At 48.3% G+C, this 143,249-nt stretch overlaps 4 protein-coding genes across 7 annotated transcripts in view; 3 read left to right on the forward strand and 1 right to left on the reverse strand.

The window, feature by feature from the left end:
• Positions 1 to 21,483: 21,483 nt before the first annotated feature.
• On the forward strand, positions 21,484 to 51,855 carry CD5 (CD5 molecule). Its single transcript, XM_049892133.1, has 11 exons — positions 21,484 to 21,603; positions 36,911 to 36,952; positions 41,066 to 41,371; positions 41,779 to 41,841; positions 42,563 to 42,886; positions 44,732 to 45,025; positions 45,964 to 46,089; positions 48,338 to 48,391; positions 49,641 to 49,760; positions 50,312 to 50,403; positions 51,423 to 51,855. Exons 1-10 carry the CDS (start codon positions 21,552 to 21,554, stop codon positions 50,398 to 50,400), a joined length of 1,470 nt encoding a protein of 489 aa, XP_049748090.1. The 5' UTR covers positions 21,484 to 21,551; the 3' UTR covers positions 50,401 to 50,403; positions 51,423 to 51,855.
• On the reverse strand, positions 51,771 to 85,124 carry VPS37C (VPS37C subunit of ESCRT-I). 4 transcript variants are annotated; one of them, XM_049892136.1, is made up of 6 exons: positions 82,151 to 84,771; positions 66,544 to 71,277; positions 64,542 to 64,639; positions 60,993 to 61,164; positions 59,853 to 59,935; positions 51,771 to 58,458 (listed from the first exon to the last, which is right to left on the reverse strand). In XM_049892136.1, the coding sequence occupies exons 2-6, from the start codon at positions 66,578 to 66,580 to the stop codon at positions 57,724 to 57,726; spliced, it is 1,125 nt and encodes a 374-aa protein (XP_049748093.1). In that variant the 5' UTR covers positions 66,581 to 71,277; positions 82,151 to 84,771; the 3' UTR covers positions 51,771 to 57,723. The 4 variants fall into 4 exon arrangements, with proteins under 4 accessions (XP_049748093.1, XP_049748094.1, XP_049748095.1 ...); XM_049892137.1 differs by lacking the exons at positions 66,544 to 71,277; positions 82,151 to 84,771 and adding an exon at positions 84,838 to 85,124; XM_049892138.1 differs by lacking the exon at positions 66,544 to 71,277.
• Positions 85,125 to 107,955: 22,831 nt separating this feature from the next.
• On the forward strand, positions 107,956 to 120,703 carry LOC126080666 (pepsin F-like). The gene is made up of 9 exons (XM_049891846.1): positions 107,956 to 108,008; positions 109,277 to 109,436; positions 110,480 to 110,597; positions 110,688 to 110,806; positions 114,199 to 114,398; positions 116,769 to 116,885; positions 118,529 to 118,673; positions 118,763 to 118,861; positions 120,554 to 120,703. The coding sequence occupies exons 1-9, from the start codon at positions 107,956 to 107,958 to the stop codon at positions 120,701 to 120,703; spliced, it is 1,161 nt and encodes a 386-aa protein (XP_049747803.1).
• A 20,469-nt stretch (positions 120,704 to 141,172) lies between these two features.
• Positions 141,173 to 143,249, forward strand: part of LOC126078931 (pepsin A-1-like) — a 10,913-nt gene continuing 8,836 nt past the window's right edge. The window contains exons 1-2 of the mRNA XM_049889753.1: positions 141,173 to 141,225; positions 142,122 to 142,281. Of these exons, the coding sequence (XP_049745710.1) occupies positions 141,173 to 141,225; positions 142,122 to 142,281 (213 nt within the window). The remainder of the gene's footprint in view (positions 141,226 to 142,121; positions 142,282 to 143,249) is intronic.

The following is a 143,249-nucleotide window of genomic DNA, read 5'->3' on the forward strand; positions in this document are numbered from 1 at the left end:
GGAATATTTTTTCCAACGTTTTCATTGCATTTTTAAACACAGTTGATATTACATTGGTGGTGCCATTTTGTAGCTTTCCTTGAAAGCTTAACATTATATAATAATTGTTTTCTTGTGCCATTAAAACCCTTCCATAAACATCAAAATGGAAAAGCATATGGCTTTTTAAAAAAGTAATGTTTTATCCACTATTTAATTCCACCTGTTTACCCTCCACCCCCCCACCCCAGTCTAAGCCAAGGTTACCAAAATGTCCCTGGTAAAATAAAATATATTGAATATATATCGTACACCAGGCACCAAGATGACTAAGACTCTCCATACCACACAGCACAATTAATTCTGGGTGGATTAAAGGGCTAAAAGGCGGGGGGGGGGGCATCACAGAAAGATTTGAATAAAGTCAATGAGAGTATTTATCAAACCTCTGTGTGGGGGAGGACCTTCTAACCCTAACGCTACGGGAAAAACCACAAAAGAAAAGATCACGAGACTTAGCTACCTAAAGTTTTGACGCTCGGTAAACAATGTGAACAAAACTTAAAGGTCAGACAGCAACCTAGGGAAAATATCTGCAAAAAATGATGAAAGATTAATGGCCATAATATATAAAGAGCCTGTACAAATCAATACAAACAGCTACTAAGTCCTGAATACATAACCAGAGAAAGGTTTAGACCTGCACTGCCTGCATTTTTTAATACGTAGCCACTAGCCATCTGGAGCTACTTAAATTAACTTCTATTTAAAGTAAAACTTCACATTAATTTAAATAAAATTTAATTAAAAATTCAGTTCCTCAGTTGAACTAGCCTCATTTCAAAGGCTCAATAGCCACCAATGATTGGTATCTACCCTTTTGGACAATGCAGATATAGACCATTTCTATTATCCCAGAATGTCTGGTTAGAAAGTGTTGTCATAGGCAACTCACAAAAGAAGACATACAAGTGACCAAGAAACACATTAAAAATTCACTTTCATTAGGGATAAAAGGAATGCACACTAAAACAAAGTAATACTTTATATTCATCTAATTAGGAGCGAACAAGATGCTGCTAAAGAAGAGTAAATAGTTACTGACCATCTAGAAAACAACCTGGCAACACAAATTAAGACTTATGAAAACTCTTGGCCCAGTAATTCAGTGTCTGGGAATATATCCTAAAGAAATAGAAACATCGAAACCATTTTATGCAGAAAGTTGTTGATCTCTGAATTATTTATAGATTCAAAAAGAGAGCCACAGCCTGGAAGTCCAGCCTCAAGGACATGATTGCACACACACTAAGGATCGTCTCCTTGATGATAAAGCATCAGTAAAAACCATGATTTTCCAACCGATCCTGGTGACGGTTGCATAACATGATTCACGTACTTAATGTCACTGACTTGTGCCTGTGGAAAATGTTGAAATGACGAATGTTTTTATATTTTATATATATATATATACTTGTTTTTGTTGTGTGCCGTTGAGTCGATTCTGACTCATAGTGACCGTATATGACAGAATAGAACTGTGGCACAGGGTTTCCTAGGCTATAATCTTTATGGGAGCAGATGGCCAGGTCTTTTCTCCTGGGGAGCTGATGGTTCCAACCACAGACTTTTCCCTTAGCAGCTGAGCACTTAACCATCGTGCCACCAGAGCTCATGTATATATTTATATACACACACACACGTATGTATATGTGTATAGTGTATACTTACGTATGTGTGTATATATAGTATACATATATGTGTACATATGTATGTATATAGAAGTACAACCAGAATATTCCTTAGAAGCAAGGATGGCAAGACTACATCTTACATACTTTGGACATGTTGTCAGGAGGGATCAGTCCCTGGAGAAGGACATCATGCTTGGTAAAAGACAGGGTCAGCAGAAAAGAGGAAGACTCTCAACGAGGTGGATTGACACAGTGGCTGCAACAATGAGCTCAAGCATTACAACGATTTTAAGGATGGCGCAGGACCGGGCAGTGTTTCGTTCTGATGTGCATAGGGTCGCTGTGAGTCGGAACCGACTTTACAGCACCTAACAACAACAACAACAGTGTATGTATGCACGTATATATATAGTCTGTGTGTATATATATTAATGATTTCAGGAAGTTCTTGGGTGATGAAAACAATTAAGCGCCCGACTACTAACTGAAAGATTGGTGGTTCAAACTCAATCAGAGACATCTCGGAAGACAGGCCTGGCCGATCTGCTTCTGAAAGGTCATAGCCTTGGAAATCCTACGCAGTAGTTCTACTCTGCACACATGGGATCCTCCTGAGTTGAAATGGACTTGATGGCAGTGGGTTTACTGATTTGGGAAATACCTATGATGTAAGATTTAAAGATAAATCATCCAAAACTAAAGTTAGGATAACACCAACTGTAAAAATATGGAGACTATCTTTGCACACAAAACTGTCAAATGTCAAATAAATATCACTGAGTGATGAGAGAGCCCTGGTTGTGCAGTGGTTAAGAGCTCGGCTGCTAACCAAAAGCTCCGCAGTTCAAATCCAGCAGCAGCTTCTTGGAAACCCTATGGGGCAGTTCTATTCCATCCTATAGGGTCGCTATGAGTCGGAATAGACTCAATGGCAACGGGTTTGGTTTTTGGGGGGGTGGGGTGGCGTGATGAGATCCTGAATAATCTTTACACTGTTCAGTAATTTCTGAACTTTCAGTAATTGTCATTTACTGCTTTTCTACAAAACTAGAAAAATCATTAAAACTTTAGAGGAGACAACTTATATGAAATAGGCAAACGTATAGAGCCCAGAGCTTAGTAGTGGCTGCCAGGAGTGGGAGCGAGGGGAAAGCGGGAGTCACTGCTTAGGGGGCACCGAGTTTCAGTTAATGGTGGTAGAATCATTTGGAAAAGAGAGGCAAGAATGTTTGCACAGTATGAAGGATGTGTCACTGGATTGCACACGTAGAAATTGTTGAATTAGCAAATGCTTTGTTATGTATATATTTTTACTACAGTAAATAATAAGTGAAAAAAAAATTTTTTTTAAAGCTAGGGAAGACAATATAACCTAGCAGGTAAGAGTGCAGAGCTCGGAGCCAGGTGGTCTGAGGCTACAATATCAGCCTCGCCACCTTCTGGCTCTCTGACCTCAGTCAAGATCATCTCAGTTTCCTCATCTGTAAAATGAACAACAGCACCTCCTCACAAGGTGTTGAGAGAGTTAGGCAAGACGCTCTGGTGGTGCAGTGGTTAAGCACTCACCTGCTAAGCTCGAACTCACACAGCAGCTGTGCAAGAGAAAGACCCAGTGAACTCCTTCCGCAAAGATTAAAAAGAAACATCAAACCCGTGGCTGTCGGGTTGATTCCCACTCATAGTGACCCTGTGGGACAGAGTAGAGTTGCCCCATGGGGCTTCCAAGGCTGTAATCTTTACAGAAGCAGACTGCCACATCTTTCTTCCATGTAGCGGCTGGTGGGTTCGAATAGCTGAGCTTTTGCTCAGCAGCCGAGCGCTTTAACCACGGCACCACCACGGCTCCATACCCTCCTTAAAGATTACAGCCAAGAAAACCCTATGGAGTAGTTCTACCATGCCACATGGGGTGACTATGAGTCGGAATCGACTTGACGGCACCCAACAACGACAAATGAGGTGGTGCCTGCAAGGTGCTTTGCGGAGTCTGTGGGCACAACAGACCATGTGCGAGAGCCACTGCTTTTCCTAACATGAGAGACACTTGTGTTCCACCGTTGCCAGACAACTCAGGGCCCAGGCTCCTCTGTATAATATGATCTCACTGTGGAACACAAGTGTTTTTCGATGTGCAAAAAGACGAAAAGGAATTAGTCCAAATACCTAGTGGTACTCACCTAGGGGAATGGCAACAACAGGGTCCTTTCCTTGCTTAAAGAAACAAGAAAATATTATTCTGGGCTTTCTAATTTTTTTCCAATAAGCATGCTACTTCTCCAATTTAAAAGAAAAGAAGCTTTAAAAACAAAGTGCAAAGCTAAAATACAGGTAAGTTTAACTGGTTGTGCTGAAGAGGTCAGATGCAAGCCCAGGCTGTCAGCAGGCAGCTGTGACAGCCTGGGAGAGTGCCTGCAGCTGGGTGTTAACAGCTGGGACCTGAGCGATGGGGCTCTGGGGGTGATCTCGATTTTGTTCTATATATTTTACGTGTTTTCCAAATTTTTTACAAAGGGTAGTGTACGGGTATTATTTGTTCTAATCAGAAAAAAAGTAGGTGTCAAAAGAAAATGCCACCATCTCCCAGGCCGTGGTTGGTGAGGGAAACTGGGTCAGGCAGAGACAAATACTGAGGGGCGGGGGCTGGGGGGCAGTGCTAGGATCCAGAACAGTACAGGGGCCGTGGGTGCTCCAAGAGAGGACCCACCCTGCTGGGCCTGTGAGGCTGGGGGCTGGACCGAGAAGGCCTCAGCCTCCCTGGCCCCTTACCACCACATACCCTGGGCACAGCTCAGCTGCAAACGTAGTGGGCAAATGGGGCAGATTATCTGGACTGTGAAGTGGCAGCTTTTTTTCTCTAATCTTCTGATAAAACGTTTGTGACTCTTTCTCACTGTGAGAACAGATAGGAAACGAACTTGGGTTTCACAATTCACCTAGCTGATAACAGATCTATCACATTGCTGTCCTGAAAGATTTTTTTTTTTTCCTCTGAGAACCTGGGAGTGGTCGTTCCTCCACCCCTACCCCTGTACACCCCAAAGCTGGGCCTAATCCTTACAAAACCAATTGCCCTCAAGTCGATTCTAACTCACTGTGACCCCGTGTGTGTGTCAGAGTAAAACTGTGCTCCATACGGTTTTCAATGGCTAATTTTGCTGAAGCAGATCGCAAGAGCTTACTCCCAAGGCGCCTCTGGGTGGACTCAAACCTCCAACCTTTAGGTTAGCAGCAGAGTGTGTTAACCACTTGCACCACCCAGGGAATCCTCCAAAATCTACAGGCCCCAGGTCTCAGCCGGGAACAAAAAAGAGACTTTTAACATCACAAAGTCACCCCCCTGCCTGACAACCCACAACACCTCCTAGCTTTGTTGTCTCCAATTTTCTTTCCTGATCCACAAGCCCCCTGCACTCCTCAAATTCCCTGGGGCTCAGATAAAGCCTGCAAAGGCTCTTTGCCAACCCAAAATAGGGGACCGCTGGGGGGTTAGTGTCAGACCTATTCAGGTCGCCACACTTCTGAGGCACTGAATTTCGAGTCTTGCTTGAAAGGAGTGGGTTGTAGACTAGAGTCTGTGAAGCTTGAGGTGGTACAGAAAGAGATTATAAAAACGCGGGAAGACAACGCAGTCATGTGGGACACACAGGGGCTCTGCAGCCAGACAAAGGGACCGCTTGCTGCCCGTGTACTCAGCTGCAGCCATAACATGAGGACAAGAACCCCGGGCTGGCAGGGTTGCTGTGAGCAGTAGATGAAATGCTGCCCATGGGAAGTACTAGCAAATATTAACTCCTTCCAGGTCTTTTCTGTTGTTGCCATGGCAACAGGAAAGGCCCTGGGGGTGAGACATAATGGGATAAAAGGACACAGAATCTCGAAAATCCCAGATGTCATTCCAGTGCCAAGCACTCCAGCTCTGGGGCCTCCGTTTCCTTTCCGGTACATCAGGGTTGATTTCACCTCGAAATACGAATAAGACAAACCAGCACTGCCCCTGAGATTCCTCAGAGCAGGGGAACTGCTCAGCCTCATCATTCAGCAAGATAAGTAAAAAAAATACTGCAGAAAGACCGGCGAGAGGTAATCTCTGGCAAAACGATTGTTTGCATACGGACTCCAGCAGTAAAGACAGAAGTTACAAAGCCAAGGTCACCGAACAGTGGTTTCCTAAGTGGGGAGAAGCTGTATTCTCTGCAGCAAAACCCAGCAAACCAACAAAGCATGAAACCACACTTTCACGTCATACAGCTTTGTCCTGCACCAGAGGTTCTAGACCTTTGTGGGTACGAGGGAGGACTTCACCCCAGAAAAAAAATGCACAATGCACACACAAAAAACATCAGGCAGCTGGCAGACCCCTGCCCCGTGCTGGGCTCCAAGGGCCCCTAGACAACCTCCCAGCCAGGGGCAGTCCCTGGGCTCTGCAGGAGGCAGAAACGAGACCTTTGGCCCAGCAGCTTTCAAGGACCTGCCTGGGCAGGGGGTCCAGCTCCAATTCTGGGCCCAACCTCCTGTCCTAGTTGGGGTCATTCTGGAGGACCCTGGGAAGCCTCATCCACACACGCACACACACAACAGTTGCTGTCAAGCCTATGCCGACTCATGGCGACCCCGTGTCTTGCAGAGTAGAACTGCACTCCATAGATCTTTCAACGCTGTGACCCTTTGGAAGCAGATCACCAGGCCTTTCTGGGTACCTAGGTAGATTCGACCTGCCGACATATCAGTCAGTAGTTGAGCACTTAATCATTTGCACCATCTAGTAACACCTTTCCCTCTCTCAGGGATTCCCAAACCCCGGCCAGAAAAAAAAGGAGTGCCTCAGCTAGGCCCTAAGCACCCCCTTTGATTCATTCACAACTGGGGGCCAGTGGGTAGCAGGACAAAATGGCAGCTCTCTATCCAGGCATTCCTCTGTACCACCAGCAGTGGGTCCCTTGTGCTCAAATACCCCACCTCAATGTAGCAGGGAACGCCCCTCTGCTCCCTGGCCCCCCACCCCCAGCATCAGTCCTCAGCCCCAGCATGCAGCCTCACTTTTCAGGGATCCCAGCAGTTGAAAGACTTCCGGTTCAGCAATGGAGCCCTGTGAGAAATCCTCACTGCTGTTTTAAATATCCCGTTCCCGCCACTAATCCTATGACCAGGATTTGACCTGGAACTTCTCAGTATAACCTGTGGTCACACCGGCTATACCTTCAGCAGAGTTTGGAGAGAAACAAGCTCTCAGGATTACAAAACTTTAGGTTTTTAGGTTTTCTGTCCAAACCCGTTATCAGAGAGGAGAAGTGGGAAGGAAGCTTAAAGGAGAAAAGACGATGGAGGGAGATGGGGCAGCTGCCTCAATGCAGAGTGGACACCAAGAAAGGGGACTTCCTGGGGGAGGAGGCCTTGGCTCAGAGCCTGCGGAGGGTAAGAGTCAGGCAGGCCCACTCCAGCTTCCTTCCGCCCCCCACACTCCTCCTGCCACCTCCCCACACCCCACCCAGGCCTCAACCCCAGACTCATTGCACCAGCATCAAGCCCAGCTCCCTCCCCAGTGCCGATTTAGTCAGGCAAACCTCCGGGACACAGAGGGCAGGCATTGAGAGTGACATCTGCAGGCAGGTCCTCACCCCTTACAGACCCACACAGCCCAGGCAAGGGGCTTCCCTGCAGGCCCCCCCCGCACCCCGCATTCCCCCAGTGTGCAAGCCCACAAATAGGGTGTGGCTTACCTGCCATGGGGCACATTTTACTTTCCAGCCCGGTGACAACTTGGCAGAGTGCCCTTGTCACAGAATGAAGGGAACACAACTTCATGGTCACAGCTTACCTGCCTGGTTCTATTTGCTCCTGAGAGCTGGGATACCTTCTCACAGTTATAAGTAGCTCCCCTTCTGGAGGGTGTGTGTGCGTCCTGTATCCCAATGCTACACACGTGCCCACCCTGAGCTGCCCTCGTTAGCAGCCTTGTTACGACAACAACGATCGTCTTTCAGGATGAATGTGAAAGTGCATTGCTCAGTGAGGATGACTCAGCCACAGCCAAGGGTTGTTAGGGGGTCATTACAGTAATGGGGAGCATAGCCATTCCCTGGGGGGAAGCAGGGACCCTCTCCCTGTTGCGCAAATTAATAAACTGAGGCTCAGAGGAAGGCAGCCTCTTGCTCCCAAAAAACTAGGGACTTGTTTCTGCTTTAGCTCTTTCTCAGGAGTTTCAAAACCTACGAATGAGTCCCTTCAAATGAGACAGAAAAGACCTCTTTTGGACCTGCCAGGCATCTGGAACAAGATGTAAATAGCCCAGCACTTGGTATCAGGAGGTCCAAGTTCAGACCCTGGTTCTGTTCCTTTCTCACCATATGGTGTTGGCATTACCTCCCTTAACCTCAGCTTTCTCATTTATAAGCATGAGGGCAAGGCACCCGTCTGCCAGAGCAGGCTGTCAGGGACGTGAACTGAGACACTTTTGGGGATAGTGCTTTATAAATGGCAACGCTGCAAGGAAAGCATTAAGATTGTCTAAACCTAGAGCCACTGAGGCTGGATGAACCTCCAAAACTACTGCCCTGAAATAATCTTTAAACCTTAAACCAAAAATATCCCCTGAGGTCTTCTTTAAACCAAATAGTAGTTTAGCTTAACCAGTAAACAATGTCTACCTTGAGATCTATCTGTATGGGATCAAACTGACAACGGCAACTCGAAAGTTAATAGGAACCTTAGGGGACAGCAAGTCTATGTTAATGGGGAAGGAACAACTCAGAAAAGGAGGATGTGCGTGGTTGTACAACTTAAAGAATGTAATTCATGTCACTGAACTGTACATGTAGAAATTATTCAATTGGTGTATGTTTTGCTGTGTATATACTTAACAACTACAAGAGTAAATAAATTATTTTAAAGAATATTGTCTAAAACACTCACTGCCCTGGTCACCCCATGCCCCTCTGCAATCAGACAAGCACCTCTTTTTATAATTGTGGGTTTGGGTGTTTCACATCCCTCCTTAACCTCTAGTTCTTTGAGAACAAGTCCCGTTTGCTCTGTGATGGGCAGTATCTGTGGGTGGTTGCAGAGCTTCAAAGTGAAGAAATCAAGACTCTGTACAACCCAACTGCCCATTGTAGTAGAATGGATAAATCAGTTGTGGGCTAGGTGCACAGTGGAGTACTATACAGCAATGAAAAAGAGCAAATGACTGCTACACACAGCCATGTGGATGCATTTCCCAAGCATACTGTTGAGTGAAAAAAGACAGACACAAAATAGTATAAATTGTGTGATGCCATTTAGATAAAGTTCAAGAACAGGCAAAACCAATCTATGAGCATAGAAGTTAGGATAGTGGATTCTCTGGGTGGGGTTGGGTTTGGATGGCTGGAAGGCAGCACCTGGGAGGGGGGGTGGTAGCTTCTGGGTGCTAGTCAGGTTCTGTTTCTTGATCTGAATGCTGGTTGTATGGGTGTGTTCAGGTTATAAAGTCATTGAAACTATACATTTATAATATGTACACCTTTCTATGTGTATCCTACATGTAAATTAAAAGTTTGTTTTAAATTAAGACTCTGGGTTCAAGTCTTGGCTCTTCTACTTGCATCTCATGTGATCTCAGGAAAATTCAACACTCTGAGCCTCCGTTCTCTCCTCTGTAAAGTGGGGATAATAGTGGTATCTGCTTCAAATGGTCCCAAACGTCAACTATTTCAATTCCATCTTCATGATATTTACCTTAGCCAAGTACCAGCTATATTTATTATTCACTAAATATTTTCCTTTGCATCAGCTCAGTAGTTTTACCTAAATAATATAAAAACGAAACTTTATATCACTCTCATAAATCATTGGTATGATGTGTTATCTATTTTCCAGTAAATTAAATTAATAGACATTAATCGCATAACTATTAAAATAAAAATATTCGTCCCTGAGTGCCCTCAAATCATCAGCCATATCAATGATGGTTGGCACACTCACTCTGGAAGAACCTGAGATAATGTAGTTACTTAGAGCCCCTTGCATTGTGCAAGGTAAATGGTAACCATTTTCACCATCATCATCACTATCAGCATCATCACCACCATCATAATCTCCGTTAACATCACTGTCATCCTCACCACCTTCAAAGTTGTCATCTTCGTCATCACTATCATCAACATGTACAGAGCCAATAAACACTTGCTTCCAGACCATCTTGTAGGGCCATCCAACATGGTTCTGCCCTTGTCAGAGCTTAAAGAATTAAGAACCTGCAGTCCACCCTGAAGTCCTCAGGCCTGCTGGCAAGCACATGCAATGAGGGCTCCATGTGGGTAGGGATGGGGTGGAGGCCACTGGAGAGCACTCCCCCAGCCTCCACACCAGGCCAGAGCTGATGCCTGGCTGACCACACCCAGGCCAGTTCCTTGCCTCTCAGACCTTCAGTTTCCTCATCTCTAAAGAAGATCCAAACAGAAAAACAATAGAAAGAATCACCAGGACCAGAAGATGGTTCTTTGAAAAGAGCAATAAAATTGACAAACTATTGACCAAACTGCCAAAAGAAAAGCAGAAGAAGGAAATAACCCAAATAAAAAATGAGATGAGTGACATTACAACAGAACCAACAGAAATAAAAGGATCATAGCAGGATACTATGAAAAATTGTATTCCAACAAATTTGAAAACCTAGAGGAAATGAAAAAATTTCTCAAAACACACTACCTACCTAAGCTAACACAAGCTGAGGTAGAAAAACTGAACAGGCCCATAACAAAAGAAGAGATTCAAGAGGTACTGAAAAAAAAAAAAAAAAGCCCTGACCCGAACAGCTTCACTGGAGAATTCTACCAAACATTCAGAGAAGAGCTCACACCAATGCTACTCAAACTATTTCAGAGCATAGAAAAGGAAGGAATATTCCAGAATTAATTCTAGGAAGCCAGCATAACCCTGATACCAAAGCCAGGCAAAGATACCACAAACAAGAAAATTACAGACCAATATCCCTCATGAATACAGATGCAAAAATTATGCAAAAATTCTCAACAAAATTCTAGCCAATAGGATTCAACAGCATATCAAAAAAATAATACATGATGACCAAATGGGATACATACCAGATATGCAAGGATTGTTCAACATTAGAAAATCAATCAGTGTAATCCATCACAAAAATAAAACAAAAGAATCATATGATCATCTCAATTGATGCATAAAGGGCATTTGATAAAGTCCAACACCCATTACTTATAAAAACTCTCAGCGAAATAGGAATAGAAGGAAAATTCCTCAACATAATAAAGGGCATATATATAAAACCAACAGTCAACATTATTCTCAACAGAGAGAGACTGAAAGCATTCTCCTTGAGAATGGGAACCAGAAACAGATGCCCTTTATCACCACTCTTATTCAACATTGTACTGGAAGTTCTAGCTAGAGCAATAAGACAAGAAAAGAAAATAAAGGGCATTCAAATTGGTAAGGAAGAAGTAAAACTATCCCGATTTGAAGATGATATGATCCTATACATAGGAAATCTTGAAGATTCCACAAGAAAGTTACTGGAAATAGCAGAAGGGCTCAGCAAAGTAGCAGGATACAAAATCAACATACAGAAATCAGTTGTATTCCTCTACACCAACAAAGAGAACTTTAAAAATGAAATCAGAAAAACAGTATCATTTACAATAGCCCCACAAAAGATAAAATACTTAGGAATAAATCTAACCAGGCACATAAAACGCCTATACAATGAAAACTACAAAACACTCCTGTAAGAAACCAAAAGAGACCCACATAAACGGGAAAACATATCATGCTCATGGACAGGAAGATTTAACATTGTGAAAATGTCAATACTATTATCCAAAGTGATCTATAGATGTAACACAGTCCTGATCTAAATTCCAACAGCATTCTTTAATGAGATGGAAAAACTAATCACCAACTTTATATGGAAAGGAAAAAGGCCCCAGATAAGTAAAGCGTTACTGAAGAAGAAGAACAAAGTAGGAAGCCTTGAACTACCTGGTCTCAGAACTTACTATATTGCTATAGTAATCAAAACAGCCTGGTACTGGTACAACAACAGACACATAGACCAATAGAACAGAATTGAGAACCCAAATGTAAATCCATCTACCTATGGACAGCTGATCTTTGACAAAGGGCCAAAGTCCATTAAATGGGAAAGAGTTTCTTTAATAGCTGGTAAATCTGGATAATTATCTGTAGAAAAATGAAACAGGACCTATACCTCACACCGTACACAAAAACTAACTCAAAATGGATCAAAGACCTGAATATAAAACCTAAAACTATAAAGATCTTGGAAGAAAAAATAGGGACAATGCTAGGGGCCCTAATATATGGCTTAAAAGGCATACCAAACACTACTAAAAATGCACAAACAGCAGAAAGGGAACTAGATAAATGGGAAAAATTAAAATTAAACACTTGTGCTCATCAAAAAACTTCTCCAAAAGAGTCAAAAGAGAACCTGCAGGCTGGGAAAATTTTTTTGGCTATGACATATCCAACAAGGGTCTAAAATTTATAGAAAACTTCAACACTTCAACAACAAAAAGACAAACCAATTAAAAAATGGGCAAAGGATATGAACAGACACGGCACCAAAGAAGACATTCAAACGGGCTAGCAAACACATGAAGAAATGCTCATAATCATTAACCATTGCTGTTATTGTTGTTAGGTGCTATCAAGTTGGTTCCGACTCATACCGACAATATAGGACAGAGTAGAGCTGCCCCACAGGGTTTCTAAGGAGCGGCTGGTAGATTTGAACTGCCAACCTTTTGGTTTGCAGCCAAGCTTTTAGCCACTATGCCACCAGGGCTCCTTTCCATTAGCCATTAGAGAAGGGCAAATCGAAACTACAATGAGATACTATCTCACCCTGACAATAATGGCACTAATAGAAAAGCCGAAAATTACAAATGTTGGCAAGGTTGTGGGGAGATTGGAACTCTTATACACTGCTGGTGGGAATATAAACTGGTATAACCACTATGGGCGAAATGATAGGGCACTTCCTTAAAAAGCTAGAAATAGAAATACCATATGATACGGTAGGGGCAGTTCTACTCTGTCCTATAGGGTCGCTATGAGTCGGAATTGACTCGATGGCAGTGGGGGGTTTTACAGCAATCTCCTTCCTAGGTGTATACCCTAAAGAAATAAGAGCAATGACACAAATAGACATACGCACACCCATGTTGACTGCGGCATTATTCACAATAACAACACGATGTAAACGACCTAAGTGCCCATCAACAGATGAATGAAAAAACAAATTGTGGTACATACACACAATGGAATACTACATAACAATAAAGAACAATGAATCCAAGAAACCTCTCACAACATGGATGAATTTGGAGGACATGAAAAAACACTTTTTTTGTTTTTTTTTTTTTGATGCTGAGTGAAATAAGTCAATCAAAAAGGACAAATGCTGTACGAGACCACTATTTAAAAAAAAAAAAAAGGTTTACATACAGGAAAAAAAATTATTTAATGGTTACACAGGGATGGGAGAAGGAGGGAGGGAAAATTACTAACTAGATAGAAGACATGCATTAATATTGGTGAAGGGAAAGGCAATACACAATACGGCGGAAGTCAGCACAATATGACCAAGGCAAAAGAAGACACTGAGCAGAATGCAAGAATAAAGGGCAACTAAAAAAAAATTTTTTTTTTTAAGGTAACTACTATAGCTTAGACAAGCCTGCAACAATAGTATTGACAAACAATAATTTACAAATGGATACAGAGGTAGATAGGTACGTGAAAGAGGTGTGGGAGGGTGGGAAGGAGGACACCCACTTGCAGATACAGGTTTGGTTGTAGGTATTTCTACATCATGTCTGTTAATACAGCCAGTAAAGCACACAAGGGGCACAGTCATGGAAACTTCTTAGATATAACCAACCACCTCACAGGACAAAGTTCTTAAGCTCGAAGGTGAAGGACCATAGACTTGGGGGACATCTATGTCAATTGGCACAACACAGTTCCTAAAGACAATGTTCTGCATCCTACTTTGGTGAGTAGCGTCAGAGTCTTAAAAGCTTGTGAGCAGCCATCTAAGATACGACTATTGGTCTCTTCCTGTCTGGATCAAAGGAGAGTGAAGAAAACCAAAGACACAAGGGAGCAATTAGCCTAAAGCGCTAATGGAGCACATGAACCACAGCCTACATGCCCTGAGACCAGATGAACTAGATGGCGCCCGGCTACCAAGACCCACCACTCTGACTGGGATCAAAAGAGAGGGTCCTGGACAGAGTGGAAGAAAAATGTAGAACAAAAAATCAAATTCACAAAAAAGACCAGACTGACTGGTCTGACCGAGATTGGAGGAAACCCAAGACTATGGCCCTAAGACACCGTTCTGACCTGGTACTGAAACTATTCCCAGAGGCCACTTTTCAGCCAAACAATAAACAAACAAAAAAAAAAACTTGTTGCCGTTGAGTCAAGTCCAACTCATAAAAAAAAAAAAAATAGCAACCCATAAAATAAACAATAACAGCAGACAGGAACATGTTCCTTAGAACAATCAGTTATACAAGATCAAAAGGACAACACTTGTCCAAAAGCAAAGATGAGAAGGCAGGAAGGGGTAGAAAATCCTCACAAATGGAAACAGGAACTGGGGATGAAAATGGGGAAAGTGCTGACACGTTGTGGGGAACGCAACCAATGCCATGGAACACTTTATGTACAAACTGTCGGATGGGAAACTAATTTGCTCTGTAAACTTTCACCTAAAGCACAATAAAACATTTTAAAAATCAATAAAACAGATCCAGTGGCCTCCGCATCTCAGAACCTCCCACCAGTTGGTTCAGAGGAGGACACAAGACTGCTAGATATACAGAAGTAATCATAGAAGAGCCCCGGACACTCAGAAAATCATCAAAAATACATCTTAATAAAATCTCGAATTCACCCCCTGGGCTGTGCCTGGGCGCCACCCACACTGGCTGTCACAGGGTACCCAGAGTGCCCATGCACGGTGTACAGAAACACTGATCCTGAGAGTGGTTATAAATCCATTTGAGTGTGTCCCTCTTTAAGTAAACTCAGCCAATAACCATCCAGACTTATGAGAACTGAGTTGGGAGGAGGTTACTAATTCCATTTTGATCTCTAAAATGGGTATAATTTTGATTCAAATAATTCTACTTATAGAAATATGAAAAAAGATGCTTTCACAAAAATATTCATCCCAGAAACCAAAAACCAAACCCAGCGCCGTCGAGTTGATTCCAACTCATAACGACCCTATAGGACAGAGTAGAACCGCCAGATAGAGTTTCCAAGGAGCGCCTGGCAGATTTGAACTGCCGACCCTTTGGTTAGCAGCCGTAGCATTTAACCACTACACCACCAGTTATTATTAATAGAAAAAAAAAAAGAGCGTAAACAGCACAAACGTCCAGCAGTAGGAAATAAAGACAAACATCAGGACTTTTTTATATTACTATTACCACTTGCGGTTGAGTCGATTCGGTCTCATGATGATCCCATGTGTGTCAGAGTAGAACTGTGCTCCCCAGGGTTTTCAATGGCTGATTTTTCAGAAGTAGATCACCAGGCCTGTCTTCCAAAGTTCCTCTGGGTGGGCTTGAACTGCCAACCTTTAGGTTAACATTGTTAGCTACTATAGAGTCATTTAAAACTATGTTATATGAATCGCGATGGGGAAGATACTCAGATATATTTTAAGAGAAAAAGCATGTTACAAAACCATATATAATAAGATTCCAATTTTGAGATGAAGAATAGTTATTATCATTATAAATAGCAAAAAGAATAAAGATATATATCCTAAGACTTTAAAAAAAAAAACATTAATAGTGGTTATATTGAATGATAGGATTATGGATGGTGTTATTTTTTTCTTTATGTTTTACTGTATTTTCCAATTTTTCTCAATAAACACACATTTTATCATCAAGGAAAATCATATTATAAAAATGTTATATGTCATACACGATCATGTAAATAAATATATGGGATTTTTTTTGCTTTATAAAAAATTTTAGGCAGGTCTCTTTTATGTTATTTCTAAATTTACATCATAATATACATGATTTGAAAAAATTAAACAATACAGATGTGCATAAAATAAAGGCTACACAACGTCACTCCACCATCTCTTCAAATCCCAACCCTCACAACTAATTAATATCATTATTTTGGTAAATATTCTGCAAAACCCTTTTATGTGACCACCCAAACATTTTTACCTACTCAGCTTCTTTTGTTTTTATTTTATGTAAATAAAATTGCACTATACAAATTATTCTGAAATTTAGATATTTCACTATACAAGTTGTCATAGTCATCTTTTCTATCAGTACATTTCAGTCTGCCTCCGTTTCTTGATGGTGGTATAGCGTTCCAGGGTGTAGCTGGGTTGTAATTTATTTCCCTTTTGCCCTGTCTTTCATTTTCTTCATTATTACTAGGTTGCCTAAACACCCTTATGGTTGTATCCTTGTGAGTATAGGAGAGATAAAAGTAATACCGGGTACAAACTTAGGGAAAAAAAATGCCGTGGCTTTTGCTACTTTGTCCTTCAAAAAGCCTGTATCGATTTTTCAGTAAATGGTATTCTTTAAATAAGATCGCAAGTGTCAACAAACAGACTGAAGAATTCCAGGCCCATCTGGTGCAGCCCCTTTATTTCATAGATAAGCTGAGACTCAGAGAGAGGGAATCTCAATCCCAGGCACAGAGACAGTGAGGGGCTGACCCAGGACTGATGCCTGGATCCTTCAACTTCTAGATCCTTCTCACTTAGGGTAACACAGCAATTGCATTGACAGGACCCTGAAGTCTTTGCCCTCACTCTTTCCTCAGCCTGGAAAACTGATACTACCACCAAACTGGCAAACTCCTACTCAGCCTTCATGTCTTAGCCCAGATGTCACCTCCTCCAGGAAGCCTTCCCTGACTTTCCCAGAGGTTGGATTGGTTACACCTCCTCCTGCTGCTCTGTGCAGTGTTTCTCTTGCTCAGTGCACACCCTTCTCACACTGTGTCCCAGATGCCCACTGGGTGGTGTCCCCACTAGACAGGGTGCTCAGCCAGTCCTCAGAACGTACCTGAAGACAGGTTCTGCTCTGCCCGTTTTACAGAGGGGATCTGGGAATCTGAGGCTCCAAGGGCCGGGGTAGGGGGACCAGCTGAGTCAGCATCCCCGGCCCTTATGCTCTCTACTGCAACACAACAAAACCCATGAAAGGCCAGGGGAAGCACCAGCCAGTGAAGAGAGGGGCCATGCTGGGGAAAGGGCCACTGTGGGCCAGGAGAGCTGGGGGCCCAGTGCAAACTTCACTGTTAGCTGTGGGCCTTGAGGAACCCACCTAACCTCTGTGATCTTCAGTTATCTCATCTGAACAATGGGCTCGGTTAACACCTGTCCTACTCAATCTCGTAGGTGGCCTTATTTTCTCAGCCAAAAACTATGCCCTGTGGTCTGACAAGTCCGATCTTACTTACAGGAACAACAGGAATGAAGACATGAATGGAGAGTGCTGGGGGCTGAGGGCCATGGGCTGTGTGATCCACACACGAGCTGTGGGGAGGCCTGCTCGGGCCTGGCAGGGGGTGGGTGGACAAGGGCTGGACAACTCATTCAAGGGACATCTGCAGGGACACATGAGGAGGCTGGGGGTGGACAAGGCCTGAAATGGAGCAGCTCTCACACTCAAGGGGGAGAGGGTGCATGGGTTTACAAGCCTTCTACACTCATCATCACGGGCCCTACAGAAGGCCCGCCAACTTAAACACAGAGGATAATAATGAGGCTCAGAAAGAGGGCATGACCTGCCCAGTGTCACCCACTGAGTAAGAATTTGAAGTTGGCTTCTGGACCACTAAATCTTACATTCGCTGATATTGTTAATCTTAACTCAACAACTCCTTGTTCATGGAGCCCCTACTATGAGCCAGGACTGTGTTATGCTCTTTACATGGTTTTTCTGCTTCACCTTCAAGCACATGTACAGATGAGGAACTTAGCTTGCTTGGGGAAGGTACTCAAGATTTCACCACAGAGATTTGAGACTAGGGTTATCCGATGCCAAGATCCAGGCTTTAGGATTCAAACCTGCCCCAGGAAGGGGCTGGGAAAGGGCAGCCGGGCGTCCCCCAGCCTTCCCTGCAGGCCAGAATAGTGCTGTATCCTGGGCGACCTAGAATCCTCTGCCCTTCCTCAAAAACCCCCAACAATTGACATCCTCTCACAGAGGCAAAAACATCAAACCTTCCAGGTCCCAGAAGACAGAAATCCCCCACCTCCAAAGGGAGTAGTGGGCAGGCAGCCCGCCGTCATGTCCTGTTCCCAGAACAAGGGAACTGGCCTCAGGAACACCCAACCCTCTCATTTTACAGATGAGCAAACAGACTCAGAGCGAGGCGTGGACTTGCACGGGGTCATATGGCAAATCTGGGCAGAGTGGGACTCGAAGATATGTCCCCGCCCCAGCCAGGGCCCCTCCAGCGCCCCTGTCCCTGGGCTGCCTAGTTCAGGTCTTATGTCCCTCCTTCTCCCCGCTTCCCATCCTCCACTAATGATCTGACTGGGCTAGAGCAAGGCTGGGCAAGAGGATGCAAACCCTGCTCCCCTGGGCGCCCCCTCAAGGCTGCCAAGTAGAAATTTTCAAGGATTTAGGTCACTGATTCACTCAACAAACAAGTAATTGCTGAGTGATGGCATCACCAGCCATCCCAACCATTCCACTGCTTCATTCATTCATTCAACTCAGGTCCCACTCTGCATCACACACATTTCTCAGCCTCCTCCCTCTCCTCTGGATGCTCCTCCCCCACCCTCTCCGCTTCACCGCCTCCCCCACCTGCCCCCCGCCCAGATCCCCAGTGGCCCCTTTGCCTGGCAAAGAGGGCAAACCCTGGGGGCTGTGTGGTTCCGAGAGCCCAGAGGAGCTGAGGCAGCCTGGATTGACCCTCAGACAGGCCCACACACCCCATGGTTACCTGGTGTGGGCCCAGGGCAGCAGAGGCGGGTGCCTCTCCGGAGGAGGCCACGGAGGTACTGACACTCGGCCTGGGGGCTCGACACCCTCCCAACCCCCCACCCTGGGGCCTCCACCCAGGCCAGCAGCATGGAAAACCCAGCCGGGCTCAGGTGACTTCCTCTTGTGTCATGGAAAATGCTGATGATGAGGACAGGAAACCCCCACCAGGGATCTGGGGCCTGAAGGAGACAGTGGAGGCCTGGGAGGGGCAAGACTGCAGGGGTGACTAATGGGGGGCAGGGGTGGAGGGCTGGAGGCTAGGAAGGAGGAGGAACAGGAGGGAGCCTGGAGAGAGGGCAGAGGGGTGCCTAGGAAGAGGCTTTGGGAATGTAGCCGACTGACCAGGGTGTGAGATGGGGGCAGGCACCAAGCCCCAGGGGCCAGGGAGGTAGCCCCCAGAGACCCTGGGTGCCTTTCAATTTTCCAGAAAGAAACTAGATAACAAAAAAAGAATAGAAACTCTACCCTCGTCTGCGATGAAGACTCAAAGATCAAATAAAAAGCCTATTTTTTTTGTCTTGATTTTTTTTTGTTTTGGTAGCCTGGCTAAGGGGAGACAGCCAGGGTAATGAAGGAAGAGAAATATGGTCCATATCTCAGTCTGGGCCACTTACCAGCCATTTGACCTCCTGGAGCCAAGGATTCCACCCCCCCAACCCCCCCCCCCCCCCCGCCCCGGCCCGCCCGGGCCTTAGTTTCCGTATCTGTGAAATGGAAAACTGAACCCACTTCCCATGATGGCTGGGCAGATTAAATGAGGTGCTGCCCCTGGCTGGTGGTAGGTGCCCAAGAAAAATCCCTTCACTCTGCAGTTATATAAACCATGCACTTATTGTCTAATTATGCAATTATGGCTACGGGAGTTAATGGAAGACCACTTCATACACGAAGCTTGTGTGACAAATAAAAGCTTTCGAAACATTGCATCTTCAAGAGAAAAATAATTCAGAGGGCTCCTTGGGGTATAAGCAGAGCAATGACCATGTCTGAATGGCTTAGCATGGAGCAAATATTTGCTGAATGAATGAATGAATAGGCTGAGATTTCCAGGGCTGAAGGATAAGGAAGGATGGGATGTGGGGTCATGGGGCAGGATAGGCTTCTGGTAAGGCCTGGCTGGAGAAGGGCTGGCTGAGGCTTCCCAACCCAGGCTAAGGCTTCGAACATCCCAGGCTGAGGCAGCACTTCCTCTTTTGGCGGGGGGGGGGGGGGGGGGGGGCGGTGGCGCAGGATGGGAGAGGGAAAACAGGGCTTTGCCCTGGGCAAGGTGATACACTTTGATTCATAGCCTCCAGCCCTCAGCTTCAGAGAGACTGGAAAGCGTTGAATGCTGGGAGCCATGGGGTGCTTTTGGGGGTGCCCTGGAGGAGGTGTTGTGGGGTGCTGTGGGATGCTCTGAGGCACTCTCAGCAGCCCAAGGGGAGAGGGGCCCGGGCCAGCCCTGGAGGACCTCGTACAAGGAAGGGGCACTTGGAGAAGTGGAGACCCTCGGGTGGGGTGAGGCCAGGGCTCAGAGAACTGGCTCAGACCCCTGCTCTCCAGCACTTAACAGGAAGCCCTCTGATTCCCTGAACCAGGGACAGATTACTCAATAAGCAAAGCAAGCGTATGCTTAGGGCATCAACAAAACAGGGGCACCAGAATTTTACGTTGTTGAAACAACCAAGTTCACTGACTCATTTTCTTTGTTGTTGAACATGTGGAATATTCTTTTTGTAGAAAATGTGGTTCACAGTAAAAAAATCTTAGTGCCCCGCATCCACTAAAAGTTTATAATCCAGGTCATCACATTGTGCCCAAATGGCACAGGCCACTTTGGCATTCAGTCACTAATATTATAGTTGCATTTAAAAAGAAGCTTTATCATGGATCGCTAAGACACACACACATACATGCATATGTATAACTCACATATCCTTTTTGAACACATGGGTAAGCCAAGGAGGGGACACCATAGATTATGGATGTTTAGGACCTTTATACACTTTAATCAGCCCCGTCCTAAATAGTTTCACGCCTGTCTGGGGTGGGCCAGATGATAAGGAGCCTGGGCCTGAGCTTCTCTCTCCCCCATACACACCCACACCCACACCCACACCCACACCCACATGGACATGGGGATCACACACACACTGACATGGAGATCACATACACATGCGTATTGACATGGAGCTCACACATGCATGCGTGCACGTATTCACACATACACACATTCTGACACACGCCCCACATCCGTGAAGGAACCATCTCCTGTGCTTGCTGGTATATCACACCTGTGGGGATTCGCCTTGAACTTCCTACCTCTTCCCCATCAAGCGGAAGTGGACTGCTTTGTTCTCATGTCTCATCACTGAGTCTGCAGCCAGAACCAAGGCCATGTGCCCCACATCCCACCCCTCGGCACCCCGGCACAGCTCAGAGCCCACCATGGGACCCCTGCCTCATGGACCTCTCCCGCTCCCATCAGGCACTGGGGCCAGGCCTTCTCCCTCCCATAACCCTCAGCTCAGGGCCCCTCCCCCAGGTGCCCCCAGAGTCCCTGTCCCCATCCCAGTGTAGGGGTGGTCAGAGGGCACTGAGCAGCCCTGGGCACCTCAGGCAGGAAGCTGACAGAGACTAGCGCCACCACTGGAAATGGGGCAGGTGGTTTTGCCAGGAGGAAGTTGACAGTTCAGCTTCAAACACAGTGACGCAGGCGCCATGGTGCCTGCCGCCCCATCCCACCCCTGCCCACGCCTGCTTGCTCCACCCCCTCCTGAGAGCAAGACACCAGGCCAGACACCCTCACCCACGGGTGCTGAGCTGGCTGAGGCTGAGGCAGGAGGAGGCTGCACCCATGGGGTCCCAGCAACCGCCACTGACCACCCTGTACCTGCTGGGGGTGCTGGGTGAGTACCCTTGTGGGGCATCTGCAGGCACCTGGGGCTGGGGATGCCAGGGGGAGACCCCGTTCACCCTGGGTCTGACTCTTTGGAGAGTCACGGAGGGTCGGGGCTCCAAGAGCCCTGTCTGCTCCCCAGCCCTGGATTCTCCCTGCTGCTGAGGCCCTCACTGGACCTACTAGCAGTGTCCTCAGCCATAGGAGACAGGATCAGTGTTAAAATCAGACTCCAGTCCTAGGACTCAACTCGCCCCACCCATGCAATGTAGCTCCCTCTGCAGCACCCCCACCGGTGGCCCCAGCTTTCCTTGGATGCCTCCAGGGATGGGGAAATCGCCATCTCCTGGAGCAGCTCTGATGATGCTCTGAGCAGAGCGGGTTGGGGCAGGGTGTGGATGCCTCTGAGAGCACAGCAGTGCACGTATTAGGAGTGTACTCAGAGTTCCTAGGCCTTGTCACATACCAGCCCTGGGTCCAGCTGACAGGCGGTCCAGTCAGGCCCCGTTCCTCATCCCTGTGGGCCATGGTGGATATCTCCCAGGGCAAGTCATGGGTAGGGTGAGTCTGGGCGCCTGTATGTTGAAGAGAAGGTGGTGACAGTTGAGGGTCTTCCCATCCCCAAGACCTTGGGACTCTGGCTCAGGACAGGGTGCCTGGTACTGGGGCTGGTGGGGAGGGCCTGGGGCAGGCCAGGGAGGCAATGGGTGTTGTGGCCAGGGCATGGGAGGACAGGGGTGAGCCTTGGGTGCTACACCCGGCTCTGGTGACCTGGGACATGTACCCCAGCCCTTCCAGGTTGAGATCTCCCCATCCATAAATGCAGAGGGTGTGGGCTAGGTGAGATCCAACTGCTTCCCCAAGGGGGTGGGAGATGTGGCAGCAGAGAGAGGTGCCCCACCCTGGGTTAAGAACAGGTGGGCTCAGGGGAAGCCAGCAGCTTCCCAGCGTGGAGGGAGAGGACTCAGGGGGTATTGGCTGTCTGAGCCAGGAGCCCCCGTCCCCACCTAGAGAAGCAGGGTGTAAGTGTAAGTGTGAGTGTGTATGGATGTGAGTGTATTACGAGCATGTGAGTACATGTGAGTTTGTATGATTGTGTATGTGAGTTTGTGAGAGCATTAAGTGACTATGCATGAGTCCGTGTATGTGTGCCTCTTGTTTTTATTGTTGTTAGGTCCTGTCGAGTCAGTTCCAACTCATAGTGACCCTGTGTACAACAAAACGAAACACTGTCTGGTCCTGCACCATCCTCGCAATCATTGTTTTGTTTGAGCCCATTGTTGCAGCCACTGTGTCAATCCATCTTGTCTAGGGTCTTCCTCTTTTTCGCTGACCCTCTACTTTACCAAGCCGGATGTCCTTCTCCAGGGACTGGTCCCTTCTGATAACATGTCCAAAGTTCATAAGATGAAGTCTCTCCGTTCTCATTTCTAAAGAGCATTCTGGCTGTACTTCTTCCAAGGCAGATTTGTTTGTTCTTCCAGCAGTCCATAGTATATTCAATAATCTTCACCAACACTGTAATTCAAATACATCAATGCTTCGGCCTTCCTTATTCATGGGGGGGGTCCAGCTTTCACAAGCATATGCAACGATTGAAAATACCATGGCATGGGTCTGGCGCACCTCAGTCCTCAAAGTGACATCTTTGCTTTTTAACACTTTAAAGAGGTCTTTTGCAGCAGATTTGCCCAATACAATATGTCCTTTGATTTCTTCACTGCTGCTTTCATGGACGTTGATTGTTGTTCCAAGTAATATGAAACCCTTGACAACTTCAATACTTTCTCCATTTATCACGATATTGCTTATTAGTCCAGTTGTGAGGATTTTTGTTTTCTTTATGTTGAGGTAAATTAATCCATACTGAAGGCTGTGGCCTTTGATCTTCATCAGTAAGTGCTTCAAGTCCTCTTCACTTTCAGCAAGCAAGGTTTTGTCATCGCATAAGGCAGGTTGTTAATGAGCCTTCCTCCAATAATGATGCCCCGTTCTTCTTCATATAGTCCACCTTCTTGGATTATTTGCTCAGCATACAGATTGCGTAAGTGTGGTACCAAAGGATATAACCCTAATGCACATTTTTCTTGCTTTTAAACCCCACAGTATCCCCTTGTTCTGTTCATACAATTGCCTTTCGGTCTTTGTACAGATTCCTCATGAGCACAATTAAGTGTTCTGGAATTCCCATCCTTTACAATGTTGTCCATAATTTGTTATGTTCTACATAGTCAAATGCCTTTGCATAGTCAATAAAGCACAGGTGAAAATCTTTTTTGCTTTTCTCTGCTTTCAGCTAAGACCCACCTGACATCGGCAATGATATTCTGCCTTCCACATCCTCTTCAGAATCCAGCTTGAATTTCTGGCAGTTCCCTGTTGGTGTACTGCTGCAACTGTTTTTTAATTATCATCAGCAAAATTTTACTTATGTGTAACAGTAATGATATTGTTCAATAATTTCTGAATTCTGCTGGATCACTTTTCTTTGGAATGGGCACAAGTATGGATCTCTTCCAGTTGGTTGGTCAGGTAGCTGTCTTCCAAATCTTTTGGCATAAGACAAGTGAGCGCTTCCATTTGTCGAAACATCTCAATCGGTATTCCATCAATTCCTGGAGCCTTGTTTTTCACCAATGCCTTCAGGGAAGCTTGGACTTCTTCCTTCTTGATCATATGCTACCTCCTCAAGCGGTTAAATATTGGCCAATTCTTTTTGGTCCAATGACTCTGTGTAATCCTCCCATCTTCTTTTGATACTGTCTGCCTGTGTCGTTCAATATTTTGCCCATAGAATCTTTCAATATTGCAACTTGGGTCTTGAATTTTTTTTTCAGTTCTTTCAGCTTGAGAAATGACAAGTATGTATTTCCCTTTCAGTTTTCTAACTCCGGATCTTTGCACATTTCATTATAATACTTTACTTTGTCTTCTTGAGCCGCCCTTTGAAATCTCCTGTCCAGCTCTTTTACTGCATCGTTTCTTCCTTTTGCTTTAGCTACTCTTGGTTCAAGAGCAAGTTTCAGAGTCTCTTCTGACATCCATTTTGGTCTTTTCTTTCTTTCCTGTCTTTTTAATGACCTTTTGTTTTCTTCATGTATGATGTCCTTGATGTCATCCCACAATTCGTCTGGTCTTTGGTCATTAGCCTTCAACGCACTGAATCTCTTCTTGAGGTGGTCTCTAAATGCAGGTTGGACTTTGACTCTCGTGGACTTGTTTTAATTGTCTTCAGCTTCAACTTAAACTTGCATGTGAGCAATTCATGGTCTGTGCCACAGACAGCCCCTGGCCTTGTTCTGACTGATGATATTGAGCTTCTCTATGGTCTCTTTCCACAGATGTAGTCAATGTGATTCCTGTGTGTTCCATCTGGTGAGGTCCATGTGTACAGTCACTGTTTATGTTGTTGAAAAAAGATATCTCCAATGAATAGTTTGTTGGTCTTATAAAATTCTGTTATTCCATCTCCAGCATTGTTTCTATCATCAAGGCCGTATTTTCCAGCTACTGATCATTTTTCTTTAGTTTCCAACTTTTGCGTTCCAATCACCAGTAATTATCAATGCATCTTGACTGCATGTTTGATCAGTTTTAGGTTGTGTGTCTGTATGTGTGTGTAACTGTGTGTGTATGTGTGTTCATGGTCAGAACATGGCCCCCAAATTCAGGCTTTCCTTCTCCATGCATATGACATTGGCACATGTACACATGTGTTCACATGGCTGCACTTGCATGTAACTGCAAGAGTATAAAATGCCCTCTGTCCTGAGAGTAATGGCCTAGAACCATGCCACTGGCTGGCTCCCAGGACCTGGGCAAGTAGCTGCTGAGGCCTATTTGGCCCTGGGGATTCCTAGGACAGGACCAGGCCCTTAAAGGCCCCTTCACCCCTGTGGCCCCAGACCCCACCTGGGATCAGAGCGGCTGGACCTAGCCGAGCTTCCAGCTGGGTATGGGAGAGGTCAGAGCCTAGGGTGTGGGGCCTGGCTCCATGGGCCTTCCCATCTTTTTTATCATGGCCCATCATGGGACCAGGCTCCTGGCAGGGTCTGGCTGGTCCCCTGCTCCAGTAGCGCTCAAAGTCAATAAGACCTTCAGCCCTAGTATGGGGCCACCATGGCACCCCATGAGCCCTTGATTCTCCATTATCTGTGTGTGTGTGTGTGTGTGTGTGTGTGTGTGTGTGTACAGGAGAGAGACTGAGAGAGAACTGGTGGGTAATAAGATTCATTTTGTTCCATGGGTCCCAGTTTTCAAAACAGTTTTTCTATTAAGAAAAATACCAATGTACCTACAACAAAACCTACAGTATTTCATCAAATAAAATGTTCGGAAAGGCATTTTCTTCTGTAAGCTTCACAACACCCTATGAAGTAGTGGGTCCATGGCCCCATTTCACAGTGGGGAAACCGAGGCCCAGAGAAGCTGGGTGGCATACTGACAACAGAGCAGCTAGCACGCAGCAGAACTGACACCAGCCTGACACTCAGGCTCTCATGGGGGTCCTTCTGTGTTCTTAGTTCAGAGTAAGGATCCCCCAAAGCCACTCCCACACATAGGAAAATGGTCAAAAGGCACAACTGAAGCCAGCCAATATGCAGCCACCGAGGGCTGCGGGCCAAGGGCCACGGTTAAGCCAGGGCTGGGGGCAAACAGTATGGACATGCTTCGAGTCTTTCCCCAAAAATGATACCTCATGACCAGAACCCAAAGGACATTGTGGCTTCCCGTCTGGCCGCTGGGACTGTGCCTGTGCCTTGGGGACCTTTGGGCTCCCTGAGGCATGAAGATGCCCACAGCACCCCTGGGATGATCATGACAGGCCACATCTTCGTACAGTAGCCCCCCTCTGCTGCTGCCCTTAGCCCCGCCCTGCCTGGGGCAGAGGCACTCTTCTTGCCCTCCCCTGGCTGGGAGATGAAGGGTGGGCTGTGCAGGCTGATCTGACCACTGTCTGGCCCAGTCAGACCCAGCCACTGGGACTCCAGAAGCCAGCACTGGGGATGGCCATAGACCCTGGAGTTTGAATCCCAGCTCTGTCATTTGCCTATTGGGTGACCTTGGACAAGTTCTGTGAGCCTCAGGTTCCTCACCTGCAAAATGGGAATTATAATAGCACCTACCTCATAGAGGTTGTTTGTTTTATTGTGGTTTAGGTGAAAGTTTACAGCTCAAGTTAATTTCTCATACAAAAGTTTATACACACATTGTTATGTGACACTGGTTGCTATCCCTATAATATGATCACACATTCCTCCTTTCTACCATGGATTTCCCATGTCCATTCAACCAGCTCCTATCCCTTTCTGGCTTCTCATCTCACCTCCGGACAGGAGCTGCCCATTTAGTCTCATGTATCTACTTGAACTAGAAGCGCGCTCTTCATGAGTACAATCCTATGTCTTATAGTCCAATCTATTCTTTGTCTGAAGAGTTGGCTTCGGGAATGGTTTTAGTTCTGGGTTAACAGAGAGTGCCAGAGGCCATGTCTTCTAGGGTTCCTTTAGTCTCAGCCAGGTCATTAAGTCTGGGCTTTTTAAGTGAATTTGAGTTCTGCACCCTACTTTTCTCCTGCTCAGTCAGGGGGTCTCTGTTGTATTCCCTGTCAGGGAGATCATTGGTAGTAGCTGGGTACCATCTAGTTCTTTCAGTCTCAGGCTGATGGACTCTCTGGCTTATGAGGCCCCTTTTGTCTGTTGGGCTCATATTTTCTTTGTGTCTTTGGTGTTCTTCATTCTTCTTTGCTCCAGGTGGATTGGGACCAACTGATGCATCTTAGATGGCCACTCACTAGCTTTTAAGACCCCAGATGCCACTCACCAAAGTGAGATGCAGAATATTTTCTTAAATAAACTTTGTTATTCCAATTGACCTACATGTCCCCTGAAACCATGGTCCCCAGATCCCGACCCCTGCTACACTGTCCCTCGAAGGGTTTGGTCATGTTCAGGAAACTTCCTAGCTTTTGGTTTGGTGCAGTGGTGCTGACTTCCCCTGTATTGTATGTTGTCCTTTGCATCGCCTAAGATAATCCTTGTCTACTATCCTCACAGAGGTTTATAAAGATTAAATGAATGAATGCACGTGGAGATTTAGCGTGACGTTCGGCACATAGCATAGTAAGTGCTCAATGCAATGATGGTGGTGATGAAGATGATGATGATGATCAGGACCAGCAAGAAAGAAGGTCAGGTAGTACCTGGTGGAGAGAAAAACCTTGCCGGATGCTGACCTAGCCGTCAACCTCTCCCTCCCCTAGTCCTCTTGCACAGCCTGTTCACGCGTTTATATGTTCACCTACAAATATTTACAGAGCCCAGCTCTGTGCGAAGCCCTGGGGAGACAGGAGTCCCTGCCCTTATGGACCTGACAGACCCACCGAGGAGACCGTCCCAGAAAACAAGTCAATACGCACCTAAGGTATTTACAAAGTGTGAGCCAGTGAGGCAGGGTGCAGTGAAGGAAACAGCAGGTGGCTGAGACACAATCACAGTGTCGGCAAGAGGACAACCCCTTAGACTGGGTGGCGGGAAGGCCTCTCTGAGGAGGTGACGACTCATCTGAGACTGAATGCTGGAGAAGCCAGACAGGCAAAGGAGAGGGAAGGGGAAGGGCAAGGGCCAAGGCCACAAGGCAGAACGGGGCCCAGAGAGAATGGGCGTCTCAGAGACAGGAGGGGAGGGGGTTCCTTTTGCAAGCAGGCCCCCTGTCCCCACTGCCCCAGGCCATGAGGCTAAGGCCCTCGTTGGTTCTGGGCACAAGGCTTGGCAGGATCAGGCCCCCAGCACCCTGGAGCTCCCCACTTTCACTGAGGGATGGAGGACCTGGGGGCCAACAGGCTGCACCGGCCCTTCTGGTCACTTCATCCAGCTCCAACAGGTCAGAGCTGTTTTCCCGTAGTGTATCTGCCTCTGCTTCTAGGGAGGGACTTCAACTTGACCTGACAGAACTGATTGAGCACCTACTCTGCATGTACGTGCTTGTACTGTGTGCGTATGTGTGCATACAGGCGTGTGCGTGTGTGCTGTGCGCATGTGTGCATACGGGTGTGCATGTGTGGGCTGTATGTGGACACATCTGTGTGCATGTGCATGTGTGTAGCTCTTTGGAGGGGTTTTTGGAGCAAAAAAAATCTGGGTTTGATTTCTAATCATCTACTCCTAACAGTTGCTACTGTTGTCCCCATTTTATAGAGGTAAAGGCTGAGACTTCATCTCTACAAAATGGGGAGAAGAGTAGCTCCTAACTCAAAGGAGAACTGAAATGATTAAATCTCATTCATTCATTCAGACAGCAGGTATTCACGGGGCATCAGCTAGGTGCTGACCCTCTTCTAAGTGCTGGGGACACAACGGTGAACAAAATCACACATTGGTCAGGGTGTGACGAGGAGGCAGACAATAGATCAACTGAGCGAGAGGATACATGAAGGCTAGAAGGTCATGAGTGGTATGGACAAAAATCAAGCAGGGTTGGGGGTCAGGAGCTCTGGGGTGCGTTCTGTGCCTAAAGAGGGCGCAGTGGGTCTCCCAAGAAAATATTTGAGTGAATACTTGAAGGAAGTGGGCGAGCACACCCTGTGGACCTGGGGTAGCGTATCCAGGCAGAGGGGACAGTGGACACACAGGCTGGGGAGGGGGAAGGAAAGCAGTCCGAAAGGCCTGGAAAGCCATAGCAGGCGCTGAGAGGAGGAGGCCCTGTGTCAAGTGTCTTGGACAGAAATAGTTACTCTCCCCCCATCCAAGTCCACTGCCCTTACCTTGAACACCAGGCCAGATGCATTTGGGGAATTCAGAATTGCTCAAGTTGAAGAAAAGAAATATTGTCTATGTACTGTGTGTCCATAACACCCCCAATGAGATCTGGGGCAATATCCCATCCCATAGTCCAGGATACCGCCATCTCTGCAGGGAAACGTGAACACACACTCCAAGAGGGGCCCATAAAGATCACAAGGTCCTTTCCGCCAAATGCTTTAGGCAAATCCATGAAGGTTTAGGTTTGGGGGTTTTGAATTGCAGATCAGGGGTTGTGGCCCTATCCCACTTCTTCTGTAACCACCACTAATGTCATTACTGCCACCCTCATCTTTTTTTTTTTTCATCTTAGTCACGTACTCTTAGAGGGCTTTGCTCACAGCTGCCATGGGGGTCGTAACATTCTTTATCCCTTGGGGGGAGTATCTGGGAGAGATATGGTGGGAATGGGCAGTGGGCAGAGGCGACAAGGGACTTATGCACCATTAGAGACCCCCATAGAGGCATTGGAGGAAGCCCCGTCCTCTCCTTGGCCTCAGTTTCCCCCATCTGTACCATGGAGCAAGCAGGCTCTGGAGTCTCCCCATGGTAGACTCCCACAGGGCCCTGCCAGACAATGGAGATGGGGTTTCTGTCCTGACTCTACCACCAGCTAGCTGTGTGACCTTGGGCAAGTCACTCAGCCTCTCTGAGCGTTGGTTTCTTCGTCTAAAAATGGGGTAAGCACTGTCCCTTCTGCACAGGGCTGCTGGGTAGAAGGAATGAGCTCCTAGGGCGTAAAAGTGCTTTGTGACATGTAAACACCAAGAGGAGGGCTTGTCACTGTGACAGTGGGGACAGAGTACATGGCATGAAACTCATGCAAATTCAATTAGATGCTCCAGGCCACCAGGTAGAGAGAGGAGTAATTGAAGTCATGAAGGCCATTCTGCCCATGATCCTCTCGTTGATGCGGCCCTGGGGTAGCAAGATTAGAGCCCAGAATCTGCTGCTGCTTCAGGAGACTCCATTCCCAGGCCGCCCCTGGCTTGAGCCCAGTGTGATTCCACATTTGTTTTGCACATAAAAGGCTCCTCATTATAAACCGTGGGCCTCAGCAGGGCTTACAAGAGAAACGGAATTCTGGCCTTCTGTGATCTTTCTCCCCCTCAGGCCCTGATACAGCTTCACTTTAGACAGGACTCCACGAACTGTCAATATTTCAGAAAAGGGGTGCCTGACCTTCAGAATCAGCCAGAATAGAGCATGTGAGGAAGAAAATCCAGAATCTTCCCCAGAGGCAGTCAGATCGATGGCATTGGACATAAATCAGTGCTGTAGAGGTGGGAGTTTTACAGGCTGTTGGAGGCAGTCCCTGTTTATGGAAAACAAAAAACACAGCATCTAATTCCAAGCCACTTGAAATCAGCCCATCGCTTTCCTTATCTGGGAACAGCCTCTTCTGAGAGGCTGTTGGGGAAGAAATATGGTTGCCTTCAAAAACCCCTCAGCCTGGGGTTCTGTGTGCAGTAAACCCATTGCCGTCTAGTCTATTCTGATTCATAGTGACCCTACAGGACAGAGTAGAACTGCTCCATAGGGTTGGAGTGGCTGGTGGATTTGAACTGCCGACCTTTTGGTTAGCAACTGTAGATCTTAACCACTGCACCCAATGTTCACTATCGTTATTGTCATCATCAGTAATATCAAAGCCCCTCTCTGTGATCCTGGGCGTGCCATGCCGTTGCGTCCAGCTGCCTGTGCGTGTTGTTGATGTTGCTTTTAGCTGCTATCAAGCGAGCCACCAGCTCATGCCAACCTCAGGCACAATGAAACAAAACGCTGCCCGGTCCTGCACCATTCCAATGATTAGTCGTGGACTGGACTATTGTGATGCATAGGGTTTTCAATGGCTGATTTTTTGGAAGTGATTGCCAGGTCTTTCCTCGTAATCTGTCTTAGTCTGGGAACTCCGCTGAAGCCTGTTCAGCATCATAGCAAGCCTCTGCTGGCAGACAGTAGTGGCTGCCCATGAGGTGCATAGGCTGGGAATCGAACTCAGGTCTCCCGCATGGAAGGGGAGAATTCTACCAGTGAAGCTCCTCCCCTGTGTCTTAACCTCTTCCCCTCCAGTTGATTTCAACTCATTGTGACCTGTAGGACAGAGTAGGACTGCCCCATAGGGTTTCCAAGTCTGTAAATCTACCGAAGCAGACTGCCACATCTTTCTCCCCTGGAGCGGCCGGTCAGTTTGAACCACTGGCCTTTTGGTTAGCAGCCGAGCACTTAACCACTGTGTTGCTGGGGTTCCTTCCTCCCCTGTGTGTAGGGTCTGCAAATGCAAATGTTAAAGGGTCCATGCCGAGCTATAAATGAGTCGGAGGTGGGTGGAGAGGACAGACTAAAGCCAGGCGGCCTGGGCTGAGTTCTGGCTCTGCAAAGTACTAACCCTGCGTCTTTCGGCAAGCTTCTTAATCCCTATGTGCCTCGACAGCCTCATCTGTAAAATGGGACCTCTAATTCAGGCCCACAAACTTTCATCTACAATTTCAAAATGCAAAAAAACATTTGTGAGTTTCTGGCGAACACATTTGTTACAAGCCTCATCCTGAACTAATGGGAGGCTATTTATAATCTGGATGCATCCCACTTGGTGTGAAAATTCATGTTCGTATTTTGCTGCAGAAACCTTCATGAGTTTGAAGCTGGGGCTCAATGAGGTGCAGGGGAGGTGCCAGCAAACCAGAAGGCACAGACCAGGAGCTCGTAGTGAGGTAGCCAGGTGTGGCCAAAGCGCCATATATTTCAAAAACATCCTGGGATTTCTCAAAAAGGAAAACAAACAAAAAATTTTTTTTAATTGACTAAAAAAAATTTTTTTTTTAAATATGACAGAGCAAATAAAACTCCTCTGTGGCTGGATGCAGCCCATGGGTTGCCCTAACAAAAAGCAAACCAAACCCATTGCCATAAAGTCCATTACAATGACTCACGGCGGCCCCAAGGGTTACAGAGTAGAACCGTTCCATAGTGTTTTCTTGGCTGTAATCTTTTCAGAAGCAGATCACCAGGCCTTTCTTCCATGGCACTTCCAGGTGTTCAAATTGCCAACCTTTTGCTTAGCAGCTGAGTGCAAATTGTTTCCACCACCCAGGGACCTTTATGGATTTATGGGTTGCCCTACAGAGTTTGGTGCCGAAGTGAGAACCATCCTGAATATTGGGGTGGCGGGGGAAGAAGAGAGGAGTAGAGGATGGGGCGTAAATGGAGCTCAGAGGGGCTCTCAGGAATTCATCTAATCCTCACCAGGACCACCCATCAGGGCAATCACAGTCAAAATGCAGAGATGAAGAGACTGACCCTCAGGAAGAGTGATAAGCCTTTTAACTGACTTTCTCGGCCTGAGCTCTGCCTGGGTTTGCCCAGTCCAAGCTCTAAACTGTGGGGTCTCAAGGGAGACATTGGCAGGGAAAGTAAGGGGTTTCTGAGAATTCAAGTTCCCAGCCCAGGTGGCCTGGGGTGTGGCTGTGGATGGTGGATGAGGAAAGAGCATGATATTTCCATGGCTTGTGGCTCCCACATTCTGGAGGTTTCTGTTCCCACAACGCAAGAGTCTTGGGCCTCAGACTGCAGGGATTCTAGAAGGGACCGGGCGGGAGTAAGTGGTGGCAGCGGAGACAGTCAGAGATACCCTGAGCACAGTCTGCAGGGTTCCAGGAAGAAGGGTGCTGGGTCTGCACTGTGAAAAGCAACTGAAAAGATGAGAAAGTGTTGAGAGACATCAGGAACTAAAGAGTACAGATCACAGAATTTTGAACCAAGATGAAGATGAGGCCTCGGGTAATCTAACTTCCTCGTTTTACAGAGGAGGATACTGAGCCCAGGGAGACTGCGTGACTTACAAAGGTCACACAGAAAGTTCATGGGTAAATTTTCCCATGATCGTGTTTTACCAACGGAACAGAAGTACAAGTTCATTCCCTTTGATCAGGAATCGGTAAAACTCAGGGCTGGCCCTCTCAGCCTTCCTTCCAAGGCCCACTGGTCAAAAAACAGGCTCTGGAACGGGGCAGCCTGGAATAGGGTCCTGGCCCACCACTTACGAATCGTTCAAGCTCGGGCACGTTATTCAACCTCTCTCAGTTTCCCTATCTGTACAATGGGGAAGAAGATAATAGTACCTACTTCTTAGGGTCCTGGTGAGGATTGCCAGAGCTCAGTCATGTATATAAATGCCTGGGAAAGAACGAAAATAAATAAAAAGTGTTTATTTGAATAAAAATCTTGGTGGCTATGATGGAAGAAGAGACAAACCACTGTCGGTCTGAGGAGGCATGCCCAGACAAGGCGCCCAGAGGGAGGCAAAAGGCCTAGAGTCCATAGATGCCCTTTCTTTTTTTTTTTTTTTTTAAATATATTTAACAAGATTCACAGGTGACTTTTTTTTTTTTAATTGTACTTTAGATGAATGTTTACAGAGCAAATTAGTTTCTCATTAAACAATTGCTACACATATTGTTATGTGACATTGGTTGCCAGCCCCACAACATGTCAACACTCTCCCCTTCTCGATCTTGGGTTCCCCATTACCAGATTTCCTGTCCCCTCCTGCCTTCTCATCCCTGCCGCTGAGCTGGCATGCCCGTTTAGTCTCATTTTGTTTTATAGGCCTGTCTAATCTTTGGCTGAAGGGTGAACCTCAGGCATGACTTCAATAATTGAGTTAAAAGGGTGTCCAGGGGCCGTACTCTTGGGGTTTCTCCAGTCTCTGTCACGTCATATCAGTAACTCTGGTCTTTTTTTTTTTTTGTAAGTTAGAATTTTGTTCTACATTTTTCTCCAGCTCTGTCCGGGACCCTATATTTGGATCCCTGTCAGAGCAATCGGTGGTGGTAGCCAGGCACCATCTAGTTGTGCTGGACTCAAGCATAGACACCTTTTCTTGTTGTTCGTTGTCGTTGAGTCAGTTCTGACTCACAGTGACCCCGTGTACAACAGAACGCTCGTCAGTGTGTTTGAGTCCATTGTTGAGGTCAAACCATCTCATTGAGGGTTTCCCTCACTTCCGCTGGCCCTCCATTTTACCAAACATGGTGTCCTTCTTCAGCAGTCGGTCCCTTCTGATGATATATCCAAATTAAGCGAGTCAAAGTCTCAGACAATATTCTGTGATCCACAGGGTTTTCATTGGCTAACTTTCAGGAGTAGACTGCCAGCCCTTTCTAATCTTTCTTAGTCTGGAAGCTCTGCTGAAACCTGTTCACCATGGTGACTCTGGTTTTCCTGGCTGTAATCTTTTTTTTTGTTTTTTTTGTACTTTAGATGAAGGTTTACAGAACAAACTAGCTTTTCATTAAACAGTTAGTGCACATACTGTTTTATGACTTTGGTTAACAGCTCCACGACATGTCAACACTCTCCCTTCTCGACCTTGGGTTCCCTATTACCAGTCTTCCTGTCCCCTCCTGCCTTCTAGTCTTTGCCCCTGGGCTGATGTGCCCCTTTAGTCTCATTTTGTTCTTTGGGCCTGTCTAATCTTCGGCTGAAGGATGAACCTCAGGAGTGACTTCAGTACTGAGCTAAGAGGGTGTCTGGGGGCCATACTCTCAGAGTTTCTCCAGTCTCTGTCAGCCCAGTAAGTCTGGTCTTTTTTGTGAGTTAGAATTTTGTTCTACATTTTTTCCAGCTCTATCTGGGACCCTTTATTGTGATCCCTGTCAGAACAATCAGTGGTGGCAGCCGGGCACCATTTACTTGTACTCCACTCAGTCTGGTGGAGGCCATGGTAGATGTGGTCCATTAGTCCTCTGGACTAATCTTTCCCTTGTATCTTTAGTTTTCTTCGTTCTCCCTTGCCCCCGAAGGGCTGAGACCAGTAGAGTATCTTAGGTGGCAGGCTTTTAAGACCCCAGACGCTACTCACCAAAGTAGAATGTGGAACATTTTCTTTACAAACTATGTTATGCCAATTGAGCCAGAAATTGGTTGTAATCTTTGTTGTTGTTAGCTGCTGTCAAGTTGGTTCTGACTCATAGCGACCTTAAGTACAACAGAACGAAACACTGCCCAGTCCCATGCCGTCCTCACAGCTGTTGCTATGTTTGAGCCCATCATTGCAGCCACTGTGTCAATCCATCTCATTGAGGGTCTTCCTCTTTTTCTCTGACCTTCTACTTTACCAGGCAGGATGTCCTTCTCCAGGGACTGGTCCCTCCTGATAACATGTCCAAAGTATGTGAGATGAAGTCTTGCCATCCTTGCTTCTAAGGAGCATTCTGGCTGTTCTGCCTCCAAGACAGATTTGTTCTTTCCTTTGGCAGTCCACAGTATATTCAATATTCTTCGCCAATACCATAATTCAAAGGCATCAAATCTTCTTTGGTCTTCCTTATTCATCGTCAAGCTTTCATATGCATATGAGGGCTACTGAAAACACCATGACTTGGGTTAGGTGCATCTTAGTCCTTAAAGTGATATCTTTGCTTTTTAACACTTTAAAGAGATCTTTTGCAGCAGATTTGCCCAATGCAATGTGTCGTTTGATTTCTTGGCTCCTGCTTTCGTGGGTGTTGATTGGCTAGTAGCTGTAATCTTTACAACCCAATAATCTATTATTGTTGTTGTTAGTTGCCGACTCATGGCAACCCCTGTGCCATCTTCATGGTCGTTGTTGTGCTGTATTTGAAATTCCAGCATCACAGCAACATGCAAGCCAGCACAGCTCAAGTCTATTGTTGGGCCACTGAGTATTTTGGGTGTCCTCCAACCTAGGGGGCTCATCTTCCAGCACTAAATTGGACAATATTCTGTTGCGATCTGTAGGGTTTTCTTTGGATAACTTTCGGAAGTAGTTTGCTAGGCCTGTCTTCCTAGCCTGTCTTCCTAGCCTGTCTTCCTAGCCTGTCTTAGTCTGAAATATGTCCATCATGGGTGGTGAAAGGAGGCAGAACCTACCAAATAACCCATATTCTCATCTAACCAGCCCCAGGCAGGAGCCAGGCCAGAGGTAGGCCTGTTCCCTACAAACACAAGTTCAGGGGGTTGTGGTCTTGGCTTCATCACCAACTGACCGTGCCACCTGGGGCAAGTTCCTCCAACTCTCTGAGCTTCGATTTCCTCCTCTGGAGATAAATTGCTGTCATTCTTATCCAGCCTTGGGAATATCAGAAAATAGCACACGCCTTGGGATCTTTTCCCAGCTCCTTTCTTATGTCTCTAGAATTGTGCTGTTCAAAGTGCTGGATTGAAAGCAAAGCATGGGACGTTTTTACATCACAACCCTGTGCAAAAAAGGGATACCCACCCTTACAACGCACCATGCATTCTCACATTGTCTATCCTAGTTCATTTCATTGTTCAAAAAATTGATGGCTGCAACCCACTAGATTGAGTTCATGACCTACTTAGGGGTTACAACCTGTAGTGTGGAAATCTCTGCCCCTGAACCCCACGATGGTGTGTGGGGTGGAGGGAGGGAGGCAGAAAAGGCTGTTGCTCAAGGCATAGGTGTGCGTGGGCTGGGGAGAAGAGAGAGGGAGGGAGGCTTCACTTCCTGACCCTCGTCTCTCCCTTCTGCAGTCACTTCCTGCCTCGGAGGAGGTTTCATCAGGGAGAACACAGGTAAGGAACGGCCTCACAGAGGCCTGGGTGGAGAAGGGAGTGAGGATGGGGCTCCAGCAGGCTGCAGGGGGACCTGCAGGTTAAGAAGCTATTACCCCCACCAGGGAGAACCCCATGCACAGAGATTGACAGACAGACAGACAGACAGACACACACACACGCACACACACATTTAGGATGCCCGCGTGCAGGTGGATGCTTTTTGCAGGCCATAAAGCCCCACAAAAATGGACCTGCTCGTGATAATTACTCACCATGCTCAGAAACTCGCCAGCCCATATATGAGCCAGTCACCTAACCAGCCCTGCCGTGGTCAAAGACATTTGCAGCTGAGGCTGCAGAGAGGGGCAGCACCAGATTGTAAAGCACATCGAATAAGCACTCAAAGGCTGGACTTTAATCCTAGAGGCCAGCGTTTCTCAAATGGGGTTCCACAGAACACTTCGGACAAAGGGTAGGAGACACTGCATCACCCACTGGAGCCTATCCCCAGTGCAGAAAAGCCTCCGCAGAGTCCTGCAGTGAAGATACCTGTTCAAGCATTTTTTTCACTCAGCAGGTCCCAAAGTCATCTCACCACAGGCCTCTCTTTGCACGTTACCTGTGTTAACATCATGCCGAATGTATTTTGGGGAAATGAGGCTGCAAAGTCTCAAGAAGCCACCATGCCACCAGAGAGACCACAGCGGCCTTAAGCCTGGCCCTGGAAACCTGCACTGCCCTAGCAAGTTGTTCTCTCAGCCCCAATTTCCTCATCTGTAAAATGGGCAAAAAATCTCTTCCTGGCGAGGATTCAATGAGTCAGCTCACTGGGGGGAAAGCCTGCAAAGCAGTCTGCAAATGTTAGAGATGTTAGGTAGATAAATAGATGATTGATAGATAATGGATAGACAGACAGACAGGCATATAGATGGATAGAGGTAGATAATAGAAAACTGCCGTCACGTCTACTCTGACTCATGGCGACCTTATGTATAACCAGGGCTTCAAACTTATTCTGCCTGGCTCAGTCATGGTCAATGAAGTAAAACCCGAACAGATCTGAATTTTTTTAATGTGGGTGATCTGGAATGGTAACCAGAACAGGAAAAATTACAGGCCTAAGCCCTGCTAGGAAACCCTGGTGGTTTAGTGGTTAAGAGCTACGGCTGCTACCCAAAAGGTCGGCAGTTCGAATCCACCAGGGGCTCCTTGGAAACCCTATAGGGCGGTTTTACTCTGTCCTTTATAGGGTCACTATGAATCAGAATTGACTCAATGGCAAAGGATTTGGGTTTTCTTTTTTTTTTTTTTTTTGGTTTTTAAGCCCTGCTGGAAACTTAACTCCCCTCTTAGAAAACAAGGGCAACGTGTGCATTGCCTAGCAACCAAATCTTTTGACGAGCAGAGTCAGAAACAGCGGTGTCCCGCTCAAAGATGGCAGCCTACTGTGCCACTTTGAAGGTTTATCGCTCTCCACAGTCCTGGCAATAACCCAGTCTCCCATATCAGGCTCCTGAAAGGGCTTGCTATACCTCTTCTGAGTCTCCTATTCCAGGGCTCCAACCCATAATTTTTCCAGTTAACCAGCCCGGATCACCCAAATTTTTAAAATTTGAATCTTTTCCGGCTTCACTTCCTCAGCCACGACTGAACCAGTTCTAACTGGCTCGAAGTCCTGTATACAACAGAATGAAATGTTGCCCGGTCCTGCATCATCCTCACAACCACCAGCATGTTCGAATACACCACTGTGGCTGTTGTGCCAATCCATCTCACTGAGGGTCTCCCTGACCCTCGCTGACCCTCTGTTTCACCAAACACAATGTCCTTCTCCAGTGATTGATCCCTCCTGGTGACATGTCCAAAGCAAAAGAGTTGGACAAAGTTCTGTTGTGATCTATAAGGTTTTCATTGGCTGATTTTTGGGAGCAGATTGCCAGGCCTTTCTTCCTAGCCTGCCTTAGTCTGGAAGCTCCGCTGAAACCTATCTACCATGAGTGACCCCGCTGGTATTTGAAATACGGATGGCATACCTCTCAACATCACAGCAACACGGAAGTCACCACAGTACAGCAAACTGACAGATGGGTGGCGGCCGCCAATGTTAGGAGCTGGGATTACGTGGCTTTGCCTCTAACTAGTTGGGTGAACTCGGCCAGTCCCACCCATATGCTCTGGGCCCTAAGTGTCCCCGTCTGTGAGAAGAAAGTTGCAGTCTGACCAGCAGTTTCCCAACAGGAAAAACATCTACCTCAGAATCACTTGGAAGAGATTTTTAAAAAAACATTTAACTTATTGAGTAGGTAATACATCCACCTGGCTCAAAAATTTTAAAATATAATAAGATCGACATTAAAGATTATTTCCATATCTGTCCCCCATCTGTCTAATCTTTCTACCCCCCCACACCCAGTAATAAAGACTTTAATAGTTTCTTGCATACCTTTTCAGAGTCTCTTTATGCAAATACAAATGAATATATATTTTTATATTTTCCTTCATGGAGCTTTATAAAATCACCCAAGCCATATACTTACCTATGAGCCAGCAATTCTGCTCCTAGATATTACCCAAGAGAGATGGAAACCTCTATTCCCACACAGACTCGTACACAAATACTAATGACAGTTTACTCATAGTAGCCAAAAAGTAGAAACAACCCAAATGGTGAATGGACAAATTGTAGTAGATCCATACAATGGAATATTATTCAACAATCAAAAAGAATGAACTATTGATACATGCAACAAGATAACCCTCAAAACATGTTGAGCAAAAGAAGACAGACCAAAAAAAAAAAGGGAAAACATGCTTACTACCTGTGCATATGCGGGTGAAAGCTGGACAATGAAAAAGAAAGACAGTAAGAGAATTTACACATCTGAATCATGGTGTCGGCAAAGAATATGGAGTACACCACTGGCTGCCAGAAGAACAAATGAATCTGTCTTAGAGAAAGTACAGCCCTACTGCTCTTAGAAGCAAGGGTGGCGAGACTTTATCTTGGTTGGTTTGGACACACCATCAGGAAGGACCCATCCTCAGAAAAGGACATCGTGTTTGGTAGAGGGTTGGCAAAAACAAGGGGAATCCTCAAAGAGATGGATTGACACAGTGGCTGCAACCATGGGCTCAAACATACCAAAGATTGTGAGGACGCACAGGACCAGGCAATGCTTCATTCTGTTATACATAGAAGCACCAGGCAATGTTTCATTTCGTTATACATACACACGTAAGGTTGCCATGAGTCAGAGCTGACCCTACAACTACTAACAACAACAACATACTGTTAACCAAACAACCTGTTGCCATCAAGTCAATTATGACTCACCGCAACCCCACAGGACAGAGCAGAACTGCCCCATAGGGTTTCCAAGGAGTGGCTGGTGGATTCAAAACGCCGACCTTTTGGTTAGCAGCCCAGCTCTTAACCGCTATGCCACCAGGGCTCACAACATATGATCCCATTTATACGACATTCTAGAACAGGCAAAGCTAATCTCTAGTGACAGAAAGCTGATGAGTGGTCGCCTGGGGCCGGGGTTGGGGAAATTGACTGCATGGGGGCATGAGGGAGCTTTCTGGGTGATGGAGACATTCTCTCTCTAGATTATGGTGGTGGTTATTTGAGAGTATGCTTTTGTCAAAACCCATTGAACTGTATACCCTTAACGTGAGTGCATTTCACTGCACGTAAATTGTACCTCAATCAAATTGATTTTAAAAGTTAAAAAATATTTTTAAAAACTAAGCATGAGAGCCCACGTCAGCTTTACTGCAACAGAATCTCGAGGGGTGGGGCAGGCGGCGGCTCCGCTAGGTGGTGGGTGCTGAGAACCCCGTACCCACTGCTCCAGGTCCCTCCCTGGGCCCACTGCCCCCGCCCTGGGCCCAGCTCCTGCGGCCTCCTGGGTCAGGAGTCACCCCAGCCCAAGTTCCTGGGAAGTCCCTGCAGTGCTCAGAAGTGACAAAGACCAGAGGAGCAAGGCGGGGGAAGCAGAGGAAGCACTTGGGGCAGGAGGGAGCCTGGCTGCGCTGATCGTGGGGGAGGCAGAGGTAGTGGGGGTCCCAGTGGAGCACCCTTTCCGGTCTGACTGTCCCCAACCCCACCACCTCTTTGGTCCCCAGAGATCCAGGTGAAGCTAAGTAACTCCAACTCGCAGTGCCAGGGCCGGTTGGAGGTCCACCAACAAAGCCAGTGGTTCTCCGTATGCAGCCAGAGCTGGGGTTGGAGCTACGATCACCAGGTGGACGCCGCCGGGATGGCCGAGCGGCTCTGCAGGCAGCTGCACTGTGGAAAGGCCTCAGGGTTGGCCGTCTTGATCTTCAACAGTGCAGGGAGCAAAGTCCTCTGCCGCGGACGCCCAGGGTCCTTCTCTAACTGCACCAGCCAAGGGGCAAGCCTGTGCCGCCCTCTGAGCCTGATATGCTTAGGTGGGTACCAGCTGGGCCATGTGTCACCTGGGGCCTGGGCACCTGCCCAGAGGAGGCTGGGTAGGCAGTGGGAGGGGGTGCCCAGTTCACAACATCCGTTTCCAACCACACACACCAGTGGGGGAAATGAAGGGGGAAGGCCGAAGGAGTGCTGGTCTGGTAGGATGGAAAAGGTCGAGGACCTTGTTCTGCCAGCTGTTACCCTCTGAACCTCCATTTTCCCATCTGTAAAATGGGGTAGATACTGCCCACTTCGCAGCAGTGTTGTGAGGCATACAGACAATGTTTGGGCCAAGTGGGCTTAATGGAGGGCTTACATTGTAAGCTCCAGGCCACTCCCCACACTGCAGGCTGCCCTGCTCTTTCCTCGCTCCCTGGGCCTCCCTCACCAGAATGTTTCATTTCAGAGCCACCGACAGTGGCACCTCCACCCACGAGCCCTCCGCCCATCACCATTCCGGAGCCCACAGGTAAGAGAGCCCTGAGACCCCTCGGGGGTAGAGCTGTCAGATAAAGCAAATAAAAGCGCAAGACGTCAGTTAAATTGGAATTTCAGATGTTGTTGTTGTTGTGAGGTGTCGTGGAGCCAGTTCTGACTCATAGTGATCCTGTGTACAACAGATTTTCAGATAAACAAGAAATGTTTTTTCGTATAAATATGTCCTATGCAAGGTCCCTGGGTGGCGCAGAGTCCGCACTTGACCACTAACCTAAAGGTTGTCAGTTCAAGCCCTCCCAGTGGGGCCGTGGAAGAAAGTCCTGGCAATCTGCTTCTGTAAAGATTACAGCCAAGAAAGCCCTATGCAGTGCGGCTCTACTCTGTAACCATGCGTCACCATGAGTTGGAATGGTTTTTTACTTCCTACGCGATATTTGGAAACCTTGGTGGTGTAGTGGTTAAGAGCTACGGCTGCTAAACAAAAGGTCCTTGGAAACTCTACAGGCAGTTCTACTCTGTCCCATAGGACGGCTATGAGTCAGAATTGACTCAATGGCAATGGGTTTGGCTATGCGATATATAGGACCTCTCTGTGACGGGAAGCTCACTACCTCCCAAAGTTCATTCATTCGTTTGTCCTTGTGTTAGGGCCAAACAGCAAGGTGTGTAGCGTGGATAGGGTGGAAGGGCTCTGCTGCTGGGCTCGTCACCACTCAGGCCTGCCTTCCCCTCTCCCCTCCTCTCTCTCCCAGCACCCCCCAGGCTGCAGCTGGTGGCAGGGCCAGAGGGCCTGAGCTGTGCTGGCATGGTGGAGTTCTACCATGGAAGCCTGGGCGGCACCATCAGTGATGAGGACCAGGACCTGACCCAGGGCCTGGGGGATCGCATTTGTGGAGACCTCCAGTGTGGCTCCTTCTTGAAGCGTCTGCCAGAGGCTACACTGGAGGCACACAGGGAGCACAATGCCCTGCCATTGCAATGGAAGATCCAGAATGCCAGCTGTGCCCACCTGGAGCAGTGCTTCCAAAAAATCCACTCCAGGGAGGTCGGCCCAGCTCTCGGGCTCATCTGCTCAGGTGAGTGAGACCTGACCAGGACCTGAGGGCTTCCCCACGTGGGTCAGTCAAGGCTGGTTTCCTGCCACACAGGGTCCAGGCACTGTGGGAGAACACGGGGCAGGACACACAGGCACACAGCACCTCAGGATCCCCTGCCAGCAACACTGAACAAGCCCAGCGAGACACTGGCTCAGCTGCCCACTGGGGAGGTAGGACCAGCAGGGCTTCCAGGAAGAGGCGAGACTAGACATGGGTTTTGAAGGAGGAGAAAAGCAAGGATCTGGTGGAGGAAATGAGAAGAAGCTCTTTAGGCTTATGCCAAGGATCAAAGCAGGACGGAGCTTGTCAGGGAGCCTCGTAGGAGTTATTAGGTGCCATCAAGTTGATTTTCAACTCATAGAGACATAGCAGCCATAGGTAGATCCTCGGAGACGAGGTTGGACAGGTGGTGAGCAGTCAGTCCCTGGTGCCTCAGGAGGCCTGGCCTGACTGCCTGGGGTTCTTGAACAGGGCAGAGGGACAGAGAGCAGACTAAGTCCCAGGAGGGCCTCCCACCACAGAAAGGTCCCAGACACAAGCAGATGAGATGAGAGATTGCTTTAACCCTTTGCAGCACGCTGTCCAGACTACAGTGAATCATGCTGACTGGGAGCTTACTTTGTGCCAAGAACCATTCCACTGCGTTATTTAATTTACTTTTCACAACAACCTTAGAAGGTGTGTGATATTATTATCCCCGTTTTACAGATGAGGAAGCTGAGGCTCAGTGAGGTTAAACCTTTTGTACAGTGTCGTAGAGCATGAGGTGGGATTTCAAGCAGTAACACTAAGCCCCCCTGGCTACTCAAAGTGTGGTCCTGGACCAGCAGCAGCAGCTGCATCACCTGGGAGAAATGCAGAGTCTCAGGCCCCACCCAGACCGCTGAGTCCAAATCTGCATTTTAGCAAGGTGCCCTGTGATTCATAGAATTTAGGAAGCGCTGCTCTGGACCACTCAGCTGTCTGCAAGCAGTGCTGCCCCCAGCCCATAGGACCCCTTGTTCAAAGTAGTAAAAAGTTGCCTCCTCCAGCAAGAAGCAGCTCCCCAGCATCTCTTGGCCTGATGAAGGGGCAGGGGCAGGTTTTCAGCCCCAGTCGTCCCTCAGCTGGGGTCTTGCCTTTTTGGTTTCCTCTAAGCAGAAGATCTACTAGGGCTTTGAATGTGGACATTGCTATGGAAACTGGCCGAAACTGGCCAAAGCTGGGGAGGTCACACTCCCTCTCAACTAAGCATATGTGGGCCTTGGAAAGGCTGATTGTCTTGGAAGAGAATCCAGGCCCCACCCTGACGCAGAAACAGGCCCAAGTCACTGAAGGCCTACCCCTAAGGCGCTGAGTCTGGGAAGCAGGATTCCAGGGGTTTGTCTGGGACTCAGAACAGGAGGTGTTTCCTGTCCCTGGGGCTCAGTTTCCCACTTCTGAAAAGCCCTCGCTCTTCTCAAGGAGTAAGGGAATAAGGCGATGTTTCTAAGAGGAGATAGACCAGGCAGAACCTCTCCCCACTGCCTTCTCTTACCCCCGACTGGCTCAGCGCCGACTTCCTGCTGACACTGCCAGCTTCCTTACTCTCGACGGTGCCCATGCTGCTGCGTCTTAGATGTCTTCTGGTTGCTGCCCAGAGGAGCCAGATACAGCTTGGTTGGGGGAAGTGCCAGAGGGGACGCTGGGCAGGGGGGAAGGGCAGAAAGGAAGGCAGTCTGGTCCTGGTGGACCCACATGGTGTTTGCTGGTGGAGAACTGGCCCTGGCCAGGCTCAGGCTTCACCAGTGGTCCAGGAGGACAGGCTTAGGCTGCCCCTCCTATCTAACTGCTTCCGCTTCCCAGGCTTCCAGCCCAAGGTGCAGAGCCGCCTAGTGGGGGGCCGCGACATATGTGAAGGCACCGTGGAGGTGCGCCAGGGCGGGCAGTGGGCAGCCCTGTGTGACAGCTTCCCAGACAAGAACCCAGCACGGTGGGAGGAGGTGTGCCAGGAACAGCAATGTGGCAGCGTCGATACCTATCGGGAGTTGGATGCCGGTGAGAAGGCCTCCCAGGGGCTCATCTGTCTCCAGGAGAAGCTGTCCCAGTGTCATGAGCTTCAGGAAAAAAAACCCCGCTGCAAAAGGGTGTTTGTCACATGTGAGTTTGGCCAGGATGGTGGGCGGAGGGCAGCGCTAGACTTTCTCTGTTTCTGAAGAGCAGATCCCAGGAGCTGGACACAGAGCCCTAGAGCCCTGGGAAAGGATGAGAAGATGACCGATGAGGGGCGGGAGGGTAGGAGTATTCAGACAGCAACGAGCACGAACAATAACAGAGACTAGACCAGGCAACAAGCAGCTAACAGATGATAGAATGCTTACCGACAGAATGGAAGATAGAAAATCAAGGGATAGATGGTGGATATCCACTATAGTAATGGATAGATGGACGATGATTGAATAACAAGTAAAAGAGAGAAATGGATCAATGGATGGGTGGAGAATGGATGAGTGGAGAATGTATGGATGTAGGATGGATGAATGGAGGATGCATGAATGGATGGAGGATGGATGGATGGATGGATGGATGGATGGATGGATGGATGGATGGATGGATGGATGGATGGATGGATGGATGGATGGATGGATGGATGGATGATAGGTTGATCCATGATAGATTATTGGATAGATGCACAATGGATAGAAGGAGGATGGATGGAGGAATGGAGGATGAATGGATGAAGTATGGATGGATGGAAGGACAGATGGGTAAATGGATAAACAGATGGCTGGCTGGCATTGGTATATTAGTATGTGACGCAAAGGCAGTCAGGCATCAGTAACTGACAAATGGTAGAAAGCTGCCACAAGAGCAGCAAATGATAGCTGGATGATAAATTATTAGATCATAAAAGGTGGATGAACAAATGAGTAACAGAGAATTCTAGAGATGGATGGAGAGACCTGCCAATAGATAGATAATTGCCTTCCACACATGCTGGTGAATTCCTGGGAGGAGAAGGGTGACTGCGGGAGGCTCTGAACAGACAGCTTTACACCCACAGGGCTGGGGCTGACCTGACTCCTCTCCTTCCCTAGGCCGGAACCTGCCCCCAGCAGGCCTGGGGGCTGGCACCGTGGCAAGCATCATCCTGGCCCTCCTGCTCCTAGCTATGCTGCTGGTTGTGTGTGGCCCTCCGGCCTACAAGAAGGTGGTGAAGAAATGTAGGTGGTTGTGCCCTGAGCCACTCCCTTTCGACCCCCCGTACCCCTGCCCTCTGTGGGCAGACTAGAGGAGCTGCATTTAAGCCCCACGGAGGAAGGGTCCTGCCCAGAGAGCTGGGAGGAGGCTACTCTGCTTCACCACCCAGCCCTGCCCTTCTCGTGCCTAAAGTAACAGAAAGAGAAAACCAGGAAAAATTGTAAACGCTTTCTTTTTTTTTTTTTTTTTAATAATTTCTATTGTGCTTTAAGTGAAAGTTTACAAATCAAGTCAGTCTCTCACACAAAAACTTATATACACCTTGCTACATACTCGCAATTGCTCTCCCCCTAATGAGACAGCCCGCTCCCTCCCTCCACTCTGTCTTTTCATGTCTATTTCCCAAGCTTCTAACCCCTTCTACCCTCTCATCTCCCCTCCAGGGAGGAGATGCCAACATAGTCTCAAGTGTCCACCTGATCCAAGAAGCTCACTCCTCACCAGCATCCCTCTCCAACCCATTGTCCAGCCCAGCCCCTGCCTGAAGAGTTGGCTTTGGGAATGGTTCCTGTCCTGGGCCAACAGAAGGTCTGGGGGCCACGATCACCAGGGTCCTTCTAGTCTCAGTCAGGCCATTAAGTCTGGTCTTTCTACAAGAATTTGGGGTCTGCATCACACTGCTCTCCTGCTCCCTCAGGAGCTCTCTGTTGTGTTCCCTGTCAGGGCAGTCATCGGTTGTAGCCAGGCACCATCTAGCTCTTCTGGTCTCAGGCTGATGTAGTCTCTGGTTTATATGGCCCTTTCTGTCTCTTGGGCTCATAATTATCTTGTGTCCTTGGTGTTCTTCACTCTCCTTTGATCCAGGTGAGTTGAGACCAATTGATGCATCTTAGATGGCCACTTGTTAGCGTTTAAGACCCCAGATGCCTCTCTCCAAGGTGGGATGCAGAATGTTTTCTTAATAGATTTTATTATGCCAATTGACTTAGATGTCCACCGAAACCATGGTCCCCAAACCCCCACCCCTGCTACGCTGGCCTTCAAAGCATTCAATTTATTCCGGAAACTTCTTTGTTCTTGGTTTAGTCCAGTAGTCCTGACCTCGCCTGTATTGTGTATTGTCTTTCCCATCACCTAAAGTAGTTCTTATCTACAATCTAATTAGTGAATACCTCTCTCCCACCATCTCTCCCTCCCCCCTCTCATAACCATCAAAGAATATTTTCTTCTCTGTTTAAACTGTTTCTTGAGTTCTTATAATAGTGGTCTTATATAATATTTGTCCTTTTGCAACTGACCAATTTCACTCAGCATAAGGCCTTCCAGATTCCCCTATGTTATGAAATGTTTCACAGATTCATCACTGTTCTTTATCGATGTATAGGATTCCATTGTGTGAATATACCATAATTTATTTATCCATTCATCCGTTGATGGGCCTCTTGGTTGCTTCCAGCTTTTTGCTGTTGTAAACAGTGCAGCAATGAACATGGTTGTGCATATATCTGTTCGTGTAAAGGCTCTTATTTCTCTAGGATATATTCTAAGGAGTGGGGTTGCTGGATCGTATGTAGTTCTATTTCTCGCTTTTTAAGGAAGTGCCAGATGGATTTCCAAAGTGGTTGTACCATTTTACATTCCCACCAGCAGTGTATAAGTTGTAAATGCTTTCTTAATTCACCATATCTGTGGCCTAGCTGAGACCCACTCTGGACCAAAGGGAGGGTGTGGCCGTTCTTTAGAAGGTCATGGACATGGGCTCCGAAGGCAGGAGGCATGCATCCAGCCCTACTCCAGCACTTACCTGCTATAGGGGCTGTGACTGAGCTTCCTCCTCTCTCTGAGCCTCAGTTTCCTCAGTGGGAGACTGCACACCTTCTGAATGCAGGGAGTTGTTTGTGATTCTTGCCTTGTAGAAGGCAGAAGAATATTATTCAGCCACAAGGAGCTGGGATTAGAGAGGCTAAAAAGAGATAACCAGCAGGTGGGCAGTGTTAGCTGGTCCCTGATGCCCTCAAAGATCTTCCTTCTCCTTCTAAAACCCTGGGGCCGCATCTCCTGGAGAAGCAGCCACCTCTGCACTCAGCCACGCCTTTGGTGCTGGATGGCTCCACTTCAACCTCCTGAGTAAGTTAGGAAACTGAGGCACCAAGAGACCCCAGGGGGCAGGGCCAGCAGTCTAGTCCCACCTTCACTGTACCTGCAGCCTCCTCCCTTCCTCCCTCCCTCACTGACCCCTACCCTAACCTGCCACTCCTGTCTGTCACTCAGTCCGCCAGAAGAAGCAGCGCCAGTGGATCGGCCCAACAGGAATGAACCAGAACAGTAAGTGTCCACTGGAGGCAGGGTCCTCCCTCCACCCCAGGTGGTGTCCCTGGGGCTCAGGAAGGAGGCTGTGAGCACATCAGAGCCAGTGGCTGCTTGAGGCCTCTGATCTCCACCATGTCGTCCAATGCGTGACTGTGGTCAGCAGACATTCCCACACCAGGGAGGCCGAGGCTTCTTGACCCAGCAGGTGGTTAAGTGGTTTCTGCCCCAGAAGCCTCAGAGACCACGTGTCCCCTCAGTTTCTTGCCTCGTCTCTGGGGTTGACTTAGCCAGAGGTCCCGAGCAGTCTTTGCCTCCTTGGGCAGCATCCCCCAATACCATGGCCTACGGAATTGGGGAACTCAGAAGAGAGGATTTCATGATCAGATGGACTTGGAAAATAATGAGTTCACCAGAGCTAAACAAAGTTCTTTAATTCAGGACTTATCAGAACTTTTAAGGAGCATTTTGCATTGTTCATCTCTAAGAGTTGGGTTGTATTAAGAAGGGTTGTCCATGTTAGTTTTATCATGGAGTGTCTTTATCATGGAACAACTTAAAAGGGCCTGTTTTAGAACATGGGAAGCCCTGGTGGTGTAGTGGTTAGGAGCTATGGCTGATAACCAAAAGGTTGGCAATTCAAATCCACCAGGCACTCCTTGGAAACTCTATGGGGCAGTTCTACTCTGTCCTATAGGGTTGCTATGAGTCGGAATTAACTCGACATCGATGGTTTTTTTTTTTTTTTAGAACATGTGGGTGAAGCCAGCCTACCCACCCCTGTTCTTCACCTTCTGTCCCCCAGCCACAGCCAGGGCCACCCACCAGATAGAACTCCAGCCCTCTTCCTGCCTCCCAGTCCACCTTCTTCCCGCTTTTACAGCTCAAGGGCCAAATCCTTTGAGAAGGCTCCGTGTTGCTGTCTTTTCTGCAACACAAAGCCTATCAGCTCCAGAGGACTGGGAGGTCCATCCTGTCCCTTGTATTCCAACTCCCTGCTTAACAAATGTTTGATGATTGACTCACTGACTGGACGAAGGCCACCCTGCCCATCAGGCTGCTGGCCAGCTCCCATGCCTCTCTGTTGCTGGCCCTGCTGGTATGGGCCTCCCCGGGAAGGGGGTACATCGAAGAAGGTGTGGGTGACTTGCTCCCCACCCCCTCCCCACATTGCATAATGGGAACAGGAAACCAAATTTGGGGCAACTGTTGGGGAAGGAGGAGGAGAGAAGGAAGTCTAATGACACTGTCCCCTGCATTTGCTCAGTGTCTTTCCATCGCAACCACACGGCCACCATCCGATCCCAGGTGGAAAACCCCACGGCCTCGCACGTGGATAACGAATACAGTCAGCCCCCTAGGAATTCCCACATCTTGGCTTATCCAGGTAAGCACCAACTGGGGCCCCTAGGGATAGAGGCAGAACTGCCACAGCAGTACGGAGACCAGGCTACATCCTTGCAGCAGAGGAGAGAAGGGAGGCCCCAGGAGGAAGGCAATCAAACGGCCAGCTTGACCAAAGGGATACAGCCTTAACAGGCCCCCAGCTGTCCCCTGGAGGCCCCAGCCACTCATCAGGAAAGAAGAATGCATCGTTAACCCCTGCACCACTGTGGCCTAATCGGCCTGATTTTCTGCAGGGCCCTGAGGACCTGGTGGTAAATCAGGCCCCTTGGATTCCTTCGAGCCAGGAAAGGCCATTAAGTGGCCCACAGGAGCCGCACTGAATGCCCCCTTTACCAGCACAAACAATTCCGCCCCAGGGAACCTGGAGTGCAGCATCATTAGTGAACACTAGGCAGATTTGATCAAAACAGACAGTGGAGCCACCAGCTCGTAAAAACCCTGTGATCTTGTGACCCGCTGCACTGCGTGGCTCCAGGCTCTGAGGCCAGAGGGATAACCTGTCTGATGATGGCCCCTCCTTTCTCTCCCCAGCTCTGGAAGGGGCCCTGCACCGTTCTTCTGCCCAGCCTGATAACTCCTCTGACAGCGACTATGACCTACACGGGGCCCAGAGACTGTAAAAGGTGAGCTGGCTCCAGCCTGACCCTGGCCTGGCTGGTCCGAGGCACAGTTCTGCCCATGAATGAATAGCACACTGACCATGAGCACCAAGCACCTCAATTAGTGGGACGTGAAAGAACAAACATCAGTCATTTAGGAGATTGCGACCCTGGGGGATGCAAATGGTTAAGCCCTTGGCTGACAGCCAACCCAAAGTTTGGTGGTTCAAACTCATCCAGAGGCATCTTAGAAGGCCTGGTGATCTGCTTTCAAAAGGTCCCAGCCATGAAAAATCAGCCACTGAAAGCCCTACAGGGTAGTTCTACTCTGACCCACATCAGGTTGCCATGAGCCTTGAGGGCAACTGGTTTTGGTTTCTAACTTAGGGATGGAAGCTAATTTGGCAATTGGAGTAAACCAGTTGCCGTCGAGTTGATTCCAACTCATGGCAATCCCATGTGAGTCAGAGTAGAACTGTGCTCCATAGGGTTTTCAACGGCTGATTTTTCAGAAGTAGAGCGCCAGACCTTTCTTCCAAAGCACCTCTAGGACTCGAACCTCCAACCCTTCAGTTAGCAGCTGAGCACATTAACCATTTGCACCACCGAGGGACTCTGGCAATTGGAACAAAACAGAGGAATCATCAGCCCTAAAAATCAGCTCTGAAAAACCTCCATCTCGGAGCCCCTAAGAGTTTCATGATGGAATAAAACCTTCCTAGAGCTGCTGGGGCCCTGGTGGTACAGTGGTTAAGTGTTTGGCTGCTAACCAAAAGGTCTGCAGTTCGAATCTACCAGCCGCTCCTTGGGAAGTTGTACTCTGTCCTTAAGGTCACTCTGCGTCAGAATTGACTCGACAGCAATGGGTTTGTTTTTTGGTTTAGAGCTGCCCACCTACCAAGAGGGAAGAAGACACCCTCACCCAGAAGGGCAGCAGCTGTCCCCTGAGATTGAGTCCAGGGCTTGGGCCTGTCCCCACCTCCCTGGAACTCCTCCAGGGTGTGAGGCTTCTCCTCCCATGCATTTCTTTCTCATTCCCACAGATCTGGGAGCCGGGAACAAAGCTCAAGAGCCAGACCTGTTAGTCCTGAGAAAACGCTGCATTCACCACTTGGAAATGACGTCTGACTCGTACCCCCAACCGGAACATGCCAGAACAGGAGTGCCTTTCAAACACAACCCACTACCCTACAGTTGCAGGCCAGCTCTTACGTTTCCCTGCAGAACCTGGCTCACTGAAGACCCCACAACAGCTCGGCTGAGCCCCCCAAGTGCAGAAGATGTGGAAAGGCAGACCCGGAAATAAGATGCCCTCCCAAGTAGAGACACCCCCAGCCCATTCCCTGTCTGCTGACAGTGATACCAAGTAGACTCCGACCCCAGTGAGTGAGAAGGAAGCTCACGCCTGGGTGGAGAGGGTGATTCTCTACTGTATTTTTAATTGTTCTTTGTAAATAATGCTTTTTCTACTGAGAACTACAGCATTCCTGCCTCTTCCACTCAGGGTCCACCCCGTGGCTCCCTCTGGGGACACCCACCAGGAGGGGAACCTTCTGGGGCACCTTGGTGGCCACTGTGGTTGAGGGGCTGCAGACCTGAGCAGAGACAGTTTAGTACCTTCGGAGCAGCTGCCAGTAAGGGAAGTGTGTCCTGAGCACCCAGGCTTCATCTGGCAGCCCCCGCCCAAAGCCATATCACCATCTCCGGCATCTTATGATACCCCCACCCCCTCCCTGTCTAGAGAGAGCAGGAAACGCTCTGTTGAGCCCAAAGGGCCCAAGTGCCACCCTAGGGCCCTGCACAAGGGGACTTCATTTTTGCCTCCTGGCCGTCGAGTCGATTCCGACTCACAGCGACCCTATAGGACAGAGCAGAACTGCCCCGTAGGGTTTCCAAGGAGCATCTGGTGGATTCAAACTGCTGACCTTTTGATTAGGAGCTGTAGCTCTTAACCGCTACACCACCAGGGTTTCCGGCACAAAGGGAGTCCCTAGTAAATTCAGTTAAAAGTTTATGGCAAAGGTAGTTTCATCCAATTAGAGTTAACCTTCTAACCTAAAAGTCAGAGAATGGAGCTGGGTATATGCCTTTGGTTTAAATAATCTCCTCAGTAGTCTCTTCCACTACTTGGAGATACTGGAAAACAAAACGAAACCCACTGCCAGCAAGTTGATTCTGACTCATGGTGACCCCGTGTGTTATGGAGTAGAACTGTCCCATAGGGTTTCCCCGGCTGTCGTTTTTATGGGAAGCAGATCACCAGGCCTTTCTTCTGTGGGGCTGCTGGGTGGGTTCCAACTGCCAACCTTCAGGTTAGTAAACCCAGTGGCGTAGTCGGGCACAATCTGTTCTCTGCCGATTCCTGTGGTGCCTAAGCTTCCGTAATGACAAGCAGGAGACTGTCTAACTAGGAGCTCAGTTAGGAGTCTAACAGGGAGAGAGGCTGGGCGGGGGTCACTAGGGCATCAGACAGTTCCCAAAGAAGCACAGAACCACCTCTCGGGGGCTGGGGCCTCCTTCTATGCAATTTGGCCCTGTATCCTCCATAGCAACAAACATCATCAGTCCAAGCCACAGAAGCCAGCTCCTGATGAGCCAAAGGGGGTGTCTCCAAGGAAACGGAATGTGGGGGTGGGGGGTGCTCACACAATCAGAGGAGCTGGAGGCCCAGGACGCACAGAGTGGGGAGTCAGCACGCTGCAAGAGTCTGCTCAGCACTCTCCACCGGGATCACCCTCCAGCCAGGCCTCCCCGCCAGGGTGCCCGGGCCCAGGTCACCAACCTAGGAACCCAGGACCAGGGATCCCATTTACCTCCCTGTTTTAGCAGGGGAAGGGGATTGCTCAAAAGGCAGTTTAGGCTACTCTTAAGGAGGACAAAGGATAAAAAAAAAGGATACGAGGTGCCAAATGTCTCTTCCCAGCACCTTTCCTGTTAAAAGTGTTTTAATTTATAGTGTGGTCACCATGCAGTGGCTTAAAAGCAATTATGGCCTACCTTAAAGACAAACCAAAAAAAAAAAAAAAAGCTTAGTTAAAGAGAAAAGTCTCTTTAGAAAACTGTTTTTTTCAAGTGGTGGTAGGTTTGGGCGACACATTCCAGAGAGATGTTTGGCTGAGCAGCTGAATAGGAGCTACTTCATCCTTGTTGTGAGTTGCCATGGAGTTGATTCCGACTCATGGCAACCCCATGCATTGCAGAGTAGCACTGATTTCAAGGCTGTGACCTTTAGGAAGCAGATCACCAGGCCTGTCTTCTGAAGTGCCTCTGGGTGGATTCGAACTGCCAACCTTTCGGCAAGTAGTCAAGTGCTTAACTGTTTGCACCACCGACCTTGGCTGCTAGACCCAACCCCAAGCCACTGATCGCCTCAGCTGTAGGGGATGTTGTGACCCGCACAACCTCTGGGCCCTAGTCTTGCCTTTGGGACTTGATTCCTGTCCTCCAGATTCCTTTGGTTAATTCTCCTGTACACCTCATACCTCCAGCTGTGTGGGATTTCTGAACTGGCCACTGCATGCCCTGGGTTTATCTGCTGGGCATCGAGCTAACGTTCTCTTCCCTGGACCCGCTGCCACCCAAGTTGCTAAAAAAGGCAACCAGGAAATCACCACCACCCACTCACACCCAGGAGAGTGGTCCATTTTACCCAGGAATTCAGCCTAACTTTACCCCTAAGTCAATGAAGATGGAGCAGACACAAATTTACCCCTTCGAACCAGGAAAAAAATAAAAATTCCACATTTCAGACACAAGAACCATGAACCATCACCACCTGCTCCACTGGACTCTCACTGACAAACTTGCCCATCCTAAGGGAAAACAACTGTCACAGGAGCTCACTCAGTGGGGTTATGGTTCACCAGGAAATTTGGTGGCAAAGTAGAGAAGCAAGAAGATGCTTCAAAACACCCCTTCTGCCACCCCAAAAGATGCTTTCAGAATTCAGAATCAAAGATGGGCCATTTTAAAAATCAGAGGGATTTCAAGTTGATCAGGCTGGGAGGTTACTGGCCCAGGGTAGTGACGGGTGGCCAGTGGCCAAATCTGCCTGCTGTGTCACCTGTTGGGCCTAAGGACGTTTTGAAATTATGAAGTAGTTGTAAACACTTAAAAATTAAGAGACTTCATGTAAGCACCTGTTGGGCCTAAGGACGTTTTGAAATTATGAAGTAGTTGTAAACACTTAAAAATTAAGAGATTTCATGTAAGAATCTGGATTCCTGGCTTCCCTGGGGGTAAAACTGTGCTCTGACCACAGTAGGCCAGGGGCCACATTCCTGCCTGGGAGGAAGCGGTGGAGTGGTGCTGCGCAGTCCCTTTGCCCCCACACCCCGGCCCCTTCCCTAAATTACATCACTGCCTGACCTGGAGGCATGTGACTGTGCAATCCCCGATCTTAGCCCATATTCCTCAGGTTACAGCCAAGGAAACTGAGGCCCCAGAGGGACACTCACTTAACCACCCAGCAACCATCCACTTCCAGTTGTCACTTATCCAGGGATCCAGGAATCCCGGTAGAAGCTCAGATGGATGTTATCTGACAGCTGAAACGGCCTCGCCCCGACACGGAAGTGTCCTTGCTACGCTACGAAACTTCGAGGTGCTCAGTCTGACACGCAGGGTCTGGGCCCCTGCAGTCCTTGTGCAGCTAGAAGCCCCGTGATCAGCCCGAGGGTGCCGGGTGATTCCAAGCGGGGGAGGTGGGGCAGGGAGGGGGCATGGGGAGTGCATGTGACCTCGTCCAGCTGCTGTCTGTGTGACATGTGGAGGGCCCAGTGAGGGCAGCTTGGTGCAATACTGACCAGCTGAGGCAGGTCCTAATAAAGTCCTCTCTTAGGAAGTGATGCTTCTTCTTTGAAGCCCCCCACACACCCTGCCACGTTCCTGGCACCGACCCAGAGCAGGCGATGTGACTGTGCTCCCAGGTGAGATGTTCTGTTCCTTCCTACAAAGCCTTGCTCCTTCTAGCACTCCCTGGAGCCCTGTCCCTCAGGCCCGGATGCTTGCAAAGGCGAGGCCAGAGCCCAGGCGCGAGTGAAGTGCAGCAGACGTGTGGCTGGAGCCCAGCAACTCAAAGCTGTGCGGTTAGACTCCCCAACCTTCCTGGGGGCTGTGACCTCCCCAAACCTGGATGCTTCTGGGGTCCAGACCCCACTAAGACATCACAGAGGAGGTCCAGCCTCAGCCCCCTCCAGGCTGCACAGCCGGGTCACCAGGCCACCACCTGTAGTCTCCTCCTCTTGTTTAGAACTGGGGATAAAGGAGCGGCCTCAATATAAAACTTTTCTTTTTCAATGAGAGGATGCACGTGGAAAGAATTGTTGAGTATCTGAGTCTCGACCACAAGGGAGTCTGCCCTTGTTACGTGGCAGGAAAAGGGCAGCAGGAGCAGAAGTGACCTGAGGGTCCATTAGAAATCTGGTCTCTCGACTCCCCCGGAGCTGTCCTGGTGAAAAACAGAGGATGCTGCATCCCAGGCCTCATGAAAACCAGCTCGGCAGCAGAGCTCAGGAGAGGGCGGCAGGCTGGGCGATGACACAAGACTGGCTGGTGCCACAGCTAGCTGAGTGGCCTGCTGCTCCTCTGAGCACACCCTGCGGTCCCAGTTTAGAGACCGGATCAGAGGACGAGGACGTGAACCTCCCGTTTTGGTGACAAGGACAGCTGACAATCCTGTCAGCCCAGCAGGTGGCAGAAATGCGTCGCCTCGCAAGCTGGGCTAAGGACCAGACGCCCCCTGGTGGGATCCTGTGGCCTTGCATGACACAGGTCTTGGTCCAGGGCAAGGCAAGTTCGCAGGCTCCAGCAGGAAGATGGCTAAAACCGAAAACCAAAGAGTAGGAAAGGGAAGGGAAATGCTGTAAGAGTCAGACCCCAGGGCAGAGGGGCTGAGGGGGCAGCAGCTCCAGAGATGATACCCAGAGAGGTGGGATGTCGTGGCCACGGATCAGAACAGTGTTCTCATGGCTGTGGGGAAAGAAACCAACGCCCTCCCCCAGGCAGCCACATCTTCACTTCTCAAACCCACCGGAGCCCCAAGACTACCTGTACTTCATCAAAGTTTATTACGGCAATTAACCATACAGACGTCCGGGCAATCACACATCCGGAAGCATTTGGCCAGTGCAGTCCATCAATGACTTTTCTTTATAAATAACTTACAAGAAGCAAGCACAATTGGTAAAGAACCAACACCTGGCACCTTATGGCGCATACACATGGATAGGTGGGGGGCAGGCACCAGAAGGTCAAGGTTGGCCCCCAGCACTTCCAGGCCCACCAGATGCTGGACAAGCCAGCAGTGGACATTTCAAGGCACAGCTTCCTGCCTGGTAGCAGCTCCAGGGTCTGCCCTCAAGACCCAGTTCACATCTGAACCACCGAGTTAATGCTTCCTTTATCAGACCTGCTTCGGTCTCCTGTGACCACTTTTATTCCGGGACATGCTTAAAACCCACGCGTGCTGGAGGCTGCCTGAGTTGCAACCCCTACCCTTTGGACCATACATTCCTAAGATGAGATGCAAAGAAGCTGACTCGAACATACATGGTGGTGTTCTAGAAAGCACCATTTGGATGTTATTGTTGGGGCATCTCCTGATGTCTTAGGGAGACTGGGGGATGACGTCAGGCAGCTGGAGGGGCGGATGAAGGTAGGGGGCTGCTGGAGAATGAGATTCAAGGCACTAAAGGGGTAGACATGGGACAAGCTTATCTGACTTCAGACTATTAGAGTTAAATTATGGCTTTATGAGACCTATAAATTATTGGTCATCTTCACTCCGTCCTCTTCCTCTAATCCAGCCCTCACAGTGGTGCGGGGGACAGGCTGTCCTTGACGGGACTAGACAGACACAAGGAGCTGCACCCCTTGGCGTGGGCACCAGGTAGAATTTGCCAGACCCCAGGGGAGGGGGCGAAGGGTGAATAGAGGGCCAGAGACCCAGGGCTATGGTAGCACTGAGATACCACATTGGTTCAGATGCCCGCAAGTGCAGGTCTGAGTCACAATCACGCACGCGTTCACACAGATGCCCACAGAGAGGTGAACTCCCGCCTGGCAGCACCAGAGTGGCTGCGGAAGCTAAAGCCAGTCACCAACAGGAGCTCCCGGGAACACCTGTGGCCAGAGGCCAGTAAGTGCTGTGAGTGCCTCTCAGGGGCTACGTGTGCCAGGCCAGGTCCCTCCCAGGCTCTTCGGTACACCATAGCAGTCCACAGGGAGTGCCAATTCCACTTCTAAGGGCACCTCGCCCTCCAGGAACCTTGAACTTCAGTGATGGAGGGGCCAAAGGCTGTGGTGGAAGTATAAGTAGGGAGAGGCCAAGGGCCAGGATGATGTCTAATACCCAGGCCAGGCAGGACCCTGAGGTGGTGGAAATCCATAGGGAGGAGCAGGCCCCGGCGGGTAGGGGGGCTGGGGGGCACCTGAGGGCTGGGGCTGTCCTGGGAAGCTCAGGAGTGGGGGCTGCGTGGGGTACGGAGGTTTACCTCCTGCTGAGAGGTAGGGTGGCTGCTGCTGAGGATAACCAGGACCGGGGGCCCGGCCTCCAGCCACGGAGTACCCAGATGCAGAGCCACCAGCAGGGGCCATGGGATAGCCTGGCCGGGGTGGCAAGCTCCTCTGTGGGGACCAGGAGTAGCCCCGGGCAGGCCTGGCTCCCGGCTGGGCTGGTGGGAACGTGGGGCCCAAAGGCACACTGTAGGAAAATGAGGGCTGGGAGACCACCGGGAAGGGGGCCGGCTGCCGTGCTCCTTGGGTGGTGGGGCCCACAGGCATGCCTGGAGATGGGCTGTAGGGCAGGGGGTAGGGAGGCATGACAGATGGCGACTGTGTTGGCTGCTGCAGCTCCTCGGCCACAGGGGGTGTCGCCTGGGGGGCTGGGCGAGGCGGGGGTGGCGGTCGGGGCGGCAGGGCATCCCCAGCCGGCTCCTGGGAAGCCCTCGGCTTCCTCACCACGTCCTGGAGCTTCTCCACACGAACCCGGCGCAGATGGGACAGCATCCTCATGGAGGAAAAGTTCTCCAGAAATGTTTCCAAGGGCACCTCGCCTTCCAGGAACTTCTCGGCCATGGCCTGGGAGAAACAAGGCCTGGTGACCACAGGGCCTGCCGGGACTGAGCCTCCCACTTGCCCTGGAGGCAGGGATCAGCTGCAGACCTCCTACCTCGGGGACATGCTGCTCCCACCCTTCTCTGGCCCTCACTGGGAATTTTTCTTTACAGTCTGTGGAGTAAAGGATCTAGTTTACCCTAAGTAAGGTGGCCTTTGTCCTTGGCTCTGGAGAAATAACTCTCGGAGGAGTAGAGATACGTTCACCTGGGACTTCCAGGCCACACTTTAGGATTTGTGCTGGTGAGTGAGGGCTGACCAGAGCAGAAAAGACTCACCTGAGAGGCCAGTAACAACTAGCCTCAGAAGGCCTGATTTAGTCTATGATGCAGGACTGGCCAATAAAAGTCCTGAACACTAAGGCTCAGAGAGCTTCCTGGGTGATGATAACACCCGCTCTTGGGAGGGTAGCGTATCCCTTGGGACATGGAAGCTCCACATTAGATACCCTCCCAGTCCTCGCCCTATGCATGTCTTCGTTTGTATCCTTTTTGGCTATAACAAACCTGTATTTATAAGTACGCTATACTCTCTGTGGGTCGTTCCACTGAATTACCAAACCCAAAGGGGCAGTGGGAGCCAGCAGGTCAGAAAGTAAGAGTGTCGAGTGGACTTCCCAAACTTGCGGCTGGCATGTGCCTTTTTGGCAGTCTGAAGGATGATGTCCTTTTAACTTGTGAGCTCTGACCCCGCTCCGGGAGGCTAGAGTCAAAGAGAGAGAGTGCCTGGAGATAAGGACGTAGAAGTGAGAATGTGAGGACTGGATCCAGCCCCGTATTTTGGGAATTGGGTACATGCTGGTCATTGCCGCCAACAGCTCCCGTCACTGCCTGGGATGTCAGACATGCATGTTTGTTTATTATCTGTCTCCCTCACTCGAGTGGCAGCTCCCCGTGGGCAGGACTGTCTCTCTCAGGGTCACCACTCTATCCCTACCCCTGGCTCTGGGCCAGGCCCAGAGTGGACACTGCACGTATGTACTGAATGAGGGCTAGCCTTGCGGTCGCTAGGACACAGCGCACGGCCTGGGAGGGCCTGGGAGTGTCTTCCTCCCAGGGCTCGAAAACCAGAGAAAGCCAGTCTGCCCACAGAGACAGAAGGACGCCCGAGGAAAGCAGAGCAGAGAGGCCAGACAGCTTGGGAAAGGAGAGGCTGGGGGCCTGGTCTCTCTACCCCCGGGGGCTCCTGCTGCCTGGCCCTTCCATCCTGTTTCTGTTACTTGCATAGGCCTCATTCTGAAGGCCTCATTCATCTTCGCTACCTCCTAAAAGCTCCTTTGACTCACAGTTTACATACCCTGGGTGCACCAGTGGCTGACACCCATTTAAGGAAGAAGGGGTATCAACTCTCCGTCTCACCTCAGACTCTTCTTCAATCTTCATGCCTTCAACTTGTAGAAGCCCTAACAGGGTTTCTGGCTGCAGTGTCGAAGAAAATTTCTCTGGTAGGGAGGGCAGAAATGTTGACATTTCAAAAGTGCACCCCAATTCGCAGTGGTGACAGCTGAGATTCCAGAGAAGGCTCAGAATGTCCTCTGGGTGCATGAAGGCCCAGGCCTGGGGTCTACTGAAGAGCCCCTTCAGGTGGGCCCAGTGGGCCCTTTCGGCCCAGCTCCCTGAGATCACCCTCCTGCGCAAAGAGCCTGGCCAGCCAAGCCTGGACCCTGGCTACCATCTCTCTAGGTCAGCCTGCACCTTGGCTAACCATCTCCCCCACCCAGCCCAGACCCTGGCTAACCATCTCCCCCGCCCAGCCCAGACCCTGGCTAACCATCTCCCCCGCCCAGCCCAGACCCTGGCTAACCATCTCCCTGGCTCAGCCTGTACCCTGGCTAACCATTTCCCCTACCCAGCCCAGATCCTGGCTAACCATCTCCCCTGCCCAGCCCAGACCCTGGCTAACCATCTCCCTGGCTCAGCCTGCACCGTGGCTAACCATCTCCCCCACCCAGCCCAGACCCTGGCTAACCATCTCCCCCACCCAGCCCCGGAAACGGAGAAGACTCAGGTATCAGAGCCCAACCTACCCCATCCCGATCCTGCTCTGCATCACCGGAAAATTTACTGGTCAAGCCCCCTCCCTGCCAAGACCAGGACGGTCCCCCCAGTTCACAGATGCCAGGTCCCAGGATGCAGAGCACCCAGGCCGGCTCTGTAAGGTGTGGAAGCCGAGCTGTCTAAGGGAGTGTGGGCTCTGGATTCAAATCCCAGCTGCACCTACTTCTAGCTGTGTCACCTTGGGCAAGTCCTTGAATCTCTGAGCCTTGTTTCTCTCATCTATAAAAGGAGCGTAACAATGGGACATACCCACACACAGCTGTCGTGAGCACATGTGTGTAAAACACTCAGCACAGGGCTGGGAGCACAGCACCCTCAATAAATGCCCTGCCCTGGGTGGGGGGTGGGGAGGTCCTATCTCACATGCTATTCCGGCAGCTCTCCCCATTCCAACCTTGGCCAGGGCACCTCAGAGCACACCCTCAGGGCCGCCATTCCTACCCAGCTTTGCCTTCTGCTCCTGGCACCGCTCCACGAGCCTCCGGAGCTCCTGGTACTTGTCCGACAGGTTTGAGCGGCTGATCTCCAGGGGAGCCTGGAACTCCAGGTTCTGCTCGGCCAGGCTCCGGTTCGTGGCCAGTGCCATCTCCCGTTCCAGCTGCAGGTCCTGGACCTAGAAAGGAGGACACCCAGCCGTAAGAACAAAAACCACCACCACTAACCTCCCCGTGGGCTGGACCAGGGGCTTCTGGGACTAACTGCTCACCTGAAACCTGAAACCAAGGCAACACTCACTCAGCCTCTGCTCCTGTCAGACAGACCTGGGTTGCAGTCTTGAGCAGAGCACTCTGTCCCAGGCCCTCATTCACTTACCCCTTCCATGGCCTATGAGGAGGACACCACTGTCCCCAGGGGAAACTGACACTCAAGGTGAAAACCTTGCCCACAGTCAGTGATGAGCAAGTGCCAGGCCCACCACGGGCTGTGCAGAGCTCAGGGAGGGGTGGACTAATTTATGTGAGAAAACTAGAGCTTCTAGGAGGGAAAGGACCAAAAGTCCCAGCCACTTATCCCCAGGCTTCAGGGTCAAGAGACCTAGACTGAGGTGGACTATGGTGGCCCAGGTCAGACCCACAGGCCAGACACCCAATGAGGCCCCCAAATCAAGTTACTCTGAGGGGTGAGAGCACCAGGACCCTGGAGCAGACTGTGGTCCCTGATTCAGAAGGGACCTGCACCTGGCACTGAGGCCACGGGTGTATCCTGCAGAGGGGCTGTGCAGATGAGCTAAGAGTGGCCACCAAGAGCTGCTGGTGATTCCCCACAGGCACAAGGGCCAGCAGAAGAGTCCACCAACACAGGAGGTGACAACCTTTGTGCCTTGGATGTGCCCTGCTAAAACACTTCACCAAGCCACGCGACACTCTGTCCCCTCTGCTGGGATCTTTGTTGCCACCAGCTGGCGCAGCAGCAGCTACTGAAACGCTTCCCAGCCATGCGAGGACCGGCAGCCTGGCCATTTGCTGGGGAGTCCTCTCTGTTAAGGAAAGGGCTGGAGGGTCCCAGCTGCCACCCCTGAGACAGTAGGGACCAGACACTGACAGTACCATGGTGGCACCAATGCAGAGGACACAGGCTGCAACAGGGCTCAGGGTGCACTCAGCAAGGCCAGCTTCCACGTGCGAGCTGGTGGCTCTGCACCAGGTAGCTTCTCCATCACGGCCAGCTTGTACTGGGACCAACCCAGGCCTCCACCAGACACAGGGCCAGGGTCTCAGGGATCATAGAGCTCAGGCACAGCCTCCCAGGTCTGCCCAGTGCAGAGCCGGCTCCCTACATCTGGGCTTTTTGTCTGCTTCCACAAAACTCCGCTGTGGCCACTCAGCAAGCACACTGTCTCGGGGACATCAACATTGGCGATTTTCAGCCCAATTCTTATTAGCCAAGGAAGCTTTGCTCTACCCATGCGGCCAATGCAGGGTGGGGAGCCTGAGAGTCCCCTGCCCAGCTGCCTTTGAGGGGCGCACAGATCATCTGGCCCTCAAATATACCCACTGCCTTTGCCCAGAGTCTTAACCAGTAACTACGCTATGTCATTTTCCCCTAGAACTCATCCTACCCACTTCTGCCCAATTCCCCATAAAACCCACTGTGGTCGAGTCGATTCTGACTCATGGCAACCCTACAGGACAGAGCAGAACTGCCCCATACAGTTCCCAAGGAGTGCCTGGTGGATTCCAACTGCTGAACTTTTGGTTAGCACCTGTAGCTCTTAACCACTACGCCACCAAGGTTTTTATCTCCCCATGGCTCCCCAAAGTTTCCCATGGGAGTGGCCATTAAAGCCCTTTACCTCTCATTTATAAGAAGCCAACAAGACCAGGCCCAGCACCCAGCCCAAAACAGCTGGTCATCCTGCCCCCCCCCCCATTTATACTCTCCTACACAGAGAAAGAGCCCCACTGACTCCATTCTCCAAGCTGAGTCCACTCCCAACCAAGCCAGCGCCACCTCTTCTCCAGTCCCCCAGTGCCTCAGTTCGTCTCCACCGCCCATGAGAGGGAACGTACCCAAAGGTTCAGTGAGAGTCTAAGGAGCTTGCCCTACTCTGTTGCCCTTTGATCCACATGACTATTTTCTCTCTCAGAGCATTCAGATTGATCGGTCAGGCATGGCTGCACACCACAAGATGGTTCCTGCTACATCTTCCTTCAGTCAGCGTTTTGTCAAGGATTTTAATGGCCTGCTCAGCTTGGAAGTCAGCTCTTCGCAGTTACATAAAGGCTTGCTTCTAAGAAGTCCCATGCACTTTGAAGCAGGCCTTGGGATTCCTGGACATGGGGCTCTCAGCAGATTCGAGACACACCCTGCAGTCACGATGTGACAAATGAGTGGGAGGTGAAAGGAGGAAGACCTACACCGTGCCCGGCACTGTGCTCGCTAAGAGCAAGACCTGGCAGAGCCCACAGCCCAATTCACCTTTTGGATCCGCCCTGGGGCTTAACCAAGACAAGCTCTGCTTTGAGGCCAGTGAGAGTGCTTGGAGGTGAAGCCTTAGGGCGGGGGGGCGCTCCCCACGGAGCCCCTCGCTCTCCTCATACAGCGCTCCGCCAGGGCGTCTCTTCAGTGCAGGACTCGTCACCTCCAAGCCCAGCAAAGACGGCTCACTGGGCAGAGGGGCGGCGAGGGGCAGAGGGCAGTGAGGGGCAGAGAGTGCACAGGCACTCAAGCCCATGGACAGGGCAAGCAACCACAGGCACACTGTGCTCCCCTTACAGAGAGGGGTGCTCCTCCTTACAAGAGAGGTGGGGGAAGCTGGATGGAGGAACTTCGGGATTTTGCTTCGCTTTTTAACATACTATGGATTCACAGAACATACCACACCCATTCATCCATGGAGGGGAGGGGGGAGACGCATTCCAAATGATAATCACAGGAGCTGGGAACTGGCTGTGCAGGTGTCTCCCTGATGTAAGGGGCCACTCCAGGTGACAGCGGACACTTCCAGCTATGTGGCCACAGCAATCACCTGACCTCTCCTACCTGCGGGGCAGTCACGGGGTCCCAGGAGATAAAGTGCAAAGCTCCATACAGACAGAAGGGCCCTCTATTCCCACGAGGACTCTGTGATAAGGAGCTGAGAGGATGAGGTGCCAAGTACCAACGGAAACATGTCAACAGGAGATGAGCCTACGTCCTATCCAGGAATGGCTCCGTGAAGTCCTAGAATCACGGGTGACATGGGGCCACACACAGTCCTTAGGGAAAAGTAGGTACCAAACAGCCCCAGTGCTTGAGGGAGCTGTCTCCAGAGTCAGGCTGGAGCAATGGTAGGGGGGCTCCTTGGGCATCTGGGTCCCTGGAGGCTCTAGAAGCCTGAACCATGGGGACCCCGAGTCCCCTGCATAGGTCCAAGGCCTGGACAGCCCAGGGTCCAAACCAGGGTGAGGGCACAGAGAAGGGAGGTCAATTTGTCCCAAACACCTAAAAAGTAAGCGTCCTTATAAAAGGCCTCGGTCCCATCTGCTGGCCTTTTCTGGGTCCCTCTACCTCGGGGGATTCCAAGGCCAGCCGGTCAATGGCCTCCGGGTCATTCTGCATTTGCTCCAGCTCCTCCAAGGTCTTGTCTTTCAGTGTCTCCATCTTCCCTGTGGACACAGAAGGCAGTCATGTGAGGACAGGGCTACTCACAGGGAAGGGACAAACACAAGCTGCAGTTTCCCTACCATGAGACCGCTCCTCAGGGAGGCTGCAGAAAGGCAGGGTCCTGTTGCTTTGCCCACCCCCTTCCCTGGGGGGACCTAGGAGCCTCCCCACCCACCCAAACCGTGGACGACCCGATATGTGAAAGCTCTCAGCAGCCCAAGAAGCGAAACTGCGGTCCCTTGTGGTGGTGGGTGAAGCTCCCCAAGGAGCAGACAGGAAAAGGCAGAGGATAAACAGATCCAGGCAGTCAGTGACAGAGACCAAATGTGGCCCAAGGCTGCCTGTGAGCTCGGAAGCCACCACGCCCTCAGGCAGCATCTATTTCTGTCTGAGTAGAAATATCAGCGACCTTCACGCCCCAGCGGGCTCCTTGCTTCCAGTACCAGCACCAGTGCCACTGCTTGTTATAGTAAGCGTGCCCACAGCCTCAGATCTCCCTCCGCGGCCTCTGCAATGGCAGTCCTCACCACATGCCACAAACATGGCCTGTCACACGCATGTCCTCATCAGAGCAGGAAAAAAAAAATCACCCAATTGGCCTCTCAGACAATCAGGAGGAAAGAAATCGACCGGCCCAAATGGGACATCTGCTTTGACAAGAGAGCTTGTCACTCAGCCCTGAGGGACATCAATCGTCTGTGTGACAGCCAGGTCACAGTCAGGCCCCAGGAGGGAGGTACACCCGAGGGACTGAGAAGAGGACAAACACGCCCAGCACCACTTCCCTTCTGCTAACAGGATCCTCCATCTTTGTCTAGCTTCTGTTTTCTCCCTTCTGTCTTCCCCAGCTTTGCATTATGTAACTTTAATGTTGCTTCTTCCTGATTGCAAAGGTTTTGTTAGCTTCGAAGGTTCCAACACTACAGGATTCAAGGCCCCAAGACCCTCCTGCACTGGCGCCTGGCTGCAGCAAGCCAATGGTGGTGACTGTGCCCAGAGAGAGGCATGAACCAAGGACCAGGCTCATAGCTGTGGGGGCAGAAGCAGCCTTCTCCAGGCCTCGGTTTCCCCATCTGTACCAGTAGAGGAATGGCATCTCCTGGGGTCACCAGGAAGATGGAAGGAGAAACTGACGAACCTCGACCACATGCTCCTGTTTTTCAGGACAGTCCTGGTTCACTCCTTGTGCCCCAGTATAGTTATAATAGTGCACCCTTCATGCTCAAAAGTGTCCTGGTCTGGCGACAACCCACATGGTCACCCTATTGATAAAGCGCCACCCAGTCATCGCTGCTATTTATGGGTTGAATATAGCCTCAGCCCCTCCCCGGGAATGGAACCTCCTGCTTCAGTGTACACTTGAATACCGAGGAAAGTCTGAAAATGCAGGTGCCCCAGCCCCACACAGAGCTCTGTGGTGACAGGCCAGGGTGGGGCCAGAAACCCAGAGTCTCTCCTGAGATGCAGCTAGTCCAGGGCCAGATCCTGAGGGGTCTGCTCTGCTGGTCAAGAGATGAGGAGGCCACCAGATCCTGAGCCCTGCAACGTGAGCTTTACAAACGCTGCCCCAGGCCGAATGGCCCCATTTCCAGAGGGGGCCTCTGAGGAGTCAGGTAAGTCACAGACAGCAAACGGCAGAGCCGAAATTCAGACCTACACTCTGTCCACACCTCACTCACTGTTTTTCCAAATGCCCTTGGTCTAAACGCTGGGGTTGGGGAATGGCAGGTGGAGGAGAACTCGGGGACGGGAGAAGAGGGGGTAAAGCAACAAGCAAGAACCTCTCTTTCTCTTCAGTCCTAGTTAAAAAGTGCTGTTCTAGGCCCCCTACTATCACTGCAGTCCCCGGGTGGCACAAATGGTTTGCCCTCAACTACTAACCTAAAGGTTGGCAATTCAAACTCACCCAGTGGCGCTGCAGAAGAAAGGTGATCCACTTCCATAAAGATGACAGGCAAAAAAAGTCCTATGGAGCACTTCTACTGCATCACATGGGGTCACTCGAAGTTGGGATCAACTCAACGGCAACAAAATTTTGTTTTGTTTCATGTCTCACTGCAAACCAGTCAGCTCCAGCAAGACAAGCAAGATGTGCAGGACAAGGAGAGCAACACCCTGCAGGTTCCTGCCACTAACCAGCTGGGCGACCTCACACAAGTGAATCTGAGTCCCACCCTGCCACTAACCGGCTGGGCGATCTCCCACAAGTTACTGAAGCTCCCTGAGGCCCTGGGCTCTTCATCTGTAAAACGGGTATAACCATAGCACCTCCCTCACAGGGTGGGTGTGAGCGTTCAACAAGATAATGCAGGCAAAAAGCCACTCCCACTCATGGCGACCCCATGCGCATCAGAGTAGGACTGTGCTCCAAAGGGTTTTCAATGGCTGATTTATCGCCAAGCCTTTCTTCCAAGGCAGCTCTGGGTAGACTCGAACCACCAACCTTTCAGTTAGCAGTCCAGCGTGTTAACCATTTGCACCACCCAGGGACTCCGCTGGCTTAGCGCCAGGCCTGGCCCAGAGAAGGTGCTCAGCAAGTGCTGCTGACTATCACTAAGGCCTCTAGAACCCAGATGGCTCCGCTCAGGGAGGGGCCCACCACAGAACAGGGTGTCCGCCCCTGCAGTCAGGGCTGAGCGCAGCCGATACTCCTGAGCCGAGACAGAGCCTTCAGCTGTGGGCAACTGGCCAGGCACACACAAATTTGCAGCTGTTCCATCTGCAAAAGCTCCTAGCAGGCTCAGGACTGGCGCTCAAACACCTGCATCAGGAGAGCCCCAAGCAGAGCCGCGATTCCCCAGGCCAGGGGACCCCTGAGTTCCACGCTAGATGCTACATATAAGACAGTACAGCCTGGAGCAGCTGATCTCAAACTTCTGGATCTCAGGACCCCTATTCACTCCTAAGCATGACTGACGTCTCCAAAGAGTTTTCTCTTTGATAATCTTTCTCTGGAATCTAAATCCCACACCTGGTTGTGTGGGACTGCCTTGAACTCCCTGTGGCAAAAATCCCTGTACCATCTACCTGGTGGTCTGAGTAATCGCAGTGCTTTGTAGGCAGCGAGAATTCACCCCAAAGTTGGCAATGCGTGACACACACACCTCCCCTACTTAGACTGCCCTCTCCCGGGCACCAGGCTCCTCAGAACCCGGCCCCTAGAACCAGGTTCTGACTCTGCATGGTCACGCTCATGGCTTCCACTGATGACTGCCCTCTCCTCCCAGCATCCCAGGCCGGGGCTCCTGGCACCAGCAGTCACCAGTACTAGCCAGTTCTACATAACCGGGATCCGGCGTCTGGGTGCCTAGACCATACCCTACACTCTCCTTCCAACCCACCTCCCTTTACCAAGGTGCTCAGGCTCTGGGAGAGCAAAGACACAAAACGAAAACAAACCCAATCCTCAGACACTCATTAAGGTAAGAACCATTCTTGTCTTTACCAAATTCTCCAGCCCCCACTCCCTGACCCACGGCAGCCCTTCTGTGCTGGTGGCTCTCTGCGCCCTGGTCCAGGGCTCAATGGTTGTCCCAGGTGTCATTTTCACTCGTGTCCTCAGGGCCAGAGCTGCGGAACTTAGGAATTCCTCATGGCCTCCTCACCTGCAGGTTCTGGAGTCTCAAGGGTTCAGTCAGGAGGACCTAAGAACAAGGCCAGCTGGTTATGGGCTGATTTTCCAGCTGAGACCTCTGACCTCCAGCTCTCAGACAACCCTTAGAAGGGTGATCCGGCAGGCCCTGACTACACAACACTGTTCCAGCCATTAGCCATACGCATTTCACACTCCCGGGGGCAGCGGTGGTTCGATGGCAGAATCCTCCACTTCCACGCAGGAGACTTCGGTTGGATTCCCGACCAAGGCACCTCGTATGCAGCCACCACCCATCTGTCAGTGGAGGCTTTCACGTTGCTATAATGCTGAACAAGTTTCAGCGGAGCTTCCAGACTAAGGCAGATGAGGAAGCAAAGCCTGGTGATCTACTGCCAAAAAATCAGCCAGCGAAAACCCTATGGATCACAACAGTTCGATCCCATTGTGCATGGGGTCACCCTAAGTCAGGGGCCAACTCAAGGAAGCTAACAACATATTACACTCCTAAGTCTCAGTCCCAGCCTACCCACAAAGGTGGAGCCAGTAGCCACCATTTAGAAGATGGGAACTTTCACAGAAATATTCAGGCATCACACTCTCTCAGAACAGGGGAAGATCTAGTGACACAGGGGCCTCACTGCCACCAGGCCCAACGAGCTGGAGTGAGCAGCCAGGGCCTCCAGCAAACTCCGTCTCCACCCAGTGCAGGCATTTGAGTTTACAAGCCCCTGGGTTATACTGAATGACATGGAAAGTTCTGGAAACAAACAGCAATGAGCTCATGGGGAACATCTTCAGACTGGAGGTAGTGAGGACACAGCCCAGCCTCCCTAAGAGGCCTGTTACTCACTAGACCCTTCTTGAGCCCTAAAGATCAAGAGACAATGAGTAGGCGGGTCTCCCGGCTCCTCTAAGGATTGCCTCTGCCACTCTTCCCACAAATTCAGAAGAGAAGCATCTCGGTCCCTCCCTGCGGACTTCAAAATAAGTCATGCACATTCTAACTGCCTCAAGAGCTTCAGGTGTAAGACACCTTCATTTTATAGATGGGTCAAGCCCCACTAGACGATCTCTCAAGGTCGGTCTGAACTCAGTGGCAATGGGCCTGTTTGGGTAGAGCGAGTTTTCGGTTGAAATTACTTGGCCACAGTGAGAGGTGGGCTGCAGCACTTATTCTCCTAACTCCACCTCCTCTGGTTCCTAATTCAACATCCTTCTTGATTCTACCATGCCCATTTCCCAAGCGGTAAAACTAAGGCAAAGTGTTCAAGCAGCTTGCCTGTGGTGACAAAAGGGGGACGTCACACCCAGGATCCCCAACCCTGGCGTGACGCTCCCTCCACAAGATGCCATCCACCTAGCTGCCCCGCTTCTCGCTGGCCTCCCCATGGCTTCACAAGGCACTGCTGGCACCCGGAGAGCCACATGTCCCCATTTTTCCAGCACGAGGCAAGCTCAGAAACCCACTGTCAACTTTGCCCAACAGCGGGAGGCCAAACATTCTCTTTAGGGACTCAATTTTCCTTACCTGTAAAATGAGTACACAATCCCTTATGGTCACATGGCTCCTTTCTTCTAATATCAAAGCCCTCTGCAAACCCTCCTATTAACTAACAGAATCACCCTAGTAAGTAAAGGAAGCACAGGGCTTAATTAATCCTACTTCAGGGATGAAATTTGAGAAGCCCAGAAAGATGCAGGAAGGGGATTTCCCAAAGTTTCTATAAGCTCGTTGGGGTAAACCACCAGAGGCCCAAGTTCTTGCCCTCTTCTGGGGTTTGAATTTCATGAACACCTTTGCCCGGTTTGCTCGGCCCAGGGGGTGATGATGCCAGAGTTCAGTCATGAAGCCATCCAGATGCAGAGATTACCAGCCCACGCGTGCAGGCTGAAGACTCCGGCTCCTCGCAGGCTGAAGACTCCAGCTCCTCCTCGGTCCTGCCTGTGGAGGCAGGTGGCTTACATCCCCACCCTCTGACAGCACCTCAGCCGGGCAGGCAAGTGCCATCTTGTGTGATATACCACAGCACCGCCCGCCTCTGGGAGGTGCCTGCCTTTCAGCAGCCACAGAGGTTCCCCCTTATGCTAAGCGCCACCCAAGTGAGGCTGAAGCAGGAAGCACTTCTCCGAGGACAGGACGACATCTTGCCCGACGCCCAAAGAGCTGCCATTGGGGAAGGTGCCGCTGAGCCTGGGCACCCACCGCTGGCCATGTTCTGACTCCCAGTCATCCACACAGTGGAAAATCCAAACCACCAGGGAGGCCACAATGCAGAGAAGTGATCCAGGACCCAGAGTCCACAGGCTTCTGTTTCTGGAAGGTCTGACAAGGCTAATCCCCCAACCCCTTGGCACAGTGCCCTGACAGGGACCCCCGCCCACTGACAAAGTACCCAGGAGGATGCTGGCTACTTCTCCAGTGGTGTCTGAAGTTTGCTGCTGGAGGAGAGGGGCAAAGAGAGAAGAGTTTGAAGATGAGATGAGAGAAACCACTTGAAGAGATAAGGCAAGAAGGTCTTACTCATCTTTGTGTTGCCAGCGCCCAGCACAGGCTCTGGCACACAGAGCTCTTTGAAAAAGTGACAGAGGAAGCGAGGGAGAGAGCAAGCCAGTGGGCACGTGGACAAGTATACAAGACAATGGGGTGTGAGAACCCTGCCTTCTTCCATTTATTCACACCATCATTCATTTCTTCACTGAAGAAACATTTCCTGAACAATTATTATGTGCCAAGAACTTGCAAGGCCCCAATTAAAAGGAGGAAGGACACACTGGGAGGAGCGGCTGGTGTATTCGAACTGCCGACCTTTTGGTTAGCAGCCAAACACTTGACCACTGTACCACCAGGGCTCCAAACTGGGAGGAAAGGGGTGTAAACAGATTATTTATTGTTGTTGTTAGCTGCTGTCAAGTCGGCTCCAACACGTGCGACCTTGTGTATGACAGAATGCAATGCTGCCAGGTCCTGCGCCATCTTCATGGTCCTGATGTGCTCTAGTGCATTGTTGCGCTAACGTGTGGCACCTTCCAACCCAGGAGGTTCATCTGCCAGCAATACATTGAACAATACTCTGTCACGATTCAAAAGGTTTTCATTGGCTAATTTTTGGAAGTAAATCACCAGGTCTGTCTTCCTAGTTTGTCTTTCTCTGGAAGCTCCACTAAAACCTGTCCACCACACTTGAGACTATGTTGGCATCTCCTCCCTGGAGGGGAGATGAGAGGGTAGAGGGGGTTAGAAGCTGGTGAAATGGACACGAAAAGAGAGAGTAGAGGGAGGGAGTGGGCTGTCTCATTAGCGGGACAGCAATTGGGAGTAGGTAGCAAGGTGTATATAAATTTTCATGTGAGAGACTGACTTGATTTGTAAACTTTCACTTAAAGCACAATAAAAATTAGAAAAAAAAAAAAAAAACCTGTCCACCATGTATGACCCTGCTGGTATGTGAAATACTGGTGGCATAGCTTCCAGCATCATAGCAACACGCAAGCCACCACAGTACAACAAACTGACAGACAGGTGGTGGAAATAAATATTTATGGGGTTCTTACTATGTGCCAGACACTGCCTTAAAATATAAAAACCAATCCTAACTCTCAAGCAACTGTTTGCGTTCAAAAACAAACAAAAAACCTCAGAACGTACCATTGCAAATACAAGGTCTTAACAGATCTGGGGACAAGTGGAGTCAGGAGCGGGGAAGTGGACGGCACCGGGGGAGAGGTGGCTGGGCAAAGGGAGGGCAGAGGCAGGTGGCTGCATGGCACTCAGGTACATCAAGACAACACCTCTTCCTGGGGCGTTACCACCAACTCAGGAGCCCTGGGGACGCAGTAGTTAAGAGTCCGGCTGCTAACCCAAAGGTTGGCAGTTCAAATCCACCAGCCGCTCCTTGGAAAACCCTATGGGGCAGTTCTACTCTGTCCTACAGAGTTACTATGAGTTGGAATCAACTCAACGGCAACGGGTTTTTTTTTTTTTTTACCACCAACTCAAAGGTGATGGGATGGTCTCCACAGAGTCATCTAATGGGGACAAAATGGAAGGCGCAAGTCATGAACTGATCTACATGGTCCCTCCACCAAAGAAAGAAAAGGTCACTTTAATTCCTCAATTAACAACCTGAGAAGAAAAAAGCATTCGTGGTCTTCTTTTCTTCCTTCCTCTGTCTCTCCCTCCTTCCCTCCCTCCTTTCTTTCTTTGACTTTTTCGGTTGGGTTTTCTCTGTCGCTGCCGTCTTCACCAACAGTCACATACCCAGCGACCTACAAGTCCAGGAAAGCAAGTCAAGGGCCAGCCAGCCGGGCGGGAACACATCTGAGGGAAGTACCTGCAGGAAGGAGGGTGCCAGGGAAGTGCCCCATTTGTAAACTTCAGCAACCAATTCAAAGTGGCAAAAAACATTGGGTGGGCCATCAAAACCCACACATCGTGGTTTGTACCTTCCCCGGAGGGGACAGACAGATTCCACAGAGAAGGAGGCAGAAGGGAGAGGTGACAAAGACATTTCACAAGAGTCCCAGAGCCCCACCTTTTGATACAAAGCAGTGAGTACAGATGCATGGGGGTGGGAGAGGGCAGCACCAATCAGAACCAAGGAAGGAGCGTCTCCAGGTGTGGGACCTGTGGGACCCTGGCTCTTGAGGCCCACCTGACCCAGGTGAGGAGGGAACGAGGCCTCCTGCCCTCTGGCCCTGCTACTTTTATCTCCAGGTGTCAACTTCTTTCCATTACTTCCAATCTTGACTAAATTGATTGCATATGACCTGAACACAGGGCACATGATGTCAGGGAGGACAGTGAGGCCCAAGGGCCAATTCCAGCCCAGAGGATTCAGGCCAGAGGCCACGCCATTGCTCAAGCAGAGGAGGAAGACTTGTGCTTCACCCCCGGGTAGGGGCGGGGGTGCAGACAAGAGCTCAAATGCAGGGCAGCTTGCAGACCTGTTCTTAAAGCGGGGGGGGGCGGGGGCAAGACACCATATTGATGGTTCTTGCTCAGTGAGGACATCTTTGCCATGACTGTTTAGCTCAAAAACAGAGTTTCAAATAACTCAGAGATCCTCTGCCAGGATGAACTCAAGCAGGGGGAGGGAAGTAAAGACAGAGGGCAAAATGCTCCAAGTAGCAAGGGCACTGATGCTCATCCTAGTAACTGCTCACGGTGCCCCTCACCCCTAAATAGTTAATGCCTGTCCCCCCACCCCCCCCCACCCCCCCGCCCCACACACAGAGAAAAAGCACAGAACCTGGGGTCAGATTTGTGCTTTGGCTCCACAGCCCTTTAACTATGTGACCTTGATCAGGTCCTTTAACCTCAGTTTCTTCATAGGGAAAACGGGGGTGATGATAATTCCACCTTGGGGGTTGTTGGATGGCTCAGACAAGCTAACAGCTCTGAAAGCACCTTGCAGATGCCTCAGCATTGAAACATTTCTTCTTCTTCCCCTGGAGGGTAATCTGATGATTAGGGGGCACTCCTATAACCCCTGGGGCTCAGCACTGAACCAAGCAAAATGACTGCTTTATTGAATCATAACCCAGGAGTGAGATTGAGCAAGGCGGGTTCCAGCTTCAGCAGGTTCCCAGCACCTGGGAGCGAACGCACTGGCTCCAACCACTCACTGCCCCTTACTGCTACCAGCCAGTACTTCCTTGCCATCTATTCCAAGACTGGAATCACACCGCCAGGCGAGCTGTAAAAGCCCTCAGTTCCTTGTAAATTTTCCACATCACCTACAGTTAGCGTAAGAAGTTGTTACCATAGCAACCTTTAAAGTTGGATCAGCATGGGTTACATGGAACTCACCCCATCCCACCTCTCATGTCAAAAACACCTGGTCCAGCTGCCTTAGAAACCTTCTAATCCTGCTGCCTAATGAGGACATATTTGTTGACCTGATCCAGTTTTCTTTTCCCAGAATGATTCCAGCGGTGCACTGGAATCAGACTGTTTTAGTCGTCCGACTCCCTATGAATAAACAAAACAAAAAGACAAAAACCAGTTGTAGCAGAGTTGACTCCAACTCATGGCAACCCCATGTGTGTGCTGATTTTTTGGAAGTAGTTCACCAGGCCTTTCTTCCTAGTCTGTCTTAGTCTGGAAGCTCCGCTGAAATCTGTCCAGCACCACGGCAACATGCAAGCCTCCGCTGACAGTCTGATGGTGGCTGTGCCTGAGGTACTGGCACTGGCCAGGAATTGAACAGGGTCCCCTGCCCAGAGGGCGAGAATTCTACCATCAAGCCACCAAGGCCCAAGACAGAATGAATCCACACACGCCCTCACACCTGACTGTTGTAGAATGCTGCCTGACAACCACACCCACACCAGGCCCCCAGGTAGGGCGCTGTCAGAGAACAGTCAACTCTGAGAGAGCAGGTCCCAGAGGGAAGTAGAGGGTGTGGCTTTCTGAAACAGCTCCGAAGCACGCAAGTACAGCCGTGAGGGGAATATATAATCTCGCAATATAAGGAAACTCTTAATTTTTGCATAAATATTTACACAATAACCTGATGCTCCTTGGGTCCACTGAAAAACTCCATGTGACACCCCTATGCCCAGTGGCAGGCCCCCAGGAAGGATGAGTGGAACCCCCGTTACTGTCCCAGATGTGGTGGGACTCAGGAGGGGCAGAAGACTTCAGGTTTCTCCATGCCAGGGGCTAAACCCCCAGCTGGCTGTGGGCAGCCCACACAGCAGGGCACAGGACTGAGAGGCTGGAATGTGCCCCTCAGGATCCCTCAAGGCTCTGGTGACTGGCCTTCCTTTGAGGACCTGGCCCATAATGGGATTCCTCCTGAGTCTGAGGGACCTCCACCTCTCACCTGCAACCCTGTCAACATCTCCACTCAACCCTCACTCACTACCTTTCTCTCCCCCAAACAGAATCCTCTCCCTAGCCTCAATTCCCATCGATCAGCTTCTGCCCTCACTCTGGTTCCCACCCTCCAGGCCATCTCTGGGGTGTACGTCTCCCTCAACTCTGATGCCCTATCACCAAATTTTCTCTATGCATTTGTCCCAAAGTCCCTTAAATGCATCCATTCATCCCTGCCCTTCCACAAACTCCAGGCTGTCTTCCCACCTCAAGGGTCTCTTCCTTACAACCATCCTACCAGGCCCTCCAGGCTGACTTTTAAAGCACTGCTTCCCGCTCCCTCCTCCCCTCCCCTCACCCATCCCCTCCAGCAGGGGGCAGTCTCCAGCAGTCCAACTGTTCACTACAGGAAGCCTCAGCTTTCCCGTGGGCCTGGCACTCCTGCTGATTTTTTTTTTTTTTTAGCTTTTTCAACTTATTGTATGCAAATTTTTTTTTTTTTTCTCTCAAATGAAATATTTACCCCAAACTCCAATGCAGAGAGCAGCTTTCTAGGGGAAAGCCTTCCCCTCCCAGCTCAGTCTCTACCTTGACCTCAAGGAGGCCCCAAGCACCTTCCCAGAACAGAGTTTGAGAACTACTGCTCCCTTTGCCTCTGCTAATCCCAACCTTACAAACCCCTACACTACCCCTGCTCAGGGCCCCCCTCCACCATTCCCTGACAGCTGTGATGCCTGCGGACTCTGCAGGGGGTTCAACCAGGCTTGCCACCTACTGCCCAGCTCCCCTCCCGAAGCCTCTTCCCATCTATAAGAGACGAACGGTAACAGTAAGCGCAGCTAACTTTAGAGAGTGCTCCTGACGTACCAGGCACCGTTCTAGGTGATTTAGGACTGACTCAAGCCTCACAAGAGATGGGTGCAGTTTATGGGTGGGCTTTCCTCATTTTGCAGATGAGAAGACTGAGAGGAAGAGCGTTCCCTGACTGCCCACTCTAACAAGAAAAAAGAAGGGCCTGAGTTTCAACTGAGGCGGTCTGGCTTCAGGCCTAGCCCTTCACTGCCCACACTGGCCCTCAGCCGTGTCTACAGCAAGAATGAAATCACATCTGCAAAACACAGGCCCAGCTCTGGCGCACACTGAATAAATGGTCGTGTTTACTGAGATCTTTCCAACTAGACTCCTGAAGAGAGGGTCTTTTTATATGATATTCAAAAGAGCCCCGGTAACACAGTGGTTAAGCACTTGGCTGCTAACCTAAAAGGTCGGCAGTTCAAACCCACCAGCTGCTCCACGGGAGAAAGATGTGACAATCTGCTTCTATAAAGATTACAATCTTAGAAACCCTTTGGGCCAGTTCAACTGTCCTACCCATTGCCGTGGAGTCAATTTCAACTCATAGCAACCCTAGAGGAGAGAATAGGACTGCCCCACAGGGTTTCCAAGGAGCAGCTGGTGGATTCAAACTGTCGACCTTTTGGTTAACAGCCGTAGCTTTTGGGTCCTATGAGTTGGAATCGACTCGACAGGAATGGTTTGGGGGTTTTTTTGTTTCTGTGTTTCTGTTTTTCATTATGTTTAGAACCCAGCACAGCACTATTCTCAACAAATTAAAAAAAAAAAAGTTGCCACTGAGTCAATTCTGACTCCTGGTGTGCCTATGTGTATGATTTAGGAAATAATACTGGAGCCATTATTCCCTGTGCTTGAGCATAGAGAATGTGACCCAGCTGGAGCTGGGCTCACAACGGCTTACAAGGAAACACCAACTGGGCCCTGAGGTATAAGACAATAGCTAAGATAATCTTGGAAAATATTACATAAGCCAGAACACAAAAGCCTTTCTACTCTTATCTTTTTCTATTAGCTTTTAGTGAAAAGAAAATTAGTTGGACCAGTGAAGACCCTCCTGACTGTCCTGACTGAAACCCATACCAATGATTGTTAAGAAAGAGGATTCAAAATGTAGGATCACAGTTTCTAGCCAATCTGTGAAAAGATGGAGCTTTCAGTGCTTTTGCCCACTTGTAATGTTAATATCTACTGATGACTGTAACTTTCGTTGGACTCGGACTCTGGGCAGACACGTCTGTGGCAGCACACTTGTCCGTTTTCCCATTCTTGCTTACTCTGTAATACTTCCTGGGACTGGGCAGACATGGCTCTGGCAGCGTGCTTGTCTGCTTCTCAACTTTTGCCTTTTTGAATGTATGCCAAATAAAACTTTGTTTTTGTTTTACTAAACATTGTGTTTTTTTACCCTACAACAGTGTCAAAGTAGAACTGTACTCACAAGGTTTTCAATGGATTTTTTTTTTTTTTTTTTTTGACAGTAGTCAGGTCAGGCCTTTCTTCCCTGGTGCCACTATGTGGACTTGAACCATCAACCTTTCTGTTAGCAGCTGAGTACATCAATGTTTGTGCTACTCAGGGTTTCCATCCTCAGCAAGTCCCAGTACCATAAACACTGTGCTTTCCTAGCCCTCAGGATAAAGTCCTCTGCAGCCCCTGGAGCACAGGGGGCCAGGGGCACTAGCAGCAGGGCCTCCTCCTTCTCAGTTCCTGAGACAAAAGGGAAGATCCACAGAGGAAGCCCAGGATCTACAAGGTGACAGCCCTGTGCTCTGACAGGGGAGCTTGGGCAGGTTATTTGATCTCTCCAGACCTCGGTTTCTTCTGGACAACAGGCTTTGGCAAGGATGAAGAGTTCGCGCCTGGAGAGTCTGATGCCTGGCCCCCAGCACGGCTCCATACACGGTCCTAACACCAAGTAGAGCTCCTGTCCTCTGCCCATCCCCCCCTCAGCCCATCTCCCCCCCCACCCCACCCCCAGCCCATCCCACCCTCTGCAACTCCTGTTCTTCTCCTGGGGACTCTGAGGAGACAGAACAGTAAGACTTCCCCGGAGATGAATCAATCAACAAGGTGACATGACTGATGGCTGGTGTATTCAGATCCATAGCTTTTGGCTTCAAGCCATATGATGGTCAGGAAGCAAGTTACTGAATAAGTAGCCTGTTCTTGAAACTTCCTGACAGCAAAAAAAAAAAAAACACACTTACTAAAAGCCTGTTTCTTCTTTGGCCCTGGCTCTGACTTGGGGGAAAAAAATCTAAACTATTTCACCCCAAACTTCCAACTGTTTCTCTTTTGTTCCAACTGTTCAGATGACGGGAGAAGGACTGTCATCTGCAGCTGTCATCCTCCACCCCTCCCCCCACACACTTTCTAATCTGCATGGAGTATGCTGATTCAACCATCCCTTTAGGAAGGATCAAGATTAAGGTAAAGGCCAGGATGCGCTCAAGGCCAGGACACACCAAGGCCTAATATCCAGGAGTCTATGAAGGAGCCACAGGAGGGTTGTTTGTTCCAAGTCAAAATGATGTGACTCACTGTTCTTGTTTTGTGGCCAACCTAGGTGGGGTAATAGAAGGTGGGGTAGCTGCCAGTGGCAAGTCTGATTCTATGAACATCTGGGTCCAGCAGAAACATAAACAGCAGACAGTCGTATTGTGGACAAGAGCCACAGAAAGAGAAATAAAGCCACACCCTCCTCAGATCTACTCTTGAGTCCAGGAAAGGATCCACAAAGGCCATTTAGTGGGGGGCTCCCAAGACCACTCCCAGGTTCAGTGATTTGTTAGGAAGACTCACAGGACTTAGCATTTGGTTCTACTCATGGCGAAGCTTTATTACAGCAACAGGATACAAAGGGAAAGGCCCATGGGGCAAAGCCCAGAGGAAACCAGGTGTAAGCTTGCAGGGTCCTCTTCCAGTGCAGTCACACAGAATGCCCTTAACTCCTCCAGCAACAAGTTGTGACAACACATGTGACATGCTATCTACCGGGGAAGCTCATTAGTGAGTCAGTGTCCCGGGTTTTTATTGGGGGCTGGCCACATAGGCACCCTCTGTCTGCAATGTGCCAAAATTCCAGGCTCCCAGAAAGAAAGCACGTGTTCAGCACAATTGAGACACAGTGAGCAACTTTTATCAGCGAAAGGCTGGGACCCTCCTGAAATCCAGTTCTCAGATACCAGCCAAGGGCCAATCTTGTTTCTTCAGGGAGATGTGAGCTCCTAAGGGCATAGCCTATGTTTCATTCATTTCTGCATCCCAGTTCCTAGGTCGATGCCTGGCATACGTAAGGTACTCAACGATGCTTATGGGACTTATCGGACAGGGATTTCCACTTCCAGCCAAGTCGGAAGAACAGGGACTGGATTTACCCTCCCACCTCAAACAACTAAAAAGACAGACAAAATAAAGGAAACAATAGTTTTCAGACACTGGACATTGGGCAGTGCAGGAGTGATCCCTGAGAGAGGTGAACAAACAAGGTGAGTTCTATGGCTGCCCCAACTTACAGCCTAGAGTGAATTCTCATGCCATGCACAGTCAGGGGGTACCCAGGAGGAGCCCAAGAGGCTCCCCAAGCTGAAGAGAAGGAGCTGGGAGTCCAAGGAGGCCAAGGTGGCTGGAGTTCACAGGGCGGAGGTCCAGAGAGGTGAGAGGTGCACAGAGAGAGAACTCTGAAAGCCTACGGAGGGTTCCCCCTCTAGTTTTCAGCTCAGAGCTGATCAGCACTTGTGTGTAAGAAGACAACCTGCAGTCCTCCAAAACTACTGCCCTGAGATAATCTTTAAACCTTAAACCCAAAATACCCCCTGGAGTCTTCTTCAAACCAAACAACAGTTTAGCTTAACTAGTAAGGAATGTCCGCCTTGAGCACTGCGCTCTTTTAAGATCCACCTACATGGGATCAAACTGACAACGGGAGCTCGAGGGATTAGACAGGAAACTCAGGGGGCAGAAAAGGAGGGTGAGGATGGTTGCATAACTCGAAGAATGTAATCAGTGTCCTAACTGGGCATACAGAAACTTGAGTTGGTGTATGTTCTAATGCATATATTCTCAAAAACAAAATAAAATAAATTATAACAATAAAGAAAAGAACCTGTGGCCAAGGAAAATAACACCTAAAATGATTAGAGGGAACAATCCTTGGAGCTCACATTGAGCCAGGGACAGTTCTGTGTTCCCACCAGCCCGAGTGGAGAGACTTCATAATCCACAAGTCAGTGGTAGAATTCTAAGACATGCACTGCCTCAGTAGCGGGGAAAGACTAGTCGTGTTCTAAGCTGCTCTGATCCCACTCAACAAAGCTTAAGAGAAAGCCTTTGAAAGATTAAACTGTTTCCAAGTAACTGAAACTCTGTCCCAAAACAAACCCAAGAATATTTACAGGAATGAAAAATATCCAGTACCCAAATAAGGTAAAATTCACAACACCTGACATCCAATCAAAAATTTACCGGACATCAAAGAAAATAAGACACATAAGGAGGAGAAAACTCAACCAACAGAAGCAGACCCAGAAATTACATAGATGACACAATTAGTAGACAGTTACTAAAACAGTTACTATACCCATATTCCATACGTTCAAAAAGCTAATGGGAAGACCGAGCATGTTAAGTGGAGACATGGAAGATATTAAAAAAAACAAAAACCCTAATCAAATTTCTAGAGATGAAAATTACAATGTCTGAGATTAAAAAAGTACACTGGATGGGAATAATAGCAGATTAGACATTGCAGAAGAAGAGGTTAATGAACTTGGAGACATAACAATAGAAACTATCCAAAATAAAACCACAGGAAAAAAACACGAACAGAGCATCAGAGAGCTGTGAGAATAACTTCAAGCATCCTAATACAGAAGTAACTGAAGTCCTCAATGTAGAGAGAAAGAGGAACAGAAGAAATATTTGAAGAATTACTGGCTGGAAATTTTCCAAACTTGATGAGAACTATAAACCTACAGATCCAAGAAGCTCATCTACCCCCAAACACAAGAAACATGAAGATAATCTACACCAAAAATAGAAAAAAAAAAAAAAAAAAACCCTGCTGCCATCGGGTCAATTCCAACTCATAGCGACCCTATAGGACAGAGAAGAACTGCCCCATACAGCTTCCAAGGAGCACCTGGTGGACTTGAACTGCCAGAGTTTTGGTTAGCAGCTGCAGCTCTTAACCACTATGTCACCAGGGTTTCCAATCTATACCAAAGTACATCATAACTAAATTGTTTAAAATCAGTGATAAAAGAAAAGCAGCCAAGGAGGGAAGGTGGGGAAGACACACCACGAGTAGGGAAACAATGAAGAAAAACAACAGATTGCTCCTATAAAACAATGCAAGCCAGAAGACAGTGGAGCAACATTTTTAAAGGAATGAAAGAAAAACAGTCAACCTAGAATTCTGTACCCGGGGAAAATATCTTACGAAAACAAAGACAAAATAAAGACTTTCTCAGACATCCAAAAATGAAAATAATTCATCGGCAGCAGAACGTTACAAGGAACGGTAAAAGAAGTCCTCAAGTCAGAAGGAAAATGAAACCAGATGGAAATCTGAATCTACACAAAGAATAAAGAGCACCAGAAATGATAAACACAAACGCGCAAATATAAAAGACTTTTTTAAATCTCTATGCAAGATGATTGTTAAAAGTAAAAACAACAACAACGCACTACGGGATTTATACCATACACAGAAGTAAAATGTGTGACAACAGTACAAAGGCCAACAGGGAGGAAGTGGAAGTATGCTATCGTAAGGTTCTTACACCATATGGAAGGTGGCATAGTATCACTTGAGGATAGACGACAATAAGCTAAAGATGTATACTGGAAACCTTAAAGCAACCACCAAGAGTTAGGGGGCAGTGGTGGTTCAGGGCAGAATTCTCACCTTCCATGCAGAGGACCTGGGTTTCATTCCCAGCCACTGCACCTCTGGCACAGCCACCACCGTCCATCAGTGGAGGCTTGCGTGTCGCTATGCTGTCAAAACGGGTTTCGGGAGAACTGCCGGACTGAGACAGGCTAGGAAGAGAGGCCTGGTGATCTCCTTCCAAAAAATCAGCCAGTGAAAACCCTCTGGATCTCAACAGGCCGATCTGTGACAGATCACGGGGATGGCACAGGACCAGCCAGCGTTCCGTTCTCCTCCCCGCTCCTCTCCTGTCTGGCCCATCCTAGGTCCCAGGGGTCCCACCAGTCAGCCCCAGCTAAACCAAAACAAACCTGTTTGATGTCTGCCCAGTCTTTCACATAAGCCAGTGAAAGCAGATAAAGCGGGGAGGGATGAAGTCGGGGGCGCACTTGCTAAGTAAACAAGCCTCTAAAACTTGCAAAACCTCAGGGACTGTTGCCATCACAGAGGCCTCTCTGCCAGAATCCAACCAGCTGGGGAGAACTAGAGTCTTCTGAAAACTCCAGATGCTGCGAGGAAAGTCCTAACAGAACTTCCACACTCAGAGATCCGATCAGATTAAAACAAGGTCTTCAATGACCTGATTATGTCAGCCTGGAAAAACCCTAGTGCTATTGGCCAAAGGCATCTGGAAGGGATTCACGTGGCTGCCTGCCCTAATGCCCTTTCCATGGATGATTAGAAAATTTCAAAGCAGATAAGCCATAAGGAAACAAGGATCCTTAGACATAACTGCACTGCCAAGCTACCAGGGGCCCAGAAAATCCACAAACTTTGAGGCACTGCTTCCCAAACTTGCCTCGCAGTCAGAATCCCCCCAAACACTTGTTAAAACTACAGATTCCTGGGGACCCCTCCAGATGGTCGGAACCAGGTTCTCCAGAGGCAGGGCTCTGTATTTTCAATAAGCATCACAGAAGATTCTTAAGGCCCGGCAAGTCTGGAACACTGAGGAATCTGACAGGCAATATCAGAGAGTGGGAAGCTCATTAGTTTTGAAATGAGACCTGCTAGTTAAAAAACCCGACTCAGCCACTTACTAGCTATATGTGACCCTAGCCAAGTTGCCCAACATCTCTACAGTTCCCTTACTTCATCTGTCAACACGGTAGTGCTACCTACCTTAGAGTGCTCTGAGAAGTCAGTATGTTCACAAAGCTCCTAGAAGAGTGCCCAGCCCTCAGCAGGCAAGCAATACATCCAAGGTATTGCTACCTACAGAGCAGCCACGAGGGCTGCCCAGGTGAAGAAGTCGCAAATGAACATTTTTTACCTAATGGAAATTACAAAGGCATGGAGCCAGATTTCCAAGATAATCTAGGAAAAAAGCTTTGCTGGGCATTTTGACCATGGAGAACAAAGACTCTCACTTTAGAGTCCAGTATTGCAGCCCAACAGCCATTCCTCCCACCCAGAAGTACAGGGTTCAGGCCTATGCAGGGCTGTAGCTTTGGACAACAGTAAAAAAAAAGGAGTCTTTCCTTCCCAAGTCTCTCTGCAATCGTCACATCCAGCTTTGACGGTCAGGTAGCAGCATCCGGGGTATATCAGCAGGAAGCCAGAGCTACTGAATTAGGGCCATGGAGCCAGTGAATGGGTGGCAAAGGCCTGAGGCAGCAAAAGAATTGGGATACAGGCAAAAGGAAGGGAAGTGAGACTGGAAAGTTTCCAGAGCTGAAGATGGACATTCCTAGAGCGAGCATTCCCAGACAAGGTGTAGCTGAGAGCACAGTGACTGGGCTCAGGGGCTGACACCGTGAGGTATAGAATCACCTCAGCCAGTATCCCCAACATAGCCCTGGGGAATGCCTTCCCCCACTTACAAGAGTGAAAATAAGCACCTCACCAGCTTCAGGGAAGAAATGCAGAGAAACGAGCCACATGCTGGGTGTATATACCCCACCGACCTTTGGAGCTCTAGGAGCACTGGTGGCACAGTGGTTAAGAGCTACGGCTGCAAACCAAAAGGCTGGCAATTTGAATCCACCAACCGCTCCTTGGAAATCCTATGGGGCAGTTCTACTCTGTCCTGTAGGTCGCTATGAGTTGGAATCGACTTGACAGCAACCGGTCTGCAGTTTTTTTTGTTTTAGCCCTTGGGAGCCCTGGTGGCACAATGGTTAAAGCAGTTGACTACTAACCAAAAGGATAGCAATTCAAAACCACCAGCGGCTTCGAGGAAGAAAGATGTGGCAGTCTGCTTCATTTATAGCCTTGGAAACTCTATGGGTGGCTACGAGTAGGAATCCACTTGATGGCAGTGGGGTGGTTTTTTTTTTTTTTTTTTTGCACCTTGGACCTAGCAGGTCCAAGCATAGGACTGGCCAGTGATACCGGGTGGTGCAAGTCGGGGTCCAGAATAAGGGACAAGAACAGAGCACCAGCCAAGGCTGAAACCCTTCCTCTCACTGCCCCTGGGAAAGGGTACATACAGGCCAAAAAACAAAAACTCATAACGACCCAATAATACAGAGAAGAAATGCCCCATAGGATTTCCAAGGTGGATTCGACTGCAGACCTTTTGGTCAGGGGTTGAGCTCTTAACCCCTCCGCCACCAGGGCTCCTGCATACAGGCCAGGGGGTCAAAATTAGTCTTTCGACCCAGCTCTGCCCCCGGCCTCCGGTATGTCTTCTGGAAAGTCAGATCCTACTCTCAGGCCTCAGTTTTCCCATCTGTACAATGGGTGAACTAGCTCTAATGACTTAAAGGTGAAGTGAAGGGCTGAAGGGGGTGGAGGCGGGGCTGGAGGCGCGACCTGCGGGGGAGCCGGGGCGGTGCCTCCGTCCCTCCCCTCCCTCCCGGAGGGGCAGGGGCTCCTGCCACTCGGCGTGTGTCACGCGCCCCTCGCGCCCAATCACCGCCCTTCGCCAGGGTGAGACGGGCTGGCGGGGGAGCGCCGGGAACCACTGCCAGCGCCACCCCCCAACCTCGTCCTCGGCCCCGCCCGCCCGCCCGCCAGCCCGCGGCAAGCCGGGCCCCTCCCCAACCCCGCTCACCTGCCGGGGCCGCTGTTGCCACCGCCACCGCCACCGCCACCGAAACCTCAGCCGGCGCCCACACTTCCGGGGTCCACGAGGCCCGCCCCCTCCGCCGGATGTGACACCCCTCCAACGTCCAGACGCCGAGCACGGGGCCCACGCCAGTCGGCCCGCTTCCACCACGTTGGGGGCCCAGCCCCGCGAGCCTCTGAATGACCACGACACCGCCCCCTCCACAGACACACACACTCGCGGCCACCCGGTACCACACCCCACGGAAAGGCCTCTGAGACCCCTCCTGCGAGCAGCGGATGCCCCGCCCCCGCAGGGCTCGGGCCACGCCCCCAGGAGAGGCACCGCCCACTGGGTGGGGAGCCGGCATCCCTGGGCGAAAGCGCCTGCGCATGCCTTCCTCCGCCTACCTGCTAGCGAGCGGAGGGGTTCTCAGGTCCACAGAGCTTGGCTTTAGGGGAGCCGCTGAAAGGGGCTTGACGGGGAGCGAGTGGAGTCCCAGCGCCTGGGGAGGCACTAAGGTGTCAGAGCTTCGGCTGCGGAATCCTCATGCCAACCACTCATTACACAGGTTGGCCATAGAACTGGAGTGACTGTAGACCTGAGTGTCCCGTGGCGATCAGCTGTGCCTGTCTGGCTCTGACTGGCAGGGTCCTCAAAACAACTCTGAGCGGTTTTCCCAAAAGTAACCTGTTTGCCAAGGCCCTAGATTACACTTCTAGTCCATTCTATCAGGGTGGTGCTTTATAAATTGTTAACTGCTGTTGAGTCACCCCCAGCTCATGGCTACCCCATGCTCAACTGAATGAGAGGCTGCCCCGTCGGCGCCATCCCCATGACCCGCTGCAGCTCTGACGTTGTGAGCCATAGGATTTACAGAAGTAGATCACCAGGCCTTTCTTTCTAGTCCCTCTTAGTCTGGAAGCTCCTCTGAAAACTGTTCAGCATCATAAACCCAGTGCCGTGGAGTCGACTCCAACTCATAGTGACCCTATAGGACAGAGTAGAACTGCCCCATAGAGTTTCCAAGGAGCACTTAACCACTATGCCACCAGGCATCATAGCAACATGACAGCCTCCGCTGGCAGACAGGTGGTGGCTACATACGAGGCGTGTTGGCCAGGAATCAAACCCAGGTTTCCCACCCAGGAGGCAAGAATTCTACCACTAAACTACCAGCGTTCTCAAAAAATAGTTGCTTTTAGAGTCAATTCCTGCTCATGGCAACCCTATGTGCATCAGAACTGTGCTCCAGAGAGTTTTCAATGCCTGATTTTTTGGGGAAATAGATGGCCAGGTCTTTGTTCTGAGGAGCCTGTGGGTGGACTTGAACCCCCAACCTTTTCAGTTAGCAGCTGAACACCTTAACCATTTGCGCTGTGAAATAAAATCGCAAGTTTTGCTTTATGAAAATAGAGTTATATTGCCGATGACACTAAAGGTCAGCTTATTAAATGTTAGAAACCTATGTGCTGTATAATCGTATATACATAATTTTTAAAGCCTGTAACGATGCCTTAAACTGTAAGTAACGTTTAGAAGCAGCTTGTCTAGTTTCACATCATTGTATTTGGGTGATCAAGCACACTGAAACACTTGAAACTTGTTCTTTCGGAAAACGATCAAAGATTAATGAACACGCCTTGTTAATGTGAGACTCCAGAGGTCTTACAGTCATGGCTCACTGATCTTGCAATCATCTTAGCAAGATTTCTACCTTCCTGTTCTTTATTATGTTCGAGCACATGCTCCTCTCTTAGAAGATTTATGTATCCTGACATAATTTTCAACCAATCAAAAAATTTTTATTCAAAGTTCCTGATGAAACTGTGTATAAGTACCCTGAAAATCTTAATTGATCCATTCACTGATTTACTCAGTAATGACATACTGCCTGACTTTAAAGTTGTCTATTAAACCTGCACAGCCATCTGTTAATGGTGTTCTGAGTTGTTGATTTTTAACCGTACCACTCGAGGACTTCCTTTCTGAGCTTACGGGCGGCCTTCTGCATACTCCCTTGCCCAGGTGAAGCAGCAGCGTGAGGCTCACCATCTCTTCTGTGCTGCTTGTACTGAACAGCCAGCCCTGGATGTGTATCCCATTCCCTGGTTTACCTCTCAGCAGTGCCTGTGATTGTTGCTTTGTCAAAGTGGGACCCCATCTTAAAAGCTTGTGAGTGACCATCTAGGATACCCCACTGGTCTCACCCCTTCTGGAGCAAGGAAGAATGAAGAAAACTAAAGACACAAGGGAAAGATTAGTCCCAAGGACTAATGGACCACATCTACCACAGCCTCCACCAGACTGAGTCCAGTACAACTAGATGATGCCCGGCTACCACCACTGACTGCTCTGACAGGGATCACCCTAGAGGGTCCTGCACAGAGCTGAAGAAAAAATACAGGACAAAATTCCAACTCAAAAAGAAAGGCCACACTTGCTGGCCTGACAGAGACTGGTAAAACCTTGAGAGTATGGCCCCCGGACACCCTTTTGACTCAGTATTGAAGTCACTCCTGAGGTTCACCCTTCAGCCAAAGATTGGACAGACCCATTAAACAAAACGAGACTAAAGGGGCACACCAGCCCATGGACAAGGACTAGAAGGCAGGAGGGGACAGGAAAGCTGGTAATAGGGAACCCAAGGTTGAGAAGGGAGAGTGTTGACATGTTGTGGCGTTCTTAACCAATGTCATAAAACAATATGTGTACTAACCCTTTAATGAGAAACTAGTTTGTTCTATAAACCTTCATCTAAAGTACAATAAAAAATAAATAAATAAATAAAAATGGGCCCCCAGAAGACCTTAGACCAAGGACACAGTGCACTCAAAATTCAAAAACTTATTTGATATTGGATTAAGACTATTGTTGCTAGTGACAGAAACCCAAATCAAATCAGCTTCGACAAAGTGGGAATTATTGGGTCACATGACCACAAAGTCCAGGGGTGGGACCGGCACCAGGTACAGCAGTATCCAAGGCCTCATCCACCTTCGTTTGACTCTGTTGTTTGTCTTTTGGGTCATATTCCTATCCTTTCAGCAGATTCTCTCAAAATTTCTATTTCAAATTTTAGAGGGAGTGAATCTGATTGGCTAAGATAATCATCATGCTGCCTTGAGCAAAGATTCCTCTTTCTTGCCATGTCATATGGAATTAGGGGGCCTATGAATTAGCTACCTTGGGTCAAATGATTACTTTTTCCAATCAGTGGTCACCCCCCTTGTAGTCCTAGGCACAAACACTTAACTCTCGCCAACTAACTGAAGGTTGGCAGTTTATATCCACCCAGAAGAAAGACCTGGTCGTCTACTTCCAAAACATCAGCCGATAAAAACCCTACGGTGCGCAGTTCTACTCTGACACACATGAAGTGACCATGAGTTGGAATCAACTCAATGGGAACTGGTTTGGTTTATTTTAATTTGCTCACCCCTAAGAGCAGAGACTACTTTAGAAGGCAACAGTGAGCCAGGCAGGCTCAGGGACAGGCCCTTTTGAGACCCCCAGGCCTTCTTTGAGCAATGCCATTGCAAACATTTCACGTTAAACATAATGTCAGAGTGACTTCCACTGACAGCAGCTGGGTGGAAACTTTCTGAGCGTCAAGGAAACTCAGATGACCATAGCTTTTGTGTATGTGTGTTTAAATTTTTTTTTTTTTAATGTGCTTTAGGTGAAAGTTTACAGATCAAGTTAGTCTCTCATACAAAAAGTTATACACACCTTGCTATGCAATCCCAGCTGCTGTCCTCCTAATGAGACACCCTGTATTCACCATGTCCATTCAACCAGCTGCTGTCCCCCTCTTCCTTCTCATCTCACCACCAAGCAGGAGTTGCCCACATGGACTCGTGTCCACTTGAGCCACGACCATAGCTTTTTATCATAAGCCCTGTCTACTACGTGTATCTATTACTTTTGAGAAAGAAAAAATTAGAAAACGTCCTGAAGGATGAGCTCGAGTGTATATTCAACAATCCTTTTAGTCACTGGTACAATGTTGCAAAGTTTTGGGCCAATCATACACATTGCAACACTAACACTCTGAATTTCTCTTGAATGCAAACCACAACTATGAACTGAGAGCATCTCCAACCCATAGTGTTGAGTCCTTGCACCTCCTGCTCCTGGGGTCTGGAAGCACTGGTCCCCATTTTAAGCAAAAACCTGTTGTATGATCAGGTGGTTCAGAAATCAGGTTGTTGGTGTTGTTAGCTGTCGTCAAGTCGACCCTCAACTCATGGCAATCCCGTGCACAACAGGACCAAACCATTGTAATCCATAAAGTCTTCATCGGCTCATTTTTTCATAAGTACACGGCCAGGCCTTTCTTTTCTGGAAGCTTCTCTGAAACCTGTTCTGCATCACAGTGACATGAAAGGCTCCACTGACAGACAAGTGATGTTTGCACTTGAGGGGGCATTAGCTGGGAACCAAACCCAGGTCTCCCACATGGAAGGTGAGAGTCTGACCATTGAACCACCAATGCCCCCGTGTCATGGATTGAATTATGTCCCCCAAAAAAACGTGTGTATCAACTTGGTTAGGCCATGATTCTCAGTATTGTGTGGTTGTCCTCCATTTTGTGATTGTAATTTTATGTTAAAAGGATTAGGGTGGGATTGTAACACTACCCTTACCCAAGTCACCTCCCTGATCCAAGGTAAAGGAAGTTTCCCTGGGGTGTGGCCTGTACCACCTTTTCTCTCTCAAGAGATAAAAGGAAAGGGAAGCAAGCAGAGAGTTGGGGACTTCATACCACCAAGGAAGCAGCACGGGGAGCAGAGCGCGTCCTTTGGACATGGGGTCCCTGTGCCTGAGAAGCTCCTCAACCAGGGGAAGATTGAGAACAAGGACATTCCTCCAGAGCCGACGGAGAGAGAAAGCCTTCCTCTGGAGTCGATACCCTGAATTTGGACTTGTAGCCTGCTAGACTGTGAGGAAATACATTTCTCTTTGTTAAAGCCATCCACTTGTGGTATCTCTGTTATAGCAGCACTAAAGGACCAAGACACCCACCACCACCCCCCCCACCCACACACACACACTAGAGATCAGGAGGTCTCATTTGACTCATGAATCCCAAATCCATTTTTCCTTCCAGTTCTGGCTACTGAGTTTCAGACCTTTGCATGACTTGCCAACTATACTTCTCCACTTAGCGGTCTTAGAGACACCTCAAGCTCAAGAACTCTTCGTCTCCCAACAAAACGTGCTCTTCATCCTACAGTCCTTATCTTGGTGATAATCCATGTGCCCAAGCCAGAACCCCACTGCATCCATGACTCCACACTTGCTCCAATGTCCAACCCTTCATAGCATCCTCTTCAGTGTGCGTGCTAAACATCTTTCTAGTCCATCATTTCTCTCTGTCCCAATGACACTCCCCTACATTGGGCCACCTTCATCCCTTGCATGGTGTTATGGATTGAACTGTGTCTCCCCTCTTCCCCCCACCCAAAAAAGTATGCTGAAATCCTAATCCCTGTACCGTAAAGATGACCCTCTGTGGAAATAGAGATTTTCTTTTGTTAATAAGTTCATACCAGAGCAGGATGGGTCCTAAACCTCATCACTACTGAGTTATAAAAAGAGCAAAATAGACTCAGAGACACACACAGGGGGAAGAGGAGGACAGTCAGTGGAGACAGGTGAATCTACAGGCCCAGGAATGCCAAGGATTGCTGGCAGCTGCTAGAAGCTGTAAAAGGCAAAGAAAGACTTCCCCAGAGTCCTGCCTTGAATTCAGACTTCCAGCCTCCTGAAGTGTGAGAAAATAAACTTCTGTTCTTTATAGCCACCCACTTGTGGCATTTTTTTTGTTGTGACTGCACTAGGTAACTAAGACACCTGATTGCATCAATAGCTTCCTTCCTACTCCCATTGCCTTCAAAATGAAGTCCACATCCTTGGCATGGTGTGGCAGAAACTGCCAGGGGCCTCCAATACCAGTTCTCCCTTCTTCTGTAGCAGTGGCACTTCTGGGTTTTAGCAGAGCATGTGACCCTGTGCAATAAAGGTCGGATGTCCCAGCCTCCCTTGAAAACAGGTGTGGCTTTATGACTAAGTGCTGATAATAAAATACAAGTGGCAGTGCTGTGTGCAACTTCTGAGACATTCTTAAAGAGAGAGAGTGTGCCCTTCTCCTTCCCTTTCTTCCTCCCTGCTGGTGGAATGTGCACATGATGGCTGGAGCTAAAGTAGTCATCTTGAACCATGGGGTGACCATGGGAATGGAGAAGCCTGGGTCCCTGACACCCTGGGGCACTATGACACTTCTGATGCCACCTCTGGACTTTTACATGAGGGGGAACTAATCTATCATGTATAAGCCACTGTTGTTTTGGGTTTTCCATCACTTGCACCCTTTAGGTCTTAGATTCCACTTCTAGAAAAACTCTCCTTGTATCCACAAGACTAGGCAAGTGTTCCCTTGCTTGTTCTTTATACACCCCAGACTTCTCCCTTTCGTAGCATTTACTTCATTTTCCTGTAACTGACCATTTACTCCCCCTAGATATTAACTTCCCTAAAGACAGGCAGAGATTCTATTTCACACACCATTTGGCTCAGACGCTAGACACTCCTAAAGCTAAAACAATGACAATGATAACCTGTGAATGCGGCAGACACAATGATTGCACCGAGGGTGCTGAGGGAAAACGACAAACTGCCGTGTTCCTGGGTCAATGCCACGTCATCATCCTGTGAGGAAGGCCTGCCCTTCTGAGTAAACAAAGGTGGAAGTGTAGGGCAAAGGAGGGAGGGAGAGAAAGCCGCAGGGAAGTCAGGCCATCTGTGGCACTCTTCCTACCTATTTCCTTCTAGTTCCCACTTCTGGCTCCTTTCAGCCTCAGGTCTAGCTCCATCCTCTGCAATCCTGGTCTCCCCTCACTGGCACCTATGTCCCACATAACATGTCTCAATTACATCCACTCTGTTCATATCCAGTAACCCTGAATATGAAAAAAAAAAAAAAAGTTACAGGCACAAATGTTGTTATTTGCCATCAAGTCGATTCCAACTCATGGTGACTCCATGTGTGCAGAGTTGAACTGCTCCATAGGGTTTTCAAGGCTATGACCTTTTGGAAGCAGATAATCAGGCTTGCCTTCCGAGGCTCCTCTAGGTGGGTTCAAACTGTCAACCCTTCAGCTAGCAGTCAAGCACTTAACTCTTTGCATCACCCAGGTACTCCACAGGCACAAACAGCTGCCGTTATAGAAGGCAGCACCTTGCACATTTCTCTCGTTCATTCATTTGTTCGTGCATTCCACACGCACTCACTGAACACCTACTGCTGCTAAGAGCTGGATCCAAAGAGAAACACTGTCTCCAGCTGCATGGAAAGTCACAGTCTCAGGTAGGATTCAAGAGGAACCAGAGAGCTCCCCCATCTCAAGATATCTCAGCCCTTTGAGCAAAAGTGACAGGAACAAAAATATTAAAGGTACTCAATGTGTTTCCCTTCTATCCCTTGCTTTTAAAATGGGGGCTTTTTGTTTTGTTTTGTTTGTTTAGCTGCTCAGCTCTGGGCCTTATTATATGTCTTAGTCATCTAAAGCTGCTATAACAGAAATACCACAAGTGGGTGGCTTTAACAAAGATTAGTTTATTCTCTTAGTCCAGTAGGCTAGAAGTCTGAATTCAGGGTGCCAGCTCCGGGGGAAGGCTTTCTCTCTCTGTCGGCTCTGGAGGAAGGTCCTTGTCATCAGTCTTCTCTTGGTCTAGGAGCATCTCGGTGCAGGAAACTCAGGTCCAAAGGCTGTGCTCTACTCCTGGCACTGCTTTCTTGGTGATATGAGATCCCCATGTCTCTCTGCTCACTTCTCTCTTTCATATCACAAAAGAAACTGGCTTAAGACACTGTCTAGTCTTGTAGATCTCATCAATATAACTGCCACTAATCCATCTCATTAACACCATAAGCCCAAAAACCCGCTGCTTTCGAGTCGATTCCAACTCATAGTGACCCTATAGGACAGAGTAGAACTGCCCCATAGAGTTTCCAACGAGCGCCTGGAGGATTTGAACTGCCAACCTCTTGGTTAGCAGCTGTAGCACTTAACCACTACGCCACCAGGTTTCAATTAACATCATGGTGATAGGATTTACAACACCCCGGGAAATCACATCAGATGACAAAATGGCAATCATATAATACTGGGAATCATGACCTAGCCAAGTTGACAGATATTTGGGGGGACACGTTTCAATCCATGACATTATACCAGTTGAATGGATGGAGAACCCATGGAAACAGAAGTGAGGGAGACTAGATAGGTTAGGGTTTGACATAACAAAGATGAGAGCGTTGAGAAGCTCGGGCATGGATGGAGATTTGGAAACTGGGTTGGAAAGTTGTTTTTTCAGAAGGTTTTGTTATGTGGTACATAAAATGCCCTCTTGGGTCTTCAGGAGATCTTAGTGAAGACTTACATTGTCTTTTCTTTTTTCCCCCGAGTTGGAATTCAGGTTCTTCTGAATACACAGTCCACCAGAGTTTTCAGAAGATCAAGCAACCACAAAGCCACATGGCAGGGAAAGCTTCAAGGCATTCTAGAACACATGGAAGGGCAATCTAACCCAGTTAGGGTCTCAGTGGGTTGCCTTAAGAAGGAGACTGTGTGGGTTTGGGTATGTTTCAGGCACAGTCTGTTGTTGTTAGTCTCCCCTGCTCATGGTGACCCTGTTCACAACAGGATCAGGACTTGCTGTGATCCATAGAGTTTTCATTGGCTGACTTTTGGAAGTAGATTGCCAGGCCTCTCCTCCTAGTCTGTCTTAGTCTGGAAGATTTGCTAAAACCAAACCCATTGCTGCTGAGTAGATTCCGACTCATAGCAACCTATAGGACAGAGTAGAACTGCCCCATAGGGTTTCCAAGGAGTGGCTGGTGGATTTGAACTGCCGACTTAACCACTGTGCCACCAGGGCTCCTTCAGCATCTTAGCAATACGCAAATCTCCACTGACACATAGGTGGTGGCTATGCATGACATGCATGGGCCAGGAATCGAACCCAGGTCTCCTGTATAAAGCAGGTGAGAATTCTACCACTGAACCACCAGGGACAGTCTGGTTGTTGTTGAGTGCTGTCAAAAAAAAAAAAAAAAAAAGGAGACTGAAATAAGGTTTCATGTACAAGTGATTTATCACAGCAGTGAGGCGGGGGGAAGGGCAGGACAAAGGCAGGGAGGAACCCAGACAAGGGGGGATTCATGTAAGATCTGAGAAGGGAAGCCTCAGCCTGATCCCACAGAGGAGCTCCAGAATATCAGTCAGGCCTCAAGATTGTCCCAGCCCCAGTGGATATTGGCAGTGGTTGTACACAGGGCTCTGAACCAGTTGGTTCCAGTTCAAACCCCTGCTGAGAATTTGCATCTCTGCCCCCAGATATACTGAATCAGAATCTACGTTTTAACAAGCTCCCCAGGGTGATTCTTACATATACAGCTACATTTTAACAAGATCCCCCAGGTGATTTTTACGTATACCTGGGACGGAAATGCAAATTCTCAGCTGGGGTTTGAACCAGAACTAACCAGTTTGAAGTCCTGGTTGTACAACATGACTGATGTCATAAACCAAAACCAAAACCAAACCAAACCCAGTGCCACCGAGTCAATTCTGACTCATAAAAAAAAAAAAAAAATAGCGACCCTATATTACAACAACTAAAAAAAAAGCCCCAACCCAAAACTAGGGAGCTGGGCTTTCATAGTCACACAAGCACCCCTGTCCATTGGCTAAGGACCACCCTGTGCCTGTGGCCCATCATATTAGATCCTCCAAAGTCAGCCGGAAGTGCCCTTAGAAGCAAAGTAATGGCAGATGATTTCGGGCTGTTCCCTATCACCTCCTCTCTCTCCAGTATCATATCCAGAATCCTGTTGAGCCTTTGGGGGACAGCCCCTTCAGTCCCCAGAGGCAAAAACACACTAAATGTAGGGGAAAAGGTGTTTCTGATGACCCTTGGGGAAGCCTGCATTTCATCCCAACACAGAGCATCTAAATCCGAACCCCACCCCTGCAGGAGCCCTGGTAGTGCAACAGTTAAGCACTCGGCTGCTAACCAAAAAAGTTGGCTGTCCAAACCCACCCAGTGGCCCCACTGGAGAAAGACCTGGCAATCCGTCCCTTAAAGGTTATAACCTGGAAAACCCTATGAGGCAGTTCTACTCTGTCACTGTGCATCAAAATCGACTCCATGGCACACAACAACAACAACAACCAGCCTGTGCACTTGTTTTAGAGTAGCTGCCAGGGGTGGTGTGATTGTTGATAAAGTGCTCAGCCTGGCTGGGCCCCTGGGCTACCCTGCAGGAGCCCTGGTGGGCAGTCAAAGCCTTTCCTGTCACATTGCAGCTCCCCAGGCTTTGATCTCCACAGGCCTTCAGTAAGTTTAACTCCCCAGGCTTTGATCTATCTCCATAGGCCTTGAGTAAGTTCATCTCCCCATGCTTTGATCTCCATAGGCCTTGGGCAAGTTCCCTCCTGGGAGCCTGTGTTCTTAAGAGTTCTAAAAATTACTTGGTATCAGCTGTGATAAGATCCTAGGAAGTCAAAGAAGCCTTCCCAACCCAGCCAGAGCTGGTGGCTGTTGGAAATCAGAATGAAAGGACATGGACTCAGCCAACCTATCCTTGGGCACCAATTCCTCCAGAGCCCTCTGACCCTGACTGGCTGAAGGTCAGACAGTCTCTGCTCGGTCACTGCTGGGGCCTGGATGCCCACTTGCTCATAAAGCAACCCATTCCACAGCTGGATAGCCCCAGTGGCTGGCCAAGGTCACACAGCCAGTAAGAGACTGACCCAGGACTCCAGCTTGGGGCCATCAGACTCCTGAGTTTCACTAAAACATCCTGATCCTATGTGACCTTGACCAAGCTCCTTCCCCTTGTCGGGCTTCAATTCTCTACCTGTAAAGCCAGGGGTTGAACCAGAGGGTCCCTAAAGATATTCCATTAAGAGGCAGCACCAGATATTATAATTATTTAGCCCCTAAGTCCCAGAGAAGCTCCCTGCATACATTGTTAGTTGTCGTCGAATGGACTTTAACTCATGGCGGCCTTATGTATATCGGAAAGAAACAATGCCCAGTCCCGTGCCACCTTCATGATCATTGGTATGCTCAAGTGTTTTGCGGCTATTGGGTAGTGCCTTCAAACCCAGGGGACTCATCTTCTAGCACTATATTGGAGAGTATTCTGTTAGGATCCATAAGCTTTTCATTGACTGATTTCTAGATCACCAGACCTTTCTTCCTAGTCTTCTTTGGTCTGGAAGCTCTGCTGAAACCTGTCCACCACAAGTGACTCTGCTGGTATTTGAAATATTGGTGGCATAATTTCACGCACCATAGCAACATGCAAGCCAGCACAGTATGACAAACTGACAGACAGGCGGTGGGTGGTGGGTATAACAGGTAAATGAATTTAAGTCCTCAACATATTACTTTTATATAATACTGATCACGCATCTTAGGACCTTACAAGTATTAACTTATTAGGTACTATGAGGAAAATGAGGCATAGAGAAAGTCACTTGCCCAAGATCACACAGCTAGCAAATGGCCATGCTGGGATTTGAACCTGGACTGTCTGGCTCTTCAGGGCACTGCTGTGCTCTGCTCCCTCTCATTTTGCCTTTACTTGTTTAATACAAGTTCTATCTTCACTGAACCTCCCCCCCCACCCCCCACTCCCTCTCCAGGCCAGAAAGAGCTTGGATCCCACCATCCTACCTCCTCCATAGGATCACGTGGTGTCAGGAAAACTGGGAGAGAAACCAGGTCCCTTCAGACAGTGGTGGTCACCATCTTGGCCACAGCAACACCAGCCAGAGGTGTCATGTTGATGCCCTCTGTCTCTGGGAAGTCACAGAAGTGCTCCCCCCAGCCCCCCGATCCAGGCTAGGGCGAGGGCCAGTTCTAGGGGATCCTTCCAACCCTCAAGGCTACACGCTCAGCAGCCAGATTCCCGGCATCCACCTTCCTACAGTCAGATATTATGCCCCTTTCGGGAGCTCTGAATGGCGGGGGCAGGGGGGGGTGTTTGTTTATTTTGTTTTGTTTTTAATCAACATCAAAGGTTTCCTGGAGTCTTGGTGGCATGGTTGTTAAGAACTCAGGCTGGTAACCAAAAAATCAACGGTTTGAATTCACCAGTCACTCCTAGGAACCCTACAGGGCAGTCCTACTTCGTCCTCTAGGGTTGCTGTGAGTTGGAATCGACTCGATGGCAACGGGTTTGGTTTTTTGTTGGCTAGGGCTCCTATGAAAAGCACACAGGAAAATGCATTCAACAGAAGTCCATGGGGCCCCTCCTGTCAGTCAAGCTCTGTGCCTGGGAGACCAGAGTGAAGGAAGGCCTCACTGAGGAAGGGACCTCTGAGATGAGCACTGAAAACTGAGAAGGAGCCAACACACAAAGAGCTGGGAGAAAAAAATTCCAAGCGGGGGGAACAGTAATTGCAAAGGCCCAAAGTAGCCAAGTTCAGTAAATGGCTACTTGCCCACCTCCATTCTCCCCTCCACACTTGGACACCATTGTTCTCCAAGGGACATCTAGGCCACAAGTTTTCCACCATGATCACATCACAAACATAACACAGAGAAAGCCACAAATCACCAGCAGTGAGCGGCATCACCCTTCTTCTCAGAGCGGCAACCCCTCACTGGGACTGCGTGCCACCTGAGGAAGGAAAGCCAGGGCTGCCGATAGGGCCGCGATTGCTCTGGGCACAGGGCCTTGTGGATAGGTGGTTACATCAGTGGCACCAGCTCCCAGGGGCACGGCAGGCGTCACCGCCACCATCAGTGGGTCTGACCCTCTCAGTCCGCTTGTCTTGCTAGGTCGAACCTCTAGGCACCGATAGGGTCAGGAAGAAAGTGAACACTCTTGTCTAATCTTGGCCAGAGTGCTCACGGGTCCCCCGGAGGTGGTCGCTCCCTGGCAGGCTCTGTCTAGCCCCTCCAACCCTTCTCAGAAGGGGGACGTGGACATCAGCACTGTCACCTGCCCACGAGGCCTTGTGGCTGAAACTCGATTCACGGTGTGTTGGGGCCCAGGCTTGCCCAGCCTTTCTGGTGGGTCAGCCTAGTCTGCTCTTTTTCTCCAGCCAGATTCATATCACACAGTCCCCAGAGAACAGGGGTGGTTTCAGCCCCTGGTCAGGTCCTGGCAAAGCTTCAGGGTCTTTTCTTGAGCATCAAAGAGGCAACAGGTTTTTTCAGAGTCTCCTGGCTCAGTCAAATATTCCTTGAATGACAAAGGAGACGTTGGATTTAAGTTGCCCACGGCTGACCAGAAACCACGCATGACTCTAAATACGGCCAGTGCCACACCAACCTAGCTCCACAGCAGCTGGTCTGTGGTTGTACGTGTGTTGTATGAGTGTAGAGAGGAAGCTGTGGGGCTGCCAAGCTGGTTTCCCAGACTCCTGCCTCCTGTTGCTGCTCCAGCTGGGGTGCCCACCCCCTGTGCCTGAAGGTGGGGAGAGCCAGCTCCCAATCCTGCTGCTACCAGATGGCAGCTCTGGTGATAGAAAAGGAGCCGGACTTGAGGAGCGGGGAAAGAACTTCCGCTTCTGGCCCTGCAGGCCTCTGGGAGCGGCCCACAGAAGCTGGCAGCGTGAGTGAATAGAGCATTCCCGGATCTTTCCCTTCTCAGCAGTCTTTGAGCCCATGACCAGTGGAAGGAGAACTATCTGAGAATCAGAAGCCCTGGGCTTCGGCACTTCACGAACTTCCCTTAGGACCTTGTGGTGAATGACACCCCCCTGCCCTCAGCTTCTTCATCTCTAGGATGAGACTGGACTTGTTCAGGAATAGCAATCGATCCAGGCTGAGTGCCAACACTGATTAGTGGAGTTCCTGAGGGGCGTGTGTTAGTCGGGATTCTAAGGCCACATTAAGCGGCTGGAGGTGCTGTGATTGACTGGTGATGTCTGCCCTGGGTGTATATTGGGGAATGCAGACCTTGTACTGGGGAGTAGCAGACCAGGTGCTGTGGAATTACCATCCATGAGCTAGAGAACCTTTTGACCCTGCACAGCAGAGCATTCTGTCACTTGGATTCCAAAGGGATGAGACTGGGTAGTTATAAGACCCCCCCAGCCAGAGCCAAACCCACTGCCCTCGAGTTGATTCCAACTCAAAGCAACCCCACAGGACAGAGTAGAACTACGTAGTAGGGTTTCCAAGGAGTGGCTGGTGGATTAGAGCTGCCGACCTTTCGGTTAGCAGCCAAGCTCTTAAACACTGTGCCACCAGGCTCCAGTTATAAGGCAGAGGTTCTCAAATGGGAAAGTTGTAAATTCTTCACCAGAAGCCCAAGTGAGGCTGACGAATCACCTTTCCTAAAGGACTGAATAGCAGTAAAAGGGTTCTAGGTACGAGACACCCTCCCTGAACAGTGCAAACGGTAAATGCACTCAGCTGCTCAGTGAAAGACTGGAGGTTCAAGTCCACCGAGAGTGCCTCGGAAGAAAGACCCGGCAATCAACTTCCAAAAAATCAGCTACTGAGACACACACGGGGTCGCCATGAGTCAAAGCTGACTTGACGGCAATGGGTTTTTTAGGCCTGAGACATCCCAGGAAGGATTCGATAAATTAGACAATGTTTTAAACTTAGAGATAAAGTGGGTGACCCACTCTTCTGCCGTCAATCCTGACATGATGCCAAGGGCAGACAGTAATCAGAGCCCCCTGACCAAGCCGGCCCTCCTCCCTGCCATACTCCGCTACCAGTAGGACCTTCAATAGGAAGGACGCGGCCTTCAGCACCAGTTCACGGGAACCGCCAAGACCTAAACACCACTGGACCACAGGTAGGATTTCGGGGGCCCCAGCCCTCTCCTCCCCACAGCCAGCTGTTCTCTGTTTAAACGAGGAACGTTTCCCAAGGACAGCGCCCATGGGCTGTGCCTGCCACAGGAGACCCTTTCGGTTCCGCTCTGCAGGCCCGCTGTTCGCTTCCCTGGGCTTCCTTCCCAGCCTGATCCCTCCCGGATCCCACCCAAGCTGCCCTCCTCGCTGTTGTTTAGTTGTGCATTCTTCCTCCCTTTCTTTCAAAAGAGGTCCCTGGGTGGTGCAAACAGTTTGCACTTGGCTACTAACCTAGAGGTTAGAGGTTCAAGGCCACCCGGAGGCACTTCAGGAGAAAAGCCTGGCGATCTGCTTCCGTAAAGGTTACAGCCAAGATAATGCTATGGAGCACAGTTCTACCCTGTAATACATGGGATGGCCATGAATCGGAATGGACTCGATAGAAACGGATTTTGATTTGTTTTGTTTTGTTCTGTTTCGCTTCCAAATATTCCCACTGCCTCACTCCTTGATCTCCCCCACCCCAGGCCCTATCCCTGAGCCTCCAGATGGCACTACACAAGGGGAAGCCAGGGAGCGGGATCCTTAATTTGTTTTCCCTAAACATTTTCTCACCCCTTCCACCTTTAGCACCTGACGTGGCTACTCAAGGTCTCAAGCTGGATGATCCAGCAGCCCTCCCCTGCGGGTTGGAGGGGTTGGCAGGGCAAGAGCTGGAGTTGTGGGGAAGGAGGCTTGGGAGAAATCAACCAATGGGGAGTCTGCCCCAAGTCTGCCTTTCTTGGGATATCACTAAAGACAGAATTTTTTAAACTTTCTGTTACGAAAAATATTCAAACATCCACATAGGTAAAAAAAAAAGAAGAGTATCATGAACCCTGTATTCCGTCACTCAGCATGGAGTTACAACGTTATGCAAACCTTTCTTCAATTTATCCTCCCTATTGATTGACGGATTGATTTTTGCTGTAATATTTTAAAGAATATTTTCAAGCTAATTTTTCTGACCATTTCGCTGTAAATACTTTATCATACAACTCTAAGATGTAAGGATTAAAAAAAATGCTTTTTTATTTCAACGAAATTAGCCATAACTTCAATGTCATCTAATATCCATTACGGATTCTTTCAAAAACGCCTTTTAATGCTTCATCTGCATCAGAAATCAGGATCTAGAGAATGTCCACATGTGTTGCATTTGTTTGTTGTCTCTTAAGACTTTAATAGATAACATACCCCCTTTTTTCAGGTTATTTATTTGCTTAAAAAGTGAGGGTGGATTCTTTTGTCCCATAGAATGTTCCACATGCTGGATTAAACTGGTCGCTCTCTCCTTCCTTTATCTACATATTTCCCAAAAACTAGAAGTGAGATCTAGACATCAGTTCAATTTTTTATCAGAACACTTCATCGGCAGTTCTATATTTTTTATTGCATCTCTTCAAAAGGCACAGAATATCTGGTCACCCCATTTTGATAGATGGTAAGATTGATCAGTGGGTCAGTGTTGTCAGCCTCACCCATCCATTATAAAGTTCACCTTCAATCTTTCATCTCACGTTTGTAGCAACCACTGATAACCTTTGCCTAGATCCAGTGTTTCATTCAGCCAGTAAAACCGGTTGCCATCAAGTCAGGTCCGACAAGTCCCACAATGGCCACCCCATGTGTGTCAGAGAAGAAGGATGCTCCATTGGATTTTTAATGGCTGATTTTTTGAAAGTAGATCACCAGGCCTTTTTTTCCAGTATGTCTCTGGGTGGGCTCAGATTTCCAAACTTCCAGTTAGCAGCCAAGCATGTTAACCATTTGCATCGCTCAAGGGCTCCAACTGTTTCATTAACCTAAAAAATCCATCGCTATTGAGGCGATTCTGACTCACAGAGACCCTGTAGGACAGGGTGGAGCTTCCCCATGGTTTTTCCAAGGCTATAATCTTTACAGAAGCAGAATACCACCTCTTTTTCCCCTGGAGTGACTGGTGGGTTCAAATTGCTGACCTTAAGGTTAGCAGCCAAGTGCTTAACCACTGTACCACCAGGGCTCCCTTAGCGTTCCATTAGGGGTTTGTCTTAGTTATCTAGTGCTGCTGTATCAGAAATACCTCAAGTATTTCTTTAACAAATGGAAATTTATTTTCTTACCGTTTAGCATGCTTGAAGTTCAAATTCAGAACACTGACTCTACGGGTAGGTTTTGTATCTCTATCGGCTCTGGAGGAAGGTTCTTGTCTCTTCAGCTTCTGCTTTCTGGTTCTTTGGAGATCTCCATTTGTCTTGGCATCTATCTACCCGACTTCTCTTTGCTCTCCTGCTTAATCTCCCGTATATCTCAAAAGAGATTTACTCAAGATATACACTACACTGATCAAGACCATTAACATAACAAAGACAACCCATTCCCAAATGGGATTACAACCACAGGCATACAAACAAAACCAAACAGGTTGCCTTGGAGTCAATTACGACCCTATAGAACAAAGTAGAACTGCCCCATAGGGTTTTTAAGGAGTGCCTGGTGGATTCAAACCAACAGTTGACCTTTTGGTTAGCAGTTGTAGCACTTAACCACTATGTCATCAGGGTTTCCACCATACGCATAGAGGTGCGGATTTACAGCACATATTTTGGGGGGACATAATTCAATCCGTAACAGGGTTCCAAAATTATGACTTCATAATTCTATGATTCCTTCTGCATTTAATCACTGAGATTCTTCAATAAAGAACTTTCCTTGTCAACTACTTGTGCTTACCTGAAATATAGTTCATACAGAAAAAATAGGTTAAATATTGCTGATTATTTCCCTTTACCAATTATTAAAATGATGAGTTGATGTCCTAGCAATCTCCAATGATGACAAATTAGGCTTTTTATAATATCGTATTGAAGTCACGAATTTTTATGTGTTTGTTTCAATCAACTTTATGTGATACTCAGATTGTCCCCTCGTTGCCTACTGGGAGCCTCTTCATATTGGTTCCTGAGCCTTTTGACAGGTGGTCGTTAACTGCTCCCAACTTTCTGGCCCTTCAAGATGTCTCAGGCTTACCTTGTATGTTTTTACAATGTGGAATCCGCTATTTCTTCAAACATTTCTGGATCCATGTTGTGGGAGAAGATATTTAGAAGGCCTCAGGGTATTCACTGTCATTGGGTTGTCATGGCTTCTAGTCTTTTCAAGGGACAGGGCTGGGAAATGCACATTTTGTTAAAAAGAGAAAAATAGTTCATTAGTCCAAACTTATACTTCCAACCCAAATGTAAGGTGGCGGGATTTTCACTTAACCTTTTTTATTTTATCCTTGCATCTCTTTTCTCTTATAACTGAAAGTCTTGTTTCATAGCAACATTAAAATAGCTTACTTGCTTTAACCTATAACATACATAGTTTCAAAGAAGCAGTAGAGATATAACCAACAATAAGGTGATTGAATGCATTTTCAGATTTCTTTGCATTTGTTTTTTTGTTCTAATACCCCGCTGTGAACGTAGAGTCGAAATTTTGCATTTTATAGTCAGTTGAAGTCAATTTTTTTTTTGCTCTGTGTGGTTATGTTACCAACTTGTTAACAATTAGGCTCCTTTCTTTTGATTTGTTTATAATTTCAAGGGATTTGTTTTTTATTTCCTTCTGTTTGTTTTTTTTTAATTCCATATAACATTTACATGGTTGTAAAATAATACTATAAATGAAGAAAGTCTTACTTCCATCCCTGTCCCTTCCCCTTAAGTAATAATTTTTATTAGTTTTTTGGTTTATTCTTCCATTGTTTCTTACGGAAAAAAAAATATACACGTATATGTGTATCACACACACATATCACAAAAAGTAACAAACTATAAACACTGTTCTGCCCCTCCCGCCTTTTTTATTTAACTAAACAATGTACCCTGGAGATTCCCCATTCCTTTTCCATCTGCACTCTACTTCATTGTGTGGATGCACCACAGTTTATTCAATAATCTCCTACTGATGGACACTTTTGCAATGTTTCTAATCTTTTGTTATTACCAAGGATGGATTATCCAAGAGGCAAGGTAAGCACAGTGTTTACTTTGCTTACCAGATTATCTGTAGGAACAATGTCACATATTCTTATCACATCAAAGATTCTGGTTCTAGCTATAGCTGGCATCTGTCTCTCTCCCAACCTCACAGCACCTTCCTACAGAATCAAAGCCTTTCTTCAAATTTACAATCCATGACAGGGACAGAGGACCTAGGAAGCAAGGTAAACACAGGCTTGCTTACTAGGTAATCTGCCCCTGGTTGTTACAAATTATGTTTCAATGAATAGCTTATATATCCACCTTTTTGTATTTTTACCAGTGTATCTTTGGGGTAGCATCCTAGAAAAAGGATGGTTGAGTTAAAGGGCATGTACCCTTTGCAGTCAAGTCGATTCTGACTCATAGGGACCCTATATGACAGAGTCAAACTGCCCCATAGGGTTTCCAAGGTGGATTCAGGCTGTTGACCTTATGGTAAGCAGCCATAGCTCTCAACCACTGCGCCACAAGGACTCCTTTAAAGGATATGTTGTTGTGTTGTTGTTAGGTGCTATCGAGTCAGTTCCAACTCATAGCGACCCTATGTACAACAGAACAAAACACTGCCCAGTCCTAAGCCATCCTTACAATCGTTGTTATGCTTGAGCTCATTGTTGCAGCCACCATGTCAATCCACCTCGTCGAGGGTCTTCCTCTTTTCCCGCTGGCCCTGTACTCTGCCAAGCATGATGTCCCTCTCCAGGGACTGATCCCTCCTGACTACATGTCCAAAGTATGTAAGACGCAGTCTTTCCATCCTTGCTTCTAAGGAGCATTATGGTTGTACTTCTTCTAAGGCAGATTTGTTCATTCTTTTGGCAGTCCGTGATATATTCAATATTCTTCACCAACGCCACAATTCAAAGGCGTCAATTCCTCTTCGGTCTTCCTTATTCATTGTCCAGCTTTCACATACATATGGTGCGATTGAAAATACCATGGCTTGGGTCAGGCGCACCTTAGTCTTCAAGGCGACATCTTTGCTCTTCCACACCTTGAAGAGGTCCTTTGCAGCAGATTTACCCAATGCAATGTGTCTTTTGATTTCTTGACTGCTGCTTCCATGGCTGTTGATTGTGGATCCAAGTAAAATGAAATCCTTGATAACTTCGACCTTTTCTCCGTTTATCGTGATGTTGCTCATTGGTCCAGTTGTGAGGGTTTTTGTTTTCTTTATGTTGAGGTGCAATCCATACTGAAGGCTGTGGTCTTTGATCTTCATTAGTAAGTGCTTCAAGTCCTCTTCACTTTCAGCAAGCAAGGTTGTGTCATCTGCATAATGCAGGTTGTTAATGAGCCTTCCTCCAATCCCGATGCCCTGTTCTTCTTCATATAGTCCAGCTTCTCGGATTATTTGTTCAGCATACAGATTGAATAGGTATGGTGAAAGAGTACAACCCTGACGCACACCTTTCCTGACTTTAAACCCATCAGTATCCCCCGGTTCTGTTCGAACAACTGTCTCTTGATCTATGTAAAGTTTCCTCATGAGCACAATTAAGGGTTCAGGAATTCCCATTCTTCTCAATGTTATCCATAATTTGTTATGATCCACACAGTTGAATGCCTTTGCACAGTCAATAAAACACAGGTAAACATCCCTCTGGTATTCTCTGCTTTCAGCCAGGATCCATCTGACATCGGCAATGAGATCCCTGGTTCCACATCCTCTTCTGAAACCAGCCAGAATATTAACAGGTATAAAAAAAAAAAAAAAAAAAAAAACCCACTCCCTTTGAGTCAATTTTGACTCATAGTGACCTTGTATGACAGAGTCAAACTGGCCCATGGGGTTTCCAAGGATTGGCTGGTAGATTCAGAAGGCTGACCTCTTGGTTAGCAGCTGTAGCACATAGCCACTACGCCACCAGGGTTTCCTTAAAGGGTATTAAAAATACCCGTTGCCGTCGAGTCAATTCCAACTCATAGTGACCCTAAAGGTGGAGAATTGCCCCATAGGGTTTCCAAGGAGTGCCTGGTGGATTTGAACTGCCGACCTTTTGGTTAGCAGCCATAGCTCGTAACCACTGCACCACCAGGGTTTCCTAAAAAGCATAAAAAAAAAAAAAAGCATAGGCATGTATAATTTTGCTAGACCTCATCTAAAGGGGTTGAGCCACCAAAATGGAATTTTACTGACTTGCAAAATGAGGAGTGAAAGGGAGAGACCACACCCCTAATCCACCTCCCAAGCCTGGGCCCCAGGGCAGCCTCCCAGCTGCTTTAGGTAGAAACAGGCTTGGACTGGATCTTAGGAACACCGTGCCCTGGGAGTCCTGGATGGTGCCATAAAATTGCATTTTCTTTGGCTGGAATTATAGACACATCAGGCTGAGCAGAAGCTCCGGGTGGTCGTTTTTGGTCTTCTTTGATTGATAAGACACTTAGAAATTTATTATTCCTTCATCTGCTCAGCCTGGCAGACAAAAATGTTTCAAGGCATGGAGTCTGTGGGGGCAGGGGGGTGGGGAGAACAGCAAATACTCAGCATGTGAAAGCTATAGTTAAGGTCATTGGTTAATCTGACCCTGGTGGTTTTTCTTTGCAAGAGGAAGGAAAAGGATGTGGTTAAGATACATTTGATCTCTTATTCATTCATTCAACCAACATGCATTGAACACTCCAGGCCTGAAATAAACACCTTCTATTTTTTTATTGGGTGGGTTAACAGACTGAATCCAGCTCGCAGCTGTCTTAGGTTTGTCCCATGCAGTGTTTTTGGAAAAAAAATTAATTAGTTGCTAACATTTAATAATCGGAGTATTTCACACAAATATCAGACTTCCTACTTCCCTAGAAAACTTGGCCGACCTTGGCATCACACTGGCCCGCCGTCCATCAGAGCACCTGCTGGTTGGAGCTGAGTAGAGGCTGCCCCCTTGTGGCAGGACACGTGCCTCCGTGTTGCCCACACAGCCCTGCCAGCCATTTCCTTTGCCTCCTGGGTCCCCGGTTTGTGAACTCTGCCCTAGACTGCACTGGGGGCAGTGCTGTTCAGTGATAGAATTCTCACCTTCCATGTGGGAGATCCAGGTTCAATACCGGGCCGAGGCACCTCATGCGCCGCTACAACCCAGTGGAGGCTTAGGTGTTGTTGTGACGCTACACAGGTTCAGTGGAGTTCCCAGATTAAGACAGGCCAGGTAGAAAGGCCTACTGATCTACTTCCAAAAAGCAGCTAATGAAAATCCTGTGGATCACAACCGTCCAATCCACAACCAATCATGGGGATGGTACAGGACTGAGCAGTATTTCATTCTGTTGTGCTTGGGGCCCCCATAAGTTGGGGGCTGCCTACCCAAAACCCAGTGCCGTCGAGTTGATTCTGACTCATAGCGACCCTATAGGATAGAGTAGAACCGCCCCATAGAGTTTCCAAGGAGCGCCTGGGGGATTCGAACTGCCGACCCGTATGGTTAGCAGCCATAGCACTTAACCACTATGCCACCAGGGTTTCCTGGGCCTGACTAGCTGGCAACAAATAACAACAAGCCCTACACTGCAAACTCACTGAAGGCAAGGGCTGAGAGTCTTCTTTGGCTGCCCAGCATCCAGCCCAGTTCCCAGTACATAGTAGGTCCCCAGTAAATATTTGTTAAACAAATAAAGTATCTCTTGAATGCATGCATCAAATCATTCCCAATATTAAAATTGTACGGTTATACTACTGCCCTAGTCTAGATCCTTGAAGCAGACTGGCTACACCAGTGTCCCTGAGCTGGGTTATCCCACCACCTAAATCCATTCATGTCAATGGGTTGCCCCACAAGGTCTTCACTCTGCAATTTGACCTTTCCTTTCTAAGTGAGGATAGCAACACATACCTCCCAAGGGCACAGGGAAGACTGCAGGAGATCATGAAGGTCAAACATGTGCTTGACACTTATTCTTTTATCACATTTTTTGTAGTGCTTTTATCTCCAAGAAAGCAATAGTCTTTCTACTCCTTGTTAGACCAGGTGGCCTTTTTTTTTTTTTTTTTTTCTTCCAGCCAAGCCCAAAGGGAGAAATTACACTTGAAATCTCTGTATTCAGAGAATTTTCTGAGTCTTCTGGCTTGCTTTTTTTTCTTCTTCTTTTTTTTATGGCTTGCAGTTCTTATCAGGTCCCATTAGAAGCCCCTGAGGGGAGAATTGGGACAGGTGGGAGTGTATATATAGTGAGCAGCTTCAGAGAGCCACTACCACTTAGAGCTCACTATTTCCTGAGTGCTTTCAACCCAGGAAGGAAACATGAAGTGGTTTTTGTTCCTTGGGTTGGTGGCCTTCTCAGAGTCCTTAATCATGTAAGTATGGGGACTGCGTGCTGATGACATCAGCTCTCTTTCTGGCCTCTTTTTCTTATTCTCCCACCCATCCAGGGGTGCAGAAGGAAATGTAAACATTTCTTGAGCATCTTAAAAAGTCTCCATTTATTGATAAGTAGCCACGTGCACTGTTGGGCTCAGGGGTCTCGGGGCAGGCCTACAGGGTTGTGCAACTCCATGGTGCCAGTCACGTCATGGGCTATGTGAACAATGCTCCCTGGAATTGTTCAGTGCACGACCTGTACAGCTGTAGGCATGGTCCTGTCTGAGAACAGTGCTTCTCCCACATTTGCTTCTAGGGCTTCTCTTTGCTCTCCCTCTGTTTCTGCGCGTTTGTCTGTGGGTCTCCACCTCTGCTCTCTCTCTCTTTATTTCTGTCTTCCAGTATCCATGGGTGGCACAAATGATTAAGCGCTCAGCTTCTAACCCAAAGGTTGGAGGTTCGAACCCACCCAGAGATATGTCAGAAGAAAGGCCTGTCGATCTGCTTCCAAAAGGTCACCGCTTTTAAAACCCTATGAAACAGTTCTACTCTGCACACGCGGGGTCACCATGAGTTGCAATTGACTTGACGGCAAGTGGTTTGGTTTTTTTTTGGTGTTTGCAGGACTCCTCGTGCTTGTTTTAACCTTCTCTCTCTCGTTGGCTCTCTCTCCTCTCTTTTCTCTACGCTCTTCATTTCCCTACTCCCCACCTCAGGCCCTCTGAGGTTTCTCATTTCCTGGCTTCTTCTCACCCCGTCTTCTGGTTGAACCCTGGAGAGAGATCAGGGGATCTTCTTCTAGATTCAGCTTTGCCACTAACAAGTGGTGTGGCAAGGCCCACAGTCTTGCAGCCGAGGCCCAAACAGTCTTCACTCAGATTCCTCTGCTGTAGAAAGAGGATTATGGCCCTGCTCTGTCTCCCTCCTTAGGGCTGCTTGGAGATGACAGCAGCAATTGACTGCTATTGTCAAGATCTTCTGTATGTCAGGAGTATTGTATCCTTCATCTCAACTAAAATACTCAGAACATTCTATGGGAGGGGAATATTACCATCCCACCTTTTTGCAGATGGGGAAACTTGGCCATATGACTTGCCCATGACTACATAACAGAAGCCAGGTTCAAACCTAGGTCCGTTACTCTGATCTTCCCGTTGCATTGGGTGACCCAACCTGATAATGAGAAAATATTCAAAAATCAACTCCCCTGTAGGGTGTGGCAGTTATATAGCGGGGGCTATCTCTGACCTGTTTTCTGTTAAAGGATCCCTCTGCAAAAGATCCAACCATTGCGAGAAAAGCTCAGGGAAAAAGACCTGCTTAGAGATTTCCTGGAGACGGATCCTTACTACAAAATCTTTAAGTATTTTGGCATACCACAGACGGCGGACGTATCTTATGAAAAACTGAGGAACTACTTAGATGTGAGTGTGGTGGAAAGACAGCGCTCCAGAGCGCCGCCTAGGGCTGTTGCCAAGTATTGAGATTCGTCTAGGGGTGGGACCCAGGATGTTTGGGCAGGAACCCCTGCAGCTCTCTGCTCCCAGTGGAGAAGACATCTTACCCTCATTGTTGGTCTGTGGTGACCAAATGGCAGCTAATCACCCATTTCTGTGCCAGCGACATATCTTTGGGCACCTGTGAGCCAGGGAGCTTGCTTTGAGGGACCTTGTTCTTTCTGAACGAAACAAATCCCTGAGCTAAGGGAACCACATCCAAGGGTGAGCAGAGTCTGATAAAATGACAGCAAAGCCAATTGCAAATCAAGTTTGATATCCTAGGTAGGAGGAAGCTCAGCCACTTCAGGCCCAAGAATCACTTCCTTAAAAAGTTACGGAGCCCTGCGGGGAACCATGCTGTAGTAGACTAAGACTATGGTTATTGTTATTGACATCAAAAGGCCCCAGTGTCTTTTACAAGGACCCCTGGTGACCCCCAGTGGTTAACCACTCGGCTGCTAACCGGAAGGTTGGCAACTTGAACTGATCAGTGGCTCCACAGGAGAAAAGACCTGGTGATCTGCTCCCATAAAAATTACAGCCCAGAAAACCCTATGAGGCAGTTCTACTCTGTCCTATAGGGTCGCTATGAGTCGGAATAGACTCCATGGCACACAACAACGACAGTGTCTTTCTCAAGAGTTATATAGCCCAGCCAGAGAGACAGGAAAAGAGCTAATAAATGCCAAGTCAAAGGGCCAACTATGTAGTATTGATATTTTGAGTTTAGAAGAAAGAGTGAGTGTAGGAGCCTGGGGTGACCTAGGAGGGCTACCTGGGGGAGGAGGACTTAAGGAGTTGCAGGAGAGATTAGAGAGCCTTTCAAATGAAGGCACTGGCTTGAGCAGAGGCTGAGAGGTGGGGCAGTTGGAAAGTGAAGTCAAGACAGGGGTCACCCTAAAGCAGGCAGGCACCCTGGGAATCAGGGGCTGCCAGACCTGCCCTAACCATCCTCCTCACCCGGGCAGCTGGCATACATCGGCACCATCAGCGTCGGAACGCCCCCTCAGGAGTTCAATGTCATCTTTGACACGGGCTCCACTGACTTGTGGGTGCCCTCCATCTACTGCTACAGCCCCGCCTGTGGTGAGTGCCCTGTCACTGTCCCCATCATGTGCCCCTGCCCCCTCCTTGGTCCTCAGCAGCCCTAACCGATACCAACCTTTGTGTCCTCAGCACACCACAATGTCTTCAACCCCCTGCAGTCCTCCACCTTCCAATTCTTGGGCCAGCCTATCTCCCTTACCTACGGCACTGGGAGCATGAAGGGATTTCTCGTCAGAGACACTGTTCAGGTAACACAGAAAACCAGAGGCTGAGGCAGAGGTGGCCCTGGGAGCTGGCTACTGCTTACACAGTCAGACCTGGCTCAGCTGAGAGCACCCATCTTTCCCAAGTCCCCCAGCTGGTGGCCACCGGGCCGGAAGGGCTATGTCCCTGAGGGGTAGTACCCTGCCGACTCACAAAGGTCTCCAAAGCCCTAACCCAGAAAGTGGGACCACCAAACTGGCGGGTCTTGGGGCCCATGGGTTCCAAACTCCTTTCCCTATAGTTGCCACAAGGCTGATTTTTGCCAGGAGCACAGAGAGATGGGTAAATGTCACTTCCTTTTTTTTTTTTAATTATGATGAAAATATACACTCAAACATTTGCCAACAACACAGCTTCCACATTTACAATTCAATGACATTGACAACATTTCTCATGTTATACCACTCTTATCACTACCCTTTTCCAACATATTTTACCGCCACTAACATAAACTTGATGCCCCCAGACAAAAAGTCCCTTACCCCCTTCCTCCCACCCCAGGTAACCATTCATAATCTTTGTTTCTATATAAATTGCTTATTTCATACAAGCGAGATTGTACAGTATTTGGCCTTTTGTCACTGCCTCCTTTTGCTCGGCATGATGTTGTCAAGGTTCATTCCTGTTGTGGCATGTATCAGGACTTCATTTCTCTTTATGGCTGCATAATAGTCTACTGTGAGTAAATACATATATATATATACCATTTTGTTTATCCATGCATCTGTTGAGGGACAATTCAGTTGTTTCCACCTTTTGGCTGTTGTAAAAAGTGCTATAATGGACATTGGCTTGGGATTGCTGGGTCACGTGGTAATTCCATGTCTATTCAACCTGAACAACAGTCAAACTTTTCCACAGTGGCTGCATCATTTTACATTCCCACCAGCAATAGCTGAGGGTTCCAGTTTCTCCACAACCTTGGGCAACACTTGTTTTTGATGTTACTATATTTTTTTTTATTCTAATGGAGTGAGGTGTTAGTTCCTTGTGGTTTTGATTCACATCTCCCCACATTGCGTTGCTATGAGTTGGAATGGACTCAAGGGCACATAACGATGACAACGACAATGGCTAAAGATGTTGAGCAACTTTTCATGTCCTTGTTGGTCATTTAAATATCCCCTTTGGTGAACTGTCTGTTCAAGCCTTTTGCCCATTTTTTTGGATTGGGTTGTTTGCCTTTTTGTTGTTAAGTTATAGAAGTTATTTTATATATGTGTGTGTGTGTATATGTGTAAATATGTGTGCGTGTGTGTGTATGTGTGTATATATATATATATATATATATGATATCAGGTCCTTAGCAGATATATGGAGCCCTGGTGGTGCAGTTGTTGAGAGGTACAGCTGCTAACCAAAAGTTCGGCAGTTCAAATCCACCAGTCACTGCTTGGAAACCCCATGGGGCAATTCTACTCTGTCCTATAGGATCACTATGAGTCAGAATCGACTAGACAGCAGTGGGTTTGGTTTTTTGGTTAGCTCATATAAGGTTTCCAAAGATTTTCTCTCAGTCTATAGGTTGTCTTTTGATTTTGTTGATAAAGTCCTTTGATGTACAAAGGTGTCTAATTTTTATGAGGTCTCATCTATCTATTTTTTCTCTTGCTGCTCAAGCTTTTATTATGGTCTCTGATAATCTATTGCTAAACACTAGGTCCCACAGCATTGTCCCTACATTTTCTTCTAAGAATTTTATGGCTTTATTTTTCGTATTTAGATCCCTGGTCCATTTCAAATTGGTTTTCGCATGTGATATGAGGCATGGGTACTGATTAATTCTTCTGCATGTGGAAATCCAGTTTTTCCAGCACCTCTTACTGATGAGACTCTTCCTTCTGCATTGAATGAACTTAGCACCCTTGTGGAAAATCAGTTGGCCATAGATCAACTGGATTTATTTCTGGCTTTCCGTTCTATTCCACGGGTCTATGTGTCTATTACTATACAAGTACCAGGCTGTTTTATTTACTGTAGGTTTATAGTATGTTTTGAAATCATGAAGTGTGAGTTCTACTTTATTCTTCTTCATCAAGATTGCTTTAGCTATTCAAGGTCCCTTGCCGTTCTATATAAATTTGAGGGTGGGCTTTTCCATTTCTGCAGACATCACCCACTTTTATACCCTCACGCTGTGCCAAGCACTTTGCTAGTATTAATTTGTTTAATCCTCACAACAACTTCAAAAGCAGGCACTATTATTATCTGTTTTACAGATGAGGGAGCTGAGGTGCAGAGAGGGTGAGTGCCCTGGGCAAGGTCACGCAGCAGGTGAGGAGAGCTGGGGTGTGAATCAGGATGCAGGCAGGTGTAGGGTATTTTCAGGAGAGGGGAGAACTGGGCCCTCTGAGGTGCAGGACCCAGACAGGGTGAGCAGGGGCCTCAGATATAGAGGGCCCTCAAGTGCCTCAATTTTTCTAAACATACAACGTTATGGATTAAATTGTGTCCCCCTTCGCACCTCAAAATACATGTTGGACTCCTAATCCCTATACCTATGAATGTAATCCTGTTTGGAAATAGGGTTTTCTTTGTTATGTTAATTAGATCATACCAAAGCAGGGTGGGTTCTAAATCTAATCACTTCTGAATTATAAAAAGAATAGATTAGACTGGTGGGGGGGAAGGAGGAGAGGAAGACAGACAATGAAGGCCCATGAAGCTACAAGCCCAGGAATTCCAAGGATTGCTGGCAGCTACTAGAAGCTGAAATAGACAAGGAGGACCTTGCCTTACAGCCACACCCTGAATTCAGACTTCTAGCTTTCGAACTGTGAGAAAATACATTTCTGTTTTTTAAAGCCCCCCACTTGTGGGATCACTAAGACATACACACACACATCCATCCATCCAAAAGAATGATTCCGAGGCAGAATTGACAGAAAAAACATGGCAGCTTACATAGCATTAATGGGCTACTCTCTCCCTGGGCTGATGCTGAAAATACAACCTTTGGAGTTTCCAATGAATCTAGTCCATTGCTGTCATCAGATGGTAGAGACGCCAAAAAGAATATTTTGCTCTCTACGCATTTTGTTCTCCAGTGGGAACCATTTGGCCACATTCCGAGTCCCAGTGGCACCATCTATGAAAAGGAGCTTGGCCTGTGTGGCTAATTTCAAATAACATGAGGGAGTTTCAGGTGTTGGGGAAAATCCACAGCACCACACACACGGAACCCACGTGCCCATTACTGCTTATTGTGATTGTCTGAGGTGCAGCCTGTGCCAGAGCCAAAAGCTGCACCTCAGACAATCACAACAAGCAGAATTTCCTGTCTGGTGCTAGGAGCATCTCCTCACCCTCTTCCACCCCAGCCAGCCCCAGCCCCACTACCTAAGCCTTTACTCAGGAACACCGTCCTCTCCCACAGGTCGCAGGGCTTGCAGTCGTGACTCAGGAGTTTGGCCTGAGCATTCAGGAGCCCGGCAGTTTCATGAACTCTGCACCCTTCGATGGCATTCTGGGACTGGCCTACCCCACCATTAGCGTCCATGGGACAATGCCCTTCTTTGACAACCTGTGGAACCAAGGTCTCATTTCTCAGGGCCTCTTTGCCTTCTACTTGACCGCGTAAGTCTGGGCAACAAACAAAAAAAACAATTGCCATTGAGTAGGTTCCGGGTAGAACTGTGCCCCATAGGATTTTCAATGGCTCATTTTTTAGAACTAGGTTGCCAGGCCTTCTGAGGTACCTCTGGGTGAACTCAAACCTCCAACCTTTTAGTTGCAGCCAAGCACGTTAACTGTGTGTACCACTCAGGGACTCCTGGGTCTGGGCTAGATAAGCCTTTCTCCAATGTGGTGGTAAGAAAAATTATATGAAAAATTATAGGCTATCTGATCCAAAGGATTCTTTGGAGATAGTCTAGTCCATGGATTGGCTAACTATGGTCCGTAGGCCAAATCCAGCCCACCACCTGTTTTTGTATAGAAGGTTTTATTGGAACACAGCCATATTCATTCACTCACATATTATCTGTGGCTGCTTTTGTACAACATCAAAGTTGAGGAGCTGCGATAGACATCGTATAGCCCACACAACCTAAAACATTGACTGTTTGGCCCTTTCCAAGAAAAGTTTGCTGATTCCTGTGATCCCCAAGCCCTTTAGATGGAGACACTGAGGCTCAGAAAGGGGTTCACACAAGATGGCTCAGTCTGGTACTAGGAGTGGCAGGACTCGAACTCAGCCCTTTGGGACACTTTCCCATGGTGGGTGGTCTCCAGTCACTGTGCTTGGGTAGCAGGAAAAGTTGAAGTACCCTGGCTGCTGAGGGTCTGTTGAGGAGAAGCACAGATAAGAAGGGGTCCCTGTTGATGGAGAGTGTCTTCTTGCCAAAGAGAGTGACTGAGTCCCTAGATCCATGTAGGGGGCAGGAGAGTGTGGTGGTTAAAGCTGTGTGTGGGCTCCGGGTGGGACCTGAGTTCAAGCCCTAGCTCCACAGCATGAACTTCATGTATTTAACTTCTAAGCCTCAGAAGCCCTGGTGGCGTAGTGGTTTAGAGCTCAGTTCTAAAGGTCGCCAGGTTGAATTCACCAGCCGCTCCTTGGAAATCCTATGGGGCAGTTCTACTCTGTCCTATGGGGCCGTTGTGAGTCGGAATCCACTAGAGGGCAACGGGTTAAGCCTCAGGAATAAATGCACTCAACCATGGGTGGTGAGTCATTCAACAAAGATGCATTGAGCACCTATTATGTGTTCTGTACGTGTGAAGGAGACAGAGAATGGAGAGGAAGGCAGACAGGAAATATGTAAATAAATAAATGAAAGTTACTTCTGGATAGTAAGTGGTTCTGTGAGAACAATAAAACAGGGCCCTAGAAGAGACAGAGAACAGGGTGTAGTTTAGGTGGAGAGCCAAGGCTTCTCTGAGGACGTGGTTTCAGAGCTGAGAGTTCCCGATGGGAAAGAGCCAGGCCTGAGAGACAAAGTCCAAAGTGGAGGGAAGAGCAAGTGAGAAAGCCCAAAGGGGAAAAAACTTGGGATGTCATGCAGCAACGGGGGCGCTGGGGCCGAAGCACCTGGGGGAGGGAAAGGGCAGGGGATGGAGATGGGGAGGGAGGCAGGGCAAAGCCACCCTTTACTTTTGTTCTCTGGGAGGGGGTAAGCAGGGAAGAGACACGCGGTTTATGTTTTCGATAGCTCACCTGGGTGCTAGCTGGAGAATGTCTGATTGGGCAGAGTGGAGGCAGGGAGACCAGTGAAGGGACTGCGCAGGGGTTCAGGAGAGACAAGGTGGCAGCTTGGACCAGAACGGGGCAGGGGAGAAGGACTCAGTCTGTATGTCGAAGGAAGAGCCGACAGGATGTCGAAGGAGAGGGTTAGGCCAGGATGTTGCCTCCCTCCCTAAGACGTTGCTGTGAGGCCAGGACCAGCTGCATCATTTGCAGGGCCCAGTGCAAAATGGAAATGTGGAGCCATCATTGAAAAAGTACTAAGAATTTCAAGTTCAGCGCAAGTGTGGGAGCCCTTGCAACGGTTCAGGTCACAAGCGTGAACAGGCCCTACGGAAGCCTGAAGGAAAGGCCCTTAACCTCTCTGCCTCCTTGGACCTTGGTTACTTTTTCTGAAGGATGACAGGCCACACGACATGGAGGTCTGCCCCTGCAGGCGCTGTGACTTCTAATGTTCCCCTCTGGTTGCTGGCAGGCCTGGCCCTCTTCAGAGGAGCAGGGCTGGTTGAGTCCAGATCTGAAGCCAGAAGGCCAGGCTCAAATCTCAGCTTCATTTCTCGTTAGGCACGTGACCGACCTTGGGCAGGTACCTAACCCCTCCTTGTCTCAATTTCCCCATCCATAAAGTAGGGTCACAGCAGTGTCTACTCCATAGGTGTGCGGGTGTGCAGCCTGATCAAGCAGTGATCAGCAAAGCTCTCAGAGCAGTGCTTGGCGGGTGTTGCTATTATCCCCTCACAATAAGCTTTCCCATTCCCCCTCAGCCAGGAGGACAAGGGCAGTGTGGTGATGTTCGGTGGGGTGGACCCCGCCTACTACAAGGGAGAACTTAACTGGGTGCCGGTGACCAGACCCTTCTTCTGGCAGTTCACCATAGACAGGTAAGACCCTCCCTCTGATTCCTGCCCCAAGTGATGTCCCCCACATGGACCCAAACATACAGACTCACACAGATGTACTCACACACACATACAGACACCATTAAACCTATAGACACACACCATTTTACACACATACATACACAATCACAGACACACACACACATATATACAGACACATTATTACACACAATCACACACAGATGCACCCACACACATATATAGACGCCATTACACACACATACAGACACACAAAGAGACACAGACCTAACAGACACACACCATTACAGACAGATGCATGCACACACACACATACACACATAGACACAATCACCCAGACACACCAACGCACACAGAAGCAGTCACACATATAGATGCACACACACACCACACACACACACACACCATCCATAGGTTGGTAATCCCCCCTGACAAGGTCAGAACAGAGTCTTGGAGCATGAAGAGAAGAGGAAAGGGAGGACGGCAGGCCTGGGGAAGCTGAAATCTCTTCAGGAAAGAGGTGCACAACAGTGTGGGAAAAGCCTGCCCCAGATGTGGGGATGGGGGCGAGAAGCATGGTCTGAGGACCCTAAAAGGCAGGTGATAAGGAGATCAGAGAGAATTGTACCAGTCTGAACAGGGCCATGAGGGGACATGAAAGTCCCTTTAGCATGAGGAACTCTCAGTTTGAAAACTGGCAAAGTCCTGGGCAAACCTAGGGAGAAGATGCCAGGCAGTGGAGAGCTGTCCACTTCACTCACAAATCACACAGAACACCCCACCCCACACAGCAGGGCGGGGAACTGTGACAGAGGGAATCAGGGACCTGGAAATCCCAGAGTGGCCAGAAAAAAGAAAACATGGGGACCATAATTGACATATTCTGTGTGACAATAGCTAAAAATGTCCTTCGGAGGCTTCTGTAGCAGATCACCTTTCCTTTGAGGTACCTCAGGCTCTTCTTGACTGGCTCCCAGAGGGCCTGAATCCCTCCCGCCCCACATAGGTGGGAGGTTGCTGGGCAGACAGCCTCTTCCAAAATAGCCCATGGCTCCCCTCCCTCCGCTCTGAGCATCAGGCACTACAGCCAGGAGAACCTCCATCTTGGTTCTGTGGGCCCCGTAGTTGGTCAGACCCTGGTCCCAGGTCTCCAGCTGTCCCTCACTCATTTGTTCATTCCTTCGTTCATTCAAAAAACATGTTCAACAACTGCTGTGTGCTACACACCTGAGGGAGGCACAGAGGATACAACCCGCTCTTACAGACCTCACCACGTAGGGGCGCAGGCATTGACTCACGTCCACAATTAATTACTTTGCCACATGCTAGAAACAAGTATGGGTATGATGGGGGTGACCAGGAGAGGAGCCTGATCTAGCATGGGGGGATGACTTCCCTGCAAAAGCCACAATTAAGCAGGAACCTGGAGGGCCAGGAGAAATTAGCCACATGCAGAGGACTGGGGGCATTTCTAGGCAGGGAGATCAAGAACTGAAAGGTCAAAGAAGGTCAGTGTGACCAGAACAACAGGAAACAGAGAGGGAGGCATGAGCTGAAGGGCTGTCTTGGACACAGCTGGGGGAGGAGCCATGGAGCTGGTGGGCTGTAAAGTTATCCCGGTGCCTGCTTTGTCTCCTGTCTCTCAGCATCTCCATGAACGGAAAGGTTATTGGCTGTAATGGTGGCTGCGACACCATTTTGGATACTGGAACCTCTTTGGTGACTGGACCACACAGATCTATCCTCAACATCCAGAATTTGATCAATGCCAAACATTCCTATGGTGGCGAGGTACCGGGGCATTCCAAAGGGTCATTCTGGGACTGTCCATACATGGAGACGTCAGCGGGGCCAACCTTCTCCATCACTCTCTCTGACAGTACATCATGAACTGTGAAGCCATTAACACACTCCCTGACATCATCTTCAACATCAACGGCATCGACTACCCAATGCCAGCCAGTGCTTACATCCGGAAGGTGAGAGACCTGGACCTGGGGGCTGACCCTCAAATCCTGGAACTTGCCAGAATGGTTAGACCAAGGCTGGGAGGAATAGGCCCCCGGGAGGCCAAGTCATGCCATTGCAGGCGTGGCTGGGCCCACCTGTCTGGGCTGGCCCCTCCCACAAAACCTCTTCATAGCAAGGGGCAGTCTGGGACACCCAACACCTGCAGATAAATATTGAGCAGTCACCCCATGCCAGGCATGGTGTTAGCCATAATGGGGGAGACTCTAAGGGCCCAGCCCCCAAAGAGCTTCCAGTTCAACCAGGAAACTCAGATGAGTGAACATGGAAAGTTAGCTATAGCAATCCCTGAAATGGGCCGAAGGAATAGAGACAGAGATGATCTGGGACAGCCTTGATATGTTGCTCCACCGTAACTATTAACAGTGCCCTCTTTCCCATCTCAAAATTGTTCTGGTCTGGGTGATAAATTATACGGTCACCCTAGTCCGGGGCCATAACTGCCTCACTAAGCCTCAGTTCCCTCCTTGGTAAAACGTGGTAACAGCCTCTCCCTTTGTAGGGCAGTTAGGATATAGATGTGAATAAAGGCTGCACAGTAGCCCCACAGCACTGGGTACATAACTGATGCTTAGTAAATGTCAGCTCCCCATGGGATTTCAGAGCAGGCTGGATGGGGTCAAAGTCTTTGATGAAGAAAGGGTATTTAAACAATTCTAGGCTTAATTAAGGAGTCTCGGTACCACAGATGATTAAGAGCTTGGCTACTAAACAAAAGATTGGCAGTTCAATCTTTTGAGGTGCCACCCAGAGGCACTTTGAAAGAAAGGCTTGGCAATCTACTTCCAAAGGATCATAGCCATTGAAAACCCTATGGGTCGCAATTCTATTCTGAAATACGTGGGGTTGCCATGATGCAGAATTGACTCATGGCAACTGGTTTGTTTTCAAGCTTAATAGAATGGAGCTGCTGCCCCCTAACCCCACAGAGGCCTCTTGAGTGGAGTGTAGGTTCTAGACTGGGCTTCAGGCAGATGCCCCCAGCCCCCCGCCCCACACACACACATTGTTATGCAACACAGCCGCCCCACGCAGACAAGTCGGCAGGCCAGGGCAGTACAGTGTGATTAGGGATGCAGTCTCTGGAAGCACCAGGTACAGGAGAGCACAGAGGAAAGTCACTTTATCCAGCCTGCAGTGGCTGAGAAGGTCAGACATAGTCCAGGAAGGCTACCTGGAGAGGGTGACTGGGGCTCAGTCTTGAAGAATGAGTGGGGGCGAAGGCAAGAAGGACAAGCATTTTCTGCAGGGGGAATAGCCTGGAGCAGGGCCAGGAGGCAGAAACCTGCAGAATGTGAGGGGTACTATAAGTGGTTCCAGTTCCTGGGTGGGCTACCCACTTCTGCACCTACCAAAGACAGCTACTTGACACATAGCCCTATTGCCAGAGACTATTCCGACTCAAAGCGACACTATAGGACAGAGTAGAACTGCCCCATACGATTTCCAAGGAGCATCTGGTGGATTTGTACTGCTGACCTTTTGGTTAGCAGCTGTAGCTCTTAACCACTACGCCACCAGGGTTTCCTCAGCACACAGAGAAGGAGGGAAATAAAACTGGGAAACTGCTGCTGAGATACTGGATCCTGAATGGGGTGTGGGTGGCACGTTTGACTGAAGGTGAGAATTTCTGTCTCCTCCAGGAGGGTAAAGGCATTTGCTACAGCAACTTCCAAGCGACACCCGGAAACTTATCCCAGGAGATCTGGATTCTGGGGGACGTCTTCCTGAGGCTGTATTTCTCCGTCTTCGACCGGGAGAACAACAGAATTGGCCTGGCACCTGCGGCGTAAATCTGGGCTCCTCCGGGGAACAACCTGGCCCACCCCAAACATACATGGGAGGGATGCCCGTCCAGGGGATCCAATCTGAACTGAGTTCAATGCTATACAAAGCCCCATTCTCAGTGGAGAATAAAATATTTTATTTTAAATTATGCTAATAATAACAGTTGCTTCTGTTTGGGTGGGGAGGTGCATCAGAAAGAGGCAAGGCTCTACAAGCTGGAGTCTAGACCACAACTCCCATCAGCTTAAATGGAAAGGGGAGCTTATCTGAAGGACACTGGGGTGGTTGAAGGAATCAGGGCAGTTCCATTAGCTTGGTAACTGGACCCAAGAAATCCAAAGCTATCGGCTCACTCCTTCCCTTCTTTCCTCTCTAATTCTCTCTGCCTGACAACTTTGTTTTCTCTGGCCTCCACACTTGGTAGAGGACTTTGCTCCCACCTGCCCAAAGGTTTAACATCCTGAAGACTTCTAACCTGAAAGGGAAGACGCTCAGAAAAATACCAGGGTACCAGGGAGGACTCTAACTGGTCCACCTCAGGTTATGTGTCCAGCCCTGGACCAATCATCATGGCCATGGGATGGGGTGCTGTGATGATTGGCTCTGCTCATTCGGGTGGCCACCCCTGTGATCAGGAGGTGAGTGGTAGTTTTCCACAGAACTACAAAACTGGAGCTGGGGAGGGCCTCTCTCCAAAAGAAGTGGGAGGGCAGGCAGAGGAAGGAGTTTGTGACTACCCCACCCATGTTGGCTAGGCTCCACTTTCCGAGGCATGGTATTTTGGGTAGAATTGTGTCCCCCGCCTCCCTCCCCAAAAAATGTGTTAGAATTCTAACCCATATGCCTGTGGATGTTATCTTATTTGGGAATAGGGTTTTCTTTGTTATGTTAATGAGGCCATATTAGTATAAGGAGTGTCTTAATCCTGATCACTTTTGAGATATAAAAAGAGCAGATTAGATACGGAGAAAAGCAAGCACAAATAGGAGGGAAACCCAGGTGTCACGTGGAGATCTCCAAGGAACTCCAAGGAAGAACACTAAAGAAGCTAAAACCAGGATTTTCACCCACAGTGGACAGAGCCTTCCCCTAGAGCTGGTGTCCTGAATTCTGACTTCTAGCCTCCTAAGCTGTGAGACAATAAATTTCTGTTCTTTAAAACCATCCACCTGTGCTAAGACAGATAATAAAGAATAATAAAAATGGAATCTATTCTTCCCATGGTCAAAGGACTTTTTGACAATGGCCTTCTGCTCAAGGTGGGCTCTGGATGAGGCACTTCAGACTGGAATGGCTCCACCCAGTCCCCAAGAACAAGGCAGACAAAGGACTCCAGCTGTCATTCTCTGCACCTGCAGTGTCCCTTCCAGTTCTGTTCCCGAGTGACAGACCCATGTGGACCCCTGAGCCACCCTCATCCCTCAAACGCCCAGCATGGCCACTCCCATGGCCTCAAAGACTATCTTGGGGAGGCAGTCTCTCATATAAATGGGGACCAACAGTGGACAGAATGTGCCATGGATTCCCCTTAGCGTCTTCCTGGGGTACACCTAGGGTTTGGGAAGTTTAGACACACACACACACACACAAATCACACTCATTGCTGTCAGGTCAATTCTGACTCATGGCAACCCCATGCATTACAGAGTAGAACTGCTCCATAGGGTTTTTTTTTTTTTTTTCGGCTGTAATCTTTATGGAAGCAGATCACCAGGCCTCCTGTGGTACTGCTGGGTGCATTCGAACTGCCAATCTTTACGCTATCAGTCAAGCATCAACTGTTTATGCCACCCAGAGACCTCAAACAATAAATATCAAAAGCCAGGCTTAAACTCTTCAGACGGGGATTGAACTGGACTATGGGCTAGAAAATGATACTGGTGAGGAGTGAGCTTCTTAGATCAAGTAGACACATGAGACTACGCAGGAAGCTCCAGTCTGGATGGGAGATGAGAGGGCAGAGGGGGTCAGAAGCCGGCCGAATGGACACAAAAATAGAGAGTGGAAAGGAGTGTGCCGTCTCATTAGGGGGAGAGCAACTAGGAGTATATAGCAAGGTGTATACAAATTTTTATATGAGAGACTGACTTGATTTGTGAACTTTCACTTAAAGTACAATAAAAATTAAAAAAAAAAAAAAACTGGGCTTAATAGGCACTCGAGTAACCAGTTTACTTGTAAAACCCTTCTGCTAAGTCTTCACGGAGGTATAAGCAATGTCTCTCTTGGTCAGAATCCACCACCGTTAGTAAAAAGAATGGCTCCAATTGACTTATTGGGAACTTGACGTGTGTTATTTCATTGTCTCCACATAACCCCAATGTAAAGATGAGGGATGTCTCCTTGGACCTGTCTAGCTCTGGACACGTAATACCAGTTCCCATGGAGGCGACACTGACTCACGACAACTCCATGTGTGTCTCAGTAGAACTGTACTCCACAGATTTTCCAACACACGAGGCACATTGCCCAGGAATCAAACCTAAGTCTCCCACGTGGAAGGAGAGAATTGGAATTGAATGAATTAATCTGTATATATAGTAGCATAGCTATTACTATTAAACACATAAACAGCAGGAAAAAAATTGCAACCAAAAGTTAAAAATGGTTATATCCAGTATATTTTCTTATACTACTTTCCTTAGTGGTTGCTTCTTTCAAACTGGAGGAAGGCTAAACATTATTTTAAGAGAGACAAAGAGATAGCCAGTGGAGAGGGGACCATGTCTTTGCTGGAGCTGCCTGAGTTACTGCCGAAGCAACCAGTTTCCTGTAGAAAAGTCAGGCCCTAATTGAGTCAGAATCAACTCGTGGGCACTGGGTTTGGTTTTTGTTTTTTCAAGCAGACTGTCAGTGAAAGGCTGACACCTGGTGGCCAAGAAGGATATTACACACACGTGTGCACGCTCCTTGCATGCATGTTCTTAACCCTTCACTAGTGGCCCTGCCCATTAGTTCCATCTTCTTGAAGGGTTATTTAGTAATATGAAACCACTGCCACATCAACTACGTTTGGAAAAAAAAGAAAACAAACCCGTTGCCATCCAGTCCGTTTCAACTCATAGTGACACTATAGGACGGAAGTAGAACTGCTCCATAGAGTTTCCAACGAGCACCTGGTGGATTTGAACTGCCGACCTTTTAGTTAGTGGCTGTAGCACTTAACCACTATGCCACCAGGGTTTCATTTAGACCTGCTAATTCCGTGCTGACAAAGTGGTGTGGATGTAGGTATTCTGAAGCTATTATGTGTTCTTTGTGGAATTGAGCAGAATAGCAAATATATTGATGTTGTTGGGAGCCAGGGTTCTCCCTGAGGGAGAAGGAAGATACAAATACGAATAGGGAAAAGCCAGGAAGAAGCCTGTGGTGTTGAATCGGAATCAGAGGTCACAGTATGAATGAGCACTCCTAGAGCTCAGAGCTTGGACTGTCTACTCCCTCCACCACTAAAATGAACCAGGACTCCTTGGAGAAACAGCTGCTTCCAGGACTGGAGGAGGGGAAGAACAAGATGGTCCTGGAGTATTTTATTGCACCAGAAAATAAGGAAACTGCCCCCAAAACACTGGGACATGTCAAAAGAATACAGGACGAACGGGGAAAGAATAGTCTCTTCAACAAATGGTCCTGGGAAAACTAGATAGCCACATGCAAAAGAATGAAGCTGGACTCTTATACCAGTACCATCCCAGTTACTGTTGAGTCACTTCCAATTCCCGACGAGCCCATGCATGTCAGGGTGGAAGTGTGCTCCATCAGGTTTTCAATGGCTGATTTTTCAGAAGTAGATCTCTAGGTCTTTCTTCCAAGGTGCCTCTGGCTAGACTCAAGCCTCCAACTGTTTGGTTAGCAGCCAGCTGGTTAACCATTTGTACCACCCAGGGACTCTTACCTTACACCATATACAAAAAATTAACTCAAAATGGATCAAAGGCCTAAAATCAAGAGCTAAAACTACACAGCTCTCAGAAGAAAAAGGGAAAAATCCTCATGACCTTGGATTTGGCAATGTTTTCTTAAATACAACACCAAAAACACAGGCAACAAAAGGAAAAATAGGTAAATTGGACATTATCAAAATTAAAAACTTGTGTATCAAAGCACACAATCAAGAGTGAAAAAACAAACCACAGAATGGGAAAATATTTTAAAATCATAAGGGTGTTGATAAGGGTTGAATACCCAGAATATATAAAGAACTCCTACAACTCAACAACAAAGGCATACAATCCAATTTAAAAAATGGGCAAAAGGCTTGAATAAACATTTCTCCCAAGGAAATATAAAATGGCTAATAAGCACATGACAGGATGCTCAACACTACTAGTTATTAGAGAAATGCAAATCTAAGTCACAAGGAGATACAATGTCACACTATTAAGATAGCTATTTAATAGCAAAAAGATGGAAGCAACCAAGATGCCCATCACCGGATGAATGGATAAATAAATTATGGTATATTCACACAATGTAATACTACGCATCGCTAAAGAACAGTGAGGAATCTGTGAAACATTTCATATCATGGAGAACCTGGAAGACATTATGCTGAGTGAAATTAGTCAGTTGCAAAAGGACAAATATTGTATAAGACCACTATTATAAGATCTAGAGAAATAGTTTAAACTGAGAACACATTCTTTTGTGGTTACAAGAGCGGGGAGGGAGGGAGGGTGGGAGAGGGATATTTACTAATTAGATAGTAGATAAGAACTACTTTAGGTGAAGGGAAAGTCAACACTCAATACAGCAGAGGTCAGCACAACTGGATTAAACCAAAAGCAAAGAAGTTTCCTGAATAAACAGAGTGCTTCGAAGGTTAGCGAAGCAGGGGCAGGGGTTTGGGGACCATGGTTTCAGGGGACATCTAAGTCAATTGGCATAATAAAATCTATTAAGAAAACATTCTGCATCCCACTTTGAAGAGTGGCATCTGGGGTCTTAAATGCTAGTAAGTGGCCATCTAAGATGCATCAATGAGTCTCAACCTCCCTGGATCAAAGGAGAATGAAGAACACCAAGGACACAAGGTAACAAAGAGCCCAAGAGACAGAAAGGGCTACATGAACCAGAGACTACATTATCCTGAGACCAGAAGATCTAGATGGTGCCCAGCCACAACCAATGACTGCCATGACAGGGAACATAGCGGAGGACTCTTGAGGGAGCAGGGGAACAGTGGGATGCAGACCCCAAATTCTCATAAAAAGACCAGAATTAATGGTCTGACTGAGACTAGAAGGACCCTGGTGGTCATGGCCCCCAGACCTTCTGCTGGCCCAGGACAGGAACCATTCCTGAAGCCAGCTTGTCGGACACGGATAATGGGTAGGAGAGGGATGCTGGTGAGGAGTGAGCTACTTGTACCAGGTGGACACACGAGACTATGTTGGCACCTCCTGCCTGGAGGGGAGATGGGAGGGCAGAGGGGGTTAGAAGCTGGCAAAATGGACATGAAAAGAGAGAGTGGAAGGAGAGAGCGGACTGTCTCATTGGGGGGAGAGTAATTGTGAGTTTTTAGCAAGGTGTATATAAGTTTTTATGTGAGAGACTGACTTGATTTGTAAACTTTCACTTAAAGCACAATAAAAATTATTTTAAAAAGATAGTTATTTTTTTAAAAAAAGGAAGAAAGAAAATAATAAATGTTAGAATGTGAAGAAATTGGAACTTGAGACATTGCTGGTGGAAATGTAAAATGGTGCAGCTACTGTGGAACAATTTGACAATTCCTCAAAAAGTTAGACATAGAATTACCACAAGAAACCCACTGCCTTCGAGTTGATTCTAACTATAGGACAGAGTAGAACTGCCCCATAGTGTTTTCCAAAGAGCAACTGGTGGATTCGAACTGCTGATTTTTGGTTAGCAGATGAGCTCTTAACCATCGTGCCACCAGGGCTCCTAGAATTACCATAACCAAAAAAACTAAACCCGTTGCCATCGAGTCAATTTCGACTTACAGTGACCCTAAAGGACAAAGTAGAACTGCCCCGTAGATTTTCCAAGGAGTGCCTGATGGATTCAAACTGCCAACCTTTTGGTTAGCAGCCACTGAACAATGGAAGATTATTCTGATACATGCTACAACATGGACGAACCCTGAAAACAGTATGCTGAGCGAAGTAAGCCAGATACAAAAGGGCAAATATTGTATGATTCCACTTACATGAAATACCTACAAAACGCAAATTCATAGACACAGACAGTAGATTAGAGTTACCAGGGGGTGAGGGAATGGGAATATATGGCTGAATGGTTACAGAGTCTCTATTAGAGGTGACGAAGAATTTTGGAATAGATAGCGGTAATGAGTGTACCACTTTTGTGAATGTAATTAATGCCACTGAATTATACACTTAAAAATGGTTAAAAAGCCAAAATGAGACTAAAAGGGCACACTAGCCCAGGGTCAAGGACTAGAAGGCAGGAAGGGACAGGAAAGCTGGAAATAGGGAACCCAAGTTCGAGAAGGGAGAGTGTTGACATGTCGTGGAGTTGGTAACCAATATCACAAAGCAGTATGTGTACTAATTATTTAATGAAAAGCTAGTTTGTTCTGTAAACTTTCGTCTGAAGTACAATAATAAAAAAATAAAGCTCAGAGGCATTCTCATCTTTCATGAAATGCAGTTCCCAGCCTCATCCCTCATGTGACAGGATAAGAAATTGCATGGGTAACAGCAAATACACTCCTACCGGTTTGGGTTTCATTGCATCAACCATTCTTGTTGCCAATTGAAAACATGTCCTTAGCTCTTCGCCTCCGCTGTTCTGTCGTCTCCCCATCCCCTCTCAATAGTGTTTCTTCATGACCATCTTTCTTAAGTGATAATGAAGGCCAAGGCCTTATGTTATTTTAAGGATATAAGAATATTCTTTAAAGAGACACATTAATGGAAAGCTTGGCTAATGTTTCTAATTCACTACCCAACAAAAGATAACATCTTCCTAGATGGAAAAATGATTACATGGATGTGTGTCTGCGTTACTAATAGCTACAATTCATTGAACGTTACTTTGTTCCCTTGCTACTCTGAGAGCTTGATGTACCTCTGTTCGTTTGAATCTCAAAAGAACCTTGTAAGGTAAGTGTTATTTCTCTACTTTATAAATTAGAGAATTACGTCTTATGGAGGCTTTAAAAAAAAATGGTTAAAATGGCAACTTAATCGACTTGACAGGATCTAACAACAACCACCACCACAAGAAAAAGAGAAAAAAATAATTTAGGTAAAATTGTCCTCTTTACTATGTTGAGTCTTCCAGTTTTTGGAAGTCTTCTCTGTTTAGATTCTTCAATTTCATTCATCACCATTTGCAGCACACAGGTCCTGTATACGTTTTGGTAGATTTATACCTGAGTATTTGACTTTCTTTCTAATTATTCTTACCACCTCTCTCTCTGAAAATTTATGAGGTTGAATGGTAAATTATACAGTCATGCCCTCAAGCAATTGTTCTAATGTGTTTAAAGTGGTCTCTTTGCTGTGTCTGTGTTCTAGCAAAACACATAGGATTGTTCTGTACATATATTTTCTAAGATACATATATTTGGAAACCCTGGTGACATAGTGGTTAAGAGCTACAGCTGCTAACCAAAAGATTGGCAGTTTGAATCCACCAGGCACTCCTTGGAAACCCTATGGGGCAGTTAGTCGCTATGAGTCGGAATTGACTCGACGGCAACAGGTTTGGTTTTGGTTTTTTTATATAGTATTATTAGAAATATATTTTTATATGGTATTATAATCCCACTCCTGACAAGACAACCTTTTGGAAACCCTGGTGGTATAGTGGTTAAGTGCTACGGCTGCTAACCAAAGGGTCAGCAGTTGGAAACGCTACAGGGCAGTTAGTCGCCATGAGTCGGAATCGACTCGATGGCACTGGGTTTTTTTTGTTGGGTTATTGTGCTATATACCTCATCCTCTTTCGTCCTTTCTGCACTCAGCTGTATGTTTTTAAAGTCTACCCATGTCACTATGTACACACTGATTGATTGCTGCCAGCCCCTGGTACTTCAGCATACCTTTTTGGGTCCTTTCACCCTGCTGAGGAGTCGCTGGGTGGTGCAAATGATTAAGTGCTGGGCTACTAATCAAAAGGTTGGCAGTTCAAACCCACCCAGAGGTGCCTGGGAAGTAAATCCTGGCAATGTGCTTCAGAAAGGTCACAGCCTCGTGAACACTTTGGAATGCAGTTCTACTCTGCACACATGGGGTCGCCACGAGTCAGAATCAACTTGACCGTAACTAACAACAATGACCACAATCACCCTGCTGCATTGTCTTCCCATGGTCTGCTGGTTTATGAGAACAGAGACTGACTGTCTCACAGGGTTGGAGGCTGAGACTCCAAGATCAGGGTGTCAGCCATACTGGCTCCTTCTGAGGCTTCAAGGGAAAACCTGCTTCACATGGAGCCTCTCTCCCAGCTTCTGGCAGCTTCAGGTGTTCCTTGTCTTGCAGCTGCAGTGTCACATGGTGTCCTTCTTCTATCCCCCTGTCTCTCTGTATCTTCTCTTTATAAGGACACCAGTCATATAGGATTAGGACCCGCCCCCCCATGACAGTATGACTTCCTGTTAACCTAACCGACAACATCTTCAAAGACTCTATTTCCAAACACCATCACGTTCACAGGTACAAGAGTTAGGACTTGACCAGCACAACTGGATGTTGCCTGGGTACCACCACCAATTGCTCTGAAAGGGATCACAATAGAGGGTCCCGGACAGAGCTGGAGAAAAATGTAGAACAAAATTCTAACTCACAAAAAAAAGACCAGGCTTTGCCCTGAGGGGTCCAAGAGGAGCCTGTGGTGAGGAGGCAGAGAGGAGCCTACCTTCAGGGTGGTCAGGAGGAGCTCTGCATGGCCCAGAGGAGCTGAGAGAGCTGTCCTGCACCGAAGAAGGGAGACTTTGCCTTACATGCTTCCGGATCCTGATCCTTGCCCTGAGGTGTAGCCTGTGGCTTTCTCAATAAACCACTTAACTGTACGTTAGGGACTGAATTGTGTCCACCCACAATGTGTGTCAATTTGGCTAGGCCGTGATTTCCAGTATTGTGTGGTCATCCACCATTTTGTCATCTGATGTGATTTTTCTGGGTTGTGAATCCTACCTCTATGATGTTAATGAGGCAGGATTAGAGGCAGTTATGTTAATGAGGCAGGACTCAGTCTACACAAGACTAGGTTGTGTCTTGAGTCAATCTCATTTGAGATATAAAAGAGAGGAGGGAGCAGAGAGACAGGGAGGCCTCATAGCACCAAGAAAACAGCACCAAGAGCAGAGAGCATTCTTTGGACCCGAACTTCCTGAGAAGCTCCTAGACCCAGGGAAGACTGATAACAAAAGCCTTCCCCCAGAACCCACGGAGAGAGAGCAAGACTTCCCCTACAAAGCAGCACCCAGAATTTGGACTTCCAGGCTCCCAATCAGTGAGAAAATAAAATTTTCTTTGCTAAAGCTAAAAAAAAAAAAAAAAAGACCAGGCTTACCGGTCTGCTAGAGGCTGGAGAAATTCCGAAACTATGGCCCCCAGGCATCCTTTTAGCTCAGTAAGGAAGTCACTCGGGTGGTTCACCCTTCAGCCAAAGATTAAAAAATAGAGAGGCCCATAAAACAAAATGAGTCTAAATGGGCACACCAGCCCAGGGACAAGGATGAGAAGGCAGGAGGGGACAGGAAAGCTGGTAATGGGGAACCTAAGGTCAGTAAGCGGAGAGTGCTGACACATCGTGGGGCTGGCAACCAATGTCACAAAACAACGTGTGTGTTAATTGTTAAATAAGAAACTACTTTGTTCTGTAAGCCTTCAACTAAAGCACAATTAAAAAAAAAAAAAAAGAAGAGGAAATTAGGACTTGAACATAGCTTTTTGGGGGACACAATTCAATCTATAACACCAGGCCAACCCTCTGGATTTATAGCACCTTCGCTAAATCTCTTCAGTCAAACCTTTGGGCAGGCTGTTTCCTGCCAGGACACTGACTGGTACATCAGGGGGTGAGAGACAACATGTGGGAAGGGAACAGCATGTGCTAAGGCCCAGAGCATCTGGAGAATCCAAATGGCCCCGGCAGGAGGACAGGAAGGCAACCTGTTTCACCCAAAGCCTCAGCTCTCAGCAATGAAATTGGGAACTGTGACACCTCCCTCCCAGCCCTGCATCCACCACAGAATAGCAGACCCCTTGGAAAGATCTCACTTGTAGTCTTACCTGAGCCAGGCATGGGGACCAAGGCTCCACTCCAACAGCACAGCCTCTTGCTGAGAAGGATAAAGTGAGGCTCATGTTGCCTGTGGACAAGTGAGCAAAAATAAGATTTCAGAGCCCCTGGCTAGGCTTAGGGGCCCCTCTTCTCCTGGAGCCAAAAGCTCATTCCAGAGGGTCTGCCTGGGTGCTCAGTACTCAACCATTCACCCAACATCTACCCTGAGCCAGGCTCAGATCCTTGTAAAAATGCAAATTCCCTGGGAAGGTGAGCATGCTGTTTTCATTTAGATATCAAAGCCAAAGAGGGGTCTGAAATCTGACTTTAGCTTCCAAATTTCATTAAGACAGCTCAGAGGACTCCCCCTGCTCCATGACAGCCTCCCAGATCCTCCCCCTCTCCTTTTCTGAACCACCTATAACACTTAACTGTCCCTTTTATACACTTTATACATACTTTTCACTTCCCACCTTACAGTGGTTTAAGTGTGGGTCTTATTTCTCACAAAGGTATCAGTGAATCAGTGGTAGAATTCTCACTTCCCACGCGAGAGACTCAGGTTCACCTCCCAGCCAATGCATGCACAGCACCACCCATCTGTCAGCGGAGGCAGGTGTGTTGCCATGATGCTGAGCAGGTTTCTGCAGAGCTTCTGGACTAAGAGGGACTAGGAAGAAAAGCCTGGCAATCTATTTCTGAAAAATCAGTCTGTGAATATCCTATGGATCACAATGTCGGATGACCCACAACTGATTATGGGAATGTCGCAGGACCAGGCAGGGTTTCATTCCATTGTGCATGGGGTCGCAGTGCATTGCGGGCTAACTCAATAACAGCTAACAACAGCAACTTGTTTCTCCCACTCTGCTCATAAGGGCAAAATGAATCTAGACCAAGTCATCTCTACCAAACCTACTGCCTGTGAAATTCATGTGAAATGATGGATGGATGGATGGATGGGTGGGTGGGTGGGTGGGTGGGTGGACGGATGGACAGACGGATGGATGGACGGGTGGATGATGGATGAATGATGGATGGGTGGATGGATGCATGGATGGATGGATGGACAGATGGATGGATGGATAGATGGATGAGATGAATGAGGCAGAGAGCTTGTGAGGGTTCTGGGTGCCTGAGACAAGGTGGGTGATGCAAAGAAGGAAGCAGGGCACAAGAAGTTGTCGATGTCTTCTACTTGGGGTTGCTGCCCTGCCCCCAGCCTGGGCCAAGGCGTGAAGACCCCAAAGCTCCTGCCATTGCAGGTCCTTAGAGCAGGGAGACCAGGTGCCCCAGCTGCTGCAAGAATGGCTTTGCCCATTTGGAGCAGGAGGGGGCCCTGGGCAAGCAAGCCCTTTAAGTACCCTCCAGCCAACCCCCAGCCCCCCTGTTCAGTAATGTGGCAGAGTCACAGGTCAAAACCCAGAGCCTGGGTCATCACTGAGAAGGAACAGGGCCTAGATCCAATCAGATCAGATCAGAAAAGGCAGAAGAGGTCAACCCAGAGTTGTGCTCACCAGGGAATAATGTGGGGTAGAGATACTGAGGACAAAGGAGCTGGGCAGAGTGGACCTTAACTTCTGTCCCCAGGATGGGTTCACCCCAGGCCAATGCTCTGGTGTGTCCCTACTGGGACCCTGGGCAGGGCCAGCTCAGGCCAATTCCTTGGTTATGCTCCAGTTCCTGGGAATTTTCCATACCCTGCCTACTATCTCCATCCTCCACCAGCTCACTCCCAGGTTCCAAATATTTAATCAGTTAGCCCCTCCTCTGCCTAGTTCCAAATTTCTTCCACTGCGCCCCCCCCCCGACCCCCCAACAGCCCTTCTCTTGCATTGTACCCAAAGCTGGAGTCAGATCACTTCTAAAGGCCCAGCCAGCCCAACACTCCCCATGCTCCTGACTCTGAAGATGAGTTGGCTCCTGTTGTCCTGGGGAGGATAAGTCTGCAGGGGTGACTCATTCATTCATTCACCCACTCACTTAACTAATCTTTATGGAAAGTCTATCTGCACCAGCTGGCGGATGGCTTTCATTTTTGCTTACATACATCCCATGGAGCAGAGCTCACTGCCTGTAGGGGCACCTTATCCATGGTGGGCAATTCCATTTGCTCAAGCAGAGCTACTTCATCTGGCCTGGCCCTGAGGAGGGGCTTTGGGAGCTCTGAAATTGCATGTGTGTCTGTGTGTGTATCTTCCTGGAAAGTGAGTCCATAGTTTTTGTCACGTTCTAAGAAACAATGTGGTATAATGCTTAAGAGTGCGGGCTCAGAACATAAAAGGGTACAGCTGCTCTGGGAAAGTCTGGCCATTCCTCAATAAGTAAAATATAGAATTACCATGCTGTTATTAGTTGCCATCAAGTCAGCTCTGACTCATGGCAACCCCATGCACAAAAGAATGAAACATTGCCCAGTCCTGTGCCATCTTCACCATTGTTGGTATGCTCAAGTTCATTGTTGTGGCCAGTGTGTATTTTGAGTGTCTTCCAACACAGGGGGCTCATCTTCCAGCACTATATCAGGGTTTTCATTGGCTAATTTTTGAAAATAGATCTCCAGGCCTTTCTCCCTAGTGTATCTTAGTTTGGAAGCTCCACTGAAAACTGTCCACCTTGGGTGGCCCTGCTGGTATTTGAAATACCAGTGGCATAGCTTCCAGCATCATAGCAACATACAAGCCACCACAGTATGACAAACTGACAGATGGGTGGTGGAGAATTACCATATGAAGCAACAATTTTAGCTATTAAAAACAGGTGTTCAAACAAAAACTCGTACATGAATGTTCACAGCAGTGCTATTGATAATAGCCGGAAGGTGGAAACAGCTTAAGTGTCCACCAACAGATGAATGGATAAACAAAATGTGGCACATCCATACAATGGAATACTATTCAGCCATAGAAAGGAATAAAGTACTGATACATGCTACAACATGGCTGAACCTTGAAAACATTATGCTAAGTGAAAGAAGCCAGACACAAAAAGCCACATATTGTATGATTCCATTTATACAAAATATCTAGAACAGATAAATCCATAGAGACAGGAAGCAGATTAGTGGGCTCCAGGGGCTGGTGTGGAGAGGGGAGTGAGGAGTGACTACTTAACGGGTCCTTTCAAGGTGATGAGAATGTTCTGGAACTAGATAGCAGTGACAATTACATGATATCGTGAACACACTTAATGTCACTGAATTGTACTCTATAAAATGGTTACAGTGGTAAATTTTATGTTATGTGTAACCAAACCCATTGCCATCGAGTCGATTCTGACTCATAGCAACCCTATAGGACAGAGTAGAACTGCCCCATACAGTTTCTAAGCAGCGGCTAGTGGATTCAAACTGCCGACTTCTTGGTTAGCAGCCGAGCTCTTAACCACTGTGCCACCAGGGCTCCAGGTTATGTGTATTTACCGTAATTTTAAAAAGGGAGGGTGGGGTGATGTGGGCTCTGGATCCAGACAGCCTGGGTTTGAATCCCAGTTCTGATACCTGCAAGCTGTCTAACACTGGACAATTTACTTAATCTCTCTGCAGCTGCCATCAAGTCAGCCACTGATTCATGGCAACCCCAACAGAATCAGACCATTGTGACCCATAGGGTTTTTGTTTATTGATTTATTTTTGCAATTTGTTTTTCTCATTTTGTTGTTATTGTTGTTGAGAATAGACACAGCAGGACACCTGCCAATTCAACAATTTCTACATTTACAATTCAGTAACATTGATTACACTCTTCAAGTTGAGGGATCATTCTCACCCTCCTCTTTAGGATTGTCCTTCCCCCATTAACATCATCTCACTGCCCCCTAAGTTTCCTATCTAATCTTTTGAGTTTCTGTTGTTAATTTGATCCCGTACAGATAGATCTTAAAAAAGCATAATACTCAAGAAAGACATTCTTTACTAGTTAAGCTCAGTCTGGTTTTAAGAAGACTTCAGGGGATATATTTGGTTTAATGTTTAAAGATTATCTAAGGGCAATAGTTTTGGGGTTCATCAAACCTATATGGCTCCAGAAAGGCTGGATTCCATGAGAATTTGCAATTTTCTTCTGCATTTTCCCCCTTTTACTCAGGACTATTTTATAGAATCTTTGATCAAAATGTTCAGTAATGATAGCTAGGCACCATCCAGTTCTTCTGGCCTCATGGCAAAGGAGGCAGCTGTTTATGGAGGCAATTAGCCACACATTCCATTTCCTCCTCCTATTTCTGACTCTCCTTCGTCCGTTGTTCCATACAGGTTTTCACTGGCTAATTTTTGGAAACCCTGGTGGTGTAGTGGTTAAGTGCTATGGCTGCTAATCAAAAGGTCGGCGGTTCGAATCTGCCAGGCACTCCTTGGAAACTCTACGGGGCAGTCCTACTCTGTCCTATAGGGTTGCTATGAGTTGGAATTGCCTCAACGGCACTGGGTTTGGGTTTTTGTTTTTAATTTTCGGAAGTAGATCATCAGGCCTTTCTCCCAAACCTGTCTTAGTCTGGAAGCTCCACTGAAACCTGTCCACCGTGGGTGATGCTGCTGTATTTGAAATACAGGTGGCCTAGCTTCCAGCATCATAGCAACACGCAGGCCACACAGTAGGACAGATGGGTGGTGGATTACTTTTGTTCTAAAAAAAAAAACACCAGTGCCGTCGGTTCGATTCCAACTCATAGTGACCCTCTAGTACAGAGTAGAACGGCCTCACAGGGTTTCCAAAGAGCAACTAGTAGATTCGAACTGCCAGCTCTTTGGTAAGCAGGCATAGCTCTTAACCACTGTGCCACCAGGGCTCCAGATTACTTGTATACTTGGGTCAAAAATTGTTGTTATAAATTTATATTTAAAAAAGTACAGTCTGTGTGCTTCTCTAGGGAAACACCACCCAGGTCCGGGCTGAGGGGTGGAAAATGTGTTCTCTGTGCTACTGGAATCCTGTGCTCCCAGGGTGAGGCCTTGACTGAAAGCTTTCAGGGGACCAGCTGTCCAAGGCCTATCAGTCCAGCTCGATAACACTTATCATCCGTAAGTGCTCTGGCAGAGGCTTTCAATGCTGGGTTCTTTAGCTTTCATCCATGGCTTTATTTGATATGTTCACGGAACACTTCTGAGCACCTGTGCCCTTGGCAGTGGGGGGGCCCGCATTAGAGAAGCTGTTCCTGGTGCCCCTCGAAGCCAGGCACCCCACACTGAGTTCCAGGCAGGGCTAATGGCAAGGTAAACACTGTTGTCTAATCTCTCTGCCAGGCCTGTGTGGCACGGTGAGATTACATGGCGGCCCTGCTGGCAGCCACGGTGCAGGCCTGGCTGAAGATCAGACCTCAGGAGAGCGCACAGTCCTGGAGTCAGGATTCTCCCATCCCTCCCAAGAGCTCCTCTGGTAATGGGCCTGGTTAGAATGGCTTCTCTGAGGACCCTGGAACGGAGCTGTCCCATTTGTGGAATGCCCACTTTACATCTTAACCAATGGATGAAAACCAGGTGGATGCCTACGGGCACAGAGGCTGCCAAGAGCCAGGGTCTAGTCCTGCCTGTGTCACTACTTCATTCTGTGAACCTGCGCTGGTCATTTAATGCCTCTGAGCTGCATCGATGGGGATAATGCAAGAATAATAATTATTATTCTTTAAAAGATCATGTATTTCAAAGCATTCAGAAAAGCACAAAGAATGCAAGAGAAATGCAAGCATTGTTGTCTCGATGGAGGTTTGCAAACAACTGGGCCAATGATGACAACTTCCTCCTTCTGAGAGCAATCTCATTACCTGGGCAGAAAAACACGTTGCAGGGCACTGAAATGGCTTCAAAATGGGGAAGAGTCTGAGGCAGTCAGATGGAACTTTAAGGAGGTTTCTAGCCCTGTAATAATTTTCTATTGCTGAGTAACAAATTAACACAAACTGAGTAACTTAAAACAATGCACATTTATGATCTCACAGTATACATAGGTCAAGAATCCACATTCCATTTTGCTGGGTCATCTGTTTCAGGAAGTCTCACAAGGGGTCATCAAGGGGTCAACCAGGGCTGGGGTCTCATCTGAGGCTTAAATGGGGATGGATCGACTTCCAAGCTCACATGGTATTTGGCAGGACTTAGGTCCTTGTGGGCTGTCAGACTGATGGCCACAGTTCCTTGCTATGTGGGCCCCTCCATAGGGCAGCTCGTTTCATCAAATCAGCAGGGAAGGGAGTCTATACAGAGAGTCTGCTAGCAAGATGGAAATGAAATCCATGAGCAAGATGGAAATAGACCAGCCATCAAGGAATCTGTGGTCAACTCAAGAGAAGGCAGAGGGGAGGCCACATTCCTTGCCATCTGGGTGGATCATATCTCTCCGAGGGGAAGCTCTTGGACTGGTGAAAATAATGAAGTCTTCCTACATTAGAGATTTTAACATCTTAAGGGAGACTGGCATGGGTCCAGATCTGTGCCACCAACTCAAGGCTTATGATGGACAGACTCTAGGATAATCACCAATTAGCCTTGCCTCCTAGTATTCAAGGCCTTGGATAACGGGTGGGACCTCTGACTTGTGTCTAACCAACAGAATACAGCAAAGGTGATGTGTGTCTCTCTGTCTCGGTGTCTCTTCTCTTTTTCAAGGACATCAGTTGTATTGGATAAGGGCTCCCCTTATTCAGCAGTAAGATCTCATATTAATTTAACTGATAACATATTCAAATATCCTTTTTCCAAAAAAAAAAGATCACATTCACAGGTATTGGGGGTTAAAACGTCAACATATCTTTTTGAGGGACACAATTCAGTCCACCATAGTCATATAAATGGAATCATACAGATGTAACCTCCTGAGTCTGGCCTCTTTCACTAAGCATAAGGCTGCTAAAATTCATCGATATTGCTTCCTGTATCAGTAGCTCATCCTTTTTCATTGCTGAGTAGTATTCCATTGTGTAGCCTTAACACCATTTGTTTATTCAGTGGCCAGCTGAGAGACATTAGGATTGTTTCCAGTTTGGGACAATTATGAATAACATTGCTATAATCATTAAGATACAAGTCTTTGTGTGGATATGTATTTTCATTTCTTCTGGATAAGCACCCAGGAGAGAGATTGCTAGGCTCAGTTGTAAGTGGGTGTTTACCTTTAGAAGAAACTACTAAACTGTTTTCCAAAGTGGCTGTGCCATCTTGCATTCCCACCAGCAATGTAGGACAGTTCCAATGTCTCTGCACCCTCATCAGCACTTGGCACTAGCAGTTGTTTTAATTTTAGCCATTGTAAGTATGTAGAGGTTATCACTTTATATTTAATTCTCGCAACAACCCTATGAAATTGGTAGGGCATTTTACAGATGCAGACACCGAGTCTCAGAAATACTGGGTCTCATTAAGAGGCAGGGATTCCAACCCAGACCCTGGAGCCAGGGCTCTTCATATAAGTCTTCCATTGTCCCTGGCAAATTCCCAGTCAATGCAATAATAGAGAAGACATGGGTTCATGTCCCTGTTCAGTCACTTCCTGCCTGTGTGGCCTCAGATAAGTGACACAACAGCTCTGTACCTCAGTTTCCTAATCTGTAAAATGGGGATAATAACATTACTTATCACACTGAGCTAAGATAAAAACCAAAAAAACAAAAACTCATTGCTGTCAAGTTGATTCCTGTTCATGGTGACCCCATGTGTGTCAGCATAGAACTGAGCTCCGTAGGGTATTCTTGGCTATAATCTTTATGAAAGCAGATTACCAGGCCTTTCTTCCATGATGCTACCAGGCGAGTTTGAACCTCCAACCTTTAGGTTAGTAGTCGAGTGCAAACTGTTTGCACCAGCCAGGGACCTGAGCTAAGACAAAAAAAAAAAAAAAGTAGCCTATAAATCTAAGCTTCTCTTTCTCCCCTCACTACCAAGGAAGAGGAATGCATGAACAATGTTGCTCTGTACGAGCAACCAGAATGGCTGGCAAATGGCACAAATTGCTAATTACGAAATATGACCCTACTCTAATCCACCTTCCCAAGCTGCTCTTAACTAAGCCAAGCTTGGATTTTATTAGTTTAAAAAATGTGTCGAGCACTTCCATGCACCATATAATTCACTGAGGGTGATAAAGATGACTAAGACACAGTCATGGTCTTCATGGCTGATTCTCCACATCTCAGCTTGAGGGCTCCCTGACTCACCTGCTACCATCCAGCCACACCCCTCTTCCGTCCAAGTTGAGAGGTGTGCACCAAAGACTCTGTCTCTTTCTTTCTTTTTTAAATTATTATGAAAGATTTCAAATATGAATAACAGATACATAAAGCATAAGGAATATAATGACCACCTAGGTTTCTACTGCCCAGCACAAGGCACCGATACCTTTGAAGACCCTGCTGGGCCCCCTAGCAGTAACCCTGAAGGGAGGGGTTTCCACCTGGTGGCCCCAGGACTTAGGCAGCCAGCCGTCTTCAGGACCATCAATGCTTACATACAGCTGCTGAGATTGGCCCAAAGATGAGGGTGCAGATCAATGGAGAAAGACTGGAGAGGGGGGCAAAGAGAGAGGACAGGAGGCAGGCATCAAAAGAAGTGGAAAATACCATGCAATATTTTAAAGAAAACAAACAACAACAAAAACCAAACCCATTGCCTCGACGACTCCATAAGACAGAGTAGAACTGCCCCATAGGGTTTCCAAGGCTGTAAATCTTTACGGAAGCAGACAGCCACATCCTTCTCCCTCGGAGCACCTGGTAGGTTCGGACTGCCAACCTTTCGGTTAGCAGCTGAGCGCTTAACCCCTCCACCACCAGGGCTCCTTTATTTTAAAGGGTGACACTGCATAGATGGTGCAAATGGTTAACACCCTCAGCCGCTAACCAAAATGTTGGAGGTTCGAGTCCACCCAGAGGTACCTCCGAAGAAAGGCCTGGTGACCACTTCTGAAAAAACAGCCACCGAAAACCCTGTGGAGCTCAGTTCTGCTCTGACACACACGCGGTCGTTGTGAGTTGGAATCAACTCCACAGGAACTGGTTTGGGTTTTGTTTTTGTTTTTTTAATGCAAATGTCTTCATACAAACTCCCACTGGGCCTACACCTTATCCACACTGCTCACCCCTCCATACTCCCCCAGAGGCACTGGGGAAATCTGCAGTTTTTATAGAATCCAGGACCGATCCAAGGAATCTGACTTCAGAACAAGAACCTCAGATAGGGCTCATCTACCTACCTGGTGCCTGCTCCCCCAAGTACTCCCACACACACAATTCCTCAAGCAATGTTTTCATTCCACTTTGTCCACTGAAAAGAATCTCACAAAGTAGAGGATCCATTGGGTTAGTAAAAATCCTCATTTAAAAAGAGACACTTTCTGAGTCATTCACACGCTAGTATGAATTTGTTTGCCCAGATTGCTTTGTTCCATTGCAGCTGGTGTCAACCAGGTTTTAAACATAGAGCACCTGGGGGAGTCATAGCCAAGTGGACCCCAAAGGTGGATGTTTTAAGTGGCTTTAGTTGAGGGGCAGTAGGAAGAGAAGGGGTACAGAAAGGAAAGGCACAGATTCCAAAGATAAACCTGGCCTCTTACAAGTTTGCTTCCTCCAGGAAAAAAAGACAGCACTCTGCTTGCTCCTCTCCCTCTCCTGCCTCTGTATTGCACCCACCTTTTTTCCAGGACTCATCCCACCAGAAGCAAGTGGCCGAACAACCCCGTATAATGAATGACATTTCTGAAGGGAAATACGTCCTGAGTCCCTAACAACTGATTTATGTGCTTTGGGCTGGCTGCTACACAGCTCACTGGTAAGTTGGGGGGCTGCCCTCTAAGACCCCCAGCCAACTGTCCCCCTGGGAAAAATCAGCGTCCATCGAGCTCCTTCAACAAGTTCAACTGAACACAGCTGTTGGGTTAAGTGCACTTTAGACCGATTTTGTCAAAATATCCAACTTGTCAAGTTTGAATTCACTCCTTTTTCATTACATAAGGAATAAGCCGCCACTCAATCACTCTCTTTCCCTTCAGGTCCATCCCAGCCGTGAGACGTGGCTACAATGGAAAGCTACTCAGCTGGAAACTTCTCAGAACACGCTCAGGGGCGGGGGACAATGTTATCAGGAACTTTTCTGTTTGGGGCAAGGATAACAGGTGACCTTCTCTGTTTGGGGCAAGGATAACAGGTGACCTTCGGAGGCTGATAAGGCCGATTAGGGAGGACCTGTGCTGTATATAAGGGGCAGCTCTGCCTGCTGTTCTATACCTTCCACCCATCTTTCCTCCTCTGGTGACTTGGGATCCAGAAGAACCATGAAGTGGCTGCTGCTGCTCAGCTTGGTGGCACTCTCTGAGTGCTTCTACAAGTAAGTCAGGGGACACGGGGCCAAGAACAGCTTCCGAGGGGCATTTCTGAGCCCGTGTGCCTTTCTTTCTTCCCAATCTTCTCCTTCCTTCACTCAACTCCTGCCTGTCTTCATCTGTGTGGAGCCTTCCTTCCTTGTCTCTCTCTCTCTCTCTCTCTCTCTCTGCCCTTTTGGGGAGTCCCCCCTTCGAGTGTAGCCAGCCTTGGGTTCCCAGCTCCATCGCCAGCCAGGGGTGTAACTTTGGACAAATCACTTTACCTCTTCATCTGTACACAGGGAGAATATAATTTGTCTTATGGGGTTGCTCGTTGGTGCAAAGAATTTGCGCTTGACTACTAAACTGGTGGCGTGGTGGTTATGTGCTGCTAACCCAAGCCCAAGGGTTGGCAGTTCGAATCCACCAGGTGCTCCTTGGAAACTCTATGGGGCAGTTCTACTCTGTCCTATAGGGTCTCTATGAGTTGGAATCAACTTGACGGCACTGGGTTTGCTTTTGGTTTTGACTAACCTAAAGGTTGGCAGTTTGAACCCACCCAGTGGCACTGTGGAAGAAAGGCCTGGCAATATGTTTCTGTAGAGATTACAGCCAAGAAAACCCTATGGAGCAGTTCTACTCTGAAACACATGGGGTGGTCATGAGTCAGAATCAACTCAGCTGCAAAGGGGTATGGGTATGGGGTTTCTGTGAGGATTAAATAAAATATTGACGTGTGAGAAGCACGTTGCAAAATGCAAAAAGCAGGGGACTCTCGCATCTTGACTTTCTTCCTTCGCTTCTCCCCTAGACCGACCGGGGTTGCCTTTTCCTTCTGGGGCTTCCGCTGTACCCAGGGGCAGAATCCTTGCCTAAATACTGTCCTCCCCTAAACCATCTGTTTGCAAATGTTCTGCCCCAGGGTCCCCCTCTTCAGAAAGAAGTCCTTGAGACGGAACCTGAAAGAGCATGGCCTGCTCGATGACTTCCTGAAGACGCACCATCTCAACCCAGCCAGCAAGTACTTCCCCAAGGAGGCCAGCTCCCTGCTGGACACCCAGGCCCTGGAGAACTACCTGGACGTGAGTGCATGGGCAGGCAGCCCGCCACACCAAGGACCTGGCCAGGAGGAGAGGGGTTCCCAGGGCTCTTAGAGGATAGGCCAGTTAGTATCACTGGGGATTGCTCCCTGGATCTCAGTGGCACTGGGAGGTCAAGAAAACTCACAGTTGGAGCTGTTGCTCTCATGCATTCATTCATGTTTATTTACACTGAGCACCTTGTTATGTGTCAGGCACTGTGCTGGGCCTGGGGAGACAGCAGTGACCAAAGCCATGCAGAGTTCCTGCTATCTTGGAGTTCACAGTCTAGTAGGGGGAGAAGGACAGTGATCAGTGAGCCACACAAACAAATGAAAAGTACGGCCAGGGTGAGGGTGACAAAGTGAGGGTCTGGCACATGAGAAGGTGACATGGTGATGAGCAGGGAGGCCTTCCTGAAGCAGAGAAGGAAGAACAGGAGCTACCAAGTGGGGTGGGGAGAATTCCAGAGAAGGGGGCTTGTGCCAAAGCAGGAGGGAGTGGAGTGCATTTGAGGAAAGAATGCATGAGGAGCAGAGAGGGAGGGAAAACCAAAACCCAACCCACTGCTGACGAGTCAATTCCGACTCATAGCGACCCTATAGAAGAGAGTAGAACTGCCCCCATAGAGTTTCCAAGGAGTGCCTGGTGGATTCAAACTACTGGCCTCTTGGTTAGCAGCCATAGCACTTAACCACTGTGCCACCAGAGAGGGAAGGAGGGTGGTGCAAAGCAAGGCTGAGGGGTCCCAGGGGCCTGACCACATAGAGTCGTGGAGGCCGAGGGATAGACGGCGGTCTGGGTCCTAACAGCCCCTGAATTATCTCAAACAGGGGGGCTAGCGTGATCAGATTTGAGTCTCAGGAAGATCACTCTGGTTGTTCTATTTGGTGACCCCATGAGCAACACCCCATACTTGAGTAGACACTATGTTCCTACTCTGTGAATGGCACAGGGCCCAGGATACCAAG

This window comes from Elephas maximus, chromosome 7 (assembly GCF_024166365.1).
Source record: "Elephas maximus indicus isolate mEleMax1 chromosome 7, mEleMax1 primary haplotype, whole genome shotgun sequence".
In the NCBI taxonomy this organism is placed as follows: Eukaryota; Metazoa; Chordata; class Mammalia; order Proboscidea; family Elephantidae; genus Elephas; species Elephas maximus.

Bases quoted from the DNA above. Each gene is read 5' to 3' on its own strand.
- LOC126080666 (XM_049891846.1), top strand. From the start codon at position 107,956: ATGAAGTGGTTTTTGTTCCTTGGGTTGGTGGCCTTCTCAGAGTCCTTA. The intron at 110,807-114,198 runs GTAACACAGAAA...CCTCTCCCACAG, and splicing joins TCGTCAGAGACACTGTTCAG to GTCGCAGGGCTTGCAGTCGT. The intron at 114,399-116,768 runs GTAAGTCTGGGC...ATTCCCCCTCAG, and splicing joins TTTGCCTTCTACTTGACCGC to CCAGGAGGACAAGGGCAGTG.
- VPS37C (XM_049892136.1), bottom strand. From the start codon at position 66,580: ATGGAAGTGGATCACCTTTCTTCTGCAGCGCCACTGG. The intron at 64,640-66,543 runs GTGAGTTTGAAT...CTGTGTCCACAG, and splicing joins TTCTTCTGCAGCGCCACTGG to GGAAGATGGAGACACTGAAA. The intron at 58,459-59,852 runs GTGAGACGGAGA...TGTTTCTCCCAG, and splicing joins AGATTGAAGAAGAGTCTGAG to GCCATGGCCGAGAAGTTCCT.
- CD5 (XM_049892133.1), top strand. From the start codon at position 21,552: ATGGGGTCCCAGCAACCGCCACTGACCACCCTGTACCTGCTGGGGGTG. The intron at 42,887-44,731 runs GTGAGTGAGACC...TCCGCTTCCCAG, and splicing joins TCTCGGGCTCATCTGCTCAG to GCTTCCAGCCCAAGGTGCAG. The intron at 48,392-49,640 runs GTAAGTGTCCAC...GCATTTGCTCAG, and splicing joins AACAGGAATGAACCAGAACA to TGTCTTTCCATCGCAACCAC.